This window comes from Cyclopterus lumpus, chromosome 21, assembly GCF_009769545.1.
Source record: "Cyclopterus lumpus isolate fCycLum1 chromosome 21, fCycLum1.pri, whole genome shotgun sequence".
In the NCBI taxonomy this organism is placed as follows: Eukaryota; Metazoa; Chordata; class Actinopteri; order Perciformes; family Cyclopteridae; genus Cyclopterus; species Cyclopterus lumpus.
In genome coordinates this window covers 4,963,839-5,108,017 of record NC_046986.1, presented here as the reverse complement: position 1 = coordinate 5,108,017, position 144,179 = coordinate 4,963,839, and the positions used below count along the sequence as shown (strand labels likewise).

Here is a 144,179-nt window from a genome sequence, read left to right as displayed (position 1 = left end):
CCGCTGAATAATTTACTGTGTAATTACACACTCTGCAAAAGCCTCCGTGTCCACTCGGGGCCCATTTGGGATTCTCTGTAGCGTTGCGAGTCACAACCGGAGCCTTGACCAAATCAAAACTCAAACCCACTCTCTAATCAAAAAAGTGGAAAACTCACATCCAGAGGCAAAGTTTTATGTCTGCAGTCTGCTAAATATCCTTACACCAACGATTGGGGTGTAATTTCTGATTTGCAGCTCTGCCAACCATCTTTTTTTTTCTTCATTTGAGCCACTGCTAAACAGCCCTGGGCTGAGGCGCTGCAAAACATGTCCCGTCATTACAGTTGGCAGCGGTCGGCTGAGAGAAATGACAGCAAGCTGCAGCTCAAAGTTATCTTTGTGGCCGACGGGAAGCACCCGGTAATTTAGAACAATGTGGGGGGGGGGCTGTCAACAAAATGGTCGCTGTCATACAGGTTTAAGCAAAACTTACACAGATTATTGTTTGGGATCTTTCAGATAAAGTACAGGAGGATCTTCCCAATGTTCAGCGTCCGAAACCTCCGGTCTGCCGAGGAATGAAACCAATGCGGAAGAGCCCAAAACAAAATTTATCTGCGGCTCGTTGAATGGCCAATTTGAGGCCGGGCTCCAAAAAGCGAGCCAATCTGCCACCTGTTTAAATGTCCAGCAGAAATAAGCACGGTTACAGTCTGGAACAAAGAAAAAGGTGTTTTGGGTCTCTAGAGCTAATATCCCCCAAGTTCACGACAACCATTTTTTAAATAAAGGTAAGTCAAATTAAGTAGATGGATGCTAGCTTGTTGTCGCTAGCTGTCGCTAGTTGTTGCTAGCTGTCGCCAGTTGTTGCTAGCCGCGAGCTGTCGCTAGTTGTTGCTAGCTGTCGCCAGTTGTTGCTAGCCGCGAGCTGTCACTAGTTGTTGCTAGCTGTCGCCAGTTGTCGCTAGCCGCGAGCTGTCGCTAGTTGTTGCTAGCTGTCGCCAGTTGTCACTAGCCGCGAGCTGTTGCTAGTTGTTGCTAGCTGTCGCCAGTTGTCGCTAGCCGCGAGCTGTCGCTAGTTGTTGCTAGCTGTCACCAGTTGTCGCTAGCCGCGAGCTGTCGCTAGTTGTTGCTAGCTGTCGCTAGCCGCGAGCTGTCGCTAGTTATTGCTAGCTGTCGCCAGTTGTCGCTAGCTGTCTTTTCTGCTGCGTCACTGGGTCCCGCCTCATTTCCTAATTTTTTGGGATTAGCCGCGATTAGCCTCCCGCTCGTGAGCTACACGGCAGGCGCTGCAGAAAACCTTCTGGGCGACGTCTCGGGAGTCCACGTCCACGTATCCTATCCACCGGTGCCCGAGTGCGACCGCGCTGTCTAGATTAACACCCTGTGGTCGAAACATCTCAAAGTTTTCATCCATTCTGAATCCTCTGTGGGCCAATCTGTCAGAAAGAAAACGCCAAATCAAAAGCACATCCTGTTAGAATCAAAACCATCGCTGATGTCAGGTCCATTTTTATTCCAGACATCCCAATATCACAAATGTGCGTTCACAAACTTACAACGCTGTCTGTCCTTTGACCCAGCAGATAAGAATAAGCTCAATAAAAACTTTAACACAGGTAAATGGGATAAATCTCAGCAACTGACGAGGGATCCCTCTCCCTCCGACGAACCAGTGGTACTGATTAACATTTGTGGGCTGGTGTTTTGCATGTAATATGAGCAATATGATGTATTTAACTCATTACATATGGTAGTACTTGTAATCAGAACTTTTGTAGTATTTCCCATCCCAGTGTACACTTTGGTCACTCTGGCACACGTCCTTATTTCCCTGCTTTCACACTAAATACACAAGGGAATAATGTTGAATATTTACAAAATCTGAGCTCGTAATAGTTCTCACAGTGTGGAAAATAGATCATAACGGATATTTATGGAATGGATATAAGATTTTTCAACTTTTGCGTACACAAAATTGACCTACTGTACCGTTTAGTAGTGATAAACCCGCTGAACCCCCTTCCCTCCAGAGTTACTGCCCTGGATGTGTTGCTTTATTGCAGTTGCACCTTACCTGCAGCTCCGAGGTCCAACCCCTCCTCCTGCAAGCCGAGGACAAGCGAATGTTACAATTATTAACCAAACTGTTACATTTTGCACAGCTATGCACTGACTCTCCTTTGAACGACTGTACAACACACGTCATGTCTGTGAGCACACAGTTACAAAGGACTCATTACAGTGTACATTGTGGTACAGTATATATAAAACTGATCTGCTGGTCGGTCCTTCATTACCTGCCAAGATCTGTTCAACCCTTTTACTGTGTTCATGAATTAGTTTTGGTAATCGTCTGGTAATCCTCGCGTCCGCAACGCAGCAGCGTGTTAGCGTCAACGTGCCTTAAATGACGATGCTCACGATGCTGACATGTTAATCCAAAATGGCGGACGTGGTAATCGTCACGACCGCTACGCAGCAGCCTGTTAGCATTGTGAGCGTCAACGTGCCTAAAATGACGATGCTCACGATGCTGACACGTTAATCCAAGATGGCGGACGTGGTAATGATCGCGACCGCTACGCAGCAGCGTGTTAGCATTGTGAGTAATCGGCATTTTAGGCACGTCGACGTGCTAGCATGATCATGTCGCTCCGCCGAGCCGAAGTGTGACCTTGCACTTAGTCACGTCCCATAATGTTTAAATTCACTCTCCACCTGCCACACTCCAGTCTCCCTTTCCCCAGTCTTAACTGACCTACACACACACACACACACACACACACACACAGAGCGAGCCTGGCACATTGTGCTCATATGTTAATCTGCTTGATCTCTCCAGCAGAGTCCTGGTACTGAGGTTTGGCCTCCGCTGGCTTGTCTCCGACCATCCACACATGCCGTTCATACCCAGAGGTTGGCACACACACACACGCACGCACACACACACACGCACACACACACACACACGCACACATTCATACCCAGAGGTTAGCACACACACAAACCCGGGCTGTCCAGTATCAAAGTATTTTGCTTGGAGCTGTTACCACACCATGCAGCAGCTGGCACTGAAAAGGGGGGCATGTTGGCATGTCCTGGATAGAAGCCGTAGTTAGCCCCCCCCCCCAAAAAAAAGAATGACAGCATCCGTGTTTTTTCCTTTTTAAAAAACTATTATATACAAGAAGGAACTAAAGGTCATGTCCGCTCAGTTTTTATATATATCTGTTCTTGTTTACCTCTTAATTTCAGTCAAGCACTTCAAAAATACTTATGATTAACGAGGCTTTTGTGTTTAACTGTGTGTGTGTGTGTGTGTGTGTGTGTGTGTGTAACTGTTTTGCACTCCGTGCTCTCTTGAACGGTTGCCAGCAGAGGAATTTGGTTTAATTTACAGCAGAGGAATTCAAATGTTGATCTTAGCGTGGGACATTACATTATGGATAAGTGCGTTATTTCAAAATTCCTAAACTGACAAATCGAAGACATTTGTTTGGATGTGTTTACAGAATACTTGAGGAGTACTTGATGTAAAAATTCAAATATTTGTAAGTATGATTTGTCACTTTTGACCCAGCTCCACACACACACACACACATTAACGATTAACGAACAATATGCAGGAGAGAAATAAGGCCTTAAGTACATCATCTGTGGTGTTGAAGGAGTGTGAGAGCAGGGAGGAGAAACCACAAATACGTCACCTTTTAACCAAAACCCGGCGTTAGCCATTTCAAGCTGAAGGTTGGGCCGGGGGCCCAGGCCACAAAGCCATAGACCCCCCCCCCACCCCTTCACACACACACACACACGTCTTCTCCTCGGTTTCCACCGTACATCAATAGACTATAAAAAGACGAGGACTCGCGCTTAACGGCCAGCTTATCTCGATCGGCAGGTCTTTTTTCCGCTGGCGGGCGCCATCGTTTTTTTTAAAAAGCCTTCGCACCGTCTCGCGTTACGAGATTCCTGCAGGTTTCCCCTCGCGGTGACACCGAGGCGATTCCACGCTAATGGGAAAACCCGCTCGTCATCGCCGCTGGAGTTCACCGACGCTGTTGACTCCATGGCAACACGGTCAACTGCAGGGAGAAGTTGAATCTTTCTCACTATTTAGTGAATGAATGACTTTTCTTTTCTTTCGTCCCTCGCTCTTTTATTCAATTCAGTTTTATTTTGTATAGCCCAATATCACAAATTATACATTTTCCTCAGAGGGCTTTTACAATCTGTAACACATACCTTGACCTTTGACCTCACATCAGCTCACACATACAGCCGAGACCACCGACTCCTCTTCCCAGTCATTTTTACGAAATTAGTTATTCCCCCCCAAGTAATGTGGATTTTCAATTGCTTCAAGGCCGATACGGATATGAATGTTTTCTAATGGCTCATATTCACTGATATTCAATATATAATATTGTTATTCTTGACGGTGGAATAAAAGAGTCTGAAACAGCGTTCGCACCATTAATACGGTATTAAAGCGCTCCAGAGCGACCCAGATAAATGAAATAATGTTAGGTTTGGTAGAGAGATCCACACAGAACTAAAAGCCAACCTCTCCAGTAATTCAAGGCAGTGTGTGAGCCAAGTGTATTAGTCCAATCTTTTCCTTTTTTCTTTCTTACTTACTCTCCGTCCTGCACGCTCACTGCACTACAAGTTTTTATTCCAATACTTTTAAAAGCAAGTAGTGCCAACAGGTCCATTCCCGGAGCCACGCTGTCTGGTCCCAACAGATACACACACACACACACACACACACACACACAACAACACGTGTCTGTGTGTCCTTGGGAAATGGGACTGTTTGTGTGTCCGAGAGTGTTTGTGTATCGCACACTCCTCTGGTGTATATGTAAAGTGACGACTCGGCGAAGTGGCACAAGACAAATTACAAGCTGCGTTTTCTGCTGTTCGTTATTTTTTCCATCTACGGGGAATTCAAGGACTTAAAAACACAAATACACCTGCCCACACAAACACACACACACACACACACACCTACACGCACACAATTTACTGGCGACCACACCGACGTCTCTTCGACACGCACGCGCTTTAACGTGCAATTTAAACGCGCACGTTCGCACAGGAAGTTCTGTACGTCATCACCCGTACACAAGTTATTTTTTTATGTGAGAGCTCGGCATATTTGATAGATATTGTTGACATTGTCGTAATAAAAATCTGCACTTGATGTGTTCCGTAAACGGGCGGATAGTGTACGAAATAACGTTTCCGTACGACTAAACAGACATTTTGAAAGAAAACGAAACAAACAAATGCAGATAAACTACTTAATTAGCATACAAAAAAAATAATAATAATAATCGTGGTGTGGCTTCATCTGCTACCGGACACACTGAAGGCACCCTTTACCTTCACCGGTAACTCCAATGTAAACGCACATAGTGTAAACTACACGACAGGCCTTTGAGGTGATGGATGGGGGTCAAACAAACACAGGACCATCACCCAGGAGAACGCCGCTTGTGTCCCGTGTAGAAACCAGAAGTCGACGTTGACTTGATGAACAGGTCTTTGAGAAGAACATAGTGTCCCTTCGATGACTGTTACGTGTTTACTGTTTTACATCCTGAACCGGGAGCATATTTAATGTCATTTGTAAATTTTCGTCTCGTGCCCAGCTGAGATTTTGGTGGATGCGCCCGTTAATCCACTTCCTGCTTTACTGGTCTTGATCCTGTTCATTATCGCCGCTCGGGGGAAAAGCTCAGATTTATGTCTCGGTTTGCTCTCGCCGGGTTTTTTTTTTCACCGCTCATGTTTAGGTTCACGCTGACTCACACCACACGGTGCTTCGCTCCCGGAGCCGGCCGGTGAGAAGCCGAACTATCAGAGTTCACTCTTTCTGCGGCTGCTGGATAATTTGTGACCTTCTTTTTTTTTCTTTTCTTTTCTTTGTGTGTTTTCTTTTCTTTGTGTCAAGCAAAAAAAAAAAAAAAGGGGGAAACGTCAGTCCGCTCCAGATGTTTATGTTGAATGCAAAAGATGGGAAGTGATAAGCATGGATGGAGGCGTGTAAGAGAAACCAGAGGGAAAAAGCCATGGACATTTTTTTAAAACCAGTTCAGATATGTAAACGGTGGTTATGGAACCCTTCGACATCCTCTGTAAAAAAAACAACAAAAAAAACAATGTTTTAAACAATCATGGCTGAATTGAAGTGAAAGGAAAAACGCAAAACATGTGCTATACTAAAATCACATTTCTGAGCAGCATTTCAAAAAGAAAATCCCAAAACGTCCACGATAATTCAATTTCACTCAATTACCCAGTCACTAATTCCACTCTTTTGGTGTAAAAAATGAATACCTCGGTAGCTCTATTTATAGATCCACGTGTGCAATAGCAACACACACTGTGCTATTACAGCTCTCGTGGCGTATTCATCTATCAGTTAGTGTGTGTGTGTGTGTGTGTGTGTCACTTCTCTGATTTGCCCCAAGTATACACAGTGAGTCAGCTGCTCTGTGAGAGTTTGTCATTGTTAACAGTGCCTTCTAGTGGTCAACTGTTGAACTGCCGTGAGAGTTTAAAACCACCTCCCTGTGGAGCCTCAGCCTGCAAAGGCTTAGGTTAAAATAAAAAAAAATGACAGCCACGTTCGGGGAAATGGCCGTTTATCAAGTGGTGAGTGGATACGATACGGCTTCCTGACAATTCCGCTATTACTTAAGGAAGAGAAATCTGCCCCGAAAAGCAGGCAGAGATGGAAATAACAGCCCCCGGCAGCAGAGCACACACTGAAGCAATCAGGCATCATTCTGCATACGGGCTATAAAATAATAGGGCCCAGTTGCATTTGACTTGTCAGGCTTTCTTCTCTGATGACATGACTCTCTCTGAGTGTGTGTGTGTGTGTGAGATGTTAGTGGGTTTCCCTTCTGGCTACATATACACAAATGATGACCAATGGAAGCAACAGGTGCCTGTTTTAAAGGTGACTTATGGACCGGGGGCGCGTGTAACATACTCCCCCGGAAAACAGAGCAAAAAAAAAAAAAAAGGTCAACTTTTGCAAAAGCTGTAAATTGGACGGAGACACATAATAAATATAATTCCAAATCCAAAATGTCCCTGCTCCATCCCTTATGCGGGTGAATAATTCCTAATGGACATTATGGTAATTCGAGGCGCTCATGACTCAAGCAGGGGGGGTTACCGAGGATTATTATTTTTATTTTTTTCACGGACAAGAAAGAAATCACGATGTGTTTTCCTTAAGACTTGAAAAATGGAAGTTCAAGATGTGTTTTTATTTATTTTAATATTTTTTTATTCACAAATGTGATATAAGCACGTCATTGGTGATTCAGTGAACGGGGGAGAGACAATATCTAAATGTTTCTTTTTTTTTTTACTTAAAGAAGATACTTTCTGACCTTGGATCTTTTTTACAAGATGAATCATCTCACACACTGTATGGAAAAAAAAAGGAGCTTACATGAGTTTGTATGGCTGGATATGTGCGTTTGTCTTATATATATATTATTATTCTTCTGTGGAGACTGAAGCTGCATCTCTTGCAGACAGTGAAAGCCTGCAGCCCCCCCCCCCTGTGCTGAGCTGTCTGGATGAGGCTCTCTGCTGTTGCCTCTTGCACCTCGGCATCAGTTCAGCCTTCAGGGTGAAAGAGCGATCCTCCTCCTCCTCCTGCTGCTGCTGCTCAAGGAGAATCAAGAAGAAGAAGAAGGAGAGGAAGAAAAAAAAAAAAAGAACGAGAAAAAAAAAAAAAAAGAAGTTTGGCCGCGTGCCAAGCCGTGGAACAAGTGCGCCTCCCTTCCCCGCTGTTCAGCGTATTCATAGTTTAGGGGTTTGGACTCGGGCTCGGCTGTTTTAAAAAGGCTCGCAGCTCTCCGGTTGATCAGTCTGCTCAGGAAACTTCTGCTGGAGCAAAGTACTGGAGTCCAAAACTGAAGAGGGGGAAGAGAGCGAGAGAGAGAGAGAGAGAGAGAGAGAGAAGTTTGTGCAAAGAATTTGCTTTTGCTCTTGCAGAGGACAACATCTCTGGAAGAGAAAAATAATAACAACAACATCATCACAAATATTTTTTTTTCTTCTTCTTCTGCAATTGCTCTTTTTGTGTGTGTTTGTTTTGTGTTGCAGCAGCAAGGGTGCACGCTGAGCCGTGTCCGTGCATGTGTGTTTTTTTGTTGTTGTTGTTTTTTTTTAACAGATAGCAACACTCTTGGATAAAGACTCTTGGCTTTAGCTTTTAAAAAAAAAAAAAAAAAAAATCGGATTATCAAGACTGAGGCATTGTGCTCATTAGACCAGTCTACGCGTGCTCCCCCTCCTCTTCGCATTTGAGGTTTATGCTTATACCTGAAGAGAACACCAACAATGTTTCTGAGTCTCTGCCTCCTGGTGACATTTATCTTGGGGCTGTCCGGCTGCTTGGGCTCATACGTGCCGTGCGAGCCTTGTGACCAGAAGGCGCTGTCCATGTGCCCTCCGGTCCCGGTCGGCTGCCAGCTGGTCAAGGAGCCCGGCTGCGGCTGCTGCCTCACATGCGCCCTGTCCGAGGGGCAGGCGTGCGGCGTTTACACCGGGACGTGCACCCAGGGCCTCCGCTGCCTGCCGAGGAGCGGCGAGGAGAAACCCCTGCACGCCCTTCTCCACGGCAGGGGAGTGTGCACCAACGAGAAAGGATACAAACCTGCCCACCCGCCCATAGGTAAGACGCGCAACCCGGCTGGCACGACTGAATGCATGCTCGGCGTCGACTTGAGAATGTGTGTGTGTGTGTGTGTGTGTGTTCGGCTGCGGTTGTAAATGTATAAAAAAAGAAGAAGAAGAAAAAGGAAGAAAAAGAAGCGTCGTCTAGACTGGGGACAGCGGTGTTTGATCACGTAGTGTCCCATGAGGGGGATCCACTGTGCGCAAAAAGGGACATACTTAGAAAAGATTACATTATTCACGTCATATATTTATTTATTTGTGTGCCACATCCAGGTGGTTCCCATTCCTCGGGGGGGGGGGGGACCCACCGGTGTAGAACAAGGAGCAGCCGATACGGAGCTCTTGTTTGACAGATGGTGCTTAAATGCTTAAGACAGGAGCTTAAATACTCCTCCTCTCTCCCCGTGCCCGTGAATGCACCTTCGCAGGGCTCCGCATTAGTAACTGCACTGGCCCGGAGTAACGGCACAAGGTGTAAACCCGCGCGGCGAAGGTGCGCAACGTCCGCGGGCGTCTCGGCGCTCCGCTGCGGTTAAAAAGAAGAAGAGCACATGGCTGATTTAAGCCTCCGCTGCGGAGGGTCGTTGGCTGTCAAACTTTACCCGGTAGTGCCGTGACAAAGATCCAGGCAAAAAATAGTTCCTTTTTTGTTTTTGTTTTTTTTTTTACGGCGGAGCGAATTATTAAACGCATTCAAGAACAAGAACAAGAAAAAGAAAAGTCTAAAAAAAAGAGTGCGAAACTTTATGAAAACGGGGTCCGAGCACGACGCGACAGCGTATTTTTTTGATATGGAGGAGGAGGAAATGTGCGGGAGCCCCGTCAAGTGGAGCTTATTCTGTGCGCAAAGCGCCGCCTTTGATGTCCACTGGTTGTAACAAGTGTCTGTCAAAGCGCACTCGTTTTCCACGCGCGCTCGTGCCAGAGCGCATTGCGCGTGTAAAAACGTCCGTCGTGTCTCCGCCTTTCCAATTAAATCATCGTTCTCAAGCACATTGCGCGAGGACGGAGCCGCAAACGTAAGGTGTGGGGTGCAAATTTCTGATAAAGCAGGCTAAAGCTAGCGTGGATTAGCCACTAAATCTGTATGCGTAAGAGAGACGCAGCTCGGGGGGGGGGGGGGGGGGGGGCTCTCAATGGTTTAAGGTATTTCTCGCTGTAGCGGAAGGGGTCCACTGTCACTCCAAGAGTCTCAGCAGCTTGTCAACAACCAGATAAGTAGGTGGTAACCACAAAGGGTTTGGCCCCGTGCCTCGTTCTATAAAGTAGGCTGCCACTGGGGCTCGTTTTGGGCCGTTGACAAGAGTCATTAGGCCAGTCCCGCACCCAGTGAGCAGTGGACACCTCTCCACTTAATGACATTACAGCTCGAGCGTGGTCCGTCTTCCCACAATGCCACGGGGTTTAGTGAGGAAGCTCGCGCTTTGCACATTTTTTGGGGGAACGGGAGACAACGCGGAGGTATATACGGTAACGTACTCTTACTGGGCGGGGCTGCGTGGGGTGCGCATTTGTCTCTTGTGATTGTTGTGAATGATGACACCCTCGGGGCGGTTGTGTCTCACTCTGGCACACACACACACACACACACACACACACAGTTCCTGACTTCTTTGTGGGCCCACAGAGGTAATCAGAGCATCTTTTCCTGCACTCTGGCGCTGCATTCATTGCATGGGCGCTCAGTCACAGGCAGTGATTCAGCAGAATGCCTCTCTCTCTCTCTCTCTCTCTCTCTCTCTCTCTCTCTCTCGCCCCTGCTCTGAAGGACCTTCTGTCAAACACTCGGTGTGTGTGGACGGGTACCGGCGAGGTGAGCTTCTGGTTTCCTGCGGTGTGGGGTTGCAGCTGTCAGTGTGCTGTACCAGCTGAGCGAGCCAAAACACTGGGAGGAGGAGGAGCTCGAGTGTCTGCAGCCTGCTAAATATTGACTGGGGCAGCCAAACAATGGGAGGGAGAGAGGAATCTTTGCCCCCCCCCCCCCCCCCCCCTCCCTCACTTTACAGCCCATCTCTCTGTGCCAGGGTTCGTGTCCCAGCGGGTTCTTTTAATTCACGTTTTTGCTCCTGCGCTGCGATCCCACAGGGGTCGCTCGGATCGTAAGGCCCAGGTGTGTGTGCTGTGTGTGGGGGGTTGGGGGGGTGGGGGGGGGCACTCTGCCTTCGTTAGCCCCCCTACGAGGGAAAGCTCGCCAACAAGATATGACTTCATAGCAGCAGGCCCCCTCGTCCTTCAAGCTTCTGAAAGGGCCTTGTGTTTTAAAACAGATTTTTTTTCTATGCCAAGAAACAAAAGATGATTAGGGAGTGGTTCCAAATCCAGAATACTCCACACACACACACACACATAAATACTATGCCCCCAACCTGGTGCCTTCGCCGCCGTCGGTACATTTACAACCACGAGTGAGTCGTAGCAAACCGCCGACTTCCGACGCCCCGAAACGACCTTCACACGCACGGCCTTGTGGCGTCGGAGCACCGTACAGAATCGCTTGTCGTCACGTATTTAATTTATTTTTACAAAGCTTTTTTAACTTTTTAGAACGGCCATCTGCTTTTTTTATTTCCCCCCCCCCACACACACACACACACATACACACACACACACAGCTGGTTACTGGGTCGTAGAGCCAAGGAATCAAAGCAAGTGGTAAAACGCCCGATTCTCTCCCGGCGTATACACTGTGGCGGCTAATGCGAACCAGCGACCGGGCTCCCCTCTGTCCGTGTGGACGTTGCGTGCTCATGCAGACGTGCCACGTTGGATATGCCCCCCCCCCCCCCCCCCCCTCCGGTCACGTGTGGGCCACAGCTGCCCGACAGCGCCGTGACGGGCCCCTAGGAAAGGAAAGGAAAGACTATGTGGCTTTCCATCCGTCTCACCTTGAACATCTGAGACACGGCGCACAGGCGACGGCTTAGCGTGCTGCAACCGATCCGTCGCAGGTGCTGGAGGGAGAATCATTGGAAAGGTCACTCGGTGGAGATATCGCACGAGGACTTAAACGAGGACTTAAAAAGTGGGAACAGAAAATAACGTTGTGTGGGGGGGGGGGGGGGAACACGACATTTATGGAGAAACTAACGTGACGCTCGTGCGGCGAACCCCCGGCTTCTCAGATGTGACATCGATACGACGCATGTGGAGCCAAGTACATGATCATAGGCTCGCCTTGATTGTTATCCTGTAAAACTTTACGGTGGTATTTGTACAGCGCGTTGGTCGCCGACACCTACAGCCTGCTGGTGGCCACAGCTGGGAAAGAAATGAGCGCTTTTTTCGACCGCAGTCTTTACTACGCTGGAAGCATGTGATTCAACCGGGGGGGGGGGGGGGGGGGGGGGTGAGGGGGGTTGGCCACACGCTGGGCTTTTTAAAATGATGTCACACGTGTCGACACCCGCGTACTGTGATTTCACCTCCCAGCACCTGGTGACACGCTCGGAACCAGGAATGGGCCTTCTGGGTTTCTTAGGATTTGGGAAACAATGGAGGCTCCCTGGGGGGGGGGGGACTTCCCTGAAACGCTGGTTGTTGGTCTGAGAACGCGAGACAACAAAGCGAAGCGTTTGTTTTTGTGCCCCTGACGCGGTGGGGAAGCTCATCTTTGGCACACAAAAAGAAAAGAACGTTCCAGTGGATCCAATCCTTCTTGCACACCTTCAAACATTTTTAAAAAAAAGATGTTGCGCCCGAAAAGAAAAGAAAAGAAAACACTCCCATGTCGGATGAGGCCTCGCTCTCGTCGTGTGCATTCCTGCTCTGCGGAAGCTGTAAACCCGAATGTTTGCTTATACCTACAGAAGCATCCCACCCCCCCCCCCTCCCTTGGAAAGATTCGGCATCCTCTCGCGAGTCCTGCTTTTGTGATTTATAATCCTTTTGGAATTGTTCCTCGCTGCTATTTATAACCGGGGCATTCAAGAAAAGCAGGAAACTTTTCTTCTTTTTTTTTTTGATTGCGACGTACCGTGGGAAGAGTGGCTTCCTGCATTCTTTTTTTTTTTTAGGGGCCGGCTGAGACCACCGCGCACCGGGGTCGAGCAACAGAGGCAACTCCATGGAAACAACAGGACACACACACACACACACACACACACACACACACTTCACCCCGACACAACATTTCATAAAGGCCCACATTTTCTTTTTTTTCCCAGTCATCAGCCTCTCGGTCTTCTCGTGCAACCGGGTCAAGCCATGTGCAGAGAGACGGGGTTTCACTGCGGTCATGCTCACTTTTTTTGTTGTTGCACTTATCTATAAGAATCCATAATTCCCCAGTGACTTGCACAGCTCCTCTGGTTATTTCACACCTCCTCGCTCTGCTCTAGACACAACGGGGTCATCGGGCCGTGGCCTCGCCTTCAAATATTCAGTAGTCTGCGGCCTGAGGATGGTTTACTAACTATCAGACAGCGCTTCTATTCACAACTCTTACATCTTACGAAGATGTAATTTCAGATGCGGGACGTTAACGAACGCGGTGCTATCCAAAATGTCCAAAATGGAAAGGCGGAAGAATCTATTGTCCTTGTGGCTATCTAAATGGTATTAATATAGCCTTAAAGATTCCAGGGGAGAGAGAAGACGGGGGGGGGGGGGGGACCGCTGCCCGCGAGAAACTTCGGGATATTCATGAAGCATAATTGCGTGCAGATGTAAAATTTTAAACGGGGGGAAAAAAAAAAAGCATCAGGTGCGCCTCCTTTTGGCTACTCCCCCGCGCTCCTCTCGCCCCAATGAAATCTTTAGAGAGAGAGAGAGAGAGAGAGAGAGGTAGCGGCACAGCTGAATGGGAGAGAGCTGCACATGACTCGGCTCACTTGGCACCGGGCCAGCGTCTTGGCTGAGTTTCAGGAGTTAAACACAGACCCCCGTAAGCCCTCCTTTACAAGCCGGGTATCCCGAGCGTCGGAAAAAACTGGAGTTCTTGCGGCTGCGCCCTCGAAGTGCCCGCTTCAGAGAAAAAAGATGAATTTTGGGGCGATTCTGCAGAAAAAGAAAAGTCAGACACCGTTGTCTTCACGAAAGCTTTTAAAAAAAATTTCTCCTTAATGCCACGATCGCGTACGAGACCTCTCGTGCGCGGTTTCGTATGCTCGAATGAGATTACACATGAATGAAGAATGCGCGTTAAAAAAAAACAAAAAAAAGAAGAAAAAAAAAAACAGCCCTCATTTTCACGTTTTATTGCCAAATATGTGAATATGTGGCATTTCAATTAAGCGCCCCTGAGGAACGACTGGGGACCGCGCATGCAGCAGGAAATGCAGAGTTTTTCCACAGCGGTCACATGCGACCGGGCGTACATCGGAATGCCGCTTCGACGCATTTATTTATAGCGAGTAATAGCCTTCGTAGTCGGGGGGGGGGGGGGGGGGGGCGACACAAGGACATATCTAAACACAAAAAACCCAAGGCCTGCCAAGTCATGAGTTGCGAGATTAATTTCAAAGAGGACGGCAGCGCGGCGCAGGAAGCCAAAGACCCGATTCTGGTAATCACACCCCCCACCCCCCCCACCCCCACCCCCCCAGAGACTCCAGACGCTCATGCTGTGTCAGGGGCTCTTTAAACATCGTTGTTTTTTTTTTCCGGAGCTCGTGTCCTTGTTCCGTCTCGGTGCCTTTCTCTCCACGGCGGCTGTGTACCAACAGGCCAGTCAGCGGAGTTATGGCAGCTTGTTGACCCCCCCCCCCCGCCGCCGCCCCCCCCAAAGCCTATTCTCTCTTGCCCGTCTACAAGTATGGAAGTTGATTTGTCTCTCGGCAGCAGTTGGCCCTCCGGTCCGTGGCCAGCATTCCTCTCTGGTTCAGCGCTTCTGGCACCACGGCGGGTTTCCTTGTCAGATAAATATAACCAGGGTCATCCACTGGCACCGTCTCTTCGGGCCAGTTGGGGCCTGGCAAAGTCCCCACAATAACTCTGTACTTATGGAACAGCTAAGCCAAATGTGGGTGAGGGGGGAAGGGGGGTGGCTCAGGGCTTCTTTCTGTGCCCTCAAAGAACCTCTGGCTTGGGGGTCCAGGCTTAAGAGGCTGAGCCCCAAACATAGGAGAGGCGGAGGGGGGGGGGGTCTAGGTTAGGGATAAAAGACCTCAACCTGTGAACATCCTATCACAGAGTCTACTCCCCCCCCCCCACCCGGCGCATAAACGGTGACAAAAAATGCACGAGCGTTGAATCCGTTTAACGACCATAAAGTTAGGACGCTCGGATGCCCCCCCCTACCCCCCCCGTGGAAGTTTAGAGGTCCAGATTTTTGCAGGCACTGCGTAGGCAGCCGTGCAGCATGCGATGCGTTTCTGTATTTACAGGATGTCTGACCTCGGCTGACCTTGAGATCAACGCGGCTCCGATGTATTAGAGACATCGAAATACGTCTCTTGTTTTTATGGATGCAGATTAGAAACGAACTGGCCTTCGCACGGAATGGATGTTGTTGGATTACTTTTCTATACTCGTGTGTAACGAGGTTGGAAGTCAGGGTTGGTGGGAGCTTAACCCCCCAATAAACAAACAGTTGGGGGGCACAAACCCTGGGAAAAAAGCACCCAAAGTGGGAAAGGACTAACGAGCTGCAAACATGCAGCAATATGCAGATAGCATATATTTTCTTTTTTTTTCAGCGACTGTAAAATGTTGCAATCGTGTATCTACACTCCACGGGTTCCTCGTATTATTTAATTACACGGTTGCGATGGCATTACTCTTTACGGAGACATTTTACATTCCTGAATTTTATGTTCATTTTTTTTCATGCTCGTTTTAAAGACGAGTTTCATCACGCAATAATGCCAGGGATTAAATAAACGAACGGAGGAGGAGGAAGAGGAGGAGGAGGGGGAGGGGGGGATTCCCACTTTAAAGGTAGCACAATGACAGAGTCTTTTTTCCAAATACTGATTTTAACTGTGATTTATTTGCCCACAATGTTCAATGTGTTATCAAATACCATTTGACCAACAATGGATGCACACAATCACACTCAGATGTCTCAGTCGACTACATCTCAATGTGTCGGATGAAGGATGAGCCTCAGGGGGGCCAAGACTTCATTTCATTTACCTTTCATTTACCTTTCATTGACCAACTTCAGACATGAGTTGGAGTTGAGAGACGACAGTTTACACACAAAGTTTTGAGTAAACTCTCTGACAACTTTGGCCGTTTGCGTTCGGTCTTCCGTCTCACTTTGAGCTGTTCATAAAAGCAAAAAATGCTGTAAAATTTAAATAAAAAATGTGTCCCTTGCACGGTTAGTGGCGAGCTGCAGGAAATACCTGAGGATTCTGGAGCCACGAAGCCAGATATATATATATATATATATATATATATATCCATCCCTCGGGAGGTGGTGGAGACCAAAACAGAGCGAAAAATATTTTAGGTAGATTTTGGCGAAAATGCTGACGAATGCAAACGTCTGTCGAATGTGTGAAGATGCCGACGTGTTCACAACATGTTCACATCGTGACGACATGGCCACGTTTTCAACTCGAGTGGAAGCTTTCGGTGACACTTCTCTCACGTTCCAGCAGAGGGCAGGCACAACGTGCACAAACACGTTCTCGCCTTGCGGTCGATCCTATCGTTTTAACATTTGAACCGTGTTTCCCCCTTTTTTGCTCCGCAGCGGAACGCGAGTCTCGGGAGCACGAGGACGCCATCACCGCGGAGATCGCGGAGGAGCTGCAGCAAGCCAAAGTGCCGCTCCTCCCCAAAGACATTGTGAACAGTAAAAAAGTCCACGCGCTGCGCAAGGAGCAGAAGAGGAAGCTCGGCAAGCAGCGCTCCATGGGCTCCCCCATGGACTACTCCCCTCTGCCCATCGACAAGCACGAGCCAGAATTCGTAAGTTTTTAATGCCGGTTTTGATTCTGTCTGATCTTTTAAAGCTACCGCGTGTATCTGGCAACAGAAGCGACACCTTCATCGTTTGTATATCTGAATGCACCTTTTGTGAACCCGGCGCTTGTCTCTCACCCCCTAAAGGGTCCATGCAGGAGGAAACTGGATGGGATCATTCAGGGGATGAAGGACACTTCTCGGGTCATGGCTCTGTCTCTGTATCTTCCAAACTGTGACAGGAAAGGGTTCTTCAAGCGCAAGCAGGTGGGTTTTTGGTTTTTGGACTCGCCATTGCAATTATACTCGTACTCGGCATTCCAAGTAGGCTACTGTACCTTTTTTTTTTTTTAAAGGTCACTCCAGCATTTTCCATTTCAGTGGATTTGCTTGCGGCGTGAAATTAAAATCAGCGACAATCATTCGTTTCAATAAACTTCGACCTCGCCGAACTTGTCACTGAACAGTTAGCAAAAGATTTGCTTCTAATGCGGCCCTAAGCCGCTGGATCGGGTGTTGGCGAGTACTATCGATATCACGTTATTGTATCATTTATCATCTCATTTTACGCTGCGCAGGAAAAGCTGCTCGATCGGCATTGACGTCAAAAACTATTGCTCGGTCTATTGCTCGGTCTATTGCTCGGTCTATTGGCCAGAGCTAGCATCATTTAAGCAATTTGGCAATATTGATGCTGGAACGTCCCAATAGTAAAATGGCGATGTGTTATTGAAGCACAAGTATCTGCCAATATGCAAGTTCAGGTATTGGAAATGCTACAACAGTTCACCAACTTTGAGTAGTCGCCAAGACGTGCAAATAAAATATTCGGTGCCACTTTCTGGCGTGACAACCCGCACCCCCCCCCCCAACACCTTTTCCAACTACCGCAGCTGTTCGTCACCATACACTATAACCCCTGTTTTTTCTGGCCCACAGTGCAAGCCGTCACGCGGCCGCAAACGAGGCATCTGCTGGTGCGTGGACAAGTACGGCGTTCAGCTCCCCGGCACCGACTACAGCGGCGGGGACATTCAATGTAAAGACCTGGAGAACAGCAACAACAACAACGAGTGAAAAGGCCCCCACCACCACCACCACCACCACCACCACCACCCTCCCTCCCCACCCATTAACCACCACGTGGCCCACGCCTCCTCTCTGAATCACACCTGTATGCTCCACCCTCTCCATTGGCTTCCAGATTTTTCTGTTTAGTTTTTTTTTTCAAATTGAAAAAAAAAGGAAGAGAGAAAAAAAAAAAAAAATCCAAAAATGAAAGACCAGGCTGAAAAAAAGACACCTGCATATTTTTTCTTTTCTTTTCTGTTGTTGACCATCATCTTCAAATGAGGGGTGGGGGGGGAGTCCCAGAAGAAGATTTACTAGATCCCTTGACTATTGCTCGTGGCTTGCAGATCCATGAAAATATATGCACACGATGGATATCATTTTTATAGAAGCTCGGGGCTTTCAACACAACACTTGTATGATGTTAAAATTGACACAAAATCAAGTGTGAAGAAAATCCCCCCAAAAATGATCAGGCACATTGATTGAAAACAGATCCGTTTTTTTTTTTTTTTAGGCCGTGGAACTCGGCGCCACTGTGGGACTGTCGATTGGCAAAAAAAAAAAAAAAAAAAGAGTAATTTGGTTTTTGTTGTTGTTGTTGTCTTGTTTTCCAAAAGAAAAAAAAAAAAAAAAGAAACAATAGATAGGGATATGCTGTAACAGTTGACTCTATCTGGATACGTGGTTCTGTCAGAGCACTTATGAATAGAGGGGGAACCTGCTTAGATATATGTGTACCTTCACAAAAAGATGTGTGCATGAATGCGTGTGTGTGTACAGTGTGTGTGTGTGTGTGTGTATCCGCCTGTGTCGGGTGTATGATGGAGCCTATTCCAAAAAAGAATGTCCTTTTTTTTCCTTTCCTTTTTCTTTTCTTTTTTTGTTGGATTTTGTCACGCCGAGTATCGCTAGCGCTTGCAGAGTATCGCTAGCTTGACGAGTATCGCTAGCGCTTGCCGAGTATCGCTAGCTTGACGAGTATAGCTAGCGCTTGCCGAGTATCGCTAGCTTGTAGAGTATCGCTAGCTTGCCGAGTATCGCTAGCTTGACGAGTATAGCTAGCGCTTGACGAGTATCGCTAGCGCTTGACGAGTATCGCTAGCGCTTGACGAGTATCGCTAGCTTGACGAGTATCGCTAGCGCTTGACGAGTATCGCTAGCGCTTGACGAGTATCGCTAGCTTGACGAGTATCGCTATCGCTTGACGAGTATCGCTAGCTTGACGAGTATCGCTAGCGCTTGACGAGTATCGCTAGCTTGACGAGTATCGCTAGCTTGACGAGTATCGCTAGCGCTTGACGAGTATCGCTAGCTTGACCGGCCTTCTCTAGAAACCGATGTGAAACGCGTCTCGGGACTCGGAGGGTGGAGCGTTTCCGGAAAAAGAAAACACAAAAAAGAGTGAGGCGGACAGTCACGGACGAACCTATTCTTATGTAAGTTAAGTGGCTCTTTTTTTCGACAATGTAGCTAGCCTGATATGCCAACTGTGGCCTATTTAAACAGACACTGCCATGCGGGGGGGCGACACAAGAGCGCCGACTCTACAAGTGAAATAAAAGTATTTTCAGCTTAAGCAACGGGAGTTTGACTTTGCATCTTTTTTCGATTGTCGAGCACGTCGCCTCTCTCTCTACTCCGATTTCAGTCACGCGAAGCATAGTTTTTGTATGTTTTTTTTGGGGGGGGGGGGGGGTTTTGCGACGTTTTCTTTGCCTTTTCAGTGAAGTAAAGCCCCGCCCACTTTGTTTGAGCCATGTTCCTTTTTATCGAGTGGTTTTTCCCTCTCAGTACAGCTACTACAGTGTAACCACGGTGTATTACATTACTTTTAAAATATAGTTATTGAATGTTGTTTTTTTTGCCTGTAGAAACATTAGTATGACAACAATGTAATTGTGCTTTTGGGGGGGAAAAAAAGAAGAAGAAAAAAACGTAAAGAATGAGTTCCTCGTAGCCTGTCAGGAGAATGACCTTTAGAGTCATTGGGGCTAACGGGGCCAGTCAAAGAAGCTAAGACTTCTGCTCACATGCCTCCATGCTAAAAGGTGGTACATCTAAAGGGGGAGCATGATCAAAACAACAACAAAAAAGGTTATACAGGTTATATAACAGGGTCATTTTTTCTCTCTCTGTGTGCAAGTCACAGTGCCTTCCTACATGCAATTACATTTAAACAGTGACGTGAAAGTGACATGGATATCAAACTGAGCAATTTTTAAATTTTTTTCAGACAACCTCTCCCCCCCCCAAAAAAAATACCTGAAAATAATCAAGAGGTCTAGGTTTAATTCTGATTAAGAGAGGAACGATGATCATAAAGGTCCTGTAAATGTTGTTAGCAACACCTGAACCTCTGGACAATGATGATGTGTGAGGACCTCCCTCCTCTCTTCCTTTGACAAGCGATAAGCTACGATTCTTGTTTTTTCATATGAATGCCAATGCACATCATTTGCTCAGAGAGGGGGAAGCCAAAGGATGTCCACGTCCTTCCAAAAGAGAAATGCTGAAATCATACATCCTTAAATGGCTTCCGGTTGTGAGTGTGTGTGTATGTATATATATATGTGTATATATATGTATATATACACATATATATATTTTAACGAGGCCCCACTTCCAACACCAAAATCCCCCACGACCACTTTCGAAAAAAAAAAAGATAAAGCAGCTTGCACTTATTTCAGTTACTCACTATTGATATTGCGACACAACGACGTCCTAAGATGTGGTATCATGAAGTTGGTGGAACAAATATTAAAACAAATATATATGAAAAAAAGAAAGAAAAAAAAAACAGCCACAAAAGCTAAAATGTTGTGTTATCTTTTCTTGCGTTCGGCCTTTTAAAGGCCGGGCGCTTTTGAAGGTAATATTTGTTGTCGACAGGGGCTGTGCAGCCCATGCCATGGGACCTCCGATACGGCAAACAATCCTTTTAGGGAGAGAAAAAATAGATTTTAAAAGTAACACGCAGCTAGAGATGTTCTCGTGGCCAATTGCACAGAGATAGGAGAGAGGAGATGAGAAGAGGAAAGGAGAGAGGAACGAGGGAGCGCCGTGGGCAGTGGTCGTAATCAGGGCCTAGCCACTTCCCTTCCCCTCCGATACGGGGGGGGGTGGGGGGTGGGGTCACCAATTGCATGACGTTAGATACAGTTAGCGAGACAGTTACTAAGGAGTCATGGAAATCTGGGGAACGCAATATTGGAAGAATCGAATATAATTTTTAATTTGATATTCTCAAGGCGAAAAACATGAATCTGATATCTGGGAGTGTGTGAATACTTCAATGTTCCAGGTATTTGTTTCTTGTTGTTTGGCGACTTCCTGTTTTGCGAGTACCGACTTTCCTCGGGTTTCACCATCTCCTACTTGGTCTTTTTTTTAAACTCATATTCACATTTCATACTTCCAGTAGCACAGTACCGCTTTTCTTTTCTGAGTACATAACACTTTTTTTTCCGGATGTAAACAAGTCAACACAATTGTTTTGTTTTTTTCATAATTTGGTGTGTTCACTGGCTTGTGAAAAATGGACCCATCGGGGGTGGCAAGGAGGATAGTGGGAAATATAAAAAAGAAATGGTCAGTATTTTGGAACTACATTAAAAAAAAAAAACAGATAAGGAAAAAAGAAAAAAAGACAAAAAAATCTCAAATTATTAAAAGTGAATATCACTGTGTAATATTTATTCAACTTGTAATTTATGTACTCTTTTTAACCTTTTGTCTTTTTTTTTTTTTTTTGTTATGACAAAGCATTTATTTAAATAAAGTTATGTATTCATTTAAACACTTCTGGGTGAGGCTTTTTTTCCCCTTCTTCTTCATTTCTAGCGTTAATGCTATTTTAGTTTCAAGAGGAATCGAGGAGACACTAAAATGTCTTTTTGAAAACGTACAGTTTGGAGCGGAGGACTTCCCGGTATAGTAAGCACCGACTAATCTCCGAGGCACGAGCTGATAAACCTCTTAAGACGTAAGTCGGAGACACCCGGGCGAGCCCGCGAGGATCTCATGCAGCATGCAGGATGTGACTTTAAAAAAAATAAAATAAAAAAAAAAGCCCAGAGGGCCAAGTCACCTGGTTCTCAACGCCGCCGTCAAAAGATTGCACAGGAACAAGGAAGTCATTTAACGTGAGTTTGAACTTCAACGGGGGGGGGGGGGGGGGGGGGGGTTGGATAACATCTACTACTCAAACGACTGGGAAGAAGGGATCTGTAGCCCCTGGGGGGTGGGGTGGGGGGGGAGGATTCATGTGAATGAAACCTACTTTTATCACCACTTAAAAGCAGAATGGACTCCTTGTGAGTAATGTCCATTCATAAAGACACACACACACACACACAGCGAAATGTGGACACGGGGAGTTGGGAAAAAGCCATGGGGGGGTATCGTAACATTCACACTCACAAAAAAAAAAAACGAGGGACAACGAGATGGATTTATAACGGTGACGCCAGCTCTCGACGAGGAGATTGTTCTGAATTGCGTCGCGTGTGCACGTCAGGATGAAAACTATCGACGGAGTCTGTGCGTCTCCTCAGAGGGACGTCTGGCCATCTTTATTCCCTTCACGGATTCCAGGAAGTGACAGATTTTTTGGGGGGCGGTGGGCACCAAAGTCTTCCCCCTGGGGAACTCGTGGGCCTTTTTTTGACCGTAACCAGATGTGGGTGACTGATGCCGGCCATGAAAAGGGTGGAGGATGGGGGGGGGCTTGTCAGATCAAGGCTGCCGTAAAGGTTGTTGCGGTGTGTCTGGGGGGGGGGGGGGGGGGTGCGTATATACGTGCACGTAGACTTTGACTTCGGGCGGAGGAGAAAACATGTGTAGGAGATTTTTTGATTTGTGAGGCAGTGAACATGACAATTACTATTTGCCTTCAAAGAAACTGACAACTGCACTTAGTGCTTCAAAGCATTTATTCCCCTTTTATTACATAATTAGAGAACGACGTCGGAGCGGCTTCATCTGACGTCGACTCACGCACCTCGCTCCGTCCCGAAAAAAAGGGTTGCCGATCTTCCTCTTTGCATTTTTCTTTGGATGCAGTGTAAACTAATGTATTAAGTCCGTACAATCACCATTGCAAGATCTTGGGAGAGAACGTCACTTTGCCGGTGGCTCATATCATTAAGTGTGACTTTCAGGAACGATGACCGGGGGAGCATTTAAAGACATAAAGCGTACAAATGGCTCGCAGATGTTTTTACGCTGCATAATTGGGGTATCTTTGCAAAATAAAAACCACCGTTGTATAATACTAACTTTTATATAGAGAGGTAATGGCGGTTCTTTTTCATCAGATGAAAGGAGATGTGAAAGAATGTACGGCGCTTGAGAGGTAAACAACGTGACTTAAGCGGTGGAATCCGCTGGATGCCGGTGGTGGTAGACGACGGCAGACGAGTGTCTGCTGGCTTTTTTTTTTTCATCCGAGCCCTTTCATCAAAGATGGACTTAGACCCCGGAATCCCTAATGGAGGGTTCTTCGGCGTGGATCGGATGTGACTGTGAGAACCTCAACTAAGTTAAGTAAACCAGCATTGAGATGAAGGATTTGATATCCTACGAAGCACAATAGACATTAAGTCACAGATATAAGGGTCCCATTTGGGCTGCCATGCATTGCAGTATCTTTCAGCCAAGGGGAGCGGGCGGTAGTCCTGTGGTTTCACCAATGGTCTGGTAATGGAAAATATTCTGAAGGAAGAAGAGACTGAGAATTAATAGTTTTTGGCCAATTAAAACAAAAATAATCTGGCCATTTGTCCTGGCCATCGGTCGTGCTTCCCAAAGGACTTGCTGAGATCTCAGAATGCAGATACCTTCGCCAAAGACAGGTTTGACTGATGTGGTCAGAAAGGTTGTAACCAGAGCTTCAGGTAAGACCGATTACTTAACAGTGACATTACAAACCGATCTTGTACCGATTGCAATTGTCCATCACATCCATTTAGTTAGTAGAACATTATGTAATCTGAGAGAACCGATCGGAACTACGACCCAAGTTTTCCTTTGAGGTTGAGTCATTTCTTTTTCATATTAAAATATGCCTCGTTTCCAGTTGCATCTCGATATAATTGTAACCCCATTACATACACCCGGTGTTAATAAAGAGAGAGTAAGAGAAGATGGAAGGTGGGCTATTGCACGCAATGTTATTTGCTTCGCCACAATCGACCCGCCCCCAAAACTATTTTCTTACTATGTTCTTGCATGTGGATGGAAAACGATGGCGTTCTCAATTGAACTCGGGTTCAACGCGGTCACGTTTAGTCCCCGACCAGATGTGGCTTATCGGATCTGTCGCAGATGCAGTTCGGCCGCATTTACACCCTCGACCTTCATGTGGTTCGAGCGCTGTCGTGGGATTACAATCCGATCACCCAAAACACACAATGTAAGGACACATATTAGCTTATAGGTAATAACTCGTTCCTCTATCCTCGCCCCTTTTACACAGTGGACATACACTAGTGCAGTGTAACCTTTGTATATATTCGGTCCAAGGCAATGTGATTATAGAGAGCTGACGTCTCCCGCGTACTCGCTGGGTTCCACGAGTCTCCTCGACACATTGCATATTTCTGCATGTGCGTTTTTCATTTTTTTAAATCTTTTTTTCTCCGAAAGCCTGAAACATAACACTCGGCTCCCTTTTGTCCACAATCACGGGAAGAATGTCTCCGCACGTCGCACTTCCTGCTCTCCGCTTGGAGCACCATGTCATTTGAACAAAAGATAAAAACAACAATTATTTTTTTTTTGTGTGTGTGTTAACATTCAACAAGTACAGCTTCCTGCGAAGTCTTAGACGCAGACCCCGCCGTCAACATATCGAGGGAAGTTGTTGAACGCTAACAAAAGAAATACTAGCCCCGAAAGTAGGGCAGATCTTCGGCTCTCCAGGCCAATACACACGCACATGTGCTTTTTGCACATACACTAACACACACACACACACACACACACACACTCTCACCCCCCCACTCGTATTCCCACTGCTACACTACCCTCCTCAGCCCATTGTGCCGGATCTATCAAACCCAAAACAAAAGACGCTTGTTTTTGATTTGTTTTCAGAAAAGGCCAGCTACCATTAAATGTGCCGAACAAACCCGAGGACGCCACAGATCCGCGCGTGACGCCGGGCCAAGTTGTCAAAAAAATGTTTTAAAAGCTAACTGACTGACAAAAAAAATAGAAAAAAAGCATTAATAAGACAACATGAAAGGAAATTAGACAAAACAGTGTGTCACAAAAAGTGAACAGAGCTAACTGGCAGACGTATAAGGCTACGAGGCCAAAAGCCAGGAGGGGTCTCACACGATACACTTTTTGGGCCATAACTTCAAAGAAGGCTTTTCTTTACACCCCAAGTCTGGAAACATTTGATTGCGAATCAACTGGCGACTTTTAGTTATGGGGACTTTTCAAAAGCCTCGGTTTAAATGTACGTCACGTAAAGTCTTCACATGCGTCCGAACTGTTGCACGAACAATCACACATCTTAATTAGTTAGTGCGATGTGCACCGTGAATCATCTTTTCTACATTGTTACACAAGGATCGAGAGGATTAACGGAGCTTTTCATGAGATTATTTTTCCAAAGTCTATACACAATACTCACATGCTATATGAACATTTAAAAAAAGTTACGGGTCAACCTTTTCCAAATGCAAATAGACACTAAAAGATGTCACAGTCCTTGGCACCGCAACACGAGTGCCATTTGTGTCCCATAATATTCAAGACATAGCCGATATCTCTAAAAACTAATAAACACACAGTGACAGTTGCTGCAATGGATGACGGATACATTTTATTTTAATAAGACAGACAATAGTTAATTATCCATCCCACACGGTGACGGGCTTGACGTGGAAGGCGGATCTGTTCCAACACAACCTGTAAGAGTGAGACGATCCCGCACGGGGTGAGACACGTTGGCACTGTGTTCACAACATTCAGTTTGGTCTGCGGCATCCAGAATCAACAATAGCCCCCCCCCCCCACCCCTGTTGGTTACCCATCTTTAGACCATGATCCGCAGCCCAAATATGTGTGTGTGTGTGTGTGTGTGTGTGTGTGTAGGTGTGCGTGTATTTGCGTACTTGGGTTGGTTTATTCATAGACATTTGTCAATGTCAGCCCCTCATCCTAATCCCTCCCCTTGTCAACACTTCATTAGTAACCCCAGCAACACGTAGGTACACACACACACACACACATGCATGTGCACGTGCACGTGCACGGGTCCGCCGCACACAGCATCGAAATGGTTAAGCCGCACGGAAGCTTCCGAGTGCTTTGCCGCTTATTTGGAGTTGACAAGTGTTGATGGGAAAACTGCTGACAAAGAACAACAACAACAACAACAACAACAACTACTCTCTGGAGTGATGAGTGTGGATTCATGGATCACATGGCTGGTGTCAATATTTGACATCTTTGAGTTGAATTTAATGAATTCACGGCTATTGAAGTAGGAAGCTGGCGCCTCCGGGGGGAGATTTCACAAGATAGCATCAGTGAAAAGTATGACAGCGCTTTTAATTACCGTCCTAATTAAAGTGTCTACTCGTGGAAACGCGGTTACACAACCTGTTGGCACATCATTGTTTCTGGATCGCGTGTACTGATCTGTGAAGGATTTCAAGGAGCACCTGTAAGTCCTGTAAGACTCGGCTCAAGTGCACCAAAAGATTACATGTTTAAAATAGTAGATCATCAGCGTAGCATCACATCTGGCATGAATATCCACGGGCATGAGGCAGGCGAGAGCCGACAGGGTGCACGCGCCCAAAGCACAAGGTAGCAGTTCTTCTTTGTCTTCGATTAATATGCATTTATAATATGAAGTTACTCTTTTAAATGTAGTTTTTCAAATGTTTTTTATTTGGCGTATGTACGTATGTACAAGTGGCAGTGTGCATTAGACATGCATACATGTAGAGTAATACCAAGAGGATATTTATTTCTGTAGCACTGGATATTGTCACCCTAAAAAGAAAAGTCATAACAGTTACAGAGATATTATACATGTCTTTGGAAAAGCAAATAATAACCTCAGGTTTCACCTTTTAAGCTGTACTGAACTATTGTTAAGCAAACAATAGATCAAATTTGCAGTCTGACTGCTCTCCTTAACCTTCCCACTGTACCCACTAAAGCCACTGTACCCACTGAAACCACTGTACCCACTAAAACCACTGTACCCACTGAAACCACTGTACCCACTAAAACCACTGTACCCACTAAAGCCACTGTACCCAATGAAACCACTGTACCCACTAAAACCACTGTACCCACTGAAACCACTGTACCCACTAAAGCCACTGTACCCAATGAAACCACTGTACCCACTGAAACCACTGTACCCACTAAAACCACTGTACCCACTGAACCCACTAAAACCACTGTACCCACTAAAACCACTGAACCCACTAAAACCACTGTACCCACTGAAGCCACTGTACCCACTGAAACCACTGTACCCACTAAAACCACTGTACCCCTTAAAACACTGTACCCACTGAAGCCACTGTACCCACTAAAACCACTGAAGCCACTGTACCCACTGAAACCACTGTACCCACTAAAACCACTGTACCCCTTAAAACACTGTACCCACTAAAACCACTGTACCCCTTAAAACACTGTACCCACTGAAGCCACTGTACCCACTGAAGCCACTGTACCCACTAAAACCACTGTACCCACTAAAACCACTGTACCCACTGAAGCCACTGTACCCACTAAAGCCACTGTACCCACTAAAACCACTGTACCCACTGAAACCACTGTACCCACTGAAGCCACTGTACCCACTAAAGCCACTGTACCCACTAAAGCCACTGTACCCACTAAAACCACTGTACCCACTAAAACCACTGTACCCACTGAAACCACTGAAGCCACTGTACCCACTAAAGCCACTCTACCCACTAAAACCACTGTACCCACTAAAACCACTGTACCCACTGAAGCCACTGTACCCACTAAAACCACTGTACCCACTAAAACCACTGTACCCACTGAAACCACTGAAGCCACTGTACCCACTAAAGCCACTCTACCCACTAAAACCACTGAAGCCACTGTACCCACTAAAGCCACTCTACCCACTGAAACCACTGAAGCCACTGTACCCACTAAAGCCACTCTACCCACTAAAACCACTGAAGCCACTGTACCCACTAAAGCCACTCTACCCACTAAAACCACTGTACCCACTGAAGCCACTCTACACACTAAAACCACTGTACCCACTAAAACCACTGTACCCACTGTACCCACTAAAACCACTGGGTTTGCCTGGGTAGCCAAAGCGCGATATAACTTTTTCCTTTCTTTATTACAACGAGAAGGATAACTGTAGTTTGAGTGGAGCATAAACTGGCCCGCTGCCGTGAATCTATGAACACATATCTACATCAGCAAAATGTGTATAAGTCCGCCGCTAAAAGTAGTTCCCGACAAATGCACGATTTACTTCCCGTTAATGAAACATTTTCTGAAAACTACAGTGCCCTGTTGTTTCAGGGCATTAATTATAACAACTAAATAAAAAAATAAAAAATATATATATTCATGCCTCCTGTCTAAAGATATGAATGTTCAGTAGGTACACATTTTGTCTGAGTCCAGGGAAGTCGTCGGTGAACATTGATGAGATGGTCACACTGTTGGTTTTGGTCTTTTTTATATTAGATATGTCGACAACAGGAACAATATTTAAACCTTGAACCTAGTGAAGAAGAAAAGAAAACTAAGCCTTCATACATAGCAACTTATTCTACAAATCCTCCCACATTTGGAACCTTAAAGAAAACCCGACCCCGTCCCAGGATGTGCTGGACTAGTAGAACGCTGCTTCAGTTGGCATCTCTCTAAGCTCCTCCTCAAACTGGTCACAGTTGGGATCCCCTCTCACTTTCGGCGTCGCCGGGATCTGGATCCCGGTTAAGGGGTTAACGCACCAGCACTCCCCCCGCTGGCCGTGGGTGGACATGTTGCACTGGAGAGAAGGAAGAAAAACACAAACTAGACACGTTGGAAAACACTGGAGAGAAAAAAGAGGGAGGGGTTAAAGATGCACAGTGGAAATAGGGAGGGGGGGCGTTAATGGAGCATGGCCCATGGTGGCTTGAGATGTGTGTGTGTGTGTCTGTGTGTGTTTACTGTGGATCTTCTAGTGGCGGGGGGCTATTGGAGGAGCGTGAGGGCCGTGGTCCTGGTGGGACAACACTCACCCAATAACAGCCCATCCTCAGGTCATGCCCCCAACTCACAAACCCATCCGCAGCCACACACATGCCACCACAGACACACACACGCACACACACACACACACAGCCAGTAGACCAGCGCCCCCCCCCCCCCAACCCGTCTACTCAGAAACAAGGTCGTAATTGAAGTGGACACAGTTTACGCCGCACGCGGGCTGGCGCGGAGGGGACGGCCCAAAAGAATGAAGAGCTGGGGAGGGGGATAGGAAAAAAGACTTTCCATTTTCTTCCTTCGATGAGAAAGAACAAAAAAAGTGACAGTTACAGTAATTACCCCGGCGACAAGGAGGGACAACTCCAAAAAGGGGAGCCGAGTGTTGAGGAGGTACAGTGTTCCTCCCCTGGGAACCCGAGGACTCCGGTCCGAAACAATGCCGTTGTTTGTGACCAGTGATGAAAATGTTGGCCAAGCGCGGTTGAGAGCCCCGCTTTAAGGGAAAACTGTGGCGCCCATTCAAATCTTCTTTTCTGCTCTACTATTCCCCCGGTAAGGAAACACTGGATATGTGACCTTGTTTGTCCTCCTCCGTTCTGATTTCTATGGACGAGCAGAATTCAAATTCAAGCCCCCCCTCGTCCCCCGGTCGGAAGCGCGGTTCGTTCCTCGAGCTTAACAAAAGTCTTCCCATGAAGTTCGCCAAACCCGGGTTATTGCCTTGTAACCTCGAGCTCGGGGGGCTGTTGCCTCATTCGCGATGACGGCATATCCGCGCGCACGTGTGTGTGTGTGTGTCTAAGTAAGAGGAGGGTGTGTGTGTTTGTAAAAAAGAAAAAGAAAAAAAGTTTTGCCAGGCTGATACAAGAGAGTGTGAGAGAGAGAGAGAGAGACACCAAACGTGGAGGCCCCCAGACGGATCACAACAGAAGTCCTTCCCGTCGTTACAGACAGGGGTCACGTGACTACCGGCCGCGTTCACCGAGAAGCAGAAAACTGCTGCTGCACTGCTCTCTGTGGGCTGAAAGTCTCAAACCCCCCCCCCCCCCCCCCCCCCCCCCGGCCAACACTGTGATGAGGGATGGGGGCGGGGCTAACATCGTGACACTCTTGAGAAGTCTCCGCCCTCAAGAGGAAAAAGCCAGAGTTAAATTTGTGCGTTAAATTAGCTCACTGCAGAGTCGATATGGAATAACCACCAACGTGAGCTGAGTAATTGAATTTGAATGAAGGACACGGAGAGCGGTGCAGGATTGCACAGGTGTCCAGTTCCGTCAAGCTCCGCCCCCTCAGCCCATAACCGAGACTACGCGGTTTATAGATTTTTAGACGGCCGGCATTTTATAGACATCTTAAACACGTCTTCCAAAAAGTAGTTTTAAATACGTCTTCCAAAAAGTAGTTTTAAACACAACTTCCAAAAACTACTGTTTTAAATACAACTTCCAAAAAGTACCGCTTTAAACACTTCTTCCAAAAAGTACCGTTTTAAATACAACTTCCAAAAAGTACCGCTTTAAACACTTCTTCCAAAAGTACCGCTTTAAATACAACTTCCAAAAAGTACCATTTTAAACACTTCTTCCAAAAGTACCGTTTTAAACACATCTTCCAAAAACTATCGCTTTAAATACGTCTTCCAAAAAGTACCGTTTTAAACACATCTTCCAAATAGTACCGTTTCAAACACATCTTCCAAAAAATACCGTTTTAAACACATCTTCCAAAAAGTACCGCTTTAAACACATCTTCCAAAAAATACCGTTTTAAACACATCTTCCAAAAAGTACCGTTTTAAACACGTCTTCCAAAAAGTACCGTTTTAAACACATCTTCCAAAAAGTACCGCTTTAAACACATCTTCCAAAAAATACCGTTTTAAACACATCTTCCAAAAAGTACCGCTTTAAACACGTCTTCCAAAAAGTACCGCTTTAAACACATCTTCCAAAAAGTACTGTTTTAAATACATCTTCCAAAAAGTACCGTTTTAAACACGTCTTCCAAAAAGTACCGCTTTAAATACAACTTCCAAAAAGTACCGTTTTAAATCCGTCTTCCAAAAAGTACCGTTTTAACACAACTTCTAAAAAGTACCGTTTTAAATACAACTTCCAAAAAGTACCGTTTTAACACAACTTCTAAAAAGTACCGTTTTAAATACGTCTTCCAAAAAGTACCGTTTTAAACACATCTTCCAAAAGTACCGCTTTGAATACAACTTGCAAAAAGTACCGTTTTAACACAACTTCTAAAAAGTACCGTTTTTAAATACGACTTCCAAAAAGTACCGCTTTAAATACGGCTTCCAAAAAGTACCGTTTTAAACACATCTTCCAAAAAGTACCGTTTTAAACACGTCTTCCAAAAAGTACCGATTTAAATACGTCTTCCAAAAAGTACCGCTTTAAATACGGCTTCCAAAAGTACCGTTTTAAACACATCTTCCAAATAGTACCGTTTTAAACACATCTTCCAAAAAATACCGTTTTAAACACATCTTCCAAAAAGTACCGCTTTAAACGCGTCTTCCAAAAAGTACCGCTTTAAAACACATCTTCCAAAAAGTACTGTTTTAAATACATCTTCCAAAAAGTACCGTTTTAAACACGTCTTCCAAAAGTACCGCTTTAAATACAACTTCCAAAAAGTACCGTTTTAAATACGTCTTCCAAAAAGTACCGTTTTAAACACATCTTCCAAAAAGTACCCGCTTTGAATACAACTTCCAAAAAGTACCGTTTTAACACAACTTCTAAAAGTACCGTTTTAAATACAACTTCCAAAAAGTACCGCTTTAAATACGGCTTCCAAAAAGTACCGTTTTAAACACATCTTCCAAAAAGTACCGTTTTAAACACGTCTTCCAAAAAGTACCGATTTAAATACGTCTTCCAAAAAGTACCGCTTTAAATACGGCTTCCAAAAAGTACCGTTTTAAACACATCTTCCAAAAAGTACCGTTTTAAACACGTCTTCCAAAAAGTACCGATTTAAATACGTCTTCCAAAAAGTACCGTTTTAAACACATCTTCCAAAAAGTACCGCTTTGAATACAACTTCCAAAAAGTACCGTTTTAACACAACTTCTAAAAAGTACCGTTTTAAATAGAACTTCCAAAAAGTACCACTTTAAATACGGCTTCCAAAAAGTACCACTTTAAACACTTCTTCCAAAAGTACCGTTTTAAACACTTCTTCAAAAAGTACCGTTTTAAATACAACTTCCAAAAAGTACCGCTTTAAACACTTCTTCCAAAAAGTACCGTTTTAAATACAACTTCCAAAAAGTACCGCTTTAAAACACTTCTTCCAAAAAGTACCGCTTTAAATACAACTTCCAAAAAGTACCACTTTAAACACTTCTTCCAAAAAGTACCGTTTTAAACACTTCTTCCAAAAACTATCGCTTTAAATACGTCTTCCAAAAAGTACCGTTTTAAACACATCTTCCAAATAGTACCGTTTTAAACACGTCTTCCAAAAAGTACCGCTTTAAAACACATCTTCCAAAAGTACTGTTTTAAATACATCTTCCAAAAAGTACCGTTTTAAAACACTTCTTCCAAAAAGTACCGTTTTAAATACAACTTCCAAAAAGTACCGCTTTAAACACTTCTTCCAAAAAGTACCGTTTTAAATACAACTTCCAAAAAGTACCGCTTTAAACACTTCTTCCAAAAAGTACCGCTTTAAATACAACTTCCAAAAAGTACCACTTTAAACACTTCTTCCAAAAAGTACCGTTTTAAACACTTCTTCCAAAAACTATCGCTTTAAATACGTCTTCCAAAAAGTACTGTTTTAAACACATCTTCCAAAAAAGTACCGCTTTAAACACGTCTTCCAAAAGTACCGCTTTAAACACATCTTCCAAAAAGTACTGTTTTAAATACATCTTCCAAAAGTACCGTTTTTAAACACGTCTTCCAAAAAGTACCGCTTTAAATACAACTTCCAAAAAGTACCGTTTTAAATACGTCTTCCAAAAAGTACCGTTTTAACACATCTTCCAAAAAGTACCGTTTTAAATACAACTTCCAAAAAGTACCGTTTTAAACACATCTTCCAAAAAGTACCGCTTTGAATACAACTTCCAAAAAGTACCGTTTTAACACAACTTCTAAAAAGTACCGTTTTAAATACAACTTCCAAAAAGTACCGCTTTAAATACAACTTCCAAAAAGAACCGCTTTAAATACAACTTCCAAAAAGTACCGCTTTGAATACAACTTCCAAAAAGTACCGTTTTAACACAACTTCTAAAAAGTACCGCTTTAAATACAACTTCTAAAAAGTACCGTTTTAAACACATCTTCCAAAAAGTACCGCTTTAAATACAACTTCTAAAAAGTACCAATTTAAATACAACTTCCAAAAAGTACCGCTTTAAATACAACTTCCAAAAAGTACCGCTTTAAATACAACTTCCAAAAAGAACCGCTTTAAACAATCAATCAAACATGGACGCCAGATTGGATAATAGCTTCATGAGAGGAAAACATGCACTTATGATGAAATGCCGATATTTAAATAGTTTACCATGATTTTCAAACCCAAACCAACGTCCAGGGCTCACCTGTTTGAGGTTGTACAGACCGTGCCGGTCACAGTTTGGGAACTTGAGTCCGTACAGGTACTCCAGCGGGCCTCTGCTGTCCTCAGAGGTCATCTTGGAGATCTCCTCCAAGACGCTGTCCAGCTCCTGCTGACAGGCGCTCTGAAGGACGAGCGAGGACATCGGGATTAACACCAGCGACCCGTGGTGACCATCGCTCATGGGCACGAGCAGACGGACACACACGTGGACTTAACTGTGTAACACAAAATGTACATAGAAGACAATACATAGAGATGGTATAAGTCGCGTGTGTATGAGTTGATGTCCGAGGAAAAAAAAAGTAAAATACTTGTGTGTGCCTTGTAAAAATGTCACGCACACACATTTTACAACAATGTTTTATGAGGAGCAGTTAGGAGAGCAGAAAGTTCAGACTGGACTGATGCGAGTCTGGTGGAGTGGAACGTGAACGGCTAGACTGCTCAGCCGGTGGCCACGGCCACGCACACACACACACACACACACACACACACACACAAACACACACACACACACAAACACACATCCATACACCTTCATAAGCCCTCTGAGGCAAATTTGTAATTTGTGATTCTTGGCTATTCAAAATAAACTAAATTGAATAATTGAATAATAAATACAGCGCAGGCTATTCCACACACACACACACACACACAATAACTGTGTGTTACAGCAGCGTATCAGGTTGCCAGTGGGATCAAAGGGCTCCGGTCTTATGATTACTTGGCTGAAGATGAGAGGGCAGTCTGCCATGAACCTTATCAGACATCTGAACATATGGATGAAAAGTAATCTCTTTCTCTCTCCGGCTCGCTCTTTTAACACTTTCTGCTACAGTATTTGATTATCTCTCTCTTTCTCTTTCTCTTTCTCTCTCTCTCTTTCTCTCTCTCTCTCTCTCTCTCTCTCTCTCTCTCTCTCTCATAATGAAGGAACATAAACCATCACCTCAGCGCATGCAACCCTCCAGTTTTACTGCTTTCTCCCTGCTGTCGTTTATTAACGGCTAAGTTAAGTCCATTTTATGGCACACGATATATCACATGCCATATATATATGTGTATGTATGTATATATATTAAGAGTTATTGGCTACTGATATCCCTTCTTACGCTGCGAGACACATGCATAAATACATTGAAAGGTTCAGCTCCTGCTAATATGAGGCAGCAGTCGGGGATCAGCCAGATCAAGTGGGTTTCCTTTAAAGTTATTCATAATTTGAGTTTCCACAGAGATGAACCAGCTCAGAGTTAATGTGTTAACGCCCGCGGTCTGACGCCACCTTTACAGTGTGGTCGGGCTCGGCTGTGGTCACAGCACATTTTGTCGGTCAAAAATGTACTTGTGTGCTGTGGCAAAACAAACAAACAAACAAACAAACAAACACACAAACAGGTGGGACAACAAACAGCATGGGTTGGTTGATTGTGAGCTAATGGGCTACCAGCAGCATTATTCCAGGTTGTAAGCTTCTCAAGCCATATAGTATGTATAAATATATATACTATCATTTACCGATGTCACAGACAGACATGTCAGTCACATAAATACCCTACAGTTTATAATATTTAAAAATTCTGGCCACCGAGGACAAATAATTGTCGGACTGAAAGCCGATGGGTTCCAAGATCGGGAGACGAGGGATGATTTATAACTCTTTAATGATTTATAACTCTTTAATGATTTATAACTCTTTAATGCCATGTGCGTAATGATTTATTAAAAAAAAACACGAAAGAGAAATATATCCGAGCGAAGAAAACAAATACGCAGAATAATAAAAAGACCACATTACATCAGGTGCATAATTCGGTCTGGAATGGATCGGTCAGTCTGCCCTTAAACTTCACCACGGAAGGTTTCGGTGTGTTTAGTAAAACATCAAAGTTCGGCTTAAAATAGAGAGTATATTTGTCATACAAAAGTTATATTGATGTGATATATTACAAATAACTGGAAACATAATTGACAGGACTTTGATGTGTAAAATCGATGTTGTTGTTTTCTCCCTCAATTTCCAATTACTTTCACTTTATTATCATGAAAATATTATGTCGACAAAAGTTTGTTTTTCCAAAGAATATCCAGGCACAGCGATACACATATATCTTAATTTATTTATCTTATTTCTTTCATGCAAGTACCGTTGTCAAAAAAAAAAAAGGTGTTTTAATGAGCCCAAAGATTAAGAAAAATCAAACAAAGAAAAGTAAACTGGCATTACGGGGGTCTTTGTGTGAAAAAAACAGGAATGTGATGCAAATGAGACTTTTAATTAACTAAAAAAAAACAAAAACAACGCGTTCACGTTCAAGGAATGAAGGTTCCACGTGTGACACAAACCCAGCTGACATCCAAGCATCATGGGGTACACAGTGTTTGACCTCACAAGAACAAGCGGAACAAAGTGCACCCATGCTTAACACCAGCTGCCCCGAAGCTGCTCCCCCTGAACCAGCTGCACGACTTATTTACAGCGTTCTTTCTTTTTGTTGCTATAACGATGTTGCTCGTGTTTTCTTTCTTCTTCCTTTTAGTTTGTTTTGTTTTTGAACAAACGCACATACATGGGCCTCCACATGTGTGTCCCCCCCCCCCCCCCCCCCCCCCCCCCCCCCCCCCCCCCCCCCCCCCCCCCCCCCCTACGTGTTTTGTGTACGCCACCCCATTAAGGGATTCTCGGAACTGTTTTAAAAAAAATATATATACTTTTCGTGGAGCTGCATTTAAGACTCTGAAATGTTGAATAATTGGGGGGGGGGGGGGGGGGGGGGGCAACACACATTCCACAGTGGAGGGCAAAACAACAACAACGAGACTGATCATTGAAACTCTCTTCATGCGTCATTGGGAATACATGACTACATGAATAGAGGTAATTACCTCTTTTAGTGTGCATATTTACAAATACATAACTTCAATATTAGCACATTATCAACTTATTTTCTTATTTTGAACCGCTACTCAATGCGAAACACTATTCTCAAAATGAGTTGGGCACCAATTGAAATGCTTCATTCAACAAATACATTTTACACACGACAATTCTATAAATAAACATGAACCTGGACACATTATACTAAATAAGGATAGAAATGTGCTCCACACCAGGTAAGCCAGTAAAGCTTCTGGGTAAAGCGAGGGTTAAGTTAGGGAGTTAGGGATGAGGTTGTTGAGAGCCAGGGGATGAATGTAAGACCAATGGTGCGAATGCTTGAATGAAAGAGTGCCCAGAGGAGGGCACTACTGTACCAGACAATGGGGCTCACACAGCACATTGTTGACCTGTGTGACCGCTTGCTTTACAACACACAACACACACAATGTGAACTGGGATGCAGCTGTGGGAGGAAACCAAGCGTTGAGCAACGGGGTCCTATGTTCATGCTAAATTACCATGCACTATTTCTTTTTTTTTTTTTTTACTTTAATATCTGCTACTATGCCTGTAAAAAGGTCAAGTATTCAGATGTTTAGCTCATAAATGGACTGGTGTCAGTGGGCAAATGCATTGCGTTGTTGTATTTGTGTTTCGAGAAAGATAGTTTGATGTGTTAAATAAATATACTGTCGTTATCCTTTAAAATGTTTTTAATCGGCCCTTCTTTAATCAAAGGAGTGGTACTCTACCCGCTGAAGGACGTTGCTTTGAGTGACAGCTGTGAGGAAGCTCATCGTGAATTGTGAAAAAAAACAAGTTGAAGGCTTTTGTAAAAATCTGACCTGGAGCCCTTTCTGGGTTCGAGGGTCCTCCAGCTGATTCGTCTTCATCTTGGTTTTGCGCTCGTTCAGGTGTTGTTTCCTGGCGGACTCCTGCCACATCCAAGCATCTGCGGCAGGTCTTTTGGTGAAGGGGTTCTCCGTCCCATGCACCTCTACAACAGAACAAAGACACAGACTGAAGGCCGTTAAATCTGCAGCATCTGTACATAAAACTCTGCCCGAGGCCTTCCTGGAAAACGCTCATCTATTCAACGCCTTCCTGGTTTTAATCTCAGCGTAACATTCAATACTTTGGGGGGTTTCTCAATAAAAAGCGTCAGTTGGTTGAGCATTATATTCCCGCCTTAACGGACAAATGTTACACGCGTACACAAAACCGCCTCAACTACCGTCTCTGCAGCTCTTTAAAATACTCACGCACATCATCTGCATATACGCGTATCCATTCTTTAATCACACACTGCTATGACACGCCAACATTGATCCAATAGCGGGGCCCTTGGTCCTAATCCCGGAATTAGAAGACGAGTCGTTGCACGTCCTCAAGGAATCCCTTTTTGTCCCTCATGCGTCAGGTCACTAACTATACTGGACAGATAGGCGTTGCGATGGCTGTAATTACTATGGCGACAGGGAAGGGCCCCGCCAAGGTCTTCAGGTCTCCTCTGAGTGCCGGGGGGTGGGGGGGTGGGGGTCACTCGGAATTTCGTTGGGAGATAAAACACAAACGACGAGCTAGCAACTTAATCCGGAGCAGACACAAAGTGGGATGACAAATTATTAGAGCACGGCAGTCCCGGAAAAACGAGACCTATCCCGTGACTGTAAAACACGAAATACAAGGAGGGGGTGAACATTTCTCAGCCTCGTCATCGGCGACGCAGACTAACTGATCTGAGATCGTCTGACACCGTTCAACAGGAAAGAGGGGACTGAATTAAAGAGCCGAGCTCGACAGCTAGTCATTGGTGGTGAGTCCAGACTCGCACTTCTGATAAAGGCTTTTAATGCTGAGTGAGGAGGGTTTTTTTTTCGGGCACCTAATCTACCTGCCAGAGGCTGTGTGTGTGTGTGTGTGTGTGTGTGTGTGTGTGTCTATAATTAGCGCTATAAAAACAGCAGCAGAACCCCGAGGTTGTAAATCACGCTCGAGAGGGAAAGGCCCTCCTGTGAATCTTCAGAGCTCCTTCCCACATGCTACAGCTCCTTCTGAAATGGATACGTGCACGGACATACGTGCACTTATGTTTTCTGCCAGGTGTAAAAAGTAAGTGCGGCTTCGACACAGCAACAGATATTTTTTTTTCCTTCACGTTCCCGTTCCTTCAACATTTATATTTTCTCATTCACTTTTTTTGTCCATTTTATTTGGAGAAATGTTGTTTTGTTCTCAATGCGGTTTGAATAGTTTCTGAATCTTTTATCCACAGAAGCTGTAAGAATAAACTTCAGCACCGGTCGACGTGACTTATTTTGGGCAACACACATTTATGTTACTTGTCCATACATCACGTGTCAAATGATGGTATTTTCTATATGACCCATCCTTTCACTTGCAAATGTAAAATTATTAAAAAAGATGTTGACTGGCATGTTTTCTTAAGATGTTAAAAGGTAAATAAAGACTATTCATTGTAGCTAGGAGCTTTTAGCAGGCATCTAGATCTCATGAAGGTCCCTATGAATGACATGATTTATTATTAATGCAGTCAGAGATGTTCAGAGTAATTCACTTATAACTGGCTTTACCGGAAAGCTAGCATGATCTAGCGATGGCAAGCTAACGCAGTTTTGTTTTGTGTTTGTAATTTCGTTATACGGCGACTGCCGCGTAGTGTTCAATGCAACTAAATGCATCTCTTCACTGATGGATAGAAATACCACCAGAGATTTTTTTAATTGTTTTTTTTTTTATGGACCAAAAGAATAAAAGTATTCATTCTTTGGGTTTCAAGAGATGATTGAGCGGACTTCGCTGTCCCTTTACGCCCGAAATCGACTGGACTGTATATTGTAAAATCTTTGTTCCATCTTGTTTATATGTGACTCACAGGGGAATCTTCCCAATCTAATAATACAATTAGAAAGGCAACGCTTGTGATAGGCAAACAGTAACAACTGTCTGGCCACAAACAAGACGCTTATGTTTGAAGAAGTCTAATCATATTTACAGTATTTCGCAGTATATGAGCGATGGCCAAAAGTCATAAATTCCAACCTCCAGCTGAACACACAAGCTTAACATTTTGATCCAGGTTTTGTTCAGTAAATCACTAACTGAATCATTCCTCACATGTCGTGAGAGCTTCTGCAGAACACATTAAACATATTCGAGAGAAAAAGATTGATTTAATTATTTCATTTTAAACGTCTGTTGCTCTAAAAAAAAAAACAAGGGTATAAAGAAAACGTGGTGAAAAGCGATATCGTTTTTCTTTCCCCTGAGTGTGTGCCAGAGCAAAAAAAAGGCAACACCCGGTGGTGCATGAATGGTGGGAGCGACACGAGATGCAACTATAGACAAGTTGTAAAGGTGTACTGGTTGTGTTGAAGATCTCCCGTGACAGAATGTTCCAGGGAGAGAAAGAAAAACCCCAAAACACGTCTTCAGCCAACAGCTGTCATCTAAATGCCGTGTTGTTGATTCTGTCTTTAGTGCCATAGAAACTACCTGTCTCGAGCTGTTGGCTTTGGGTATTGCCTTTGAGCAATGCTTTCACAGTTCTCTCATAGCCCAGAATGAGTAATGTCTTTCCAGAGTTGCTCAGCATTAATGTATTCGCCGTGTTATTCTACACGGTGAAGCTGCGTCTAGAAAAAATCGTAACTGTGCAACCGCAGATGAGAAAGTGGCCTTCACGGTACTTCAAACCGTTGTCAGCGTAAAAATGGTTCCTCTCGTGGCTCAGCCACTTCAAACACTTCACAGCTGGCTAACAGGCACAACGTTGAATAATGAAGAAGGGTTTTTGCCGTAGCCAGAAGATCAGCTTCAAACCTTTTACGGTCAGCTAGTTCTTTCAACTCTTGATGTTGTTATGCGTCCGTGTGGCCGTGTGTGTGTCATCCAAAACCAAAATGAAGTCGCCTTTGTAGTTTCAAGGGGGGAAACTGTTGCCAATTGGAGCTCCTAGAGTGTCAGACTTTAAAGACAATAAGTGCAGTCTAAGGTCACAGTGGATTTCTCTTTGCGAAATGTACACCGTCAATATAAGTGCTCATATGGGCTAGATTGACAGGTGTTGAATGACTGTCAAGTGTTACACTGCAAAGAACAATTTCCCTATTATTTCCCTGTACGTTACTGATATTTTCTGTTCCGTATCTTGGAGATTTTTCGAGATTTTTCATTTTGAATTGACAAGTTACGACCAATAATGTAGCGAAACCTGCAACCGACAAACAGAGGTCCGTTCCCATAGCAGTTTCTTTCAATCGTTTACTTTAAGTGGGAATAATCAATATTTCCAACACAAAAAATGATTCAATAATGTGAAAACCACAGATAATTGTCATCCAACTCTGTAGTTTCTCAAAGCTCTATACAAGCAATTTTATATTTTATAAAACACTTTGTAACCTTGTTTAGATAAGTACCATCATAATAATTTTAATTTGTATAAGTATACGTATAAGTGTATAAGTATCTTATTATTTTATTATACTATATACAAGCATACAATAAAATCGTCCACTAATGATTGAAGTATGAGTGCCTCAAAATTGTACTTAATTAGAGTACTTATGTAATTTTACCAATCTTGTTGTGACAGTAAAATCAAGCTCATTATTGTTGTAATAATATTATGCAACACGTAACTTTCCAACATGACCCCTTTTAAGATTTGCACGAAGGGGGGAGGGGCTTCCTATTAACACCTCGGAGGCAGTTTTCTCTGAATTGCAGGCACCAACACGCTCCCACCCAAAGCGATCTCCTATGTCTTCACCTTTTGGCTGTGGGCTCACACACACACACACACACACACACACACACACACAACGACATCGCGTAATTAAAGACCTCAGTGCGGGTGAGGGAGAAGGAGCATGTCTCAGCAGAATCACCTGCAGGGCAACGAGGGCAGTCATGGACCATCGACAGAAAGAAAAGAAAAGGAGGCGGAAGCAGACGGAGAGATGTGCGTGGAAAGTGCAAACAAGGCTTGCACAGGGCAGCGGTTTCCTATTGGCTGGGGAAGGGGGGTTGGTCAGTTGGGGATTGGTGGTCGGTGTGGTTTAGATAGCAAGGAATACACACACATGCCCTTCCATTACCAGATAGCGGTGCTTTGGACTCGAGGGAAAAGGCCAAACTGTTGCATGTGATAGTAGCAGCCTTATCGCAAGACAAGAACATTGGATATCCAACGCAATGTTTGTAAAAGTCTCGCCTGGTACGATATCTAAACATGGCAATGAAGGTTAAGGCATAGTTAAAAACACTTAAAAGTCAGGGAATTGATTGTCAATTGCAGAACTCAGATCAATCCAATGCCATTCCTATATATACTGGACCGAGTTGTGAAATTTGGATCAAAGTGTCACAGCGCCAAGAAATACAGTGGGAGAAACTCAAGAGCTGTGTCTCTTTCCAGGAATCACAACTTGCTCAATCAAGATAATCCTCAGAACTTGTTGCGAGCACTTTCATGAAGGAACACGGACACATTGCTGTTGAGTTTTTCTTCTTCTTCTTTTTTTTCCTCCATTTTTGTGGAATAAAAGTATTTGATCTCAGTTTTTCGGAGAGTTGTGCTGAATAATGAGTACACATTACTAAACTGACCTTCCCCTCCAACACAGTACATGTTGACATATTAATGGCTAATACAAATATGATATGTATAGTGACGCATCCGGGTCACTGACCCGTGGTCTCCCTGAAGACAGTGAATTAATCATCTTTGTCCATGTTTAAAAGAAAGAAAACATATTTTGATTCAGTTCAAGACCGAAGCTCAGACACACACACACACACACACACACGCTCATCACTGGCCTGAAACCCTCGTGGCCGCTTCGAAGTCGACCCCCATTGCAAAAAATGGTCAAAGTGGAAACCATAACTATGTGACACGCTATGGATTTGAATCGTCTGAGATCTAAATGATGTCACGTTGAAGTGTGCTCACACCAAGCCATCGATGGAGCGATTGATTTGAACCCCGGACTGTTTTCGGGTATTGTTCAGGCAGGCGAGATATTGATCTCAGGATCACACCAAATAACCACAACCAAATCCCCTTTCAAGTGAACAGCAGAACCAGTTATTTAGGAGTGCAAATGTAATCCCGAACGAACTACAGGAAACGACCCCAAAACGTGCATTTTAATGGTCGACAAAGGAGACAGATGTTGACATCCGATAGCCTGCAGTTGCTCACGCTCGATGAGGCCAAGCACAACACAGCGAACCGAGGGCATACCGCAGTCTGAGCCCATGCTCATTTTCAGCTTTCAGCTTTATATGTTCTGACTGGATTGAACACCAAAGACGGTAAATCACAGCGGAGAGCGCAGACAAGCACATCACGCTTAGCTACAGTTACTGGGCCCCGCGGTTGTTTTCACTACCCTCTCCCAACAAAACCTCAAAGAATCTTGAAAAAAACAATTGGAAGATTCCTGCATAAAATTAGGTTCACCTCAAGTTTTTGCTCGTATGAAAGTCCAAAGAACTCATCGAATACATTCCTCAGTGAAATGACCCGAGATGATAGTATAGAAAAAGGGCTCGATAAGAAAGGAGGTTGCACCTGTTACCGTGGACAAGTGCAACTTTTTCCCCAAGACCATTCCAGAAGGGTCGTGAGTGTCTTCCATATTTACAGTTACAACTTCCAAAATGCAATTCATTTTTTTAAATGTGTATGAAATCGCTTTCCCTCAAGTACCATAAACAACATCCAATCAAAATAAGGCCCTCCCAACAGGAGAGCGATGAGGATACGTCGGTCACAGACACGTGATGGGTTCATCGGAGGGATACGGCTTGTTTGCCACCCGCCTGCCAAACAAATCACGTGTCAATATTCATCTTCGGGAATCAATGGTGACCCTTTGACCCCAATAACTGTATTGTGGGAGAGCAAAAGCTTGACATTTCTGTGTCCCTGCAGGATTTATGACGTAAGTACTTTGGGTTGTCGTCGTGACCAAAGACGTTTGATGGAGATGTGGTCATTTAAATAGTCCTGATTTAAAAAAAAAAAACAACACATGGTTTGAGTGAGTATACTGCTGCTCAGTGTTATTTTAAGGTAAATATTTCAAAACAGATATGACGCTCAAAACTAGCTGGCTTGGTGATGCTGCCACACATGCAGAATATGAAGTAATATGCTACACAATCCCCGATGAATACTGGAGGGATTTGTAATAACACAGCATGAATTTGGCAGTGGACCAGTCAATCCAAAGAAAGATAATGCAAGTACACAGTACTACATCCCTTTAAGGTGATAGAAGTACACTGTATCATGATCTATAAATTAACATCCCTAATCAAAGTAACATTTCTGATAAGCCATCACTCTCAAAGGAAACATCCGGATGTTTATTTTTTTGAGGAGCCTTTTTCTATTCATAATTTTATCAAAGCTAATTGAAAGCAGCAGTAATGTCTCCTGTCCAGTCAAGAACATGTTTTGTTAACTAACCCGCTAGTCATTTCCGACTAGTGTGTGGATTTCTGATTATTTATTTTTATCTCTGTGCTACATCTTACATTTTTAGTTAATTGTCTGCATATCATTTCCAATTAGGGTGAAATATCCTTTGAAAAAAAAAACACAATTAAGTAGTTGAATAATGGCCCTGAATGGAAAATATGATTTTGTTTCTGGGTACAAACATGTTACTGCTCCTCCTTTACCAGCTCAGCATGAAAGCGATTAGCAAAGGAATGCATCGATAATTATAATCTGATAATAGACCTAATTTATATTCTTCTGAAATGGGCAATTCTGTATAACGAGTACTTTTTTTCTTTTGTTGGCCCCACTTTAAGTATTGATAATTAAATACTTTTTTACTTTTACGTGTCGGGATGTCACAATGGGAGACTTTGATATCACGGTTATTGTCAGGAAATATCTAAATTTACTACATGTTAATCACATCACTATATTTCTTGTCATGAATACTTTCACCAGGAATATTACGTGAATATTAAAAGCCAGATATCCCTCAATTCTTACCTTTCACAATAAAGGTCTTAGACATGATTTTCAAAAGCTAGTATTTCACATTTTGTGTTGTTAATTCATCATGCGGGCTTTTATTTTAATCTTATTTACCTTTCCTTCTCTTTAAAAAAGAAAAAGAGATGGACTTCGCTCTGCCATTTGTCACAACATCAACATTCAACCTTTGTTTGATCAGTTTGTGTCTCCACCAACTCCTACAGGAAATATCTGTCTGTTTAACTAAATATTTTAACTATAATACTAAATAACATGATGTTCATCAGCTAAGTTGACTGGCTAGTTGCTGGCTTTTGGTACTTGCATACAGTGGGTGTATCTTAGATGGGCTTGCTGAAAACAGCTGCCTGTGTGCTGCTGGAAAAAATGTTGATGAGAACCAAACTGAACCAACAGTTAAGTCATGAGCCAAAACAATGAACTGAAAGAGGCTTAAACGCTCGGTGGAGCTAAGACGAGCAGTAGAGTCCGGAGAGTTCATCAGCGAGTGACCCTTTTCACTTTTGTCATTTGCTCTATTGTTCTTCACGTTTTTGTTCTACTGCAGCTTTACCTTTAACTTCCCCCTTTCTGCACTTTATTTCTGGAACTAACTTACCATTTGTAGCCTGCTGTTCCAGACTTGTCGTGACGTCCGAGTCCTCTTGTTGTCTACATCGTCCTAAACCGTGGATGAGCTGTTGCAACGGGTATTCGGACTCGGTGCTTGGGTAGCACCTCCGGCCGCCGGAGCACCTCGGCGTGTAGACCCCACAAAGCTCCCCTTCCAGCCTGGCACACAGCGGACAGCAACCGCAGCCCGGCTCCCTCACTATCTCTGGACATGCCGCCGTGACTCTGGAACACGCAGCGAGACGCTCCGCAGTACAACTCGGGCATCGGAAAGCCAGATCCCCGAGTAAGAATCCAGGCAATGCAACGTACGCAAACAGCCATCCGTAAGTCAAATATATGACCATTCTGGCGCTTTCTTAGGTTTATTAGTGACTACTGAAAGTCAAAAATGAACCTTGGAAGTTAAAAGTATCAACCTCAGTAGACTGAAAGTCAACTGTGTGTGCGTAAACATTGCGATGCCACTGACAGGGTCCTATCTCCTCTCAGATTATTATTTTACTGTGAATCAGGAACAAGAGGGCCCATTACTTCAAAGTGTATATTGGATTGACAGATTTTGGTAGGTTCAAAAAGTTCATTGTAAGATGAAGTCGAATGCCTAAAAAGTCCATCAGGAGTTTACTGACGTGATCTCAGAAATATGTGAATTGAACAGGGACCATCTCCTCTTGCGTAACCTTTGTCTTTTTGATAGCCATAAACTGAGATTACTTATTTCTCAGTATTGACAAGCACCGGGGCAGGACGTGGAGGCCAGTCTGATAACGATGTTGTTCCTGTAACAGAACTGGATGACTTCTTGCTTATCCAGATTTTCTTTGTCTGCCCCCTGGGGTTTTGGAAGCATATTGCAGCAAACAACATATTGAGATCTTGGATGGATTTGGAAACCTAACCAGTAATTGGCAAAGTGCCTCGAGAGCGGTAAGACTGAGCAGCTTGTCCTTCTTCTCGGCTCTCTAATTCACGACTTCCTCATCTTCTTCAGTGAGAGCTTTGGAGCCCAAATCTGTCCCATCTGTAGCTTTTGACAGGGCTGCAACGTGGATCATTCATCACTCATAGATCACCTCCAAGTACTTGTTTTGAAGGATGAATCCCTCAAGTTGTGCTGACGCCAATGGGATAAAATCAAACTGGAGAAGCTCTTTGCTGAGGAGATGTTCTTTTTTTTTTAACCTGTCCTTTACTAATCCTAATTAAGTGATTTTGTTGCCTAAACCTTCCACTGATGCACAACTGATCCAGGAGGGGTAAATAGAGCTCAGTTTGAGGCTTAGGGCCAATGACCAAGCTGTGGTATTTAATGCATTGGTCTTGGAACGTGTTGGCAAATTAGGCATTGAATGTTAACTTTTGCTGAATTTAGGAGAAATCTACAGACTTTATTAGTCAAAGCGTAGTCAAATAAAGACCTACATGTGAATGTTGGATGTTTCCCCCCACTAGAAAGACAGCAACATAGCCCAAACTCCTCTACTACCAAAGAGTCCAACCTATACGGTTCTTTGAGGTCTTGGCGACACGAGCATCTAACACGCGACTGTGGCGATGAACTGCTTTTCTGCAGTGAATAGTTAATAATTAGCTTGCGACAAACTAACTATTGCTAAGTCAAGTGGCATATTCCACTTGGTTGGGTATGAATAGCTGTCGGGGGACAATTTGGTAACGGCTACTGATTGAGTAACATGACTTAAAATCAGGTCTCAAATTAAATGACCCCATACTGTTTTTTCAATGACCATATGTACAGCTGTGCAATTCTTTAATGTACCTCCATTTACATTCAAAAGCCAAGTACATATCAATTCTGCCCGTGACTGGGGGTACCCGATTTCTGGAGAGGGGGGTGCAGGCCACCAATGGCTTCCACTACAGCCTCGTCCACATGACATTAAGTGAACTCATCCCACAACTCTTGTGCCATGCTGAAAATGACGTTGACAGGACAGGTATGCCAGTCGCCACTGACAAGGTTAGTTAGGGTTAAACTAAATACCCTCCCAAACTGTACAGGTCAAAAAAGGTTATGGAATTTTATCACCTTTATTTCTATATGTGCATGCTGAATGTCTCAAGGAATTTGCAAGTAAATATTAATTGAAACAGAAATGTGAGAATTATAGCTTCAACTAATTGGGGACCAGAAGTGCATGAATGATGATAAGGCACACGTGATGTAATGTGGAACTGAATCATTCATATGATGAAGCACCTGCTGCACATCTTATTGTGAACGAGCAGGAAACGTACTCCTTCCCTCACCAGGAAGATATTTCCTCATCTTCGCCTGATCCCAGGATAGACGCTGAGGTTTCCGGCCTTGCACCGCAGCTCCAGTGTGATGTCAGTGTCACTTCAAATTAGCTGGACCCCGGAGTATGAAGCAATGTCTGTCAGAATCATATATCCTTCCTTTGCTTGATTCTGCATCTTACTTAATTAAAAGAAAAAAAGGTTTGGTATAAGACCACTGGGGAAAAAAAGAACAGTTTAGGAATAAATGGTAAGTCTCATTGTTTTTTGGAGTGACCGTCCTGTAAACAACGCTATTCTCGTGTTCAAACTGTTTTGATAAGTTCCCAACGTATAAAATTCCAACCTACTGACATTTTAGGACACTTATCTCCTCCCCCACCCACAATTGCAGCCGCATGGTGATGGAATACACTGGTTCCAGTAAACAACTGGAACAGCACGAGATATTCGCATTCTCAAGCCCCCGAAGGCTTCATGAGATGCTTCAACGTTGAAATGACATGGTGTTATCAGTTATAGGCCACCGTACCTGAAAGTAGTGAGAGAGTTACCGAAACCAGTCAATATACTGAACCTTAAGAGGTCAAGGGAACCTGAATCATTTTGCTAGTTTCGCGAAGCGTGTGATACCGTCTCGACAAGAGCATGAATTATTGCAATAGCTAAATCAGATCTGCACCTCAATTGCTTTTTCAGTGTATTCCTCCTTCTACCTGCGCCACCTAATGATCTTAATGCCTTGGAATCATGCCTACAATCTGGCAACTTGTCGCCGCATTTTTTAAATAAAAGTTGATAAGAAAATACAGGCACCACCACCACACACCACTAGTGGGTCATAAATTAGAGGGTTATTTTCCTATACAATATCCCCCCCCCCAAATATCCTTCTCATTCTGCCTTTTTAAGTAGTTTTCTGCGTACCAGAACAAGGATTTATGTTTCCCCCCCAACGTTGTAAGGCAAACAACAGGTTTACAAGTACATGGCCTCTTTCTTTCTACTCCTGTTCCTACCTGGCAAAATATTTTCCATGACTTAAAATGAGAGCCGCTGTGCAAATAGCAAAGTGCGTCGCCTTTCACAGGCACGGAGCATTTACAAAAAAACGTGTCTATCTGCCGTGTAATCTGTTTGCTCTGTCACTTACACCGTTATGCTTTCAATTTAGGGAAGTGGAAATAATTTCCTACGACCACTCCTCAGCATTTTCTCCGCTCACAAATACATTTTGATTGTATTATGTGTAGCCGTTGCTCGGCAACCCCGAATGAGCGGCACTCGCTGAACAATGTTGAAACGTTTAATTTTGCACGTAAGCGGAACGACCTGATAGTGTAGCGCTGAGAGATATTTTAACTGAGATTCATTTAGCCGAGACAAATGGAATACCAGAGAAAGAAAGGTGGTCACATTTTCCAGTCAGTCGTTTTCCTCAGTCGTGGATGTAATTCAAAGGAGGGAGTGAAAAGGAGGCTTATATTTTGGGAGGACGCTGATACGCAGCCCTAAACAAGAGATTAATGAGGTTGTAGGATTATGAAAAAAAAAAAGGTCTCGGTATGTTTTTTTTATAAAGTATCAACATAAGTACAAGGAGTCTCTCTTGCTCGCCCACAATTAATCAATATATTTCCCACACAGGAGAACACATCATTTTGAAGACGCATTCAAATGACCTGTTATGTAAGATTATTTTTAAAAAGTAGCTATTTTGCAGTGTTTGGGTGCCTTGGGGACGCAGGATCAGTAGCAGATCTGTGGAAGCAGATCATCATGCAATTACTCCAGAGAACACCAAACAGCGGCGCAGCCAGAACAGTGTCCAACCGTATTTTTATCACACAGTGTGTCTGCACACGAAGAGCTACGACAGAACGTGAGCCAGAGTCTCCTGTCAAAATTGGCCAGCGACACCAGAGTTGCCCTCCAATGGTTACGGTGCGCCGCCAGTGGCCAGATTGGTTTTGGAACGAGCATTGTCCGCTGGGCTGTTTCGCCATATTTATGTTTTTTCAATGCTGTACATAACTTCCTCTTGGATGATCTGGCACATGATTGCAACATTTCAGGTGGAGGAGGGTGATGCCCGTAAAAGTCCCAAAAACATCAGAATAAGATATTGCATGCAGAGAGCAGGGTCTCTGCATATACTGACACCCCCGCATAATTCTAATGGGATGAGGGTGTATTTTTTTAGTTTTTATGTTGCCGATTACAACCAACTGAAACTTTTCTTGTGTGTCAAGCGTTTAGGAGAACTACGTGAATGCATTTGGTTTGTCTCCTCAGGGCTACTGTAGAAAACAGGGTTAAAAGCTACCTGCTCTGTATGTAGATATAAACAAAATAAAAACACAACGATTATTATAGGCAGCTGATTAGACCCTTAAGAAAGCCTACATATTGATATTCTTTTTTTTTACAGTGGAAATTCTCACCGACGGTCTCCAAGTTCCATTCAAATCTTCGAGAATAGACAATATTATAACTGAGAAAAGCCAAAGAATCAAGGTGTTTGTATTGATGTCTGTTTTATGATTATCTGAACTCCAGAAAGATATGGGGAAGCTGCATTCTGCACGATTGTGTGGTTTCGAACTTAATTTAGGTCGCGTTAGCTAAAGGTTAAGATGGGCGTCCAGGAAGTGGTGTTCACATCTGAATATGTGCATCTCTAGCCAGTAGTGAAAGTGCTGAATATGGATGGGAACATTCCGTTTTCTTTGCTTTCCCTCCAGGAGCTCTCACTGCCTCTCGCTCAGGTGAAATGGAAAAAGTCAAACTTTCCTCCATGTTGTGCACGTTTGACTGTGTTACGTTTGTGAGCCCTCGCAAAACAACCGCCTGGCAAACCTGTTCAAACTATTCCCAAACATTTTGGATTAGCAGAATATATTCTGACCTCGCCGGAGGAGTCCGACTGACCCCAAAATGTAAACATTGACATTGCATGTCTCTGTGAGATGCTACCATACTGCCTTGTTGACAGAGAGGCCTCTTAGTTCAAGTGTCTCCGGGGGGGCTTTTTGTGGAACGTGTCTTTGGGTAGCATGGGAAAGGTCAGCTCAGTCTGGGAAAGGAAGCAGGCTGTCCTGTCCATTGCTGTTGCACAATCCAATTAGCTCCCGAGTCGCACCGATAAGAAAACTGGACCGGATGACGCAACGGGTTTTTGTGGGCAGCCGTGCGTCCGTTAGCTGGTCGGTAAACCGTTTGAAGCATCTTCAGCGCAGGTTCTAATCAAATCTCTTTGCCGGGGGAAAAGGAAACTACTTTTGCTTCAAACAGCAACGTAAAACAGGGTATGTGCTTATTACAGAGCGTCTTTTTCTCTTTGTTTATCAGTTTGAGCTTTTAGGATTTTAAACCTGCTTTTAGAATTGATACAATCACTGATGCTTTGGTTTTATTGAGGTAAATAATATGAAACAGAGTAAATACATATAATTAATCAATTTTCATCCATCTCTTACTGCATTCCCTGGTAACATCTGTTTTCGGTGTCTGCCTCCCGCAACATAAGTTCATTAATTTGTGGGAATGTCCATAAAGCAGATGGCCACCATGTCTGTTTCATACAGGGCTGATTGTTTATTTTTTTCTGTTCAAAATGTGGCTGGACTTTTAAACATGTTCAACATTCTGCGTGGGAAGTAATAGAGCTTGGTAAAGTTAAGGGTATATATGTTTATGTTTAAGTTTAAGTTGTGCGGAAGGAATTGTTGCAATAGAGGCTAATGTATTGTGATCTGGTCAAGCACTTTTGTATCACTCAAGTGTATGTGTGTGTGTGTGTGTGGGGGGGGGGGGGGGGGGGGGGGTTGTGGCGAAAATAGATTTTCCAGCTGGAGTAAGTGTGCCTGTGCTCCCGAACGTGACAAATATCATAAATTGAGTCATAAAACATTGCAAGAATTAAGTTTTGTTCTCGTCATCTTCTCTTCATCTTATATATGCATGTCAAAAAGGTTGATTACCTCATGTGCAATCTTAACTGGTCCTCAATAACACAATTTATGTGAATGCCATTATTGTTTTTGTTTTTTATAGATGGTGTTGTCTGCTTACTTGTTGGCACTTACCTTCATCTGGACAGGTAACTCATAATTCCAATACGTCTGGGTACTTAGCTTGCTAGCAGAAGGTCAGTCATTACACCAAAATGAGAAATAATCCAGAGGGTTTGAAGTTGAATTGATAATCATTATCGGCTCAAAAGCAAGAAGTATCATCATCGGTGTTGCAACTTGGTAACTTTCTCGTGATATTAAAGCGACACTTCAGACTTCTATAAAGCAACCAGCAACACAACTATAGCGACTTATTCAGACCATCAGGGAACAAAGTGATTCATTCCCATCCATGATGCCCAGAGTGCTCTCATTTAAGCCAACAATGCACATTGACGCCACCGTTGAAGAAGATGTAGTCATCTGGCTACATTTGGCGGCTTTTATAGCCGGTGCTACGTTCATTGCAAAAGAGTTGTTAAAACTGATCACATGCCTCACTTCCACTGCAATGATTGGCTCGACTCTCTACTCAACTCACTTTTGGTACCAGTACTTTTCTCTAGTTTTCCACTGCTGATAGTAGATAGTTGGCTTTGTCAATTGTGCAACGCAGCTTTCCTGGGTTGACATATTTTAAAGTCTAGGTTGAGTGAATTCATTGAGTGAATTCATGGTTGCTACTCTGGAACCTCGACTGAGGTGGCACCAAAAGAAGTACCAGGTACCAGCTCTTACCTTTTGCTAATGGAAAAACCCCCAAAAAGAGACTTGAGTTTATCATGCTGTGGATATGCGACAATAATAAAGGTTCTAAAAAACATATATATATATATATATAAATAACCATAAAAACAATCTACTCCTGGGGTGGTTTTACGTTGGACCCATTGGGTTATGATCAAACTCAGACTAACTGGGCTCTGATATGTAGTTGTGTTGCTTAAAAGAGAAGAAGACATTTTCCAGACAAGGTCCTTCACTAATACATTCATACACTGTCTATGATGTTAGCCGCTGGTCTTGAACTGTATGGAGGACTCGGACCGTCTTTCTCACTCATGTAAGTGTCTGTTTTCTCCAGGAATGGCTGCGAAATCTGTTGCTTCGTCATGTGACCCGCACATGTTCGACAGCGGCGTCGACCACTGCCTAACGGACTTCAACAAGAGCATGGAGTCCAGTGGCTATCGGGACCGTTGCCCATGGCCGACTGAAAAACTGTACATTTTATTCATAGTTTCTTGTTGTTATGATTACTGTTGGGTTCTTTGAGTCAAATTGTCCAAATTAATCTTTCAACCATACCGTAGATTATTAATTTAATAATTTTGAAACCAGATTCAAAGTAAATTTCTATTATTTCAATATTGAATCAACATTTAAGTAAATAAAAGTATCCGATCAGACTTAGTATCGGAGATACCCAATATTAAATAACTCGGATCCGGATTGGGGACAGAAACAACTTGATCAGGACATACCTACTGAAATGATGAATTGTGTGTAATCAGGAATCTGCATGTTATAACAAATATTCTGCACGCCGCCAATTAGTCTGTGTGGAGCCTTGAGCTCAACATTGTAGAGCCCAGTGAGTGCTGGATAAAGTGGCACATTACACATGTTTTATGGCCTTTTCAGTGAAGATCTATTACCGTTAGTCGTGGAAAAGCCAGATACTTTCCTGTTTCCTGGCTACATTTGGTGCTGGTCAAAGTTTCATCTAATTACTCAACTTTTAATTTAAAAAAAAAAGAACTCCTAGACTCCCGGGCTCGTATTTCCAGACGGCAGTTGTTTGTGGAGACTTTTGGTTCCCGCCGTGATACCTACAACAGACTGCAGTCGACTTTAATTACCGCTGTAATAATCCATGTTTTACTGTTAACGCGGTTTGAGGCTCGGCTCCCATACAGAACAAATCGTGCGTTAGGGCGGGGCGTCCATCATCGCAAGCAGCCCAGGTTGTTGATAAGGCCTCCAGCTGTCAGGCTCAATTGAATCTTCATGTTTTTCCACACTAAAGTCAATGGGCGCTTCTCCACCCGGAGGACACAACACACCAAAACCTTGTGTGTGAAATGTAAGCTGCCTCCTAAACACCAGTGGGTGGTTTTCTCCCTATTTATTAAAACTTATGAAGTTGCCAAAGCTAGATGGTTTTGGCTCACTTTGCATTATCATAAAATATTGAGTTGGAGTATTAAAGTCACAGCATTAAAAGGACCGCGCCAGCCGATTAACTTCCTATCATATTAGCGACCGCTTTCCTAAACACTGGGTGCCACAGCACACAGCACTATCTTTACATATTTCCATTAGCAATAAAAGTCAATGCAGGCTTAAAAGATGTCACAGTTTTGGTAATACAACACGCACCGACTGGATTCTCGTCCAATTTCATTGCCCCGTTGCACGATAATGCCGTGAGCCGTAACTGTCTGTTATTGCTTCATTAACCATTGACTAACATCAATTCCGGAACCATCTTAACTCGGCGCTCTGCCTTGCTCTCTCTTCCATAGCGTCTACAACGAACTGAAGACGTGCGTGGACGACTGGGCAAACGTGTCTTGCTGTCGGGGTCACAGCTTTTTGAAAGACACGGTCTTCTTGGAGGTTCACAAGATGTACTTCAGACAATGTGGACAGGTCCAAGATCCTTCGCCCACCGCTCTCATCTTGTTGATAGCACCCGTTATCGTTGTCACACTCTTCCTACCGATCGTCTGCGCTAACCTCGCTACCCGGAACACGTACAGGGCCAACTCTTCGGGGCTCTGATGTGCTGAGGTTATGAATAGGAGTGAAAGAGGAAGTCAGGTGACGCAGTAGAGGTCGGGTCCAACAAATACAGGACGATGTAGCGCGATATGGAGCTACACGGGCTACAAACACACGATTGATTGATGGATGTCATGAAATGATTGGTTGAAACTGGTTGGTACTGGGTCTACCTTACGTGAGCACACTTCATACTTTATTTTACAGTAATGAACGGTGATTTTTTTGTCTTTACATATTAAAAATGTGCCCAAAACAAACAACGAGGTAATCTAAAATATTTTAAAAGGTTTTTTTTTTACTTCATCTCTCTCTCATCTGTAGTATGTAAACCTAAGGCACGTAACAAACACACTTATTTTAAACATTTTTAAACTTTTCATAGACCTAACCAAGTAGTTGTGTTTGAATTCACAACATTAACTCACCACCTGCGGAGGAGGGATATCGAGAAACGGGCCATAACATATGCTTTGTACATGAACCCTAATTTGAACGATAGCTAGTTGGAAACATCAGCCAATCCTTAGGGATATTTTATGTGTTTACCTTTGGTCGGACTCATGGTAAAGCATTGAAAATATGTTTCATGTGTAGAACTAAAGGCTCAAGCTGTTCACAAAATCGTTGTAAGTGCAAAGTTGGCATGACCCCGCAATTATGAAAATGTATAGTCTATCACATATAGATAATATTATATAGAATATATTCATTGTGTTCTTTCTTTTCATCCTAAAAAGTATGAAATGTGCACCCCAGGGCTGATATTTATTGTGTTTTCTTTTTTTCTCCTCTATTTTTCAAATGTTCTATATCTCTCAATGGATGGGTGTGTCATTGTTATGGTTTCTGGTGATTATATATTCATGAAAACATAGTTATAGATAATTGTTCCAATAGATCACCCCTAGTCATACACATATATAACATACATTAGGTAGAACTTCATATTTGACTATCTGTGAATGTCTGAACTTTCTGGAACTCATTATTCTGTCATATATGATGAACTCCACCCATCTGGCACCTACAGTGAGTTGAGGAAAATAAAACCACAATGATTGACTGCACTGTTTGACACCAACTTCATACTTGAATAATCTGTACAGTATTGTAAAAAAAAATAAAATTGTATTTGAAACACATAATAAATATTTATTCCAGACAAAAAAACAATGTTTACAGTTGACTGAAAACCTCTATACAGCGAGAAGGACCTGCTATTCAAGTAGCCACACGAACCAAGTGTCAGTCTGCGTTACAAATGCACACAATCTGCATTTTACAAGTTTGTCATCAGAAGAGTTTAAACATCAAGGGATTGTTGTGTAGCGCCGTGTGACATCAAAACAAGGCAATGTCACCTCTAATGACCATTCTGAAAATGTGAAATCATAGTCGTGCCAGTCTGTCCGCACAGCATGGACGAAACAGGAAGTAAACCAGAAGGCATAATCCAATGGAATTGCGGTGTTACTCTGTTTCCACTGGAAGTTACTGGAAGATTGTTGTAAAGTCACTTCCTGTCATTTTTAGGACATTTAAACAATGGCTTAATGCAACTTTTATGGGAATCATAGCTTTAATTGGTTGTAAAAACGTGTATGTGTTCCTGAATGAACAAAACACGTCACAACACTGAAATAAAACCTTCATGAAATAAAAACCTTCTTAAGTTAGAGAGCATTTCACTGAATAAAAAAAAAAAAAAGTACACACAAAGGATTAGTATTTAATTCAAAACTCATGAAAACAACAAAAATATAACAATGAACCGGAATTAGGAAACTAATCCTGGTGAGGAACTAATCCTTTTGGTATGCAGTGCAATTAAAGAAAAATGAATGGCATTCCTGCAGTTTCTAAAAAGACACTATTGACTATAACTCTGTGCTCGTATATCACTGTGAACAACCTTCCTCATAATAGTGGATCGAGTTGCACACATATTGGATTTATAGTTAAATGATGGTCGAACCTAACACACATATTCCATATCTTAGAACTCCACGATCGCCAGACGTCTTCACTCAAACCAAAAGATGTTGAATCAAAAAGTGGTTGTAAAAAAATAACACAGCCAGTTCTTAGATTTGGGTGGGTGGTCTACCCCGCTACCCATGGTGGTATAAGTCGGCTACATGTGGTGAACTCAGAACATTTTGAGGATTTTTTCATCTCGCGTGTTTCAACATCGGGACCGAGTGGCAGCACCACGCCTTTTATTATCTTTAATAAATACCCACGATTCCTTTTTTCCTCTTGTGTAAACGCCGAGAGGATGTTTTGCTAAGTATACGCTCACCGGCTCTGTCTTGGCTGTGGCCTACGCGGCTCCACACATACTCAGACGCACCAGTTCCTGCCATAAGAAGAGCACAAGGCTGCTTGGGGCAAGAGGACAATGACCCTTATGGCCTTTTCACCACTGTGGGTCAACCAGCTCACCAAATAACACCCTTCCACTGGGCTCCAGACACAGAAGCCAACTACTGGGGTCAACGGTCATAGTCAGATTTTAATCCTATGGTGTCCATCTAATATTTGTTTTTCATAGCGTTGCCCTTTTATGCGATTGTTAGCTTGCTGGTTTAGTATGGTAGTCAATCAATAACAAAAACAAAAAAAATGAATTGAGGATAAAATTAGTCAACGTTGAAAAGGTCCATTGAACCTATTTTAAATTACACTCCTATAGAGTGCTAAACCACATTCTGTCACTCATTAACTGCATAATAGAATAGTCTACGGCAGGTGTAGTGTTGGCCTAAATACAACAATGGGGGATTCATTCACAGCATAATTCCACGTCACTTTGCTGGAGTAAATGGAACATTCTCTTCACTTTTATTCATTTTCTCTATTGTATAACTTCTCTATGATTTTTACATCGCAAGTGTTGGATTGCCTTGACCGCTTTATGTACACACACACGAGACAACAAACTAAAAGGCGTGGAAGCAATATTTACAAATCGAAGGTCAGTTTCCCCTGAGACAGAATTCTTGCATGGCTCATAATGTAGGACATGGTTATGTAAAATTAACTATTCTAATGTTGTAAGCATACAAAAACTATACTACACTTCTGACCCAGAATATTTATTTTTACTCTCAGAATGCAGTTTTGCTTTCACTTTTAAGCAACATTTTGGAGTTGAGTGTATACATGCAGGAGGAATTATTATCATCAGGTGAAAACAAGAAAACATGATTTTGTTTTCTATTTTTTGCCATATTGAATAGTTATTTACAGAAACCTCTTTAGCTGGCACGCGGTGTCTTTTTCCTAAATCCACCTTAAATGTCTTCACCCATTGAAGAGTTGAACATGTGGAAATATGAAAAGGGGCAAAGATAGAAGCTAGAAGGACCGTGAAAACTATTTAAAAAATGTCATGTTTATAGACAAAATATAAACTTATAGTGGGAATAGTGACAGTGTGCCAAAACATTCTTCTACTTCCAATCTAGCGCCTACAACATCCATAGAATGCTCCGAAATGAAGTATTTGGAGTGGAAAATTAGTCTTTTAGCCCAAATCCCATCAACATCTTCCTCTTCTTCATAAATAAGACCGTCACAAAAAAAATACGTGTTTGACTTGTGTAAGTCTCTTGTGAAAAAAATATTTTATTTCTATGTACAGTAGCTCTGACAACTGGTGTGAGGTCTCTGATTACGTGTCACGACTAAATGGTTATTTAAAATTCTATAGTGGGCTCGCAATACGGGAGGCGAAAACTAAATCTCGTGCTATTTCAAAAGAACACAGATGGCACATTGTAATTCCGAGCTTACCGTACAATGCATCATTCATACGTCCTGCCGACACTCAACTGTTCCCCAGCGTTTTCAATTCTTGTGTGTTTGCTTAGCGCCTATGCTTTTCCAGCCAAAGTGCGTTACCATATTATTCACGACACCCCTGAAAAAAATGCACCACGATGTGGAAATATTGCGGAGAAAATGAAAGAATAATGAATGAATGTGTCCACCTACACAATGTTCTTTTCTTAAATTGTATAATAACTCTTATAGCACATTTGAACTATCAGGAGTACAAACATCTGGCATGGCATTATAATCCAAAAAGGTCACAAAATAAATAGATACATCAGAGTAGAAAAATAAGGTTGAGACCGTCCATGTCTGCTATTTACTTATACATCCAAGGTCACAATAAGGGTGTCAGTGGGCTGGTATGTTGGGCATTAAACACCCCTTGAAGAAGCTCGTACAGTCTCTGTAGAGACTTTGGCTTCAAGGGGAGAGACTACATTTAGAGAGGAGGCTTTGAGCCAGGAGCTCAGTTGGTAGCGACCAAAGTGAACTCTTGCCCAGTCAAAGTGCTCATTACTAAAAAGTCTGTACAGAAAGGGAAAGGACTACTTAACTCCTTGTTTGCACATCATTGCAACCTATAGGCAATGGCAGTAGTATAAAGGGGAAAAGGCAGCTAAGCTACACAGGCGGTGGAATTCAGGGCTTTGAGATTTAGTTTCAGTTCATCATTATGCATTTTGATGAAATATCTGCTTCCTGGTGGAAAATTAAATGAAAGCAAATCTACCCCTTTTTTTCCCACTTTCAGGACAAAAATAAGTCTACATGATCCAGCCCCGCTGTAGGTTACCATTATCATTGCACTCGTGCCCAGAACCTGCAGAGTAATTAAAGGGATTGAGAGGATAAAAAGTTCAATAAAGTGTTCATGTAGGTTGATTTCTTTGCTAGATGTTGCACCGTCCACTTCAGGTAGGGTGCTCAGACTTCAGGGAGTTGAACACAACACCACCACCACCACAGAGACCTACTACATCATGCGTGCTCTTTTTGACAAACTGGAATAAACAAAGGTTTGAAAGGAACATCCAGCTATAGCTTTTGTATATTTTACAAGCACCATGTACTGTCGCTCCTCTCGCTTTCTCACTACTCAGAGACACAGAGTTTCCGGAGAGGCTTGCTCTGATTGGTCAGAGCTGGAGGGTGGAGAAATTCATACTGGCGGGGTCCAATTTTAAATTTATACAAGCATGTGGATCTCGTTGTACTCGTCTCGTCCATCTTCATCGAAGTTGGGAGAATCCTCGTCGCAATCCAGCTGTGAAAAAGACAAATTATCTTCAATAATTCAAGTTCATTCAAAGCTTGCTCAAAGGCCCCAATTCATGCAATGAATTGAGGGTGCTTTTGAAACCTTTTAATACTGTTTAAACCTACTCTTGGGCGCTGTATGCTGATCTGAGAACTGTATATTCAGCTATCGGACTGAGACCGGGTGAATGGTGGATCTCGGTCTGATTCCAGGTGAAAGAAATGGTTTGATATTTTGGAACATTTGCTTCATGTGCTTTCTAGCAGAGAGTTGGATGAACAGATTGATGCTGCTCACCTGTCGATGCGCTACACAAATATGAAGCTACCCTAGCTTGGGAGAAACAGCTAGCTTGGCTCTGTCACAATGTGCCTCCTAGCACTACTTAAGATCACTAATCAACACCTCACATTGTATTACAAATACCAAAGTGTGAACAACAACTCACCATTACACGGAGTGCTACGTGCCGGACTATTTCCAATCTTTGTGCTAAACTTAATTAGCCAACTCATATAACCCTCAGCAATAAAGCCAAAGTATTTCTTAAATGTCATACTAGTCGTTTGATAGAAAAAGGAAGCGGACCATAACTCAAGGGCCAGAATGTTTTTTTTGTTGTAATCCTGACTAGATGAATAAAGGTGTAAAAGACTCAGAAATACCTAAACGTGTTTGTTAGAAAAGAACAAACCAAAGAATAGAAAAAGAGAGCATATAGTGTTTACAATCTGGTTAATATAGAGGTTACAGTTAGAGGGGTGACGGATCTAGTATCATGGTATGGTACTTTTAAAGCTTTTAAATTATTTCCAAGGTCTTCAGTAGTTTGATTCTTCAGTGCCTTGGGTTCATGAGACTTTTGGATGAACATAACATGGACGGTGGTCAAGTTAAGAACAAAGCTGTTTATACTAGCTCCTGAAAAAGTCGACAATTTGGAAGTGGAAGGCTTTAATCTGACAGCGTTGACATGTATTGGTTTAGGGGATCTAACCAAGAAAACATAGAGGACGGCTTCAGGTTGGACCGTGAATCTTTTCGTGGTTCGAAAAGGAATATTTGCACATCATCTGAAAATATTTGCATGAGAAAGTTGTCCACGATCACAGAGGAGAAAAAAAAAACATGCCAACATCCATATACTAAATTTGCTGTAAAATAAGTAGCCCGGGCGCTATGTGGGGATCAGATTATTGTGGCGAAGATTCAAACATTCCTGGGGGGGGGGAGAGGGGGCGTCGTCTCTGCCACACAACCTACCGCCTGGAGCTCACGTTCCTCAAAGATCCTGGAGAGGATGAGGCGGCGAAGCGGCACCGTCATGATGAGGACGAAGGGGAACGCCAGGGACGCCTCCGTAGACTTCACGACCCACAGAGCCACGATGCACGCCAGTTGGATGATGGTGAACATGTTCATACGCCATGTCTTCACCTAAAAAACAACACACAGGTGGAGGTTAAAGGGTAGAAAACAAATAGACCACGGTTCAGACTACACAGAGAGATACTCACGGGCATGTTAGACACACTGAATCCAAAACTATTCCCTTATTATATTACATATTTATGGCTCCATCTAGTGGAACATCCTGCCATCTGATTTTTCTAAAAAAATATGTCAAGTCAAACTGAACTTTGTGTAAACTTTTCCTGTCTTTTTCCTGTTTTCCATGTGTCAAAAAATGTGGTTTCAATCCCATTCCAAGGCAAATCCGGATCAAAATCCATAATTGTGCTGCCAGTACTGTGAACAATTATGCGGGGGCGGGGCATGTGTCATCAGCAGGATCTTCCGGATACATTTTGATTGCAACTGACATAATACAGACGTTCCTGTTCATGTGAGAGTGATTTAATGTACTGTTTCTTTGGCATTGGCTCTAGTAATTTCATGTCATCCTCTCATGTTCTTCTCAGTGTAATGAGTAAGCTTGTTTAGTATTGCAGTGCTTTGGCTGTTTGTTGTGTGAAAATTATTATTATATTTCCATTTATTATTTAAGCCTTGTAAACCCTGGCTAGAGGTGCTGCATCCCCCCCCTCCCTCCTCCCTCCTCCACTTAAATAATAGGTTATTTTATTGTAGGTGACGGGAGACAAAATATAGTGTTCTTGTTCCGTGAAAAAAGCACTCTTGTGTTTATCTAAAGTTCATATGAGGCTGCAAACCCCATGGAGATAGACAAATTAAATGGGTACATTTTTGTGTTATTAAATTCCCTCCGATTTACTCTCCCTCCACTAAGAAGCTCAGCAAGGAACCTTTGGATGTGGAAATACAAAAGTACGCATTTCGTAACCAAAAGATTTATTATATTATCTTCAAATAAACATTTGAATTCATTTTTATTTCCACAGAGCAGGGACTGCAGATATTGCCCCCCTCCCCCATCACGTTGGAAGCCTGTGAGAAATTGAGAATGTTGTAATTGCCTCTATGGAGAGGAGGAATGATTAAGGCAAGTGTTAATGGTCGCATTGGGACATAACTGGTTTTAAACTGTGAGCCTATCCTTTATTATTACCTCTATGTGTACAATGGGCCCCTGTAGTCATGTTGAGTCTCTTTGTGGTCATTGGTTTCTCTTTGACGTCATTGTGTCTTTTGTAGTCCGTTGGAATCTTGTTGTGTCTCTTAGTCTTCACTTTATGGTAATTTATGTGGTAATTGTTTTTAGATTTTAGTCTATTTGACATTTTGTAGACAAAGCACCCTGACATGTTAGGCCCCTGGGCATTATGTAAAGACCTTATCCAGGTTTCTGATCCTTCTCTGTGTGCAGGTGCGTCCTGAGATACAGTTACACAGCAGTTAGTCAATAAAAGACAAAATACTGCGATAGACGATACAATGACGATCATACACGCTGAAATAACAGCAGCAATGCAGTTGACAACATAATTGAAATTAAATCCAGCAGCGTGATGATTGCAGCCAGAAACCCAACTGTTTTTATTCTCAGCTGTTGAGGTTAACTCAGTTTGGAGTCAAAAATCCAGCAACATTTTTCCTTTCTCCATGCATCGTGCATCTCCTTCTAACTCTCTTTTGGGTTTCAAGAAAGAAACGTCTGCCTCTACTCGACTGCCGTTACCACTCTGCGGGGGTTCGGCTTCTCCATCTCACCACTAATAATAGAAGACGAGCGCTTGACAACACATCCACGTTACCTTGGTGACGTAGATGTGGTCGGGGTGATGTTTGGCGGGCGTGACCATAAGGGTGATGCGTTCGTACAGTTGGATGCCCGTCAGAGAGGTGACCCCCATGTACAGGAAGATGCCAAAGAGCACGGCCAGAGGGATGAGGCGGAGCACGTCCGTCATCACTATGGACATGCCTGAATGGGGAGAAATGGGCAAAAATGGCAGTCCTACTGTTTATGAAGGCACAACGTGAAACAATTGTTTGCAACTGTGGAGAGAATGATTCACTCAACAAGAGGGTTAGGGTTAGCCCTCGTGACTAACATGCCGTTGATGCGGCACATTCACTGTTAAGCTGTCTTGGTTGAAACACTCTTTGGGGCTAATCCCAAAAATGTCTTATTCCCAATCTCAAGCAGTATTGCAATCAAACAAGGGCTCAACAAACAGGATGAGTCATTGTGGTTGTTTGCCCAAACTGGATCAAATTAATACTTAGGACTACTTTGGGAACCCTCCCTTGATTGAAATACGATATCCTGCTGGCAAAATAGTGCTAATGTATAGATGAAAAACAATGTTGCATTTTCATTTTGTTTTTTTTAAACAGTTTACATTTGGGAAAATGTTCAGTTTTCGGTTCATTTTGAGGACAATTTGTAAACAGATTGTAAAATCATTGTGAACTCTTGCAACGGTTGATTCAGTCTCGGCAGAAGTGGCACCCTCTGCCTTTTGGAGCTTGTGTTTTACTTTCAAGACAAATAATTGCCCGGAAATTCCAGCACTGTAATAATGCGGTTAAAAAACCACGGCCAGAAAATAAAACTAAACAGTTTCTCTGCAAGTGGTCAGTAGTTCAGATCCCTCCAGCTCCATCCAGTTGCACTTGGTTGTGTGCGGTTGTGATTTGTTTATTGGCACTTTTTTAATGAGAGCACTATTTTGTGGAATGAAAGACTTCTTATGATTTAGGTTTAACTGTTTCTAAAAAAAAGTTATAATGAGACGAAATTTGATACGGTACTCAAGAGTATTCCACCAACCAATTGACTATTTGCTAAACCCCAACCCACTTGGTTACCATTGCCTTGCCTTTGAAGCTTTTCGTTGTAGCGTGGCATGTTTGAAGTTAACAGTGATATTATTCTCAGTGTTGAAACAATGCGTCTCCCGTTACACACAGAGGGAAAACTAAAGCTGGGTTATTATTTCTAGCCGACAACTGTGGACTTTGCTGGCGTAGTTTTCCAACCGTAGCGAGTGTAAACTTATGCTAACGTTGAAACTTAGCTGAGTTAGCTGAGAACTCAGTCTTTGATTTACTTTTTTTGTAATTGTCCAACAAATTACTTTTGAAACAAAAGTCCTAGTGTGTACATGATAGCTGCATTCACGCTAAAAAAAACAACTAGGCATGTCCCAGGCAAAAAGTTAGCATTCTCACCAGTTTATGATAATGGAGCAGAATTGTTTGGGAATTATAGCGTTGAACTAGTCAGATCTGAACTTTATTTTAAAGTTAGTCTCTTTAAACTGGAGGAAATGTGTTGACGAGCTCACTTCTTGAACCCTAAGAGGCAAGTGAGGAAAAAAAAGTGTTTTCATTGACTTAAGAACAGGTCAAAATAAAGTTTTGCCAGGTGAAAAAAAAAAGTGTTGCTAGCATACTTGATTTACTTCTTTTCATCTGTGGAAAAAGAGGGGAAAGAAGTTTTGGCAGGTGACTTTAATTTTAATTTTCCTGTTTTTCTAATACTCATGTCAGCTTCCCACACTCCCACTCTTCCCTTTCCTCTCACCAACAAGAACAGCCACAAGAAGCCCGGTCAACCTCTGCTCTTTAACCTCCTGGATCATGGGCTTCTCGCCGGGCGCCGTGGCTTTGCTCATGACGGTGAGGGCGTTGACGTGAGTGACGGAGCGCACGGTGGCCGCGGTGAGCCACGGCAGGCCAAAGAGAGGACAGAAGGAACCCATAATGACAATGAGCAGAAGATCCAGGTGGAAGCCGGAGCCTTTGACCAGGCGACGCTCTTTCTTACTGACTATCAACCTGATAGATTGGAGGAAACATTTAACAGGTTAGAAAGAGTGGAAGTAAAATGTGTATAAGTATACCGTACTACACAGATTTTTACACCCAAAACATTACTACTCTAGATAATCATATACGTACGAAGTGATCTGCGTTTCCATGAAGATGAGGATGAAGACAAGAATGGCAGGTACAATAGATGCCCCCATCATCCAGGTGGGAAAAGGTTTCTTATCGCCAAAGGGACTGATGAACCAGCCTCTCTTGTCAGGGGAGGTGACGGAGAAGCCCGACGGCACATTGAGTTTCTAAGAGTAAAAAAAGAGAAGCCCTGATTGGTTGGTACTCTAATGAAGAGGCACTCCAACTGTTGCTGAGACTGGAGTCGTTTGCATTAACGTTACCTGTGTGTAAGTGTCAGTTATGGAGTAATCCACCAACACCGAAACTAAAATTGAGATGGGGATGCCAAAGTCACCAATGATTCTTCTGGCCTGAGGATATTGAGAAACCCAACATCAATCAAATCCAGCACACATCTGATCACATACACATTGGATGCATGCGTTAAACACATTCTTTAAGTTATTTAATGGAAAAGTGTTTTTTCAAGGAGCAATGTTATGACAAAGTAGTATGCCCCAATTAAATGCACACTGCATGCAACAGTGCGTTACTTTGCAAGGGAAGCTGCAGTGTGTACCTGTATGTATGTACTCTTAGCGTAAAAAACAAAAACATCCAAATTCAATATGACTTTGTGTATTTACACAACAGGGTCTTTAAAGGCTCATGAGAACTAGGACATCATTTGTTCGGGTTAGGTTGGGTTACCTTGCCGCCTAAGAAACGACTGTTTCGGAATTTCCTGAGGAAGAAAGCAACGAAGAAAGTGCCTATCATGAGGACCAGAGACAGAAGAGCAGTGTTGGGCTGTTTGTAGATCTGGTCATGCACTTCGTGATGCGCAGTCGCTGGGTGGAAGTCACTGGGGTAAATTGCCATCAGTGGATGCTCCTTAAACACCTAAAAACAAGAAGATAAGTCTTATCTGATTGTTTGCAGTGGTTCAGTCTTAGATGCTATCAACTGAAAAGTATTGTACCATTAAGCATAATGAATGACTCATTGAGAACATATTCAGATTTCTTGTTGTGTGTGTGTGGGGGGGGGGGGCGGGAATATGCATATAAAAGTGTCTTTTATTGTCCAAATTCTTCTGAAGCTCATTGTGCTGTGCGATTTACCTTGAAGAGCTTAGAGAAAGTCTCATAGATGAAGATGAGGGAGATGAGGAAGGCAAAGATCTCCTGGGTAAAAGGTGAGATGTAGCGAACGAGGAAGCTGCCCTCTGCCGCCACCATCAGCAGGACAATGAAGACAAGCCAGAAACCTATCCAGACGCGACCGGTTAGGTACTCGACGTTGTGGGCCTCACAGAACTGAGTGAGGAGACATATTAGTCACATGTTCAGGAAAAAAACAAAATGAGAAATATGTAACAGAAAAAAAGAAGAAAAAAACACACCTTGTAGTATGCTTCTTCAAACACCAGTAAGGGTCCCGAGAAGCCGATGATGAGAAGAGGCTGACCACCGAGCAGCGAGAAAATAACTCCAAGAGTTGCCGTTGACACAATGAGCTCAGTAACTCCCATCATGCCCTCTGTTTTTTCTCCTGTATGAGAAAACAGACCAAAACACACCTTTTTAGTGCACAGTGACATAGAATCAAGATATATATATTTTTTTATTTCGGTAGTTTCAGTTTACCCAGCAGGCCTCCGAAGGTAATAGTGGGTGACAGTGCAGCGAAATAGATGAAGATGACGGCGGCGACGCACTGCATGTCCACGGCGTCTTTCAGGTCGCTGACGTAATGTGGGTAACGGCGGCGGATGTCGTGGATCAGACCTCCGAAAGGGATCCCGGAGCGCTTCAATGGGTCCACCTCCTGGTCTCCTTCCTCCTCTTCCTCTGGACTCACCTCTAGGGGGGTTGTTACAGGCTCCATTACATAAAGAAACTGCTAATGATCAGTGTCACCATAATTGAGCATTTACTGTGCTGGAACCCTAAAAAAACTCAACAAATAATCTGCAGATGATGAAAAAAGTCCCCAACAAATCAACTCTTTACTCCTGTTTGCGTGAAATATTAAAATTACAATGGATTGCTATTTTAGGAGATTACCGAGAATGAAAACATTTTTGGTCTGTTTTTTAAGATTTTCCTCTTCAGTTGGCTAACACAGCAATGGATTAGTGCATTGTTGGATTAGTTCTGTTCATAAGGTTTGTTGACAATAAAAACAATATAGTACTGGGCTCATTACTTTTGAATGGAGAGGGTAATTACTAAATCAATGAAATTCAAGCTCCTTGAACTGAAACGTCATTGGGAAACACAACACGTCTAACCAATAGATCACTTGAGTTGTGTTTACTGAGGTCATGGGATGAATTATCTAATTGTAAAACTCCTAAAAGATACAAAACAGGATTTTCTCTTCTTTTTATTTTGTTCAGTTGATTTGAAAGGACTAGTTTGCACCCAATTTAAAATAAATCTGACTTCAGGGATTGATCTGTCTTTGCATAAGAGGACAAACAGTAGTTTGTAGATACTTAGTAATTGTGGATTTGGCTTTTTATAAAAGGCTCTTGACAGAGTACCTTTGTTGTTCAGCTCTATTCCAAATGAGGAGTGATGCCTCTTGAGTTCTCTTTCCTTCCTCTTGCGCAGCATCTGCTTCTGGAAGTCGGCCACCGTCTTCAGCAGGTCTTTGCCCTCCACGTCTGAGGGTGGAATGACGATGCTGCAGTCCAAGAATTCATTGATACCATTCAGGAGGTCCTGTCTGTCATCAGCGAAATAGGCCACCTCATGGAAGTTCTGCAACAACATACAATACGAGTGTCATCACCAGAATTAATTGGATGTAACACGAAGACATCCAGAGGGCTGTTTCATCAATTATTTTGAGGGGGATGAATTAACAGGTTTCTTTCAATGTCCGTCTCCCCCCCCCCCCCCACATCAATGATAGGCAGCAACACTGAATTGTATGTGTTGCATCAAACCCTGCAGTGCTCCATAATACAGCAGCAATAGCCCTAGTGGAAACCAGGAACACAGCATGCATTTGGCCCATTGGGCATACATTAGAAAATGTTGAAGCCAGTGCTCTAGATTGGAAGTCTGATATAATAGAATACAATATGTTGTACTGTAATGGTCGTGGGATCAAAAAGTCCGCTTTTTACGGGTTGCAATGGCAACATTTTTGTCCTTAAGGGTCTGAGTGTCTGTAGTTTGGCCACACAGTTTATTACCAGACTTATTATAGGAGCTGAGGTTTGAGCAATTGGAAAATACGAAACAACCTTTTCAGACCTCGAAAAAGGTTTCAAAACTCACACCCTTGCCGAAATCCATGCCATGTGCATGAACACAGCCAAAATGATTGGACGTTCTAATATTAAAACAGCTCAAAATGCCCCTAGAGATGCAAGAGAAAGGGGTTGATTTGAATGTCACATCTTTTAAGTTTCACATTTACCTTGTCAGACATGAGAGTGGAGAAGGAGCGTCCGATCTCGTGATAGTCTACGTTGGACTGACTTGGACCAAGCAGGACGAAGATAAAGCGAACAGGGACGGGGACCTCCAGCACGGACTCCAGGAGGACCGCCTCATTCAACCTGACAAAGGCCATGGCTGGCTGCTCCAGGAAGTCAACAGAGCCTGAAGGGAAACGGGAAAAAGTTCAATACTTTTGAGTTTTTCTAGTAACAGAATCTGGGATTTGGCTTCAGCTATTAGTACATTCAACACACAGTTTGTTCTCCAATATCTCAACATGAATCTCCTCTTCGCTGACATCTTTTTTTTCGCCACGCTAATTTGCCGTTCAAGAAAAACAAGACATCCTGCAGCTTTACAGCAAAAGGTTTTCGAGGTCCTGCGGGGGCATAGAAAAGCAGCTGCAGAAGGGTTGACTTTACATTAACAGCAGTGTGACACTACAAACTAAAAAACGTCATGATTACCGTGACATATTGATGTCATTTAATTATTTTATTTAAGTATTTGAAATGCAGGCTCCTAGGGAATGTGCCAGAAGCAGATTCATCTCTTTTCTTTCAAAAGAAAAGAAAATACATAATTCATTTGAACTAATCTACTTAGTCGAAAAACTCTCGGATCTTACCAACTAAAACAATGACAGCTTCGGCATCTTTGGGAATCTTGGCGAGGAGTTTCATGGATCTGGCTGCAGCTGGGTGGCTCTCGGGAGGCAGTGGGTGGAGAGATTTCTTGGAGGAGAAACAGAACAAAGATTATCCACACTGTTGCGCGTGATGTGACACCGTAACATAGCACGGGACCAATAACATCAACTTATTGTGGGAACGGCCAATGTATGTGAGCACACAATAATATTCTAATGGCCCGGCAGAATTCACTTTAAACCGCCCCAAACTGGATGACTGCTTCTTCATGTTTGAACAAAAAAAAATTTAATAGGCCGTTTTAAATTTGCCAACATTTTAAACCACGGGGAACACCACGTTTTCACAGTTAATTCATCGAGAAGCTTTAACTAGAAGCACCTGTAAGCTGACTAAGAACATAATCCAACACATGTGGCAAAGAGAGGTTCGCTCCTTCTGACTTCACCTTTATGATTTCTGACCTTGTGGAGGGGTGTTTCAAACAACAACCAGGAATCTAGAGTAATCACGCTTAAATCCATGCTTACTGCTGATTCTTAGAACTTAATGCAAACCATAAACTAGTACAAGACAGCTCAAGGTGGCTTTTATCTCTGTCCGATTGGAAGTCTGATATAATAGAATCCAATATGTTGTGCTGTAATGGTCGTGGGATCAAAAAGTCAGCTTTTAACGGGTTGCAATTTTTGTCCTTAAGGGTCTGAGTGCCTGTTGTTTGGCCACACAGTTTATTACCAGACTTATTATAGGAGCTGAGGTTGAACTTCTACAATACGAAACAACCTTTTCAGACCTCGAAAAAGGTTTCAAAACTCACGCCTTTGCTGAAATCCATGCCATATGCATCAACACAGCCAAAATGATTGGACATTCTAATATTAAAACTCAAAATGCCCCTAGAGATGCAAGAGAAAGCGGTTGATTTAAATGTCACTTCTTAGAACTTAATGCAAACCATAAACTAGTACAAGACAGCTCAACGTGGCTTTTTATCTCCGTCCATTTAGATGGCTGAGTTCAATTATCCCGGTGGATTTTTGTCACTGCCTTCAGATATCATAACTCAACGATCTCTGTCAACCGGCATCTCAAACTGACACAAAGAGTGAAGGTGTGTAGGACGAGTATCGCCGTGGAGGGAATTACAATCAAATGGCGTACATAAAACACCAGGGAAACGTACAAACAGGCTGACGAACACGTCTTGTTTTGGGTCGTACACCGGCCCCTTGTTATCCTGGTAATCCTCCTGCTCTTCAGCCACCAGTGGCAGATTGCTGTCCACGTTGTTGTGATTGAAGTTGCCGAGGAGACTGCTGGACGACTGGTGGCGGTGAAAGCGATGTTTCAGGTCACTCGGGTGGCTGTGCAAAAAACAACAACACATAAAAAAAAATTAAAAAAACAGGACCGAGGGCTGAACGCCAACATCAGCGTGTAAATATGCAGACATGTGACAATGTTAACGCGCTGATGCTTCGCAATGTTTACCAGCGTCGCAGCTTTAGTGTGTTAGCATGCTAACATTTGCTAATTAGCGCAAACCTCAAAGTGCAGTTATTAGTCTGATCAACCGAAGCAAAAGCAAATTAAAATGTTAATCTGACGATGGTGCTGGATGGAAACTCAGGGGAACCTCTTGGAACCATGAATATCCGCAGCACGTTTTTTGACACAGGTTGAAAACATTGTACTTAAAAGTTATGTATTATCAGTATAGCTTATTACAGTATGTTTGCAAAAAGTCTTAAGAACATTGATTAGAAGATTTTTTATTTATGTTGAAAACTTTTTTTTAAAAGGGACCATGTACAGTTAAAACATAAATGTCTGTATCAGATTGTAGCTAAAGCTAATTTGCATATGTAGTCCCTTGACAGACCATAACAAACATACAACAATAGCAAACAGTACAGGATAAGACACAATACAACATTATATGTGGTAAGAAGACATTATATGTGGTAGTAATATTCACAACTATATGATTTCATCAGTGTATAATCACCTGAAACTAGTTGTTTTTTTCAATAGCTTAGAATGAGCCCTTCATACTGTATCTACATCGGGAACGGGTCCTTTTTTACAGAGTCCGGCATGTTTCTACTGTAACCTAGAATGGCAAGACCAAACACCGGCTCTAAAGAGGACCTTTGGATTGTTTAAGTCGCCTGTAGGCCACCGTAGTTCTCCAACACGCTTGTGAGACACACGAGTCCTTTAGCACAATATCCACTCAAGCTTTAAAACCCATTTCATGGACTTTGATGACTTGCCATGTATTTCTATCAGTTGCTAGTAAATACAATTATTTTGTTGAGCTACTGCTCCCAAGTTTTAAATGCTCTGTATATTTGCTCCCAAGAATCAGGAACCACAACATGAATGTGTCTCTACATGTTACCTCTCTGGCCTGAGGATAGTTAAACTAGGATTATAATGTGATAATATATGTTCTCGTAAACAAATGAAAAGTCATTATCATAAAGTACTTTGAATAAGAGGGCTGGCAGGATCATTTCTGGCAATGACGAGCACAGCTGCGATTCTTTTCAACCCCAATCTACATGCCGTTCATTCGACATGCTGAAGAGTTTTACCTCATGCTGTTGCAATGCAGCTCATAAATATACAAAAGTCGCCCGCAAAAAAAATCCAAATCCAAACCACCTTTTCAATTCAAGTTAATTAGAACGCTCTCATGGGAAAATGAGTTAACGCGGGAATTCTTCACGAAGGGAAATTTGCATTAGAACGTTAATAAAATAGCCGGAGACTAATCTGTGAAGCACGTTTCTCTGTCTCTTTACAGAGAAGTATTTAGTGTGTCGAACCAGCCGGGATTTTAAACACTGCTTCATGCTCCGGTCATTGGTGACATCACCTCATTAGGTCCACACGGTCCAATGAGAAGGCGCCCAGATTGGACAAAGAAACGAGGTGTGACGCTAAAGTGAATTGTACTCAAGTAGTTTCCAGAGAATCTTTTAAAGTGATCTGAGCAAGCGATGAGCTAGAATTCAGCAGCATTTCAATGTGTTTGTTTCCACGTCGTAAATCTGGTATCTCGGACATGGCGATGACTCTAATGAGAGTGTTTCTTGGAAGCAGCCAGGAACATGCTGTGACTTTATGTGGAATGGCTGTGAAAGATGGAATAAACACACGATGTCTGCTGGACATCTTGTTCTTTTTGTGCATCTGTTGCGTCGCTTTGTGTCAAAATGAGTCCCGTGCAGGTTAGGTTCGATCAACACAGTGTCAGTAATGTTGAATTATTGACATAAATCTACTGGGCCAGTCACAACTTTTGAGATGTCATCACACCGATGCATTGTCCATGCAAGAAAGCGGTGAGTGATCAAACCCCGGATGTACCATTCTGGTTTAACAGGGGAGGGGCCGTCGGACAGAGAGCAGCAGACCAGTGGCTTACGAGAGCTGCATACAGATACATAAGGATACGATGAGGTGCTTAGAAAACTTAAACAGGTACGAGTTCATGGTTGACCGGCGGAGCAAAAGACACACTGATAGCATTTAAAGTGAGCCCTGAAATGATATTATAATAATAATAATAACTGGGGAAGGAGCGAGCATGATGACAACATCCGTACTTTCGACAGCATCCTCTAACCTTTCACCTCTACAACTTTATTTTCACAGCTGATATTTAGTTGACTTGTTTAGTTTTTTGGGGGTTATCTAACTGTGAGGAATCTATAATGCACTATGTGTAGGCGCACTATTGCATTGGCCACATGTGCAGGTGCCAATCAATAAGCGGGGACCGTTTGAGAGAGCATGGATGACGTTGCACATCACAGACAAACGCTTGTGTTTAATTTACTTTATATTTATCAGTGATTGTTAGCACTTCAGAGTAAAATGGTCAGCTGAGGGAGTTTGCATGTTTGAGCTTTTTCTAGTGAGCAAGTCCTGGTCACTGATGTCTTTTTGAATTGAGATCCCGACACCTGAAAAAAAGGTTGCGGTGTCCCATAATGAATACAACCGCTCCAAAACTACACACAAACACAGTTTTTTTCTGATTTGACAACTTCACGCTCAATAATCTCCAACAACATCCTTTGAACTTGATACCAACACTAGTTTAGTGGGCGCGATGGGAGAAAAAAAAAAAGAAAACCTACAAAGCACCAAAAACCTCAAAGGCTAAAATAACAACTGACCCTGTTGATGAGAAACAGTAAACCTCGGAATGAAGACGCCCAAAAGGCCGGATGTTTAGTCAGCCTCCTTTCATCTGAAATCCTGTCTCGTTTCAAACCAAACATTTCTGACACATAAAATCAAGTTTGACTGCAAAAGCAAAAGATCTTTAAAAAAAGCAGAGATCAAAGAGCCAGGATAGCTCACACGATGAATAATCAAAACTTTTAATCTGATTGTCTAGAAGACCTAGTGCAGCTAGAGTACAGTCTTAACATGTGCAACTTAGTCATCCCTCGGGTACACCAGACGATGAGCCAAGTGTTAAATGTCACAATTTGGAAATTCCCTGTTCAGTTCCCCTGAGTTTGCCTATTTATAACAACCTCCACTGCAGGATAATGATTAATGAGGGTTAGGATTTTATTCCTTATGCTGCCATACCTTCAATCCCTGCTCAAAATGTAAACAAAGCTGCATCCACACCGCCGTACACTGGCACGTTTGTTAATACACGGATAAAGAAACAACTAACTATTACATGGAATGCAATCAAGATCTGATGCCATAGTAACTAACACCACAAACCAGAAACAGGCCTTCAGATCAAACGTATAAAAACATAAAAGAGGAAAGTCCTCATCAATCAACTATGAGTCAATAATAATGTGTCCCCATTAAAAGACGTGCTTACAGGATAAGGCGGGCTGTATTATTTAATACTAACTTCTTAACGTAATCTTGAGTAAATCTTTTTAAATAAATCATGGATATATGCATGTATTAGTCGAGTTTAGGTCTAAATAATGTCCTTCCACAGCTGCGCGCGGTAGTTTTTAGCTAACGTCACTCATACAGCTCTAAATAGGGCATTTCTTGTGGACTTTTTTTAGCACATGTTTGGTGCTCTAGTGAGTATTTATACATACAGTATATTTAAACTACAGCACTACAGTAACAATTTGTCTCACTGATGTATTTTGGCTAATTCATGGACAACAATGGAGTTGTATGGCTTAGAGGAATATCATATATTGGGGATTGTTACTAGGATACAAACAGGGGTAACGCGTTTCCAAACCAGTAGCAATACTTTCCGAGATAATATATATTTTTAGAAGTATACTGTCTATAAAACCAGGTTTCGAGAAAATAGCACATTAGTGTTGTCAAATTACGCTGGTCCTGTCATTCTTTTCCACCATTTCTGACTGCGATAGGATCCGTGAAGCGTCTTTAACAAATGTTCCATTAGTGGAGGCCTGAAGAACCTGATCCCTGCACGTAGATTTCCATCAATTCTTTCCGCAGGTACTTATAGGTATGCCAATTGTTAATGTTACGTTAAGTGGAGCTGATTTTGTGTCAAAAAAAAGTCTGAATTAAGTTAAACTTGCTTGATAAGCCTCAGGTACTGTCAAAGGTTTGTTTCAAAGACTCTGTACTGAAACAAATGTTCTCTTTGAGAAAGGTGCATTAAATTATATGTCTTTCAAATATTAAAGCCAGCGTTAGTGTGGTTGCTGACCTGTGTTTGAGAAGCAGAGCCCGAAGAACACTGGGTCTGTCCTCAGCTCTGATCTGGTCAGAGATGATCATCGTCTCCACTACGAGATGGACGATGCCGGGCAGAGAGTTCTGCTCTAGGTCCAGAAGGATGGCGCCTATAAGGTAAGGAGGGTACAGGAAGATGAGGAGCCAAACTGGAGTGCGTAAAAAAGAGTATCCACATCCAACGCTCGGCTAAATGTTTTTCAGGGAGAAATAGTTGACTATGACTATCTTGGAGATGGAAACAGGGAAATAGGTAAAACCACAAGACTGGTGCTGTGAACATCTGCCTCGCTGTATTACCGTGCGTGATGGTGCGGCGAAGCTCCAGCAAGCTGCGGAAGGAGAGTGAAGCCACGTGGGGTTTACCCCAGCGATCCGTCTCCTCCTCCACATCCTCCTCAAACTTGATCCAGCGGGCCCGTTCCTTCCAACGCATTTCATGGTCCTTGTCCACGATCAGCTCGTTCAGCTCCACAAACAACTGCAGATGAAGTAGGACAGATATATATATATATATAAGTATTTAAAGCTCTCATTTGTATGCATTACAGTATAACTACAGTAAGGTTAGAACCTTTTGCCTACAAATGATTCCACCACCACAGTCTACTTGTTCCCATCTTGGATAGTTTAACATTATACTGATAGGAAAATACATTCAAAGATAGCTAATCCAATGACACAGCTGACACTCAACTTTGTAGGGAGCAACTAAGTGGTTTGGATCCAGTTAAGAGTGGTTCGGACTGAGAGGATAACCAAATGGTTTGGAAAAGACATTCAGTCGCATTTCAACTTAATATTCCTTTTTTAGCAAAGTCGTTCTGAGAGCAAAGCAATATAATACTCATAGGATTTGTGCTTTTGTGGAATTCCTGCGGTCAAGTTTGAGGTGGAACACAAGGAGCACTTTTTTTTTTTTCAAGTCTCATCAGGTCAATGAAGAGGAATGTGCTGATACTAAGACACCACTACGAGAACCATTTATGGACTCATGCTCATCAAGAAGTACTAATCGACATTTTTACATCTTCAATGGATCTGTGTGATGTGAGAGGAGTCACTGGTCGTGTTGAACGCATTAAGTTTCATAAACTTTCAGTTTATTGTTTTGCTTTTATGGCCCACAACCTATTTGCTCATTCTGCTCGGATTAATCGTGTTTCTAGCAGCTGTTTTATGCAAGAATCCATTGAAAGAACCCTAACGCAACCAAAGATAAGCATACTGGATATTACAAGTAGTATTACTAGTCGCTAAAGAGCCAGATATTTCCCTTCAAGAGCTGGTGGAATCCAAACCAAGGCCACAATGAGAGTGAATATTGGACTTACATGTGTTGGGGGGAACAGAAAGACCATTCCAACACAATGCTGTGCAAATGTACGCTGACATGTTCACTATGATGACTTAATAAGGTGATAAGATGCCTTTTCAAGGTAGTTCAACTGCCCCCAAGTGGTCAAGAAATGTACGCTGCTTTAAAGACGACGTTTTCAACAACGGAAACTTTTTGGGTTCTATGTGTGCCTGCGTAATATGAAGTGTTCACCCAGCGGTTAATATGCAGATTAATAACGTGTGCTGCAAACCTCATGGGTTTTCTTATCTGCTGCTCTCCTCTTCTTCTTCAGGCTGCTCAGCGGCGTGGAACTGTTGCTGGCTCGGTTCACCAGACACCGCGATGACTTCTTCACCAGGTGGCGTCTCACCCCGGGGTTGTCCTCAAATCTGTGACCTGTACAGCCGCAAGCATTTTTAAAGTCAAAATGTACACGCTCAACATTACTAAAAGGTCCTGATGACTTTTCTGGGGCACTATTTTAGATTCCAACATAACTTGGTGCATCTGCGAGCAAGCGGATTGAGATGCTCTTTTTCTAGGACCGGGAATGAATACAACATCCTTTTCTAACACAGAAAATGTGCTCGCGGCCGGAAAATCTGGAATCTAATTTGGTCTGTCTGTTTGAGTTTCCAGTTGACGGAAGAACATCCACTAACAGAAGGCAACAGCTCCACGGGTGAGAGAGAATCAACAGTATGTAAGCCATGGGAAACTGTTACAGAGGAGGTGCTTTGGCCTCCAGACATTTGTCAGTTCAAAAAGAGTAATTTCATTTTCAATTTCCTTCAGCCACAAATCATATTTTATTGAATTTAGCATTTTACGAGGAGGTCTTCTTATTACAGCGAGGACCTGGCTATCATTTGCCATGTAAGAGAGTGGGAAGCTTGTGAGGTCAGTCGTTTGGATAAAGGAACTGGGAAATGTGTTCATAGAGTGGAAAAGGATGTCTTACATGATTAGAGATTTGTGATTAGTATTCATTATTTTCAGGCCCAGTTTGTGTTTTTATACATACATGGTATTTGGTGACATTTATTGTTGATTTTAGACAAGAAAATGAGATGGTTAAAGAAACATACAAGTAGTTCTACATGTTTTAATCAGGTGTATTAACTGTTCTACCACCTACCTTTCAAAGCATACCAGGAGTGTTTGGATTAATAATCCTTTTCCAGGCAGCAAATAGGGATTATGGGTATAGGTAATGTATTAAGTTATATATGGTGAACTTGTAAAAATGGGGTTGGTGTATTAAAGGTCGGTAAAGATCTGGGGGACAGTTTATAAATTGTCATTTGCATTCAGTCAGACTGGCCAACGGCTGAACATCATTTTACACTCAATAAACACAGCCTTTTTAAAATCTTTTACATGAGCTGCCGGAGGTAACCGCAGAGGAAGTGAGAGCGAGAGAGTCTATGTGTGTTTGTGTGTGTGTGTGCTCATAAAAACTGCAGTAATTATTCCATTCTGCTGCGTCATGCCTTGCTCAGGGAAACGGAGCGAAATGGAAATCCAGAAGTTCGGCCGTATTTCATTTCGTAGAGTCAAAGCTGTCCTCGCATGAACTGCTGCAGCACATTTCCTCACCAGAGGGCGAGGCACGGACACATGCCTTCTGGGGGATAAGGGCATCATTTTGTTCCTCTTCCTCCTCTGGAGCTGGTATCTTACCCTGGCTGAGGCCTTTGATGTTAAACAGCCCATGATTAAAATAACAATATGCACTCCATCTACAGGAGTGTGAGCATATTGTCAAGATTCAACAATACCACATACCATTTTTCAATCTCTGAGGAGTTTTCCTGGGATCAATTTAGATCAGCAGAAGGAGATAAATACAATATTTATACTAGGTTCAATATGGAGGGTGATGATTCATGATAATTTATGTTCGATTTATGTCCGTGTTTTTCTGCCCTTGTCTGATTTTTCGTATAGTTGGTTGTTATGCTGTTATGTAATTTTTATTTATTTGCTGTTGTTTTTTGTTGTCTAGTAATATGAGGTAATGGGTAACTTTTAAAAAGTAATTAGGCTGTTTCCAAAATATATTTGCCGAAGATGCACGCTGGAACATTCACACTTATAAAAATGTAAATACAAATAAACCATATACCATTTAAAGAAATGGAATTGGAGGGACTATCATAGACGGAGACATTTCAAGGCAATGTCAAGTCTACCGAGAAATTCACACACGTTTTATTTTCTAATATTTATTTTCTGATTTAAGTGTAGAAACTTGTGGCACATTCATGACCTTTTGATTATTGTTTATTTTTCCAGTGGGCTGGAAGAAAAAAAACCTTTGTTTTTTCTTTGTGAAAGGACTTAGCATTGGCAACATGACTGGTCTTCATTGTTGTCTTGGGTCAACGACGAGACACACATGTTCTAGATTGTAGAACGAGTCAGCTGAACTATCTCCGTGTAACCAACCATCTGATTTTGATAACACCGATCTATGTGCATTTTTAGAAATCAGGCAAATCCATTCAATATCATTACATCATAAAAAACAATGTGTTTGCTTGCCAAGTACCAATATCTGATTTTCTCTTTCTTTGTGCTCTTGGCCTGACTGAAATAAAATGGTTGTACAAATCTAATTTACAACTTATTTTTAACCACGTCATCTAAAATCTATAGCTTGGTTTGACATTATGTCATGAACCTTTGTATCGAAGGGGTATTTCTTAAGAGGGATATTTATTTAGAAGAACTAACACTTTGGTGTGTTCACCTTTGAGACTAGTTTTTAAAAACAGTAATGTTTGGCCTCAATTCTCTACTTGTTGATAAAACAAATCCTCATGGCAACAGACACCCAAAGAAGATAAACAAAACTTAGAGTATACAGTTACCAAATGCAAAATGCCAAAGTTGACATGCACCATCTTCGTTTAGAACATTTGGATGCTGGCTTTGATCATTATCACTAAAGTATAGCTAAAGCTGACCAGACTTTCTTTTGTTATATAGCATTTTTTTTTCAAATATACAAGTTTTGACCTGATGATGGCTCTATAGGAAGCATCAGGGGTTCAACAAAGTCATAATGATTCATCCTCTGGGGACCATAAATGTCTGTCGGAAAGTTATCAAGAGCAACTTACAAGTTACACCTTTTAACTGCTCAACCAACCTCAGATACCTGGTTGGTGCGAGATGTTTTCAGCTACTACTGTATTGAATCCTAGGCCAATTGGTGATCATAACATATTGAATTGCCGGGCCACATTCGGCCCAGAGGCTGCATTACACTCGTCCAGCATTACATGGATCTGACAAATGTAAACTGCATATGCGGTAGTATGTCTCACAGCGGCTCTCAGGCATTCTCTCTGTCCTTCTTGTCTTAGTCCTCAGTCCGGACAATTGAGCTATACTACAACGCATACATTTGGTGGTTTGCCAGGTTGTGTTCTGGCGGTTGATTAACGCATATTGTTGCAGATTGGCTCCCACAACAGGTTGGGTGGGTGTGGGTATTAAAAAAAAACCCTGACCCGCTCATCAAAAAATAGTGTATGGAAGTAGCTGTTGAGTGAGGCGTCTCTCTTCCTTCTTAATCTCTGTTGAGAGTTGCACCAGCTCGGTACCAATCGGGCGACTACGCCAAGCGTATCTTTCACAAATCAATGTTTTCTCATGTGAAGCTTCGTAGCTTTTCAAAAACATCTGTCCAACGACAGTCACAAGAAGTGCCTCCATGAAAATATGTCTCGGTCAACCCTGAAGCGTTAAAGATGGAGGGAGGTGTCTCTGCACATGTGCCTTAACCAGATATGTGAGCTTTTTTTAAATTATTATTTCAAAAGGAACCAATAAGCGTAACGATTACTTTTTCATTTATTTCCATTGAATTAAAACTGCATCATTGCCAAAAGCTAAAAATTAAATAAAAAAGGTTTGAAATATGCTGCTAAAACTGTCTACATTTACTGGTCATAAAATCTGTCCCAATTGCAATTTGTGATTGATGAGCCAAGGTATTGCAGGCAGATCACCTTTTGCATGCGTTGGAACCGAGCTTCATCACACGGCAATGTGCTATACGTGCCCATGTTCCAAACCGGGATGTGAATTGCGGAACCACACATTGCTGGTCAATGAAATGTCTTTCCGCTCCAGCTATGGCTCACCCCAGAGGCCAAATGGGTGCCACTGGATCAATAGGAAAGCAGGAAAGAGCAGCAGTGGGGCTCCCTGTCAATTCGCTCAATACTGTGGGCAACTTTGTTCTGTGTGTTGAATGAGCATTATACTGCCATTAATTAAGCGAGTGGCATGCTACACAATCAATGGAAAAAGAGCCCCCCGTCTATTGATCAGTCATATAAAAATAGAATCATCCATGGGAATTTCTATTTACTATTGCATCAGAACTTCCTTCATCAGAAGCTGGACGTAGCTTTCACTGCGGTCGAATGTCCACGACTGAAAGCACTGCGTTGACTGGACAAGAGCATATAGGTGTATCTCTCGACACACGACTTACGGGTTGGCTCGGGTGTGGACCCCAGCTGAGTGTGGATCGACTCGAGCAAGTCATAGTCGTCGAAATCCAAAACAAACTCTTCAAATTCAAACTCCCCTTCCACGTTGGGCGTCGAGCCGTGGTGGTCCTGTCGGTTCTGTTTTGGGGTGCCTAAGCCTTTCTGGACACTGCACCGACGCTCTGGTCCAGGGTGGTCAGTGCAAGGCTTCTTATCAGTGGTCCCATGGCTCTGGTTCTCTGGTCCCTCAACGTCTGTCATCTCCACAGTCGGTACCTCCTCCTACCCTCCGATCCCCGAGTGGACACACTGCTCATCCAGGGCTTCCGACTCCTGTACGCCGTTGCTCGCCCTGGGTCACTGTTCTGATGTGCCTGGGTCTTTGCAGTGAACACTAGCCTACCTCTGTTGTATGCTCCTGGTGGTGCAAAATAAGTGTGTAGACTTTGAAAACCACCTCCAATATTAGATGTTTTTTAAAAAGACTTTGGCCTTAGACTGCCATGAAAAGAATAGCTGGCGCTCAGGGAGTCCAACTTCTGAAAAGGAAGTTCTATGAAGCTAAGAAAAACGCTGCAGTCCAAAGATTCAGCACAAGATCCTCAATGTCCCAAATAGTTTTTAGTTTGCCTTAAATCCAAAAGCCAACGCTATGTCGCCGCGACACCCTCAGGCAGAGGTCCCCCGCTGTATCCACAATCAGAGCGATGCATCAATGGTAGCAACGTTCAACTTCAGCTGCAGCTCCAACAGGAAGTATTGATAAGGGATGGTCTACTTTGTGAGAGCCGAATGGCAGTGCCGCCCTTTTTTAACGACGTCCCATCGATCCTGCTGGCTTTTGGAAATCCGACATAAAATGGATCCGAGCAGAAGAGTTGATGCCTTTCGTTTCCATAGCGCCGCCATCACTTTCCAACCACGTGATGTGCATGAGGGTCAAGTTTCTCCACCCAGATCTCATTAAAACTGAAAAAAGTCACCAAAAAGATACGTGCAGAAATATATACTGAGAACTGCCTACGAGCAACAACAAGTAGTGCAAGTGTGAAATCTAAAGGATGAGAATATGTGAATAACACCTAAGAAGCAGCTCCAGCAAGCTGCACCATTCCCGCCTCTGGGTCTCCATGGAAACCGTGCGTCCCCTGTGATGTCGTGGTCTGACTTGTCTACAACAGGTGGCCCAGTGTGAGGACTCAACAGGACCCTCTCTAAAACCTGCTCGACGTGCTTGAATATTATGTATGTGTGAGTGTCACTGTATGCATATGCATGTATCTGTGTGTGTGTGTGTTAATAGGAAAGCAGGAAGTTTTTTACTAATTTACTAACTTGTGTTTCTTGTCAGTTTATAAAGTTAAATAAAAGGACAATGAAATGTTGAATACAGTGTTGAATATGACAGGATCTGCGTTTTCTTTGTACATCACGACTTGTGGGTGGAGCTAGACAAATTGTCCTGAGATGCAGAAATATATGTGTGTTTGGTCCCTATTGAATCGCGCTATAAAGTACACATATGATGTTTGTCAAATGAAAAGGAATAAAATGTTTTTAAAGCCTCTGACATCAAGACACCTTTGATTGAGAGGTTCAGGACTCACTATGACAATGTCCCTATTAAATCAGAATCGCTTCTTCATCTTCAGTAAGACTAAAACCAGCTCACACTTTGACTTACAACCTGAGCTCAGAGTGCAGCTGAAGATTGCCGACACACAGCGGGGGAAACACACACACACACACACACACACACGGTCCCGTCAATGTGGAGCGTCGCTCCCTACCAATCGGATCGCTGCTTTTTGAGTGACCGCGGGTCGTCTGGATTCCGGTTCCTAAACAGTCAATGATTGCTCGGCCGTGGCAAAGCAGTGAAAGGCCGGGGGCAGGGTCGCTGCTGAAGGGGAATCGACCGCGTCCTCTGTTAATTAATGCCCTGGACGCTGGGAGAGAGGGAGAGGCTGCCCTGGATACGTGAGATATGTGGTGCATTTGATACGTTCTACTACGGAAGCGTAAACATGTGATCAAGGGGTTTTAAAAACCTGCAACAAAACTCAGCTAATGCAGATTTGGTGAAAACTGAAAAAAATGCAGCTAATAAATCTTACATTAGTACATCGGTGCCCCCCGGAAGATCCACAGCTCTGTGATGATATGATATTTTGGGCTGCCTTTTGGAGGTAAAACGTCTTCACGATATGGAAAAAGCTAAATGTGCTTGTTATGTGCTCCTACTTTCCTCATAACAACTCTTCACTGCAGTGGGCCTCCCATTGAAATGGGTGGTTAACGCATAGTTTTGATGCATTCAGTGTCTTTTTCCATCACAACAATATCTGATAACTGAGTATATACACATCTACGTAGAAAGAAACATCCAGAGTTTTCCCTTCATCATCATACTGTAAACGCGATTATGCATGTACATAATTCACGAGTGGAGAGTGTCGTTTCTCAGATGGAAGCTTACTTCTAAACGTGTGGAGCCGAGTTATATTTTAGATTACACACTTTATTATAATCCAGATGAAAGGAAGATTTTTAGATATTAACAACATACTGTTACTGTGAACAGCGTCAACATGCTCTAGTACGTAGTATTGTAGGGTCCAATAGGTCTGTTGCATTCATTTTACTTGCATTTCTATAGTTAGATTATTGTTTACATCATACTTTTTTTTTTTTTTCATTGTTAAAATAGTGTATTAATGTTTTAGTATACAGTTAGTAATTTAGGGTCAGTGACTGTGGCTCAGTGGTAGAGCGGGGTCGTCCTTCAATCAGAGGACCGGCGGTTCGATCCCCGGCTCCGCTAGCACAGGTAGATGTGCCCTTGGGCAAGGCACTTAAACCCAAATTGCTCCTGTAGCTGTTCTGCGGTGTGTGAATGTTGTATGAATGTTGTATGAATGTTGTATGAATGTTGTATGAATGTTAGAGAGTCCAGTTGTCTATGAATGAGCTTTGAATTGGTCGGAGGAATAGAAAAGCGCAATGCAAGTCCACACAATGACTATAATTGAGATAATATATAGTATGCATACAAATTAAAAAGTCAGTATTTACAAAGAAGGTTTCTTAAATTAGATGAAGCTGAAAAAAAAGCAGCTGCAGAAAAAGAAAAAGAAAGCAATTGTGTGTGTGTGTGTGCCATTGGGTCATCTACTATTTATTTATCCATATGCCAAGGATTTAATAAACGGAAGAAGGTCAGAAGGCAAAAAGAAGTCATTAAAATGTTAAAATTGCAAAATTCTAAATTTCCATAACTTGTACTACTGTTGTCAGGCAGATATATTTATTAATGCCAGGAGAGGAAGCTGATTGTTATTAAATGAATGAAACCAAAATGCAGGTGAAAAAAGCTATTAAACCAAAATGCTGAAATTGATACTTTGATGGGAGACCCTGCCATGTTTTTACCATGACCAGTAAAATCAAGCCGATACGTTCTATAAAAAAACACATTTATGTTTTAATCAAAGCAACACAAGTCTGTTTTCCACACAACAGAAGTGACACATCAATAAAAACAATATCCAGTTCTCTGTCAGGTGGAACGGATGAATATCCGACACACACAGAAGCTGCCGGCATCCAATATTTAGTATTCTCATTTTGAGCTGGTGCCCATAATAACCTGCGTAGTGTGTACTAAAGAAATATTAACCAGCAGCAGACTTTAATTAATAATAATAGAGGACGTGAACCTTTGCAAATTGAATCACCAGCCCAAATAGCACATGCTATAAAAACATGACTTCATCTAACTGCTATATAGACCTGGCCGGTTACATCACACATATCCTAGCAACCACAGCAGGTGATGTCATGTAGGTCTGATGGAGAAGTGGTAGAGCTCAGTGGCTGGCTGCAATGTAACAATCACAGCAGAAAAAAAACACACCTCACACACACACACACACACACACACGCACACACAACGTCGTTGTGGCGTCTGTGAAGAGCAGAAACTGAGTCATCTCAGATGGTCCATCATCTCCCATTCTCCTGATCCAAAGCCCTTATCTTCTCAATATAAAAAGTTGTTTTTTAGTCAACTGGTAATAAATGAGGCCCCGTCCAATATATATAAATATGCTACACGGTAGAAGAATGTGAAAAGTAGTGATTGCGTAGTGGGCGACATTGTAGTGTAGCGGCGTGAAGGGTACAATAAGACAGTGAAGCTTTTGAAGAGAATACATGTCACACTTCCATCTCCCTTACTTTTCATGTCATCCAGGTCGGCGCTGGCCAACATCTGGGCCTCGGCCTCGTCGGTGGGCACCTGCTGGTAGACGGCCGTCTCCAGAGCCGTCATGCTGCCGATGCAGATCCGCTCCCGCAGGTCATAGTTGCTCCGCTGGGCGCCCGCCGGACGATGGTGGACGGGCTTCCTGCGGAACCAGCCGCGGCTCGGGGTTGAGCTCGAGGGATCTGATCCCGGGGGGACACTGACACAAAATCACAAGGTAGATTAAAGGTTGTCAAATGCTGCCATGATGAGCTTCATATTACAAGGCATTCACGGGAATTATGTCGTACAAAGTGTCTAAACTCAGATGTTGTGATTTACTCGAAACTCAAATGACCAAAATGCTGTGTTGTGCACCTCGGTTGCGTTGCTGTCTCTTCGCCAGTAGAGGGCTCCACAACACAGCAGTAGGACTGGATCTCCTGGCCAAACCTGAGTCATCCTCAGCTGTGTCCACTCAAACAGCAACAACACAGTCTTGCATGGCACAGGCATGGTGGGGTGTCTGTGCTTTTATCCATCCAGGTATTAGCAAAGACGAATACCTGGATCACCATGAGGCCCCTGACCTCCGAGTCGCAAAATCCATGCATTATTTCATAATAAAAACAATGATTTTCGATGGTCTTCCAATAGCTGGACCTCCAGCCTTATGAACTGCATGCATGTGTTCTTAGTGTTGATTTGTTTGATGGTTACATTCCTACTGAAACATGTACACTGCTCATGTACAGTTCACATGCATTTGTCTGAGCCTGTGCATGCAATAACAACAACAACAACAACAACTCTGAGCTCTTCTGTTGAGCTGCTTGTATCCTTTGCTGCGTTTGCTATTTTTAAAGAAAGATTCCTAGATACATTAGATGCAAAAATAAACCTCAGAATAATAACCGATTCATCTTCAATCCAGCTTTGGCATCCTCTCCTGTGCCGTGGCCGACAAAAACATAACACATAACGGTGCACCACACAACTTGTTCATCCGAGTCGACGAGGCTTTTTAAAACATACTGCCCCTCTGTGTCATGTATGTTTCATCCGACGTTACCAGTACACACTCCCCAGTAAAAGGAACCCGAATAGAAAACCACCCGCAATGGACTAAAATACTCGAAAAATACTAGAAAATGATCACCCCCACACTGCTGATCCCCTCAGGCCTTTATAATTCCACTATACGCTACCTCACCAGCAACAAACAGCAGATTGACACAGTGAACATTTAGCTGGTACAAAGACAGATATTCTACAGACGTACCAAAACAGAGAGTAAATATTACAACTTACATGCTGAAAACAACTCCTGCTCAATGGACTGGGAGGAAGGAAGAGAGAAAACTCTGCTAAGCTGAGGAAGACTCAGTAGAGGTGAGAGGAACTGGAGAGTCGGGTGATAATTCACCCCGCCAACGAGGTTGTGTTTGTCTGTTTGGAAGCAAGATTAAAGAAAAACGACTTCCTCGATTTTCATGAAACTCGATTGAAGGGTCAATGGGCCAACGAGGAAGCTTTCAAAACCGGTTCAAAACCTTACGAGATAGGGAATTTAGCCTCGGTGGACATCTGCCCTTCTAGTCCTTCTAGTTCTCTGAGGGTTTGTCACTCCAAGGGACACTTTTCGTATTACAAATTGAAAAAGAATATTAGATTTGTTTTATTTGAACATATTGATGATATAATATCAAAGCGTGTTCCAAATCCTATCTTTTAACTGTATCGGTGTAACGGTTACCTACGTGTACCGAGTGTGGCTCGAAAGGTAAAGCGGGTCGTGCCTCAATCAGAACAAATGTGCTGTTCCACCTCCGGCTCCTCTAGTCCACGTCGATGTGTCCTTCGGCAAGACACTTCACCCCAAATTGCTCTCCAAGGCTGTGCAATGGGTGTATGAATGGGTGTGAATGATTACATAACACTGATTGGCCGGTGGCACCTGGCATGTTAGCCCTCAGTGTGTGAATGACACGTAGACTGGAAAGGCGCTTGTGCAAGTACAGGTCCGTTTCCCATTTACAATTTATATGTTGCTATTACTGATGATGTACGACCACTCTGTTCCTAAACCCATGAAGCCAACAGAACATCCAGAGATGTTCTCATAGCCCACCTCTTGCAAGCCGCTCCCTCTCCATGCACCTCCTCATTGGGTCCGAGAACGGCAATCCCCCCATTATGAGCCTCCTCCTTTATCAGAACGGGCGAGGCTTTCCTCGACGATGGATGCTCTTCGTTTTCCGTGTGGAAGACGGCGAGCGGAAGGGGTTCCTCCAAGTCCTCTTGGCTCCCCAAACTAAACTGAGAGGAAGATGAAGATTAGTGAGAGGGGAGCAATGTGCTAACAATGTGGCCATACATGCCTCGGCCATCTCAACGGCAGAGACGAGCCTCCGTGAAGTGTATGAATGCATCTCGTCACCTTTACACTTAGAGGCCCCCGTGATTCCTCAGTCCTATTTTACCTGTGGTTGGGTGTCAGGCAGCACCGTGGGCGTGGCGGCCACTCCCTGTCCGTCGGTCTCGGACTCTTCTTCGTCTACCTCGTGGATGGTGGGCGTGACGTCGGACGGGGCCAGGGAGGTCTTTTTTTTCTTCCGTTTCTTTTTGCGCCTCCGGTCCGTGCTGTGCACCCTCTTTCGTAGACGCTGGGGCAGGGGCAGGTGGGTGGATAAGGGGTGGTGGGTATGGTGAAACGTGTGTCTGTGATCTGCATTCAGAACGACATTGACAATGGAATCAGAAGAGTGCCAGAGGTAAAGAGGTAATTGATATTTGCTTGAACGGCTGACACGTTATCGCTTTGGACAGGAAACTAAATTGATGCCGCAAAAGGTCAAGTGATGATCTCTTCTCATATGGGGAGGTTCTGAGCTATCATGAGCTACTTCACACATTTTTCAGCATGTCAGACAATGCTAATGGCCCTATTTGTGTTTTTTGTCCCCGCCAAACACAGGGCAACAATCTATGCAATATGAGTTATGACGCATTTGCATCTCTATACACATTCCAACCACATTCGTTGTTATTACAGAACTGCACAATTGCAAAGAAAGAAACCCGGTGCTATTCCCAGAGGAGATGCTCTCTACCCCTCTAATTTCCTATTAAGCACTTGAAAGACACAACACAACACAAACGCTTTAGATTTTAATTTACATGTAATAATGGAGGAATGCAATGTTTAATCCACACGGCTCTAGATAATTTTAGCCACTATTATCTCCTGCCAGAGCATGTGGTATCAGTCAGCTAATCTGTCTAATAATAATCCACTGATACGTTTACATCCAGCCATCTGGCTCTAATTCTGATCTCTTAATGTCACAGTTTGATGGACAAGGTCAGGATTAGATTATATACATGTGTATTTATACACTCATAAACACATGTATATTTAAGTGGATGATACAAACACATTATTAACATGGATATCTGTTTATGTTAGTAGCTCTGTGAGGCTGTACTTAGACACAGTGGTGCTAAATGCTAATGTCACCATGCTAGCATGCTATATGTACCAAGGTAATCATATTTATTAACAAGCAGCACACAAACACCACAACAACCAGACTTTCATGTCCTGAAAGTAAAGCCAATGCAGAAGTGCCATAAACTTGCATTCATTCTAATCTTGTGTAAAATAGACCATAAAGCAAAGTATGCTTTAGGGCGTAGCTACCTTGTGATTGACAGGTCGCCTGGCTGTGAGTTGTTTGTGTTTTCTTACAGCTTTAACACTTTCACACTGTGTTTTCACTTCTTGAAAGTTACAAGTAAAATGCTGGTTGCCCTTTTCAGCATTTGGTTCTGCTCCAACCCTCTTGTGTCACTTCCGGGTTGCAAAAAGCCAAGATGGCGATGTCAAACTCAAGGCTTCAAAACGTCATTCCACAAACTGATGGGTGACGTCACGATGACGACAACCACGTCGTGTTAAGTGGAATGAATGTCTCTACAATATTTCAGAGCAATCCATCTAATGGCCAAAATATTGCACCAAAGTGTCCACTAAGACATGGATAGGAACATAAAATATAAGGAGCATGTAAAGACAGAAATATGATATTATTATAAAAATGTTGACGTCAAATGACTGTAGGAAGTATAGGAATTCTATTTTACTCTGAGTAGTTTGCCTTCTAATAGTAATTTGGAGTAATTAAAGAACCGTTTTTACTTTATCGTGTACTTGTAGACGTAATGTTGACGTAGTACTTACATTCAAAGTCTTTCTCAGTGTAGTGCCGGCCCATCTTGTCTCCGCCGGCGGAAGCAGAATCGCTGATGATGTCGCCGAAGCGCTCCACAGACAATGCTTTCTCCCAGTTTTGCTCCTCCTCGTCTCCTTCCAGTTCCTCCGCTGATCCGTCCTCATCTTCCTCCTCCACCTTCACCTGGAGAAGGAGAACACTTTCCACAGATAGAAAGAGCGAACGAGGAGAGCCCTTTCCTTCTTCGTTGGGTTGTAATTGGTTACGGTAAAGTTCAAAGATAACTCTTGATGAATGTAAGTTAATGGAGGCAAAAACCTAACTGCAAATGCAAACTCTCACACACATCTCATAAAGAATAATCCAAGTCTCATTTATCCAATCATATGTTTACTGCTTCAGAAACAAATGTTAATATCTAAAACAATTCCTCTACTGTATCATGCTTGCTGCAGTAGTAGTGGAGGAAGTGTTTTGAATAGTAAGATTGTGGAGAAAAAGCATCTGTTTTTTGGATTCTCCATTTGCCCAAAAGGCATATGAGAAAAAACTAATTATTCAAGAATTGCAGGTAACACAGGGTTAGTAATTGATTATACAAATGGTCATAAGTATTCCTTTAAGTGGAGTGCTTTGGAGGAAGTTCTAATCAGGATGAACCTAGAACAAATACGGTGGGCACTCCCATCCTCACTTCCACAGTGTGTACTGTATATACTGTTGTAAACTGACTCAACGTAAGCCGTTTGAATTGCGTATAACTCGGAAAAAAAGAATATTCTGCCAAAAAAAACAATCAAAGTTGGCCCAAAACCCTGTTTTTTGCTTTCTATTCCTCAGAGGAGTGCGCTAAAGGTAGCGTACTGTAATCCTGTTAGAGCACAATGAGCACATAGTGTCTGTACACCGTCCACTGCATGTGAGGACATCAGATCAATACAACATAGTGCTAAGCAGCAGAGAACTAATGCACTCGACAGCCCCTGGAGACCGCGGAGGCTGGAGGGAGTGTCCTGCCAGAGCCGTTCGGTGCCTCTGATAGGTCAAATCTTTTGGGACAGGCCTCAGATTGGTGCTGGCAAGACCGGTGAGCACTCGGTGGTCTCCAATTTCTCTGAGCCGAGGCTCCATTACGCCCTAATTACCAGTGGGATGAAGGGACGGGATACGTTTAATGGTCTGAGCTACCTTATCTACACAAGACCCGAGTCAGAAGGAGCCAGACAGAATAAAAAAAGGGGGGATTTTAAATTTAGTGAGCAGTAGAAAAGGTGTTTTCACAGCACAGCCAGCTCCATTTTCCTCATTACTTTAGTCGCTCTATATTCCGGCGAAGCCATTCTGGTTTAATTTCAACCTCTCCAACGTCCTCCCCTTCTTACCTTGCTCTGAATATAATAGTGTGAATAATACTCTCAGCTGTGGCAGATGCTACAGGACAAAAAAAGGATTTTCCTCTCAACCTGCTTTTTGCTTTAGCTCAAGCTCCATTGGCACAACACTCTTTGAAGTCAGTTGGAGGTGGAGGTGACCCGGGAGGAGGGCGACCCGTGCCCAGGTGGTGGAGGCCCCGACGTGAGTCCGATTTTTGGACGACGCACAATGGAGCCGCAGTGATTTCAAGCACGGCACATTTAAAAATCGACAGTGGGACGCAATGGCAATCAAGAGATTTTAGAAGAGGGCTATTATTCCAGTGTTTGGATACACTGAAAGGCTACTTTCATTCACACTGAACACAGATGGACCACTCGATCTGTCTGGTGAGAAGTTCTGATGTGAGAGAAGAGAGACAAAACAATCGGACGGATACAGTATCACCAAGTGAAAGGGGAGATGGAGGGTTCTTTGCTTCTGTGATGCAACAACGGTTTAGATTTTAAATGTCGTTGGGTGTCTCAAAAGTAAATACAGTCTAATAGTGAGGAGCAGTGAGTTATGGAGTTTTAGAAAGAGCAGTAGGGTGTTTTTTTATTTTTTTATACCAGCTGACAGTCCCTTGTCTAGGGTTATCTAGTTGCTCCAAATCATATTTGATTGCATAAGCGTATGTGCATGCACCCAACGTGAAGATAAATGCCCCTATTTCCAAGAAGAGAGAAAAGAGGAATTTTCGCTTTAGAAATACATACATCATTTTGGGATGTAACAAGAGATAACTGGACAACACAGGAGAAATACCTGGATTATTCTTTTATTATTATTTGATGTTTTGGTGTTTATTCTTCAACAAAGAATTAATCTGCAACAATTTGATTAATTGATTAATCATTAAAAGTCATTTTCTAAGCAAGAAATGACAACAAAGAAATCATTAGTTTCAACTTCTCAAATATGAAGACTTGTTTTTAGTTTTCTTTATCTTTGAGTTTTGGACTATTGGTCGGACCAAAAAATTAAAAATAAAACAAAAAAAGAACCAGTGGAGCACAAAGGAATTATATAATCCAATTTACGTCAGAGGTGTTGCCAACACAGAGAAGGAAACCTCCAAATAATGAATACCGGATAATAACTGCATCTCTAGGAGTATTAGCACTGCGGCTCACCATCCACATCAAGCACAACATTTGATGCGTAACAACTCAACCACTCTGTGGCTGGTTCAGCCACTTCTAATCAATTAGGAGGAGGATTCAAACAGTGTGATGACTGTGAAAAACATGCTGCCAGCATTAATATTTCATATTTAATGGATCAAATATTCATCTGCTTACTAATATGGAAAAGGGTGTTTGCCTCGTTTTTCAAAGATCAAATGCCTCCACAGTCGTGATGAGGAAAACATTCTGGGGTATTCGGGTTGTTCACGTCTATTGAACCCATGCAGGTGGAGCTGCCACTAGTGACGCAGTACAAGCCGTGGCAGAGATTTCCAACGGTGAAGAGGACTTTTGGTGGGCGTGTCAAACAAATACAGGACTTTGTTGTTGCGTTATTGTGAAGTTAGGTTTGTGACGCGTTTACGTATTTTACTTTAACGACGTGATTATTTTTTTTTAAGGTAACATCAGTTTCTGTTGCCTAAACCTTTACATTGAATTAACCTTCAAACTGCTTGTGGTGGTGGGGCGTGGTCAGGCTCAGGGGAGTGGCTCCGGGAACAGGAGCCCCCGAAGAGGCCTAATTGGCCTCAGCTGCAGGGGATCATGGGTTGTGTGTCCCTCCCCTATATTAGGTGCAATATGGATGGAGGCGCGGGACCCGAGAGCAGAGACACAGCCAGAAAGAATAAAGAATATTGCCAAACGTAACCCTGAGAGGCCTTGGTCATTTCACATATCTCTGTTAGATTAAGTTGCCCATAAACTGGCAGACCAATGCAATACACCTCTTCCATTTTGCCAAACCCATCGGAATTCCATTAAAAACACAATTCCCTGAAAAACCTCTTCTATATATACACAATTTAATTATGTATGCTAAAAACTGGGAATATTGTAACTGCGATCGCCGTGCAAGAAATCTAGAGTATTCACTGGTGTGATGGTGCAGCCATGAAATAAACAATAGGCATTGTATACCCTACGACAGATGTTGGAACAATCGACAAAACAAACCCAGAAGTGCACGGCCCCCGGTGAGGGTCACGGTACTCGCCGCACGGTGTTTTCGCCTCGCCATATTTATAGTTTGTTTTTTTCTGTCCAATTTCCGAAAGACGGCAAAATAAAGAGAATGTAAGCAGAGGGACTCCGCAGATACAGACGGCAACACATGGCGCGTCAGAGACGAGAGGGATTTCGAGGGATTTCGAGGGATTACTTCCGTATGAGTCACACATTGAGAGGAACGATCATACCCATTCTGCCTTTTTTAATTTCCCCAGGTAAAAGCTCTTTTTCAAGCCAAGAGGACAACAACAAAACAAACATTTGTGTTTTCAAAACGTAAAAAAGCATCGACCGCATAATGCAAATCCTTGAACCTTCACAAGGAGTAATTAACCTTCTGACATATGTCGTGCTCTTCTGGACAGCGTTCCAGGTGGAAGGGGCAGGTTGTTTTGCCCAGCTCTGTCCTACAATAACCCTGGAAACAAGATCTGTCCCACATTGGCATTTAGTGTGGGCTATATTGGTTTTGAAAGTGTCTCCAATCAAATAGTTGTCATACCAATAGATCAAGTAACTGTGTAATGTAAAAGGAGTCACTCGTAGGGACAAAGCCATAGATAATTATCACGAGATTTAGCAGTTTCAGCTCCACAAAGGTTTATAGCAACTTTTAGCTGTGCTTAGGTATGCGCTCAAAGAGCTCTGTATACTACCTGCTCTGCACCAAACAGAATCCCTTTAACATTTAGTGCCCTCCAGAGTTATTGGAGACCAAAGCTAAAAGGAGAGCGAATGTCTTGCGTTCATAAGATGGCCAGAGATGCAACTCAAGAGGAGTTGGATCGACCTAATGTGATCACATGCAAGGGAGTTGTCTCTATCTTTAAGCCTCTAGGCTCTTGTATGTTACAGTATGTTCGCTATGTACACAGCTATATTCTCAATTGTAAAATCCAGTGCGAGGAAGAGAGGATCGTATAGTGCCAGAGAGTCAGTACAAAATGTGACACGGGAAAATTCAGGCAGATGAAAAGATGCAATCAGTTTGTTTGCCTCTGCATATTACGCCGCTTTCTGTTGCTTCCTGTTAGTTTTTGGATATTTTGCAGTGTTTAAAACTCCCACTCCCTTCATCCCTTCATCCCAGCATCAGTGATTTGAAGGAGCTGGCACTCTTCCCAGACACACAAAATCACAACTAACATAAATATCACCATCAGTGTTTTGCTTTTCCTTTTCACTACACAGCTGATGTTTATGAGCCATTATTTTCTACATGTTCGCCTCTCTGAATGGGATTGTTTGCAAGTTTGCCTTAAATATGGTCCAATCACACACACACAAACATCTGACTACCACAAATATTGCCGTTACCTCCTTTGCACTTCTAATCTGCCATCAAACAGCAGAGAAGCCAGATTCAGCAGAGCAGATTCTCCACAATCCTCACCCTTTTAATAATAATAGTACAAATAACAATAAAATAGATGGACATAAAATGCACATAAAACTGTGTAAATAAGACCTATTTCATGAAGCCTTTAATGAGGCTTTACTACAGTGGCCAATGGAGCTTAAGGCAATGCAACTTGTATTAGCTCACAGTCAAAATCCAACACCTACTGTCTCAATTGAAGCATATCTTCATTACACATGCTCCGACCAAAGCCACCAACACCTATAAGAGGATCTCTTCAAAAGAAAAAACTGCAGCTGACGTAACCTGGAAGCAGCTGGTGATGTTTCTGTGGCAACCCACACACTCAGCTGGACCACATGGGTTTGCTTTAATATCCTCCACACACACACACACACACACACACACACACCAAACTACCTTAGAAAAATAAATAACTAAAGCTGGTCAGAGCTTAGAGTGACATCGATCATTTTTAAGCAGTAACGCTGCAAAGAAGCTGTTCTGTCTCTGTGTGTGTGTGTGTGTGTGTGTGTGTGTGTGTGTGTGTGTGTGTGTGTGAGAAAGTGTGCTGTAATTGAGGGTAGGAAATTGAAGGGTCCATTTATGTAGCCAGGCAATCAGCCTATTATTTCCTTCAAACCACAGTGTGGCTGACATGGTCCCCATAATGACAGCACCTACTTAGTTGGCGGAGCTATTTCTCCCTGAGAACGCAGGCTAATAGCTAGGAAGCGTTCTGCTATGCAGGGCATGAGCATTTTCCACAGACCCATGTGTGACTCATGCCTTTGTGACACACTGGAGGGAACGAATCAGTCCTGAAGGCATTTCAGTGCTTCTTTCAACAACAAAAAAAGACACATAATTCTGCCAACCCATGACATGATTGACAACACTTTGCCATTGTCAAACAATCAGGAAAGGAGGTTGTTGAACATTAGATACAGGCCAAGCAATGCGGATTCCCTCCTGGCTCTTTAAAGTTACCAGAATGTTGGCGGGGACATGGGAGTTTGCCCATTGAGTCCCCATCGGGTTTGTGAACTTGGGGAGGGATTTGGATAAACCTGCCTCCTGGGGGAGTCCTGTGCGGGGTTCTGCAGTAATACGTGGGAACGGAGTGTATTGGCATGAGCCATTCGGTCTTTATATAACCAAAGTGAGAGCTGTGTCCGTATACTCGGCACAAAGTCAAGCGTACTTCCAACGGTGGATGAGAATTGATCCTTGTAATCAAACCATGGACAGTATCTCAGGGTGCGTGGGAGGGGAGTTTGGTGGCCTCCGAGTCTTTGCAGATGATGTCGTTCTGTTGTCTCCAGCAGACCGTGATATTCTGCACTCACTGTGAGGTGTGCAGCTAGCTGAGTGCTACTTGGTCAGATTTAGAGTCAGTTAGTCCGAGGGCGTGGTTCTCTGCCAGAAAATGGTGCACTGCACCCTCCGGATTGGATGTGAATCACTGCCCCAAGCGATGGAGCTCAATTATCTCGGGTTCTTGTTCAAGAGTAAAAGTCAAATGGAGTGGGAGATGGACGGACGGTCAGCAGTGATGGGTTGTGTTCGATGGGAAGTGAACTTTGTGGTGAGGAGAGAGCTGAACCAGGAGGCAAAGCGCTTGATTTACCAATCCATCTCGGTCCCTCCATGCTCAGCCCTCACTTACGGTCACAAGCTCTTGGCAGTGGCTGTAAGAATGAGATCGTGGATAGAAGCAACCAAAACAAGCGTCCTTCACATGGCTAGTTGGGCTCAGTCCTAGATGTAGTTTGGAGAAGACAGCTTCTTTGTGTAGAAAAGGGGCTGAGTTTTGTGGGGTAGACACAGAATACGTTGGCTAGCATGTTAGTGGTTGGCTTACCAGCAGTGGTTTGCTAATCCTACATCAACAAGTTTCTACACCTTCATTTTTATGGCACGGATTCTTTCTGTGGCCCTTTTCAATTGCTGGTTTAGCGATATCTGGGGAAACCCCATTTCTTATTGTTAATAAATGTCAAACCAATGATAAAAACATTAGGCAGAGTTCAAGCAGTCTTTTTTGACAGTATTGCAACTACATCAAAAGTGTGTGAAACAGGCCCTGTGTATGACATTCATGATACACAAGCTGTTTATATGGGCAGCACTGGCCTGAGGGTTAGAGAACCGTTACAGACACAGGCCTCTTTTAGAAATACCAGCTCCAGCTGGGGAAATACCTGATTAGGGAAACACCACATCAAAAACAAAGCGTGTTACTGACCTACAGAAGCTATTTGATAGCTGATTTTTGTGAAAATGTTTAAATTAATGTTTGGAATATGCTACTAAAAAAAAGCATCCTGCTCCAGATATGAAGGCTTCTTTTACTGGCTCACTGAGAGCGACTCCATCAAAAGTCAAACTCTCCTCCAGTTCTCGGCAGTCAGCATTTCCATATCCATTTTTAGAAAACTTTAATTTAAATTTCCAAAATGAATGAATTAACCCCGCTTCATTTTCCTTACTTTTACATCTCATAATGCAAAACCAGCACCGCCAGCTGAAAAGAAAACATCATATAATTTGGTTTGCATTAAGTGGTTTTGCATACCACAGATGTCTGTCTGCTTTACACTGTAACATATTGTTATATTCTTGTTTGACATTTTGGAATAGACAGTACTAACTGTAGCGGCATTTCCTCACTCGCCACTGTGCCCACTCACCTAGTTGCTTGGGAGAGCTCGAATTAGGCCAAATTTAGATCAAACTGAAAGCTGTTTGACATAATCTTGTGAAAAAGCCTTTCTGGACACCGGTCTGGATAGTTAACCTCCTGAGAGGGCTGCTGGTCAAAGGGCAACCGAATCCCTCCAGCTCAGAATTGACTAGCCTGTATCTTGTCATATAAAATGTAAGGTTTATGACATTCTGTCATTAGAACTACAAAAAAAAAACCAGTATTTCCGATTCGAAGGAAGAAAAAAGTTGATATTACCGTAACACCTCATAACTCCAGACATTGAAGTAATGCACAGTGGGGTTTACTTAAAGTTGTTTGGTGTGTGTGTGTGTTTTCTTACGTCCATGTTTCACATCTTCCGTGTACAAGGTTAGATTATAGAAACACCTGAAAAGTCATTCTTACCTGTTGCAGGTTGATCAACACATCTATCTCTGGGGCATGACCTCCTGTAGCCATGGGGTCTGGCGGGCAGCCAGCGGGGGGGACGAATAGCTCGATGACGAGGTCGGGGGGCCGCCAGAAAGGACGAGAGAGAGAGAGAGAGAGAGACTTTGGGGAGGACCGGGTCTGGACGGACAGTCTTAAAAAGGTGGTGACAGGGGTGATGGGGTCGGGTGGGGTCAGTGCTGTTGGGAGAGAGGGAATATGCCGGGGAGAGAGAGGGAGGGGAAGATGGGGTGCAGAGCAGCAGGAACCTGGGGGAGGACGAGGATCAGCCCTTCTCTTTCACGGCTGGGGATCCAGGAAGCCTTTGGGGTGGCATAACCTGCACGAGAGACACCAGTCGGGTATGAGGAACATATCAGCACCTGCTGCACTGTATCCAAACTAAAGTTAGTCAAATAATCAACACATCCTGAGAAATACACGTGTATATAGCTACATTCCTATCAAAATGCTTTAAATGTGTCAAAACGTCAGTTTGTAAATATCATCCTTCTTGCTCCTCCACCAGTAAGATGGGATATGTGTGTGTGTTTTTTGTTAAATACATAAATAAATCCGTTATGAATCACTGGTTCCCCCGTTGTGTTTTTATCCGCTGCCATGGCGACAGAGAAGGGCGCTGACATGCAACAAGAGCCCCGGTCTGGACTCCAGGCGGAGGTGTTGCGGTCACCCCCGCGTCACCCCTGCTGTCGTCATAACGCACTTGACTTCGGGGGGGACGTTGTTCTTCTCGTATCTCCGTGGAGTAAAAGGTGAACACGATGCATCTGAAATCCACATGACATGCTCTTGATGTACTACTCGTACCAGAGCTCACGACCCCAAGAACAGAGCAGATGATCATCGTTGTTCTCACCATGAGCAAAAAAAAAAAGCTCTTTATGTTTCCTAATTTCAAAATGATTTGTTTTGTTGGCTGCATGTAGCAATAAGCAGAGAGCCACATCATAACTTAATTGTGGCATGTTCTAACCCATCTGGCTGGTGTCCCAAGCTTGGCAACCTCCCCGTGTAGCTGTATCATGAATATCAAGGTGTGAATTGTCCCAGTTTGATGCAGCATTATCTCATTCTTTAGTTATTATGGTCAACGTGTTCGCAAACACTTGCTCGTCTAGCAGTCGCAGAGAAATATTAGCATTCATTTATTTTTGCCATGCAAACAGGAACTTTTCCCAGGGAACTAAGGAAGCTAATTAAAAGTAAAAATTTGCGTAAAAACATTTTTTTAGAGAGAGAGAGAGAGAGGTTTCTGATTGTGAAGCATAAATACATAATGTTGTTGTACGCCAACAGACTAATTGGCCTGGTCTTCACGGGTCTTTAGACCGCTGAAGATCAAATGTATCTGCTCAACTTGAACGTCTTTTATTTCCGGCCACAGGCGCCGCTTCATTCATCTTTGTGAAACTCGCCTCTCGGTCTAATTTGGAGCGTAAACAAACGAGAGAAGGGCACCTTGGGACCGCTTCGTTACGCCAACGATGCCGAAAATAGACGGCGCTGATTCTTTTTGGTTTCCACGAGGACGAGAACAGGTGCCTCTCATAAAAGAAACACGCCAGGGTGTGTTGACCAGCAATTATCCGAGTCTAGTCTCCAAAAAAAAAGCTCTGAGCGACTTCCTTTGCCACCTTTTTTGTGTCGCGACGATTAATGTGTGCGTTGAGTAAATACGCTATGGGAAATACACGAGTTCCCCCCCACGCCTTCTATTGTCTGTGTGCGTCGTCCTGATTGGCCGACTGGCGGAGTGCGTAGCGACCTCGGCCCGAGCTCCTGACTCACTGTCTACAGTAATATCAAATGTCCCGCCCCCTTCATACCAGCTGTGTAATCAGAGAGCTCTGCAAGGCCTCGCCCTTTGAATGTGTGAAGGGGACGCTGACATACATAAGGGACTGACATGGATAGTGTTGTGTGTGTGTGTGTGTGTGTGGGGGGGGGGGGGGGGGGGGGGGGGGGGGATGGGGGGGGGGGGGGGGGCAGCAGAGGAATAACAACACACACAGGAAGAGGAAAAACAAAACCTCTGGTGAACAACAGGGCCCAAGACACACACATTACATATGTGGCTGATGGATTAATAGTTACAGTATGTCATGAAAAAAATACGATGTCATGTGAACCAAATATTTTGTAAATCTATGTAAAAAAAAAAAAAAAAAAGGAGATAAAGTAAAAAAAAAAAAGATATATTTCTCAAATCCCAAACTAATGCCATCCACTGTCATATTGTGTTGATCTCAAGATATTGACCCAACTATCACGTTTCTTATCAAATTGGGTGCGCATTGTTTTTTTCTGTGCATTATTTATACTAATTGAATAACCGTTTCCGCTCTATAGTTTGTTCGTTGGGTTAAGTGACTAATAAAGTTGCGATATGTTTGCGTCTCACAATAATACTCGCCGACGCCAACGAGCAGTAGCGTCTTCAAGGCGTTTATTTGATCACATCTGGACTTCATTAGATAAAATTAGCTTAGATTTGACTTTATTCCCATTTTTTGAAGCAGCAGCAGCAGCAGCACTTTTTTTTTTTTTTTTACAGAAATACAATAAAATAAAATAGCATGGCATATTACATTTAAGAATTTAAATAATAAAGGAAATGAAAATATAAAAAATAAAACAAAAAAATAAAATAGATAAAACGGAGATTGAAAACGCCCCTTCAGAAGAAGGAAAAAAAATAATTTTACTTGAAGAATAAAATGAAATGGCAACTTGGAAAGACCCAGGATCAGAAAGCTCCACTGATTGGCCGATGCCAACGCTGACTCTCGGCATCGGCGACCGAGACATCTCGCAGACTTTCACAGCCCATAATGAGAAGCTTGGATGGGACTCGACGTTCAGAAACGAAACCATCACAAGTCCCCGCAAACCACGGTGGACGTGTTTAACCCACAAGCAGCAAAGCCAACGCTTGCCCAGAGCTTCGTGCACACACAGCCTGCACAGCGCTGCCAGAAACACCATCTGTGTGAGCACAATGCCATCATGTCGGCCAGAAAAGCCTGAACGGAGGCCACCCGCAGAGTCCTCATTAACGGGGTCTTTGCCCGGTTAACGACCGCTCCCCAAACTCCAGGCCAGATCCGGGGCCACAGCCTTGAGCTATTTCTTGGCGTTATCGATCTATATTTAGAGACCGGCGGGCCTGCAGAGTCACCGTGGCTCTTTGTAGTTCTACGGAGCCGAAAAGGGGATCGACTAAAAAATATTTGTATAACCCTAGAACCCAAAGATATGCTCGTTGGCAACAGAAGTGGCCGTTTTAGCCCCCAGACGTCCAGACGTGGTTAGCGAGCTTTGGTCATTGTATCGCAGCCGTTTCCGGGGCGACGAGGTGTTTCCATTTAAACGACTTTCAGCAGAACGCGGCCCTTCCCTCGGTTGGTACCTCGTGTAAATTGTTGGGAGTTGGTCGTAAACACAGACGAGTACGAGTATGCATTTTTTTTTAAAATGGATTGCCGGCTTTCGCGAGGACACCGTCGCGTCGTTGTTTTATCTCGACAGCTTCAGGTCGCTTACGAGCAACCGCGACGCATTTGACCGAGGGTCGCCTGTTAACATGGCCGTGGTGGATCAAAACATGCTCGTGTTTGTAGCGCACATTCATAAAACTCAATGAAGTTCAAACCTCTGAGCCTTGGGTCATTTTGCAAGATACCGGTAGATCCCCCCACCCCCCCACACAGGCCCAGCGTGGCCACCAATGGGCGTTCATGGACTATTATCTAAAACCCTTTGTTCATGAACGTCCACAGAGGCTTTGAATAAATTAGCTGTATGCTACCTACGCTAATATCGATCCCTCCTTGGAGCAGCCAGGCGTTATCTGGCATCGGGAGAGAATAATATCTAGTTTTAAAAGACACATTGTGACGCTGTGACGCAAACACAAATTAAATTCACCTCTATTGTTGTTTGGTTGTGGGCGTAAATCTCAGCGCTGACCAGAAGGACACATGAAACCAAAGCTGCTGTGTCTGCGTGGTGAGATAACCTACAGGTGAGATCATGTGTTTACGATGTATGGTGAACTAGCCCAATAATCGCTGAGCAGGCAATCACCTATTCTTATCTTCATGTGAAAATGTGTAGCAGTGTTATTGTATGTAAAAATGACCATTTGAAGATGTGGTTTACTTGATGCACGTTGTGTTATTATGACCCTGCCTGGCAGAGCCTCCGGGTATAGTTCACGCATGCTTTTGACATCAATAATAATCAATACGTGCACTCAATTCTGAAACTCCGTATTTATCCAACATCTGAAGCCGGAAGGTGTCCGGTTACCACGGCCAGCAGCTTCGAAGCCCTGCAGCGGAGGAACCATCCCGACGAGCGCCATTAGTTGACGTCTCCTCCGCGCGCACGAGATTATTGCTGAGTCATCACTCCGACGTGACCCCGTGTCCACCTCCCGACGGAGCTGGAAGCGCAACGCGATTGCACGCGGCATCAGATGTCCCTTATTGTTGTTGTTTCTTATTTATTTATGTATATATATTTTTTTTTAACACACAATATACAGTCAGTGTCTCCGGAGCTGCACGCTGCAGCCCTGCAGGCAACCCGACACCTGCAACTGCATAGCTCAGTCTAAAGCGCGCACACACACACACACACACACACACACACACACACACACACACACACACGCACACTCAAATAAAAAAACAAGATACCCACAACGTTCGCCAGTCATCTCCTCTGCTCGCGCACGTGCGTGTCTTTGTTGATGTACCCGAGCATCGATGCGCAGTCGGAGCGTCTTTTTTGTTGTTGTTGTTGCGGTTCGACGCGTCGTCTTACCTGCGAGTCCGGAGGGGCAGTCCGGCGGGGGGGCGTGTGGGGTGGGGTGGGGGGGGGGACGCTGCGACTGGTCCACGCCGGTAACCTGCGAGGGGGACGAGGACGCGCGCCTCGCAGCCGTCGCTGGCTCTGCGAAGGATGCTCCGCGTCGACCACGTGACTCCGGAGGACGACCTGCCAATCTGGAGTCGCTGATGGATGCACAACAACAACAGCAGCAGCAGCAGCACGCGCTGTCCCACCTGCGTGTGTGTATGTGTGTGTGTGTGTGTGTGTGTGTGTGTGTGTGTGTGTGTGTGTGTGTGTGTGTGTGTGTGTGCGTGTGTATGTGTGCGTGTCTGTGTCTGTGTGGGAGCTGTGGGGGAAGTAAATATCCCCAGTCATAGTACACTAAATAATAATTGAAGAAGCAGTACTCCTTTGCAGTGTGGAGGCGTATTTACACACACACACACACACACACACACGTACACACACGCATGCATACACGTACACACAAATACACGCGTACACACACGCACAAATACCCCACGCACGGATACACACACGCACGTACACATACACGCATGCATACACACACGCGCACACGTATACATGTACACACACACAAATACATACACGCGTACACACACGCGCACAGTGACAGTACAGAGGTGATTATTTTATGGCAATTAGAAATACACTATTATATATCTAAATAAATATAAGTAGTTTTATTATTATTATTATTATTACAACCAAATTCCCAGCTTTTTAAAGCTTTAAACTGAATATAAGAAGGTGGAATTGTGAAAATATGGGCCAGTAAAATAAGTGGAAAAACTAAAAACAAGGCACACAACAACAACAACAACAACGACAACAACAACATGTATAAATCCCACAGAAAGCCTCCATCTTTATTATTATTATTATTATTATTATGGAGGCTTCATACGAGTGTCCACTGTGTGGCGGTAGACGCTTCACATGTTCGGGTCGCGGTGGCAGCAGGTTCAGCAGGCCGACCCAGGCTTCCCTCTCACCCGCAACACTTTCCAGCTCATTCTGGGGGATCCCGAGGCGTTCCAAGGCCAGCCGGGAGATATAATCCCTCCAGCGTGTCCTCGGTCTTCCCCGGGGCCTCCTACCAGTTGAACGTGCCCGGAAAACCTCTAATGGGAGGCGTCCAGGAGGCATCCTGACTAGATGCCCGAACCACCTCAGCTGACTCCTTTCGACACGAAGGAGCAGCGACTCGACTCCAAGCTCCCCCCTGATGTCCGAGCTCCTTACCCTATCTCTAAGGCTGAGCCCGGCCACCCTACGGAGGAAGCTCATTTCGGCCGCTTGTATCCGAGATCTCGTTCTTTCGGTCACGACCCAGAGTTCGTGACCATAGGTGAGGGTTGGAACGTAGACCGACCAGTAAATGGAGAGCTTTGCCTTCCGGCTCAGCTCCCTCTTCACCAAGACGGACCGGTACAGCGCCTGTTTTACTGCTGCAGCCGCACCGATCCGCCTGTCGATCTCCCGCTCCACCTTACCCTCACTCGTGAACAAGACCCCGAGATACTTGAACTCCTTCGCTTGGGGTAGGCAGTTTGCCCCCACCTGGAGGGAGCAATCCGCCGGTTTCCGGCAGAGCACCATGGCCTCAGATTTGGAGGTGCTAACTCTCATCCCTGCCGCTTCGCACTCGGCTGCAAAACGCCCCAGTGAATGCTGGAGGTCACGGTCCGAGGAGGCAAACAGGACCACATCATCCGCAAACAGCAGAGAGGCGATCCCGAGACTCCCGAACCGGATCCTCTCCGCCCCCTGGCTGCGCCTAGATATCCTGTCCATGAAGGTCACGAACAGGACCGGTGATAAAGGGCAGCCCTGGCGGAGGCCAACACCCACCGGGAACGTGTCTGACTTACTACCGAGGAGACGAACACAGCTCCTACTGCAGGCGTACAGAGACCGGATGGCCCGTGCCAACGGGTCCGGCACCCCATACTCCCGCAGCACCCCCCACAAAAACCCCCGAGGGACCCGGTCGAAAGCCTTCTCCAGGTCTACAAAGCACATGTAAACTGGTTGGGCAAACTCCCAGGACCCCTCCAGTAATCTTGCGAGGGTAAAGAGCTGGTCCACTGTTCCACGACCGGGACGGAATCCGCACTGTTCGTCCTGAATCTGAGGTTCGACAAGCGGTCGGAGCCTCCTCTCCAGCACCCTGGCATAAGCTTTTCCCGGGAGGCTGAGCAGTGTGATACCACGATAGTTCGAGCACACTCTCCGGTCCCCCTTCTTGAAGATGGGAACCACCACCCCGGTCTGCCAGTCCATGGGCACTGTTCCCGACCCCCATGCGACACTGAAAAGGCGTGTCAACCAAGACAGCCCAACAATGACCAGCGCTTTCAGCATCTCAGGGCGGATCTCATCCACCCCTGGCGCCTTGCCACCAAGGAGCTTTTTGACTACCTTAGCGACCTCTGCCAGGGATATGGGTGAATCTGCTATTTTATTTTATTATATATTTGTAAACATGTTTGCTTGCTGAATACATTTTTGACCTTTTGTCTGGCGTTCCTTGTGATTTATCATATATATATATATGTATATATATATATATATATATATATATATATATAGATAGATAGATTGATATAGAGATAGATAGATAGATATTCAACCACCATAACAATGGAAAGTCGTGCACACAATAAATGTACAAGCATGCACGTTTCAAACACCCTTTTTAAAGAGTTTACCACATTAAAGTGGACCTATTATGAGGGAGGGAAGACCATCTGTATACATGCATGTACCTACAGATGTGCCAACTTGCAATATGGGTTTACTCCACTAGAGGACGCCCTAACGTCAAAAATAAAAACACATTACACGTTTTAAGAGTTACTTTTGTATGATATGCAATAAAAAAGTAGTTCAAACAGCAGCTTGGGATGCTATACAAGTAAAATTAATTACCACAGGTGTGTTAATGGGATAAGAACATGCATGCATACATGTTTTTATTTTACACTTTTATCAAAATTGATGGCCTCACATTTAGTTATTCCATTATTCATAAGTCATCAGTTTTGGCAGGCAGTCGCCGCACAATATCCTGTCACGATTGGAAGACGGATGATGTAGCAGCTTTTAGAAATGGTAATGAACCCCGTTAATGTTTAAAGTTCAAAGATGGTTTAAATATGCGAAGCAGACGTTTCACAGCTGGAGGATCATCCAAATGGAACATTTTCTGCCCATAACTAACAAGATGAATGCCATCTGAATAGTGTTACAGTGTCAAATATGAAAAAAAACACACAGGGTCAGAGTCAAATGTGGAGATCAGCACCTAAGGGTGGGGATCCGTGGTGGATGTACAGGAGAACCAGAGACCTCTGATGAACTTACAGAGGAGGTAATCACTCTGCAGTGACCTCCTCAGGTGCCTTTGCAGGTTGCTTTATTTGGCTCAGTATCTGAGGCCCGGGGGTGGGTGGGGTGGGGGAGGGGGGGGGGGGGGGGGGGGGGGGTTTGAGGCCTTGAGGCCTTGAGGCCTAGAGGCGAGGCTGAAATAACCCCTTCAAGAGCACCGATAACCCAAATTCACATGCGTCTCAGTTTCTGGTTTGTCAGTCCTCCATTATTCCCACCGGTTTGGACGTTTTTCCATTTGTTCTATTTATTCCACGATGGCCTCGATGAAAGGTGTCACTCGTGGGGGCCAAGTCCACGTCGGACGATCACCTGAAACTCTTCTCGGGTTCTGGAGCATTTTCAGGCTTAATTCAGGTCGTCGTCTCGTTTTTTTCCGCAACTCTGATCGGTATCCTTTCCAGATGTAGCAGGCAGCTGTTTGCTGTTGATCAAAAAACAGCTGTGCTCTACCTGCCCAGCAGGAGTTAATGATTATCTGGCGGTCTTAGTGGAGCGTCGATCAGCTGAAGTGCCAGATATACCAAAGAAAAGATGGAGGATGTGTTCAGAGCCTGTATTGAGCTAACAGGACCGGGGCAACAATACACACGTTACCAATAGAATGTACTGAAAGTATCTGTACCGACTCATCAATGTGTCATCAACACAGAGCTTATAACTTTATATATACTGCTTGGAAGTTTGATCTGTATCACACCGCCATATTGAATAAAGTCGCCATTGTTTCTTAATTGATGTTAATCTACAAAGTAGCTAGTACATCACAAATAAAATGTACAGTATTCCACTCGGAAATGTCGTATTATAAGTATCAGCAAAGGAAATAAACTACTCAACATTGTACTTTGACACAGGACGTATTCCACCATTAGACGTGGGCTTAAGGTGACGCCAAGTAACAACAAACACCAGCAGGGAATGTCAACAAAAAAGAAAAAGGAAAAGTCCACTGACTCTTTAATTAGCAGCGTAATGAAGCGGCTTCTCCAGTGGTCATAATCTCATAGAGATCAGATAGTTCCTCCCTCTCGTTCGCTTCCTTTGGGATTCTTTTCCTTTGCTTTGTGTACAGATTCTAGCGTCCTGATAACGAGTCACAGCTCGCTCCTCCGGCTTCTCTCTTGTGCCCACTGCTGCATTGTGTGTGTGTGTGTGTGCGTGTGTGTGTGTGTGTGTGTGTGTGTGTGTGGCGCTGCATTGTGTGTGTTGTGTGTTACCGAGGCAGAATGTGTCCACGGCGCTCCATCACCTGGAGGAATGTTCATCAGCACCGTTTTAAATTACAAGGTATGCAAGTATTAGAACACTAATTAATGATTTGTCCAGTAATGGACGTGGAGAAGAAAGGAAGTCGGCGGCTCGGGAATGAAGAGAAGGCCCCTTGGGAGCCTTCTTCGACAGAGCTGAACATCTTAAAGGGACAGGCACACAGTTGAGATAAAAAACATAAACGTGTACCTAGAGTGTACACAAACCGAAGTACTGAAAAGATGGAAGTGGAGAAGAAGCTCTGTGACGATGAGGACACAACAGGCTCCCAGAAGAAGAGCTGTAACGCGACTCACGACGTAGCCAATCACATCTGTGTAGCCTCTTCTCCCACAGAGGCCTGTTGAATGGGACACCCCGGTTCTCAGTGAGACTCGTCTAAGACCACCATCCATCATGTCCGACCCCCCTGGAGAGTTTCCAAGAAGTCGTAAAAAAAAAAACGATGCATATGAGCTAAAAAAAAGAAAACAATCAGTTTTAGGGAGATGTGTTGTTATATAAATATATATGGCAACTAAATGCATCAATAATTAATACTTTTCCATTAATCACCAATTATTAATAGTCGCCTATCCACTTTTTGACTGTATTTTGTTTATTGTAGTGTCACTAGAAGGCAAGATAAAGGAACATGGGACATGTTACAGTGGAAAATAGGCAATAGATAAATTATGAAATGTGTGGCATGAAAGATATTCCTAAAAAATAAAGGAAAATTGACTTAAAATCAAAATCAATATAAATCGGCCTACGTTTCAATTTCATTTTTTCAACTTATTAGTGGGAAGGGAACAACAGAACATGAAATAGAGTATTTATTTTAACTGTCTGGAGGTTAAAGAATAAAGCACACAGCTTTATATTTGTTATACACTCCTTTATAATTATATAACTAAAACGGTTGTTATATTTTGAAAAATCTCTGCTGCTTTTTTTTCTTTTGTTTTGAGGCTCCTATAATTTAAACGCTGCCTTTTCATGCAACTTGTACTTCCAAAATTGATACGGTCCCTTTTTTAATTGCTCCTTCTACCCTTTAAACCGTCTGCTGATGTCAGTCCGGGCTTCACTAGAAACGCTCGCTGACCTCAGTGTACTTTACGAGTGAACCCAAATTGTAGGGGGCATTGACGGCGAACGCCGAACGCCACTTTAGAGTGCAATTTATTCCCCCCACATGTGAGCCTCACTTCAAGGCGTCTGGGATGGCGGCGTAGAGGGCTAGCTCCTGCGTAAACACCGACCAGACACATTCACATGGAAGAAAACACGGCCAGCTGCCAGAGAGGAACCGTGTAAACAATGTCAAACTATACCCCCTCCTACCGCACGCCGTTGGGCTCGCCGCGGCACGGACTCGAACGTCCGCTCCGGGCTCAACGAGGAGTTGAATTACAAACACCGGCAGTTGTCGAGTGACAGAACAGCTTTTACATGCAATGGAGGGTATACTACACCCTACAGATGAATGGAGGGTATACTACACCCTACAGATGAATGGAGGGTATACTACACCCTACACATGAATGGAGGGTATACTACACCCTACAGATGAATGGAGGGTATACTACACCCTACAGATGAATGGAGGGTATACTATACCCTACAGATGAATGGAGAGTATACTACACCCTACACATGAATGGAGGGTATACTACACCCTACAGATGAATGGAGGGTATACTACACCCTACAGATGAATGGAGAGTATACTACACCCTACACATGAATGGAGGGTATACTACACCCTACAGATGAATGGAGGGTATACTACACCCTACAGATGAATGGAGGGTATACTACACCCTACACATGAATGGAGGGTATACTATACCCTACAGATGAATGGAGGGTATACTATACCCTACACATGAATGGAGGGTATACTACACCCTACACATGAATGGAGGGTATACTACACCCTACACATGCAATGGAGGGTATACTACACCCTACAGATGAATGGAGGGTATACTATACCCTACACATGAATGGAGGGTATACTACACCCTACACATGCAATGGAGGGTATACTACACCCTACACATGCAATGGAGGGTATACTACACCCTACACATGAATGGAGGGTATACTATACCCTACAGATGAATGGAGGGTATACTATACCCTACACATGAATGGAGGGTATACTACACCCTACACATGAATGGAGGGTATACTACACCCTACACATGCAATGGAGGGTATACTACACCCTACAGATGAATGGAGGGTATACTATACCCTACACATGAATGGAGGGTATACTACACCCTACACATGCAATGGAGGGTATACTACACCCTACACATGCAATGGAGGGTATACTACACCCTACACATGCAATGGAGGGTATACTACACCCTACAGATGAATGGAGGGTATACTACACCCTACAAATGAATGGAGGGTATACGACACCCTACAGATGCAATGGAGGGTATAGTACACCCTACACATGCAGCCCCAACAGCACATGTTGGAGGACTGCTACTTCTGCCCGGCTTCGTCTTCGTGCTATCAGCCATCGTGATGGTGAATAGTGACCGTGACGCAGCAGTTAAACTCCACTTAGAGGGTTAAACTGATTCAGCCTTCAGCTCGGCCCCTGGAACTCCAGGACACAAGGATAATTAGCTCTGAGCCGTGAGGGCATTCATCTCGAATAGGGGGGAGGCTTCCTTCTGCACTCTCGGCCCCTCCTTCCCTGCATGTGAAGATTTTCAGAAGTCTGCGTGATCTCAATGGGCATAAAACCCCGCCCCCCCAAAAAATAAATAATTAGTTGAAATATGATCTGCAGTCGTGGATTTTTTAAAAATGTTCTCTGAAAAAAGACAAACAGTGCCAAAAAGTAACTGAGACAACAAAAACATAAAAGAACACAATGGACGTTGTCAGTTTAAAGAAACAGTATCACTGCAAGGAGGCAGTGGAAAGATAACACAACCCAGCTCCTTTTGTTTTGAAGGAACAGAAAAAACATGTTGAACGAAGATAATGTCCATTAAAGCAACATCTTGAAAATAAGTCCAAGCGTTTCGAAAGCATGAAAATATGTATAACTGGCATGTCCCGAAAAAGGCAAGTTAGGGAAAGGAAAGACTTGCAGACATAACAATGTGCACAAATCAAACACGTCTGAAGAAGCATGAAGGAACGGTTCCAGTGTGACGGCCAAATGGCCAACAGTCGGTCCGGTGAACCACAATGATGAATGATTTTAGTACGTACAGAATCAATACATCCTCTGACGAAGGTTCGTATGTTCTCTTAGGAACAGGTTACCCCTCAGTTTTTAGTGTGTTTTCCCACAAAAAGCCAGCAACGCGTGTCAATTAAGGCTCATTAAGTGGATACGGTCTTTTCAAAAGAAACGTCCTAACTCGGTTAGGTTTAGGACAAGATTGTAGTTTGGGTAACAAATTACTGCGGAAGCGGTTGTTCGTATGTACGGCGGTTTACGTAACGAATGAACGTCGACTTCCCGTTTCCCACGGGGCACGAGCCGAGGTCGACTCGGTAAAAAGTCGCTCAATGCAAGAAATTGGCCATGTCCGTACTCTACTGAAGGCGGGGCTCCGAAGCCACTCCCCCAAAATGATCATTATGAAGGAAAAGAACGAACATGGCTTTTGTTAGTACTCACAGCTCTATCACACATATTCTTTATTAGCTCTTTTTTTATGGCTGCATCATTCCACCATATGGAAGTATTCTACCTGTCTATTATTTTTACACACATTTAAAATAGGACTAATTAGTAATTAGGGTTAGAACAATTATTGGCTGAAAAACGTGAGTTTGCACTGACTGTCGTGAGGATGTTGACGAGTGTCAACCATACAAAAGGCTTCTATTGTTGTGCATGCATGCAATTATGGGTATGCATGCATGCATGCATCTGTGCATGCAAAAGCGATGACTTATTTCTGCAGACGCTGTACATCTATCCAGTGTATGCATGCATGTGCACGTGTAGATTGCTGTGGGTTGTATTGGTGCATGACCGCATGCACCAATACACCAACCCCTCCACCCTCATTCCTGCGTGACCCGTATCAGTCACAACCATCCACATGTTGGCTTACATCACAGCGTTTTAACGAAGGCTGTTTCTCTGAACAAACAGCTGTTTAGAAAACGTGTTAAAAGATGTGCTGTAAAGTGCCTTGAAAGACAAAACGCTGTGTCATTGCCTGGAAATACTTCCTTTGAAAAGAGATCATTAATATCGAGAGAAAAGATTTACATTCAGATGTGTAAGTCGGATTTATCTTAAACAAGATAAAAAAACATCTGGCTGAGCTTTTCTCTCCTTCTTTGTAGGTTCACAAGTCGGGACACGATGAGGAAGGTGTACACCGTGAATTATTGGCAAGGAAACTCGACACATCATCAATGTCTCACAGCACACACACACACACACACACATACACACACACACACACACACACACACCTCTGCAGGCAGGATCTCTGCAGGCAAACACTCCTGTACCAACTACAACCCGACATGGTTGAATAAATAACTTTTTCTGAAGAGCTGTCATTACTCAGCTATCAGCTATTTGTAACATGAGCCGCCTGAGGTTAGCGTTGCCTTCTCCATCACGAGTCCGTGTGCTTTAAGGCTTCTGTGTACATTAAGGGGAGTCTGCACAGGCATGCAGCAGGCATGTAGCAAAGAAGGGAAACCGATACTGTTGCCATGGAGGTTGAGGTGATAACGTTAGAGGTGGTTTCAAGTTGCCCGTATCAGTTTTTCCTGTTGATAGCAATACGAATCAGAATGAATCGATGCTATTCTGTCACACAAAGGTTTCACATAGATTTCCTAAACTATGGCTCTGCTTCTCCTCGGGGGGTAATAGACATCTTCTTTCCTCTTGACTCATAGACCTCAAGAGTGATAAATTGCTCTGGTGCATTCCAGTTCGGGCCGGAGGAGACCCCCACTCACCAGACGCAGGGGTGGTTTACCCATCTGTGGAAGCCACTGGAATATGAGGGCCAGTACTCCCCCCCCCCCCCCCCCCCCCCCTCTCGGCAGTGGAAAGAAGAGGCTCACATCCTGATAAAAGTGTGACATCACCAGAGTACATGCGTTTGTTCTATACCCAGTGATTATCCCGACTTTGGCGGCGAGAACTATCTCTTAAAAAGGGGCTCCAGTTTCTTTCCTCTCCTTTAAAAAAAACATCATAACCGTCTTGCAGAGACACTTTTATTCTTATTTTAATGTTTTCAGAATTGCATATCTGTCAGTAGATTGTATATAAGACCTACACAGTCCGGCCTGGAGTGTTTTTTTTTAATATTTCGATACCAGAGAATTTCCCATTTTCCCATTTTTGGGGACTATGAAGTTCATTTGACCTCATCTGCGGTGCATTGTAAGGAGAGACGGCTTTATTACCCCAGCTCCAAGGAGACGAGACGTTTTTGTGCCTCCGTATGCAGAACAGCTCCCCAGCTTGTGGTCACGGGGGGCTTGGAGGAAAACTACTTCTGTTATTATATCAAATACTCCTAAATTAGAACAGGGTTATGTGCATATTATTGGTCCAAAAGAGACGTGAACGGTTTAAATATTGAGATTCCAGCTCATATTGAGATGGAATGTTTTATCGTGTATAACCAGGTGTGGTTGTTAGGAGGGTCGGTTTAGTGGTGGGTGGAGTAAGTTTGTTTTTCTTTTTTTTTTACCTGAATATGGAATACATTTTTGTAACCAGGCACATCATGCAGGTTAAACTCCGACAGTTTCAAATCCAGGATTAATTAAGCGAGACCACATCTCTCTCAGTAGGGGGAAGCCGACGAGAGAAAACCCAGAGGAGAGGAGGACGGTTTATCGAGGGGACACAGGAATACCCCAAAAACGTATACTTTGAATATCAAATTCCCTTTTGGAAATGGAGGAGCGTGGAAAGCTGCTGCAGCTAGCTTCAATGTGCAGCAGTTACACCGATGACCTGAAAACATGGAGAAGATGGAAAACAATGTTATATGATCAATAATCAATCCGCCACCACTAATGCTATATATATATATATATATATATATATATATATATATATATATACTGTATACAGGGAGACATTCTGATTGGTCGTCATAACCACTTCTTTTTATCCACGTTCACAGTCCAGCTGGAGAAGACTTGGGGGCGGGCCCAGAGCTCAGTGAAGGGACATTCAATACAAGCCTTGGGATCCTTCTGGACGAGTTCACGACTTCACTTGCTGCTGCTGCCACTTCAGGGGGCTGCAGACCACTTGAAAAACGTCAGCTGACGTCGCGACGTGACGCGACACTACGAGTGCTTCTCAACGGATGATTTGAAGAAGGGCTTTGTGAAGTCACACTTTCCCCTGATCTCCCACCTCGTGCCCGCGGGACACAGCGTGTCAAGATTGAGCTGGAAAAAGCAATGAACTCAAGGATGTCTTCATCTCTCTTCAAGTCTGGTTTTAGCCCCCCCCCTCCTTCCCCCCATCAGACATCAGCGTGCACAGAGCTCACAGCCTAAGTCGTGCTGCCATGTTTCAAAGCAGCTCGACAGCCGTGCTGCAGGCACCCCGAGGACACGCAAAGGGCTTTGACTCCGCTGCACAAACATGCGAGTTCAGTCCTGTTCCAGGAGGAAGAAGAAGAAGAAGAAGAAGAAGAAGGCCTTTGGTGTGATCCTTTGGTTTGGGAAAAGTAAAACGGATGGCCAATTTCTGATATGCTCGAGTGGAAAAATGTGCAAGATTGGGAGGTCGTGAAAAAAAGCACCGTGATTACTGCTCTGCAATCGTGAAGATCCTCATCAAATATCATCAAGTGTTGCAGCCAGTATAGTTTCCAAGATAGATTATGATAAAAGGTGAGAGAGATCATACTCTCATCATGGTCATTAAATATCTATAGCGGCTGCAATATGCAATGCTCTGACTGGACCAAGTTTAGAATGTTATCTTGCATACATTTATATATAACAGATAGCATTTGCAGCACAAACTATCTGTACAATCTGTATATTACCATTTATTATAATATTCTTATTCAAATAAAAATCCTGCTACTTTTCTTTTCACTGCGCTCGTACAGCGGTTACAGCTCATAACGCCGTCGTCTCAGGTAAAAACTGTTAGTTTTAAAAGGCGCTGTTGCCACCGTTAGCACCGTTAGCCTCCGCCATGTTGAGAGCCGTGTGGAGGCAATAGATGTTATAATCTTTAAATAGAATCAATCGTCACACAATGAGGGAAAGGCAATGGAGCAGCAACGCCACTGCTTATCGTTGATTGGATACGCCGCATGTCAATCACCAACGTTCCCAGTCTTCCCTTGAAAGAGAGGCCGACACATCTCACTAAAGAGTTGGATGACCTCCCGAGAGGTCGTCATACTTTCCCCAGTCCGTTGCATGTTGTCTCTCTTTCAGCCGCCGAGATTATCTGACTCGCCACGATGTCATGGGAAACCACAGCTATGACTATTGAGAACTGCCCAAATTATAACGTTATAATTGAAGAACAAAAACAGGGAGAAGCCATTTTCCTTTTACAGTTATGATAATAGATGTCCTCTTCATCTGCCTGCTTTGCTCTTACTGTGTATCTATGTTTTCTTTTGTCCTACATTAAAAATCAATCTTTCAGGGAATTCTTACATAATGAGCACTTTCAATCGTACGAAATATTTTTGTCGAAACCGTCGCTCGCAAAATGCGTAGCGCGACGTTTCCGTCCACCATTTTCCCCTCCTCGTGCCTCTCAGGCTCCTCCGTCTGGAAAGTAAACAAATGTCTGAGTCCGGCACTCGAAGGCAAGACTTCCATCCCCCCTCAAAGATAACTGGCCAATGACTCATGCTCAGCGGGCCTCGGCCTTCCTCACATTTTCCACGAGGTGCAAATCATTTCCCCCACAACCATGTGGAAACCAAAATGTCCACGCGGTTGGACATTAGGCCCACTCTTTTTACGCCACTCTTCTTACTGTGGCTGTTCCAGTTCTCCAGCCTCTACCGCTCATTTAAGGAGGCAAAGAGACAGATAGCAGACGCTGTTCTGCATCAGTGCAACAACCTCCCTTCCTGAAGCTAGCTCTTAAAGAAATGTGAGATCATGATAGATTCATGTGGAGTTATGTGTGTTTTACCATATAGAGTTCCCATTGTTTCCTGATCCGATGTGAGGTCCTTGGGACAGGGATGTCTTATGTGTGCAGATTGTAAAGCCCTCTGAGGCAAATTTGTGATTTTGGGCTATACAAAACTGAATGGAAAATGTAATTGTTCTGATGCTCCATAACCCCCATATTCTGGAAAAAGGTCCCATTGAACCAAAAGTCAATTTATCCTGAAAACAAGTGGCCATGGTTCTGGATATACAGCCTTGCAACAAACAGAAAACACATGGCTAATTATTATGCAGAATTATATCAACGGACCACCTTGATTTGTTGGGCTACTGGGGAAGGCGTGAGCCAAAGACTCATTGGTTGTCGCCATTGTTGGTTGGGTTGGTAAAGTTCAGGCATGAGGAGTGAGATAGGTTAGGTTTAGGGTCGGGCTATCGGGCTGAGTCGAGCGGGTCATGCCTTCGCCATGGAAAGATCTGAGGACATCAGTTTATGTAATAATTAGACATTGTTGCACGGAGAGTTTGTATTTTTTTAGCAATGGGGCCTTGGGAAAATAAGGCGTTTGTCTTCGGGATAACGGGCTGTCGGACAAATGGCCTTAAGCTGCAATGACGTATCTTTTTTAATATTTGGGTTTGGGAATATCGGGCGGTGGCGTGGCACCTCCAACCAGGGCCTCTGATAAGCGACTGCCAGAAGGTCAGTTTCAGTAGATTTTTGTTATCAACCTCAATAAAAGGTCATCATCCATCTTGCAGATAGAGGTGCAGGTTTCTTCATTGTCTCTCAATGTTACATCATAAATGTGTGGTTGCAATAATGGTCTCCAGCACATACTGGACACACGCTGGAGACCGAATGTCTTTCCGTAATGCTCTCCACTGAAGAGAATAAATTTTTTTTTTTGCCATAAATGTGATGCTCTGCTTAATTCCCTCCCACATTACTGAGGAAATCCCTTCCACAGGTCTCGCCTTCCGCCTGGAAGAGCTTTTTCTGAGACACTGACTGATGACTGTTGCGTTATGGCTTCGTTTTCCTCATTTGTCACGCTGCATTCCTATTGGTTCCTCGGTTTGTCGGGACTTGTTCTGATAGCACCTTGACAAACTATTCAAGAGCATTCATCAGGAAATATGTGAATAGGGCAGTGGGGAAAGAAAACAACTAGTTTAAATGAACACATCTACTTGGCTGAGAGGTCCACTCTCTTAAAGGGGCCCATTGCACCTTTCTTGTGAGCTTATATAAACTCTATGTTAAAGTTCGGTGTTACCCACCCACATTGTGTGTATCCATGAGGTCTAACACACTTGTTGAATGCATTTTCCTTCCTCATCAATCATTTACAAAAGCAGTTATTTCATAATTAATTTAAATATTTTTTCTATTTACAAAAAGTGCTCAATGATCAGTGAAAAAACACGGTACCTTAAATCATGGTTGGATTATCAATGGATTCAGCACAATGTCCCTCTCTATCTGCTGCATGTACACCGAGTCTTAATAACTTTTGTAACGTAATAATGTGTCAATAATCTGTGTTTTAAGCAGCGGAGAGGCAAAGTTATAGCTTGGTCGGATTTGGAGGAGACCAAAATGGAGCAAAATGAATGACGTCAAATGAAGTCTCCTGCTGCTTTGTGTCTGCTGGCTGTATACATAGTCGACTATTTACTATTACAGTTTCATAATGTGTTAACGTTGTCTTTTGTGGGCCAAACATCTATTTATGCTATTTTAATTCTTTTTTTAATGGCTGTCGATCCCAAAAGGGTACCGTCTAAAACTAGAGGGGTCTTCATTACTATTATAGATATATGAAAGTTTCTATCAAGCTGGGAAAAAGCCTATTTTTAATCAAACAAATCCATCTTTTCTTCAAGAAATAATTATGTTCCACAATGCATTTACTGACAGAGGGAAGTAAATACACAATACATGAAGATTCAGTTAATTCCGAACATTAACTTGGTCTGTTTTCTTCTTCTTCCAGGAAGACTGAGGAAACAATTCATTTCTCTTGGGGGTAAAGGAAGTTCATCCCTGGGTTCACACTGAGGAGGGCCCCCCCCCCGGCATATAGGTATACGTTTCCGTCACTCATGTGTTTCACGCTCAAAAAAGCTCCCTGAAATCCAGGTAAAGTTTTGAATTACATGTTAAAAGAAGATAATTCGGTGAGAAAACCCCGTTTCATCCTCCGTTACGGTAGGAAAACAAAGATTTAGGTTAAAAAACACACTCTTTATTTTTTCAAAGTGAAGTGTGAAACTCAAAAAAACCATCACAGTAGAAGATACTCTGCAAAGTAGTACAGCTATTGTACCACAATATTACTTGACCCCGAGTGACTCGTTAATCCCATGTGACAATAGAGGATAAGTGCGACGAATCAGGAGGACAGATCTGTCCTTAAGTGGGCTGATTGATATTACAAAAGGGTTATGATCTCATATTCAGATGACAGGCACACGGCTGCTTCTCCAGATCAAATTTACAACTCGTGTAAGAAAGAAGAAAAAAAAAGAAAAGAAATGTTGGTTATTGTTGGACGTGTTGTACCTTTCGATGTGTGTTTGGTTCTGTTAAGAAAATCTGATTTTCCTTGTTTCAAGTTGTCTCTTGTTATTGTCTCTGTTTCATTGGCGTGTGTGTGTGTGTGTGTGTGTGTGTGTGTGTGTAAGGGGGAGGGGGTGCAAAATGACTTTAGCAGATGAGCCAAGGCCATGAATCTGCATGTGCTCGAAAAAAAGCAGGGGAGAGAGTCATCAGAGCCTTGGCCGAGACTCCGGCTTAGTTTGAAGTGAAGGGAGGATGGTTAAAGCACGAGGGGGAGATAGCACGGACAGTTTTCCGCTGTAGGAAGTCCGCTCACATGCTTACATTGCCAGAGAGTATCTTGTCGAGACTCTCTGCCCGTTTCTCTTTTGAGTTCTTTCACTTTCAGTGCAACACAGCTCAGGTTTTGTGTGATTTTTTGTAACGCCGGGCATCATCCGGATCAATCTTCACAATACAAAACATTTCCATCCACACAATGAGCTCTTTTGGGAACGTGTATCTCAAGTTGCCTAAACTACCTTCCAGCTCTGTTTACTCTGGCGTGAGCTGGAAAAAACACTCCTGTTTACAACTGGCCCTAAACACAGCACCGGGCTCTTGAAGGGGAGCTTGTGCCAACTCCGTTGCACGTCCACTAAGAAGTGCTTATTTGTCCCACTGACAGGCTCAGATTGTTATTATAATTTGCAGACAACATTATGGAAACGACTCTAAAGAGAATTATTGTGCTTTTTCTTTTCCTTTTTGCTAGATCCGGTCTGCTAGTTGTCTGTGTGTCTTGCACGGAGAAGTCCCTGAAATCTTATGTTGCATTGCCATTGTTGAAATCAGTATATAATGGCATTGTATGTAAGGAGAACTTTGGCCAGAAATCTTTTGCAGAATTGTCCAATAATATTCTTGCTTTTGATGCTCTTATAATCACAGTTTCATCTTTTTAAGATGGTCTCTAAAGGTTTTTTGGGAAAAGTGCTATTATGATTATAATAGTACAGCTCAGAGTGTAATATTTACAACAATTATATGAACAACTCTGTGTGATTGTTGGACTTCACCATATATACAACATGGAGGTCTGACTTTTACAATAGGCTCCATGTGCATCCCATCTGCTCCAACGTTGCCCCCCTAGGGGGGTCCAGTTTAGGGGGGTCCAGTTTACAAGAAAGTAACAGAAGTCAGAGGATTTCTGCCTCGCTGATAGTAATGTGATCTTTGAAAACCCTCGGTCGAAGTTAGTCCTTGGTTACAGCTACTTTGTCCGAGCAATGGTGAGGTAATGGCTGCTGATAGTGTGTGAGCTCTGTCTGCAGGGCCTGTTTATTGCAATATTTTGGCAGGCGTAGCCTCCAGAGACTTAAATCTGGACTGAAACAGAGAATGGAAAATGTCTAAAGTCATTTGGGACCGTATTAAAGAAGCACCCCTATGTCTGCCAATACCATCATGCACAGCTGTAGCATGGTGCTAATGCATGTAGCATTAGCCTAAAGACCAACATTTAGCATTTTAGAACAACTTTTAGATATGCATGCTGTTTTAGCTGTTCTAGAAGCATGACTTACCCTTTTAAAAGTGTTTTTTTTATTTATTAAAAACTGTATCCAACATCACTGCACTGTAACTGTTTTTCAGTCATTTCAACATCACATTGGAGTATGAGAATGTGTGAAGTATGCAGTGAGTTACAGAACCGCAGTCAATAGGAGGAGTTTAATACTCTGGGGGGGAAATGGAGGATGATGTCAGTTGTGCCATAGCAGAGTTTTTTTATTTTCCTCCTCCGACAGCAGTTTTATCCGTTGCTATGCAACAGCTTCTGTGGGCTGTTGTCAGTGTCAAGTATTTGTCACAGTTCATTGGTGACTTGTAACTATTAAATGTTGCATGAACTTTGTGTGAATACATTCAAACCTAATACATAAATGGGCGACTGTAGGTCAGTGGTTAGCAGGTCCGTCTTTCAATCAGGGGGTTGGTGGTTTAATCCCCGCCCTAGTCGATGTGTCCTTGAGCAAGACACTTAACCCTGAATTGTTCCCTGTAGCTGTTCTACAGTGTATGAATGTAACATGATTGTCAGTTGCTTTTTTTGTTCAGTGAACCAGTGCGATGCTAACTTGAGGGGGTTGGGCCTACACAAATAAATCATCCCTGTACCATTCTGTAGCGGTGTGTGTGTGTGTGTGTGTGTGTGTGTGTGTGTGTGTGTGTGTGTGTGTGTGTCACAGTCTAAGTTTTATTAAGACAGGAAGCAAAGCTGGATATAAATCTCAACCCCCCCCCCCCCCTCCGGAAAGGTGAATCAAAATAACCCCTTCTCTCTTTTGAATTACTGTGAGTGATGACAGCATAATCTTCGTAACTGTGCCTTTCATGTAAAAGGAAACCAGGAGTTGGTGATTGATCCGCTGCCTATCAGATGGGAATCGCCCACGACGTAGATGCACGCTGCGCGCGCAAAAGCCTCCGCTTCATGAACAGCATTGGATTCATGCTAACGTTGCCCGTTGTGTTAGTGGTAAAAGTGCTTAGCTAGAAAAGTGCACTGAGCAGAGTGCAGACCTGCGTCTGTAACGACCACCGCTGCAATGTTTGATAGAATGAATCCAAACCACAGATGTTGCCCGTCTAGACAGCGAGCGTGTCAGAAACGCGTTCCACACGCATGTAGTATGCGCTCTCGGTTTTTAATCCGCGTGAGTCATCTGCGCAGTTTAGTCGCCGTTCACTTTGTGATACTTCATGACTGTTCAATGCTTCCTCTGAACAGAAAACTCTCAGTCCTGCTGTGTGTTTAGTTCTGTTAGCTGTTAGCTTAGTCGCCGTTAGCTTAGTCGACGTTCACTTTGTGACGCTTCATGACTGTTCGATGCTTCCTCTGAACAGAAAACTCTCAGCCCTGCTGTGTGTTTAGTTCTGTTAGCTGTTAGCTTAGTCGCCGTTAGCTTAGTCGCCGTTAGCTTAGTCGCCGTTCACTTTGTGACGCTTCATGACTGTTCGATGCTTCCTCTGAACAGAAAACTCTCAGTCCTGCTGTGTGTTTAGTTCTGTTAGCTGTTAGCTCAGTTAGCCAAACGCACCGAAGGACTCTGCTAATGGCTAACTAGCTCTCCAGCTACCGACTAAAGAGGATGCTTCTAGTCATAAATGAACACAAAACAAACGTATTAAGCTGATGGGTTAGATAACAAATAGCCAGGCACACTGGCTCCGACTGCAGTTACCTTGTTTACTTCCCAATAAATCTGTTCAAAAGCTATAGTTTGAATACAGATTCGAGCAGCTTCCTTCCCTTTGGCAACATTCGCCCTAAATGACCAAATCTTTTGGCAAACAGGCTGCGTATTTGCAGTGTCCTGATGTTTTCCCCATTTTCCACCAATGTTTCCACAGAAAGAAACGGATGCGTCTTGGGTGTCTTACTCAGAGGATTGGCTGACCTGGTTTGTGGGCGGGGCCCAACAAGAAAACAGCTGTCTTTTTCATTAGCTCTGCTCTAGTCTCTTGTACTCCCCTCCCCTCTCTCTCTCTATGCACACACACACACACACACACACACCTTGTCTGATGGAGAACATCGCAGCACACAGCTGTTTCCTGTCTAATTTTCCCAAAAATGATTAAATGGCTTCTCCGCGAGGCATTTCAGTGACTTACAGATTCATTCGCGTCTTTTTGGGAGGTAAAGCAATGGCTCATCATTCCAAGGAGTCTCAAATTAAGAGTTCACTAATAACTGTATATGTCTATAGCCAGCCCGGCCTCCTAAAAATGATGTTCCCGTACAACGAAACTGCACTGTGAATTATGTTTTTTAAGGGAAACTGATTGTGTGCTTTTGATGTAGATCGGTCAAAAATCGAATGGGAAGGCGTTTGAATAGCAAGACATTTCCACGTGTCATTAATTACGCCTTCTAACACTTTTCCGCGTGTCATTTAATGCACCGTCATTACCGTGAAACGGTCATGGTTATGTGCAGGCATCGAAAACTACTTAGTTAGGTCTAGAATGAATGTCTTTATGAAAGGTTTGGCTTTAAATAAGAACATAAACTGAGTAAAATATGTACGGAGTCAACAAAACAGGAAAGACGCGTCACCAACAGCAACACTTTGGGATGTCGGTCTTGGACACCAGTACCATGGTTCGACCCATCTTTCCATCCCCTCCCAAATGCAGTGTGTCACTCACATTTTACACTACGTCACCGGTTCAGAGTGTAGCATATTCACACGTGTGCTTTTTACATTGCAGTCAGCCATATTGGATTTTGGAAGAACATGGAACATTGTGTCAACTTTGAAAACTACATCTTATGTCAGTGTACGATATATCCCATTAAGAAACTTTGTAGAACGCGCCATTGCAGGATTGTTTAGTAATCTATATTATTGATTTCTAGTCTGGTATCAGTGCTGTAGGAGGAGTCCAGGTCCTCGCCATGAGTCAAGAGGTGTTGACCCCAGATTTTTTTCCTCTAAATGTACACTCTGGAATCCATGACCACCTATCCAGGCCTGACCACCCACAGGGACTGTCACACTCACTTCAGATTGCTTTCCATCTCTCTTTTCTACACTTCCAACCGTTCAAGACATTTGACATTTAATAACCAAAACAAAAATCGACGGGCGATCTCCGTACGCTCCAATTTACTGGACGACAATTCCCCATCAGAAAACAGTGTAGTTATAAACTCTATTCTTACTTTTTAATTGCCCAGTAAAGAGTGATTCTGAGCTCGGTGTGTGTGTCTTGTTCGGTGCCTTCAGAGACAGCAATAAAACAGCAGTTTTTACAATCGAGCTTAGGCCGACCACTTCTGAAGGCAAAAGAAAAATAATCTGTGACACCTCCCAATTAAAGTCATTTTTTCCTTTTATCTTTTTTCCCCTTTGCATCTTCCACCGTGAGTTACAAACTATTGCATCGAGAGATAGCCAGAGAGAACAAAAAAGAACCGCTGGAAAAGAATGAGGACTTGTGAACATGGGTGTAGTTCTCCCACAGCCACAAAAGCCTGAGAGGAGGATGGTTATGGGAGAGGGCTGACAAAAGGGGGAGGAAAATTAGGCTGGCCAGCATTCTTCTCATTTAAAGCTGTAACTACACACACACACACACACACACACACACCAAAAAAAAAAAAAAAAACGCTCACGCAGTCTGGGCTGGGTCTGCTTGCTGCTTACAAGGAGAGGCACTCTTGTACTCATGGTGGTGCAGTGATAACCTGAGTGATTTTACATTTTTCTTCTTTTCATCCTTTTTTTTTTTCTTCCCCCCTTCGCTTCACGCACAAGGAAGGCTCATGTCTTTTTTATAGACACGATGAGCACCGTGCATATAAGGACTTTTCTTTTTCTGGTAGTCTCCGTGGCTCAAGTCTTGATTGTTACAAGTCAAGATGCGACCAGTGGTAAGTGGAACCCCCCTCTGCTGTCTTTATTTGTAAACTCCTGATTGCCATTGAGTACAATGTGTGAAGGTGGATCCCTGGGAGTTCCCTTTTGCTTCCAAGTTTTTCAATTCCCTTGTTTTTGACTGGGTTTTTTTGACAGAAAGTATGCTTTTTGATTAAGGGACGACGCATTTTCTTTTTGCTAACTTAATATTGTTCATTTCCTACAGCCTGCTGTTGTGACTTCTCCTGGTGCACGACCTCATTTGTTTCACTTTTCAAAGACGACTGCATGGAACATGTATGTCGGATCCCTGGCGTGGGACGATTGAGACAAACCGTGTGTGTTTATTGAAGACTACAGCTTAGAGAAGATTTAAAAGATACGAGAGCGGCTCTAATGTGGATTATCTGCAATTTTCTAAACAAGCCCCCCCGCCCGACCCCCGTATGTAAGCAAACATCTGTCTGTGATTGCAAGTGATGTCACCCTCAGGCACTGCAAATGTGCAGAGGTAGGGGAAATGAGCACCATTTTGTGGGTTTTTTTTCTTCTTTTTGCATTTACCCCCCCATGCGCTACCCCCGCCACTTTTGGAGCCTTCATTAAGTGTTTCCACAAACTATCTTCTTCCCCCCTCGAGGCTAACGTTGCACATCTGCAGAAAGCATTTTCAGCACCGGAGCGGACTTGGCGCGTTAATTCAGGCCAGATGTGAGGAGACATGAGAAAAAAAGGGGGGAGGGGGAGGGGGGGAGATGCCTGTCGGGGTTCTCCGGGTCACTCCGTGTTCTGTGGGGGGAGGGTGGGGGTTATGCCGGTGTCTTCCAACAGCTGGAACACCTGAGTGTTCTTGTTTTACTTGAACTCCCCCCTCCCCCCCCCCTTCTCTTTCAGCGGGGAGTGTTTGATCTCTTGTGTCGTCACGGGGACCGTGTTGTTCCCACACATGACGTCATGGGGCCCACGGCGAGCACTGGAAAGTCCATTTTGATGGGCCCCCTGGTGGAGTGTGGAGTTATGCAGAGATGTTTATTTATTTTTTTAAACCTTTCGTTTCCCCTTTTTAAGTTCTTTCTTTTACACAAGGTCATTAACTGAAATGAGTCTCTGAGTTCAATTTCACATGAAGCACGAGACAGTCGGGGCGATAGCGTGGCGCCGCCTAGAGCGCCGCCCTGTGGTGAATGCACCATCGGGGGCGTCGCAACTCTTTAATTGTGTGCTGAAAAAAAGGTAGAAAAAAAAGACATTTGACCACATCGCAGTTAAAAAGCTGGAGACGGCGAAAGAAGAAGAAGCGACTGCACCGAACACCAGGAGGGGAATTAAAAAAAAAATCGGTTGCATGTTTGTGTTACGCACGTCATCGTCGAAGAAGCTCGTCTTTGTTCACGTGCAATCAGCACGGCGATCAATGGCCGCTTCTTTTCCATGGAATAGTGAGGCCAGACTGCCTTTTGACCAAATAAAAACAGTGGAAAGTTCATGGTTTTTGGTAGACTGAGGGAAAATGTGGTTCACCGGCGCGTCCAGACAATGCACATGTGTGAGGGGGAGGGGGGGGGGGGGGGTTAAAGGCTTGTTCCACACAATGACCAGTTGGTCTTGTATGGAATGTTTTTTAATGCCATTTTTACATAGAATAGAGAAATATGCTCACCAACTAATTAATACGCAGCATGAGACTCGCTCTTCACCTCCAAAACGAATGTTGTGTTAAACCATAGCGCCGCTGGGATTTCGCGTACACACCCATGGTTACAATTACCAGTGTTTAAGCCATTTAATTGGGCACTTCTTTTTTTATATGAAAAATAAAACTTCTAATTGAATGCGGTTGGATGTTGATGAAACTACGTGATTGCCAGCAGACTCTCTGCAGACTCATCGACTCCATTTTGAAAGTATCTCCTGAAGAATAAGTCAGCAAGGCCGTGGAGGTTATTGGAAAGAATTACGGTGCTTTTGAAGACTGCTTTTAAAGCAAATGTTGGATTTTTTGGAGTTAATACATCCATACGCCTCGAAAATTAAAGTCACATGGCATGAGGCTGCACATGTGTGGAAAGTTGGCAAACGAGATCAAGGAGCCGACTTTTCAGCTCACCGTGTGGAAACGGTGACGCCGGTGTGTGGATCACCGGAGTGAAGGTGTCGAACACTCCCCCGCACAGAAAACGTGCGTCCTGTTTTTGGAAGAGCCAGAATGTGTTTAAATAGTATTCAGGGTGAGGTGTATGGGATGCGAACATGGAAAAAGAAAGAGAAACAGCGATAGATCACTGACAAAAAGTGTGTGTGTGTGTGTGTGTGAGTGAGTGTGAGTGTGTACACTACCCCTCCAGATGCTGACATGGCTGTAAAACATGTCACTTAGCGCCTTTACATCAAAGAGCAAACTGTCTTTGTGAAACCAGTGGATTACTTCAGTTTGGGAGCAGAGTTGCATTTATGGCTCATCATAACCAGACTTTTCATCATAACCCCCCCCCCCCCCAAAAAAAAAATCAACTCAAGACGTTTTTTGTTTTTTTTTCCCATCTCTGAGAGAAACGGACGAGCAGAAAAGTCAAAATCCGCTCCGAATCAACAAAAAAAAAAAAAAAACTACGTGAAGTCACTCTGTCTTTCCAAATTGGTTCCAGTTGTTGTTGCCACATCACTGACATCGCGTCAAATGGGCTGTTTTCTACCAACGCTGGAACGTCCAAACATGTGAACTCAACCAGGTCCACAGACGGACTCGATTGGAAACACATGCTGCATTTTTGAGCAATGACTTGATTACACGCCTCTTTTCTTCCACAGTCAAAGGGGGTCGGGCCTCACCGGATTGTACATTGTCTTGAGTTACACGTCGGAGGGAGGCAACATTTTTTTCAGTCGTCTGGCGGGGGCGGGGGCGGGGGGGAACCTGAAATGTCTTTTGGTGGCACAGACAACGGAGTTGATAGACTCCCCATTCCGATGGTGCCATGTGAGGACTGCTCCTTGGGAACTACTTAGAAACCAAATCATATCAGTCAGCAAATGGAGGCTTGGAGTGTGTGTGTGTGTGTGGGGGGGGGGGAGGGGGGGGGGGGGGGGATCTCTTCCAGATGTTGAAATAGTCTCTTTGGCAGTATTTGGAAGATATATACAAAAAAAAAAACATCTTAGCCTTGAGTATAGAGCAGGATGTCAACTGGCTGATACATAACCATGTCAATATTAGCTTTTGGGGGACTTGAGCATTGGGTGGATGTGGGACTTTCTGGCTTGATGGTTTGCCTAAAGAGTTACACCGAACACCTCGGCAGGTTCAAGTTAAAGTGACTATTTGTTCAAAAGCTATGCAATTATGCCCCCCCCCCCCCCCCCCCCCACGTGACGGGCTTCCTGGCCCTTGATTGGCACTTAGTCACCAAATCTGCCCTGTCATCCTGGCAGCCCGTCCCTGTGGGAGGATGACAGGACGGGGTTTGGCATCCCCGAGTGTATAAGTGTCTTATTTTTCATTCTAATTAAGAATGGGCCAGAACTGCATACTAATCACACGACTTTTGCTTAATGAACTTCATTCATTACTGAATGATTCATGCTGTTTACTGTAGACACTGAACACCGTCAATGTAGGGGAAAAAAAGTTCAAGATGAATGGAAACACATAAGGTTCACATAAGAAGTTCAACTTTTTCCGAAGTTTGAAAAAAATGACCCCGATGATGTCATCAAGGTTCTCTGACCTTGGGCTACAGACTACAGACTACAGACAGAAACGCCAATGGATGTGTGAGGTTTGAAAGAAGTGGGCATACGTGAGGCAATGAGCTGAAGAAAGATTATCCTGTTGCATCATGGGACATGTAGGATCAAGTTTTTTGTAGCTTGACCCACACTAAGGTCAAAAAAGATACGCTGCTTCATTCGTGTCTCTCATTCATGTCCATCTCGTTTATGGAAGTGCAGTACTACATTGTTTGATTTAATTTAAAGTCATTTAGGCGAACAATAGCTCTCTTAACATTTAAAAAGTAATACTCTCCGAATGCCAGAAAAGCAAACATGGCCTTTGAGAAAGCCGGCCGTCATACAGCGAGTGTTGCTACAGCTGGTTGTAGTTTTTCCAGAAGATCAGGAGGTTTGTTTTTTGGAGTTTATCCTCTGTGTGTTGGCAGATCTCAGCGTAATATAGCACTATTTCAAAGGCTGATGTAATTGCTTTAAATCTTCCAATTTCACGAGATGGTACGTCCCATCTGGGAACCTTTCTCTCTGTGGTCAAGTGCTTCTGGCCAGGCAATGATTCAGCAAAAATCAGATTACGGTTGCTGTTGATTGATTTGTTTTTGTCAGTAGTCCTTTCACGATAACTACTTTTAATCGTCTGTTGTTGTTTCCACATCCTTTCAAAGAACAATGAACTGTTACCTCTCAAAAAATAGTCTAAATAAATGAAACGTAGATGAAAAAAACCACACAATCTGGAGAAAATGGACTCTTGGAAATACCCAATGTTTGCACAATGCCCAAGTCTCATAAAGATAATAATAACGGTGGTGTTCTTTCACCATGATGGCTAAAGTGTTGGTGACAATCCTATGTAAACAAACAGAAAGGTCGATGTAGAGGTCAGCGAAGGATGATCGAGGTCATGTCCAAACAGAGAGATAATAGGAGCATAAGTTTTCTCCTTGTAAATTCTTTAAAAAAAAACGTTGACGTTGTCCGTTGGTCCGCTTCTGAAGCACAACTTGTCTGAATGCCACAACATGGTGACCGTCGGCCATAATTGCAGGTTTTGGTCAGACCGAAATTCTAAGTTGTAGCTCGGTTGTGTACATTACAGCTGCAGAGGGCGAACGAGTGGAGGAAACATGGCCGACGACACTCAACAATGCGGCCATGAGATATGTTCAGGCTCTTGACAACCCCGTCGCAAAGAAAAGGAAATCACATTTCTGCAGTGTGATTTTCTTGATTGTGGGTGATGGATGCCCTGACTTTGGATTGGACACCATATTTTTGGGACTCCACTCGTTCACCGTTATGTACTCCCACATTTCTCTCAGAACAGAGCGGATCCCTGGCGAAAACTCATCATTATAATGAATGTTCAACTGCCTTTTATGGTACAAACGTAGATTATCTCCAAGGGGCTCATGTTCGGAAGGAAAAAATGAAGTTTAGTAGAGTTCCAGCGCACATAGTGATGGAGTCTTTACCGTGAAACACTGCCAGAACCTCAGATGTTCCTTGAAATGTCTCCTACTACGAAACTCAGTTAATTTGCAAAGCAGATGCATGAACAGCTTCAGTCCTGAAGGGATTCTAGGTACTTATAAACCTTTTTTTTGTTCATTGGAAAATGGGCATTGCTCCTTCAGTTCTCCGCATGACACACTCAGAGTGATGTCCAGCGGAGAAGTAAGTCGTACAGGGATGAGAATGGTCCATTCTTTTCACACAATGTGAGTCTGTCTCTAGACCACCGGCTGCAATGTCCAGTCAGGGTTTCCTCCGAACAGAGTCGCTCTCACACGGAGCCAGACCAATGAGACGTGGAAATGTCGGCTCGTATCCGGTGACTCATGGCTACCGTTTAACCCGTGGGGGGGGCGATTTCACCAAAACGGGGGGAATAAACCTGCTGCAGAGACGTGTCGGGCTTTGAGTGAGTTAAAGTGGGCAAAAAGCAAAATATTTCAACCCCAAAAACTGCCAGCTTTAAAATCCTACTGGTAGGAATTAAATCAAAAATATAATCGAATTAAAGCAAAGCAACAGGAGTTTTCCCAATGAAAGAGCATCCTGCAGAATAACCTTGTGATTGCTGTGTTACAAGTGGGTCACGCCAGTCTCTATTTACCTTCACCTGAGTCAGATCTGGTAATTAGAGGCTTCTAGTCTTGCTGTCCATTGGATCTCGTGCCCCCTCTGGTTCCTGAGCCGTTCACTGATGTGGCCCGTGGCATTCAGTGGGTTGAGCTTCAAACATAGGATAAGACCGGAAAGGAGGGACCTTCACTTCATCATAACTTCATAGCTATCATAAGGGGGGGGGGGGGTTGAAAGAGAAAGGAAGAGGAAGATGAGGATAGAGGAAGAGGATTAGAGCTGGAATCTATAAAGGAGGAGAAAAAGGGAGAGAGAAAAAAAAAAAGAGCAAGAATGTGAAAGGGTGTGGAGGAGGCTACAATGGGGGAAGCCCAGAGGATCGTTTGGTCTCTAGTCTCATTCTCGACCCCCCCACCCACCCCTCCCCTTGCTCTTCACAATACAATATTCAGACTCCGGCACAGGAAGTCATGTCGAACTGGAATCTCCTCTGGAAAAGCATTCGTGGTCAAAAGATAAGACGAAACTTGAGAGTACAACTTTTTTTTTTTATGTTTTGAACTCTTTGAGCGCCAATGCCTTCTACTTCTACTTCTACCCATGAGCAAGTACAACAACAAGGGTTCCCCATGAGTGAAGCACATGCAATGGAGGCAAAGGAAAGACACGTTGCAAACCGGTGGTTGGAGTCCGTCTCCTCGGGAAGACGTTTCTAAGGCTCACCCAGCTGTTGATGACATGCAGCTGGTAGTCGGGACTAGGGAGGAGTTTCAGAGAGTCCACTGCAGCACATCTGCCAAGTTAAAATCCTCTGCTGGCCACTGCTCGCATTGTTACAGTGTGTTGTTTGGTTTTAATGTCACGGACACCCCGTCATACTTTATCTCTGCAAAGAAATACAGAGACAGAGAGAGAGAGAGAGAGAGAGAGAGAGAGAGAGCATCTACTAACATACACTAACCCAATTAATGACCATCCAGCTGCTGGTTATCAGTGACAGCACTTATTGCAAAGATGGCCAAAATGAACCTCTTTCCTCTTCTCCAGTACTCGTTACACTGAGTTGACGTTGCAGTCGCAGAATGACCTGGAAGGGACTCGCGGACTCGTCGGTTCGTCGGCCCGAAAAAAAACTAAAGTGTTTTTTTTTCCGTCTGTGGCGTCGCATCGATTTTTTTTTGCGCCGGCTGAATTTTTTTATGCAACCTTTTTTCCAAAATGGCGGTCTGCGTGGCCGCTGCTTTTGCTTGACCTCGGCGACCTCCCACGAGGTGCATCGTAACAGTGCCCTTCTGACCTCATCACCTCTCTCTCTCTCTCTCTCTCTCTCACAAAAAAAGATTGCAGGCTGCCTCAAACTTCAAGGCCTCCATTCAGCAATAAAGAGAAAGTGATAAATTATAATAAAAAGTGAGGCGTTGACCCTCCTCTCCAGCTCCTTTTCTGTGCTCACTTATTTTTGCCATTATGAACCACAGCTATCTCTGGGTTCCCAATGAGGGTAAAAGATGTTTAAGTGACATCTGCTCGCCTGCTGTTCGCTTTACAGATTTCAGTCTGCGGCAACGTCGGCTTTGTGTGTGCGTTTGAGTTTTCAGGACAGAAACCCATTTGGGAGATTGCATATCTGTAAATACAATCAACTCGCATAACGAGCAGTGTTTAAAAGAAAAAGAGAAAAACCTTTGTTGTGGCATTAAACCCCTAACCATTACAATTTCTATGTATTCCTTAAAACCCCTTCAAACATATAAAGGTTCAAGTGAAATAAGTCATTATTACAATTATCGATCATTATTATCAATGATAGAATGTAAGGAACATTACATTAAGTTGACCGTGGGTTTAAGGCCTTTTTTAAGGGGATAAGGGGAGTCGGGCCCTTCACTGGTTGCTCCAAGTGGAACTTATGGGACATTTTGGGACTTAAACATAAATAATTTCAAGCTTTTCACCTCGCAGGCCAGTTGAAAATGTAAATATTTATGGCAAAAACATCCTCTGCATGATAAAGCGTACGCTGGTGTCGTGGCCTGGCGGGTTGCATCATTTCTCTGAGCTTTGAGAAGAAGATAAAATAGAAAAAGAAACAAACAGAACACCAACGGTGGGGTGGTGGGGGGGGGGGGGGGGGGGGAACAGAGGAGTGTGGAGGAAAAGTCCAAAAAGAGGGTAGTGTGCTTTGATAGGGATGAGGAGTGTTGGACGGGGATATGAGGAAAGAGGAAGCTAATGCGAAAAGGAAAAGTGGGATTTAGAACGGAGCCATTTGGTCTGAGCGGCGCTGAGGTCAGAAGAAATGTGGATCTCTCTTGCCTTTGGGGTTTGCTCCTCACCACCAGAACGCCTCATAAAACTACCCAAAGTCCTCCATGCGTATTCCATCGGCATGACGACCGTTAGAAATGATCCCGATTTCACATTTTAAGGCCTCTTGTTCGACCGGTGTTTGTCCGATGAGCGAGATGTTCGCGAGAGAACAGGGAGACGTCTTCTTTCTTTGCACTTGGAGAAGGGGCGAACAGATGCAACGTGATGGGGGTTTGCAGACGGCTCCACAGTGCCGAGCATTTCGTTTTAAAAAAAAAAATGATTTAAACTGTCGGCCCGGCCAGATGTTTTCTGATTCAGGCCCCGTGTTTCACCGCGCACGTCATTACCGAATTTCATGCCGAGGTTATGAGATGAGAATCTCTGAGATCACCGCCCGTTGAGAGATGACTATTTAAAGTGACGGCGTCAGCAGTTTTTCGTACGTGGAAAGTAGCTCGAATGGAAACTGTCGACAGCGACGTCTGTGGATCGTCAACAGTAACTTGGACACTGTGTCTTTTGCCTTTTTTTTTTTTATTTTTTATGATTTGAATACGAAGCAACAGGCTGTATATTTAGTACATCATTATAAAGTAATGGAACGGACAGATTTGCTACTAACAGAGTTTTAATGACTCTTTAGAGCACTTCAACCACACGTTGTTGTTGTTGTTGTAGTTGCTACTTGTTGCCATATTTTCTCCACTCACATCGCCAGATATTACATTTAATTTGCATTTAATTGATTTCTTTTTTTAATTACAAAGGCCAGAAACACTATTCTTCATTGTGTTTCCGCTGCGTTTTCAGTCGCATATTGTGCTGAAAACAACATTCCTCTGAGATCCAGCGTTTATTCTTCCACATCTGGCTCTGCGCTCGCTTGATGTGAAACACCGGGCGCTCCGACCTCTTGTATATATTAACGCTCTGCTCGGGTAAACGGGAATGTTTGACGTCACCCATTTTCCTTTTGCTGCATACCTGCTTTTACTTCCACATGTCCAAATGTTAACTGGTTTTTTTTAACACAATATTTATAGTTATTGGAAGCTGACAATAAGTCAGTGGAGATTAAATGATGATTAAGTAGCACCAGCAGGGAAATGTCACTGTTTTATGTCATATGAATATATGGCCAAGCTCTGTATCCATATTACGTGACACGGTAGTTTAATGTGTGTTATAGCAAAATGCACATGTTATTTTGTTGTCTCTTAAGTGGTCTTCATAAGGCAAGGCAAGTTTATTTTTATAGCACATTTCAATTCAAAGTGCTTCACATAAAAGGATCAAAACATAATGCGAAAGAAAAAAACACGATTTAAAAAACAATTAAGAACATTCATTAAAACATTTTAAACACTCAGAAAGGAAGAAATATAATAAAAGTTGCAGTGCAATGAAATGCAGTCGTGAGATGCAGTAATTGATTAATATCCTTGAATCTTAATGTCTTCTCCTTCTTGGGTGTTTGTTAGCACCGTTAGCACCGTTAGCCGCTAGCCGGCGGCTCAGACGTCGCCCTGTTGAGACAGAAGATCTCTGGACTCGGCGTTGAGCACCAGGTTTAAGAACCAGAACATAAGGGAACGCTCTCTCGATGGTGTAGACACACACGCGTGTTTACATTCCACGTTTGTTATCATAAAGTAGTGCAAAGTATACGCTATTTAGTAAACAACCTCTGTACGCGCCATGCGTCTGCGACATTAGCGATGCAAAGAGAGAAAAAAAAAAAGGCAAACCTAAAGAGCGGATGTGGTCACAGAGCGACCTTCACATTATGAAACTTAAATGCACATAAAGAGAGACCAGAGGAATAATCCACATGAATGAAATACATGACCTGGTCTTGAGTTTTTCATATAAAGTGTATTGAACCGGTGTTGAACTTTGACCCTGACCTGAGAGCCTCAGGCCAGAGAAGGTCTTGAAGAACGCTACAGCAAACTACTGTAAATTGCTTTTTTTTCTCCATAAGGCCGTCCGATTGGTCCGCCTCTAAGAATCTCTCTTCCTGTTGTTAATATGTCCTAACAATGGAAATGAGAGTTGCCTGAGAACAAGTGGCCACGTGCATAATGCATCCCATAATTAACTGCTTGGTCCCGCCTCTACGGATAATTGAATTGAACTCAGAAAAAGGGTATTTTTGTAGATTCATAGTGTGATGCAGATTTAGACTAAAAGGACCAGTTCTGCTCTAATACATGCAGCCGTAAGAATGAGATGACTCAGAAAGACAAATAGATGAAGAGGGTGAGGGGGGGGGGGGGGGGGGGGGGGTTAATCTAGCCGGACCACAGTCCTCCCAGGACGTAGGCTGGGGGAAAGTGGCGGTTGCCTCTTTAAAAGGAGACGGGGGCCCGTCGATGGAAAAGCCGAGACGTGTAATCAGCGAGCTGCTCATTCATTCCAACTTTTCCTGGCACCGAGCTCCTCGCCCCCCCCCCCCCCCCCCCCCCTGGACTAGGAGTGTTCCTCACGGTATTAACCGGTCCACTGCGAAGGAGAACCGGTTCAGACCGAGACTGGAAACTCATCAGGAGTGGTTTCATAAAGTGACCATCCGGTGGGCATCTGAGCTCTGAAGATCAGGGAGTGTGGACATAAGTTTGGAGGAGGGGGGGGGGGGGGCACTTGGGCGCACTCATCTTTTCTTTTTTAAAGGAAATGGGAGTTCCAGATTTATGTGACTCATTGTTTCCATAAGGTCATTTTCTAACCCCTCCCCCTCTGCCGTAGATTCTCCCCAAACACTGCATGTTGTGAGTGTTTCCATAATCCATGAACTATCTTTATTGTCGCCTAACATTTGCTTCAAGACATGTCTGGCACTGAGATAGTAGGTTTGCCAGGTTCTTCCTCCTTCCTCCTTCTCCTTCTCCCTTCTTCTTCCTCCTTCTCCTTTTCCTTCTCCTTCCTTTTCCTTGTCCTTGTCCTTCTACTTCTTCCTTCTCATTCTCCTTATCCTTTTCCTTCTCCTTCCTTTTCCTTGTCCTTCTCCTTCTCCTTCTTCCTTCTCCTTCTCCTTCTACTTTTTCCTTCTCCTTCTTTCTTCTTCTTCCTCCTTCTCCTTTTCCTACTCCTTCCTTCTCCTTCTACTTCTCCTTCTCCTTCTTCCTTCTTCTTCCTCCTTCTCCTTTTCCTTCTCCTTCCTTTTCCTTGTCCTTCTTCCTTCTCCTTCCTTTTCCTTGTCCTTGTCCTTCTCCTTCTACTTCTCCCTTCTCCTTCTCATTCTCCTTCTACTTCTTCCTTCTCCTTTTCCTTCTCCTTCTCCTTCTTCCTTCTTCTTCCTCCTTCTCCTTTTCCTTCTCCTTCCTTTTCCTTGTCCTTCTTCTACTTCTTCCTTCTCCTTCTCCTTCTACTTCTTCTTTCTCCTTCTTTCTTCTTTTTCCTCCTTCTCCTTTTCCTTCTCCTTCCTTCTCCTTCTACTTCTTCCTTCTCCTTCTCCTTTTCTTTTTCCTTCTCCTTCTCCTTTCTCTTTTCTCCTTCTTCCTTTCTCCTTCTCCTTCTTTCTTCTCCTTCTCCTTCTCCTTCTTTCTTCTCCTTCTCCTTTTCCTTCTCCTTCCTTCTCCTTCTCCTTTCTCCTTTCTCCTTCTTCCCTTCTCCTTCTTCCTTCTCCTTCTCCTTTTCCTTTTCCTTCTCCTTTCTCTTTTCTCCTTCTTCCCTTCTCCTTCTCCTTCTTTCTTCTCCTTCATCCTTTCTCCTTCTCCTTCTCCTTTCTCCTTTCTCCTTCTTCCCTTCTCCTTCTTCCTTTCTCCTTCTCCTCCTCCTCCTCCATGAGTGCCATCACTTCTTTACATGAGTCATGTCGAGGAGCTCCAGACTCCCGTGGTTCAGACCGGGAGGAGGACACTGTCTGGCACCGGGCTTCTGGCCGACTTGTGGAAAAATCCCCGAGTCTCGGTCGGAGGGGAGCGTGCCTCTTCGCCGATGTCACGGTTGAACTGTGTTTTTACGGCGTCTGTGGAAAAGTGTGGAACCTGCAATGAATTAGCTGAAAGGAGGGGAAAAAGTGAACGTCTCTCTCCTCCTCCTCCTGTTCTCAAGGTTTTTGTTGTTTTTGTAAGACCGCTCTAAAAACCACACTTCTTCTTCCAGTAGATTTTCAAAACTGCCCCCAAAACATGCAGCGTTTTGAAATTCAGGAAAAAAAATAAATAATCTCCTTCCAGCTTTGTGGCCAGACGTCCCGCGGTGACGCTTTTAATGTCGGGAACGGCCCTAAAGTTTTACCTCCTGTACTCACCTGAACGACAATATGAAGACATGTTCACAAGAATTCAAATCCAGCCGGTCTTAAGTACTAAAGCAGAAGAGAACAGCCACGCTTGTTCTTGTGAAACTCCCCCAAAAAAAGAAATCAGATCATTGCAGTAAAAAAAAGAAAAGAAAAAATGTTCCTTCCAAAAATCTCAGATTTATGGCTAAAGTGATTCGGAGCGTGTCCTCAAATGAAGAGCGATTCATTCTCCGTGTTCCAGGACGTACTGTTTTACTTTTTTTGGAAAGGCCACAACAGGGAACTTCAATGTCGTCAACACGGAACAGAGATGGCTGTAGAAGTGAGGAATTCTGGGTCGTAATTGGCGTGTTGGTCTTCTGAAATATGAACGGATGAAAAGCTGCAGTCCTCAGCCAACACAGGGTCATTATAGTGGTCAGTTTCATATGTTTATTAGCTATAACTGACCCACGATCAGACTGCTTTAAAATTCAATATAAAGACCAGTGTTTACAACAATAAACAGTCTTAATGAAGTTCAAACAGGGTTAATAAGAAGTATACTCAAAGTGTTTTCCTAAGTATCTTTTTTTAATTCTTTATATATAAGTCAGGTGTTCCAGAGGTCCCAATGATGAGGAATGATGTGAAGAAGAGATTAAATGTACCGGTCCCTCCATCTTTTGATCTTCTACCAAGAGTCATCCGACTGTACCTGTCTCATCACACCTGTTCCTCTTCAACACTCATTACTACATCTACGAATAGTATTTATATCAACGAATGGCTATAAATATCTTTCAAAAACTCTTTTTTATTATTTACATAATCTCTACATAATGCCATTGTTAATGATGAATATATATACATACATATATATTCATATATACATATATAAATGTATATATGTGTATATACATATATATATATATGTGTATATATATACATTTATATAAATATATATATTTATATATATATATATATAAATGTATATATGTACCGGTATGTATATATGTGTATATATATATATTGTTTAATATATATATATAAATGTATATATGTATGTGTATATATTTATATATACTGTATATAAATGTATATGTATATATATATATTTATATATATAAATGTATATATATGTATGTATATGTATATATATATATATACATTTATATGTGTATATATATATATATATATATATACATTTATATATGTATATATATATGTATATATATGTGTATGTATGTATATATATATGTGTGTAGTATTTCAGCTCAGAGCCCTCGAAGTATTTGCATCTTCCTGAACATCTTCCTGAACATCTTCCTGAACATCTTCCTGAACATCTTTCTGAACATCTTCCTGAACATCTTTCTGAACATCTTCCTGAACATCTTCCTGAACATCTTCCTGAACATCTTCCTGAACATCTTTCTGAACATCTTCCTGAACATCTTCCTGAACATCTTTCTGAACATCTTCCTGAACATCTTCCTGAACATCTTTCTGAACATCTTTCTGAACATCTTGCTGAACATCTTTCTGAACATCTTCCTGAACATCTTTCTGAACATCTTCCTGAACATCTTCCTGAACATCTTCCTGAACATCTTCCTGAACATCTTTCTGAACATCTTCCTGAACATCTTCCTGAACATCTTCCTGAACATCTTTCTGAACATCTTCCTGAACATCTTTCTGAACATCTTTCTGAACATCTTCCTGAACATCTTCCTGAACATCTTTCTGAACATCTTTCTGAACATCTTTCTGAACATCTTTCTGAACATCTTCCTGAACATCTTCCTGAACATCTTCCTGAACATCTTCCTGAACATCTTTCTGAACATCTTCCTGAACATCTTTCTGAACATCTTCCTGAACATCTTCCTGAACATCTTTCTGAACATCTTTCTGAACATCTTCCTGAACATCTTCCTGAACATCTTCCTGAACATCTTTCTGAACATCTTCCTGAACATCTTTCTGAACATCTTTCTGAACATCTTCCTGAACATCTTCCTGAACATCTTTCTGAACATCTTTCTGAACATCTTCCTGAACATCTTTCTGAACATCTTCCTGAACATCTTCCTGAACATCTTCCTGAACATCTTCCTGAACATCTTTCTGAACATCTTTCTGAACATCTTCCTGAACATCTTCCTGAACATCTTCCTGAACATCTTCCTGAACATCTTCCTGAACATCTTTCTGAACATCTTTCTGAACATCTTCCTGAACATCTTCCTGAACATCTTCCTGAACATCTTCCTGAACATCTTTCTGAACATCTTCCTGAACATCTTTCTGAACATCTTCCTGAACATCTTCCTGAACATCTTTCTGAACATCTTTCTGAACATCTTCCTGAACATCTTCCTGAACATCTTCCTGAACATCTTTCTGAACATCTTCCTGAACATCTTTCTGAACATCTTTCTGAACATCTTCCTGAACATCTTCCTGAACATCTTTCTGAACATCTTCCTGAACATCTTTCTGAACATCTTCCTGAACATCTTCCTGAACATCTTCCTGAACATCTTTCTGAACATCTTTCTGAACATCTTCCTGAACATCTTCCTGAACATCTTCCTGAACATCTTTCTGAACATCTTTCCTCTGCAGTGTTGATTCATTCCCAGTTCCGTCTGACACGAGTATAAATATGTACGGGAGACGTGTTCAAACATGTCGTCTTTCACATGCAGCCTGATGAGGGGGTGGACCTGCACTCCCACCTCATTGTTCCTGCTCTTTGATTGTTTCCTCGACATGTTCTTTTTGGAACCATCCTGACTTGTTAGCGAGGTGGAATGAAGTCCTTAAATGATCCTCTCGGTGTGAGGCCGCTCCCTCTCCCCCTGCAGCCGGCCAACCTGACCTCACCTGCAGTCTGAGGCTCAGAGCTGCCGCCTGCTGTTGATATCAGGAACAGGTGGAGCCTGCAGACCTGAGAGAGGTGGGCTCGGATTACACGAGTACGAGTCCCTCCAAGAGAGGTCGCGACCCTCCACGTCTCCTATTTCACCGCGTTCTGGAGGAAAAATGCATCTCGCTGTTTTTACAGGAGATTTTTCCATAGAGCGTGAGGTATTGATGATTTATGTCGAGGTATTTGTGAAGCGCGCATTAGAAATATAAAGTGGGTAATGAGACTTCTGGGAGCTGCAGGTTTTATAAATTATTCTCTTTTGAGTGGAGCTGCATGTGGAGGAAACAATCTCGTGCCCACGCCGTCGTCCCTGTGGCGGTGAACACAGAGGACGGTGGAAACCCTTACAACCCTCTCTCCAGAATTGATTCTTTTTTTTTTTGTGTTGGATGAATTGTTCCCTGGAGGTAAAGAGCAGCTGTTGAACACAACCCGGGTTTCATTAGCTTTCTTTGGCAATTATTAACCAAACAGGGAGCCGCTCCCAGGATGTAGACATTCATTTCTAAAGATTTCTTTTCTCATGTGCTCAAAAGCTTTAAAAAGCATAAGGGGTCAATGTGGTAGCGCCACCCACGGAGGGACTAGATAATGGGATGGATCTAAATGGAAGTTTGTGTTCTGCTTGGTTGAATGGGTGAAGAACATGGGAGTTCTTCCTGGTTAAAAATATATATATATATATCTTCACATGTTTGTCCTCTCTTGTCTGCTGTCTCGGGGGTTGATTGTCTCAAAACAACCCCAAAGAGAACCCATCATTTGATGAACACAGGTTTATGAGATGAACGTCCACTAGAGTTGATGAACTAACGGTGTCCGTGGCCTCTGTGCGTCCCAGGAGACGACGCGAGCTGCACGGCGGACGGCCAGGTGTACACCAACAGGGACATCTGGAAGCCCGAGCCGTGCCGGATCTGCGTGTGTGACAACGGTCAGGTCCTCTGCGACGAGATCCAGTGCGATGAGCTGACCAACTGCGAGAAGATGGTCATCCCCGACGGCGAGTGCTGCCCGGTCTGCCAGTCTGACCCGGGGACCGGAGGAGGCGGGCAGGACAACTTTGGTGGTGAGCTGCTCTCTGGGGGGGGAGGGGGGGGGGGGGGGGGGTCTGCTGGAGATGTGGAGCATGTGTTTGGATGTTTTTATATTTTATTTTTTATTTTCTACCTTATACTGTAGATGAAGGGCACAATCACATCTCTCTCTCTCTCTCTCTCTCTCTCTCTCTCTCTCTCTCTCTCTCTCTCTCTCTCTATATATATATATATATATGTATATATCTATATATATGTATATATATATATATATATACATATATATTTATATGTATATATAAATATATATTTATTTATATAAATATATATTTATATATATATATATGTATGTATACATACATATATATATTTATATATAAATATACATATATATATATATATTTATATTTATATATACATATAAATATATATATATTTATATGTATATATATACGTATATATATATATATATTTATATATATATATATATACGTATATATATAAATATATATATATATATGTGTGTATATATATATATATGTATGTATTTATATATATACATAGATATATATATATTTATACATAGATATATGTAGATATAGATATATATACTGAATATACCTAATCAAGGACAAGAAAACAGGAGAAATAAATTGGGATCAATAATGATATCATCACCATGAAATGTGTTTTTTGACAGGTCTCTGTGTTAGTGAGAATTTTCCATTCATCTGTCAGAAATAATCAACAAATTACTGCCGTTAACAAGCTGTTGCACGTGAAGAAAAATGTCAATGTGTTTACTTTCACTCCCCGGCACGACACACGACTTGTCATTCATATTCCTGACGTAGAGTCCAAATACTTTAAGTTTAACAAATAACGTGACGCGTTGTGTCTTTTCAGGTGGAGACAGGGTCTACAAGGTAGGCCACAGTTTTGACACAGTTTAATATATATATATATATATATATATATATATATATATATATATATATATATATATATATATATATATGCTGATCAGCATGAGTGTGACATGTTTTGTTCTCCATCTGTTTATTCAGGGTCCGAAGGGAGAACCCGGAGAGGTCCCTCTTGTGAGTGTTTTCCTAAATATAAACTTCTTAAACAGGCCTGCAGTATGTGTCACAAAAAGCAGCATCTGAATGCAGGTTATATAAATAAATGTATTTATATATCTTCCCCCCTGCAGGTCACTGGCATCAGAGGCCGCCCTGGACCCATGGTGAGCACCCCGGCTGTTTGATTTCCCCGTACCGTCGTTTCATTCGTCATTTTCCTCTCCTGAACTGACACTAGATGGCATAAGAGTGCCCTCAAACCCCACAACATCCCCTTACAAGGACTTCTCCTGCACAGCGGGACGCTCCTCCGGTCGTCTGAGTCACTGTGACATGGAGTGACCCCTGAAGCTGCTGTTGTGATGTGAATGCAATGCAGACACTCCCATTGGTTCTCTCTGTTTGTCCCAACAGGGGCCTCCAGGACATCCAGGAGACAGAGGATCCCGTGGAAACAAAGGAAGGCCTGTATGTCACACACACACACACACTAACACACACACACACACACACACACACACACACACACACACACACTTAGACACACACTAGGGTCCTGTGTCTATAGTCTTATAGATTCAAACCTTGTTGGTGCAGCCCGGCCTTTGGAGTACAACGTGCTATTACTCTGAATATAGTACAGTTGGGTTGTTCTAAATAGTTTATTGATAACATTCAAATTCTACATTGACATTTCAATAAAAAAAATGTCCACTTCTTTTTACATTTCTATTCATTGTGTTTGAACCGATTTTGTCAAAATGTAATGAAAAACGACGATTGTAATCATTTCAAAAAATCAAAGTTCACAGTATGTTTATTTTTTAATATTCTGCTTCAATCCATATTTTTTGTTATTGTTTAGCCTTTTAAAAAAAAAAATGTCACTGCTAAAAAAAATAGGGTTTTGTTCTCCCGACCTGCTGCACACATTGTCACATGACACATCTTGTCATGTGACTTCTTCTTGCTGCGGTCATGAGAATGGCTCCTCATTATTCCATATTCAGTCAAAAAAAGTATTTTGGTCCAAGGGCAAGCGACTAACATTCAAAATATAATGTAATGTGCCAAGTTGATGTATAATGTGTAAGCACAAACGTAGCAGGTTGATGAATGAACGGGCCCCTCCTCTGGCTGGACTCACAACACAGTCCAGGACAGCATTGTGAGGGTGATTTATTAGTACATAGCATGTGTGTTTTCTCCTGTACTCACTTTACAGCTCATGGTTCATAAGCTAACACAAATTAAACTGCATCAGTCCCCCCCCCCCAAAAACAAACAATAACATCTGAAAAGAAAAGTATACACAATTTTTTCACAGCAACAAAATAATGATTCAATGTCAGATTGAGCATAGATAGATAGATAGATAGATAGATAGATAGATAGATAGATAGATAGATAGATAGATAGATAGATAGATAGATAGATAGATAGAGATATAGATGGATAGATAGATAGATAGAATAGATATATAGATAGATAGATAGATAGATAGATAGATAGATAGATAGATAGATAGATAGATAGATAGATAGATAGATAGAGATATAGATAGAGATATAGATAGAGATATAGATGGATAGATAGATAGATAGAATAGATATATAGATAGATAGATAGATAGATAGAATAGAATAGATATATAGATAGATAGATAGATAGATAGATAGATAGATAGATAGATAGATAGATAGATAGATAGATAGATGGATATAATAGAATAGATAGATAGATAGATAGATAGATAGATAGATAGATAGATAGATAGATAGATAGATAGATAGATAGATGGATGGATGGATAGATAGATAGATAGATAGATAGAATAGAATAGATATATAGATAGAATATTATAGATATATAGATAGATAGATAGAATAGAATAGATATATAGATAGAATAGAATAGATATATAGATATATAGATAGATAGAATAGAATAGATATATAGATATATAGATAGATAGATGGATAGATAGATAGATAGAGATATAGATGGATGGATAGATAGATAGATAGATAGATAGATTATTCATCCACATTTCTTTGTAGCAGCAGGAAACAAGGTTACAATATATACAATACAATAAAATAGCAGAGCAGGACATATTACATTTAAGAAAATTAAATAATAACAAAAACGACAAAAATCCAAATTATATACAGTGTATCTAAGTGAGTATTAAGTATATAAAGTGAAAGCGGTGTGATGTTGATTCAATTTGAGGAGGATCTGACCAGTTAGTTAATTATTAGATGGTTTTCAAGTGAGTCAGCGCCTCTCTCTCTTCCTCTCTCCTCTCTAGGGACTGCGAGGCACTCCGGGTTATGATGGAGAGCCTGGTATACCAGGTCAGCCTGGTGAACCTGGACCTCCCGGACCTCAAACGCACCCAGGAGTGAGTTGTGCACTCTCACACGACGTACACTCACATAACCTTCAAGCATGTGCTAGTATACTTCACCTCGTGTACTTTACACTGGTGCAATTTAAATAAATGTGCCATAATTCTACCTGTCCCTCAAGGGTATATTGTTAGATTTTCCTTTTTGTTGCTATACTGATGAATGGAATAAAAACATGGTGATTAAACGCAGTTGACCTAAAAGTGGAGGTTGTGTGCCTCCCCTGCAGGGCCTGGGGTCCCAGATGGCCGGAGTGATGGCAGGGAAAAACGGACCTCAAGCCATGTTGAGTGGCTCAAGGGTAAGAGGATGTTATCAATATACAGCATGAACTAATCTAATCTGTCAATGTTTGGAAACAATAAGCCAAAACGCAGACAGATGCATGACGTATCTTTTTCAAAATTACGCCCACGGGAACAGAGTTATGCATGTTTTCACTGGTTTACCAATTCTTATTTGTTTATTCAGGGGTACGTTGCACCGATTGTGAAGCGCTCTGAAACAATTTTGAAATTCGTTGGCGACATAAATAGAGTTTAATTGATTCGACTAGTTTTTTGGTTGTTGAAACCTGATGTGATGGATTCTCGGCGACTAACCTTCAGTCGGGATGAGTGGGGTTGGGGTGATGCAGGGGCCACTGTACCCATAGAGTCCAGTAGAGCCTCCGTGAGTTAGAACAAAGGTTATAATATTGTAACCCTAGTTCAATACGCCGCTCGCTGAAGAGGGTAGTGAACGCTAGCCAGCGTTGTGTGCGTTGTGGCCGGCAACGCTTATGCACATTTTCAGTGGGATTGGAGTCCAGTAGAGGGCTCTGCCTGTGCTCATAGAACTAAGGTTACAATATCGTAACCTCCTATTTGTTGAATGGAAACGGAACTTGTATGATGAGTCCATGGTCCCCATAGAGTAAGGGAACTTAAGACAGGCTTTTATTATTAAAACAAAGGGCCACATTTGGTGCAGTATAGACCACGATATATTGACAAATATTTTCCTTAATCATGAATATTATGCAATATATATATATTTATTTTGGAGATATTATTGTTTGATATGTTGTGTAATATGTATGTATGTAGCTTCCTGCAAAATGATTGGCATTTTGGAGCCTCCTACCATACAAACACACCCTCTCAGACCTTTGGACAAATGTAGGTAATATACAGAACATGTAAAAACATTGTCCTTGAATATTGTTATAAAGGGTGCAAGATTGATAATCAAGATTGACTGTTGAGCACCAATGAAATATCGACTTCAAGTTTTGAAACTACAAACGTTGCAGCGAAAAAGTAAATCTTTACTTTAATGACTGCAAGACAAATATAAACAGGAAAGTAATGTTTGGGACATAAACCATCTTTTTAATAGCTCGTTAGCCAATCACTTCAGATTAGGAAGTGTTTACTCTTATTTAAATTAGAAAGAAGATTACACATGTTATTAACATGTAAACGAGCACACCACTAAATATATCCATGCTTCAACTTTCTAACAGTTGGACAAGAATATCCTTTTTGTTACTTTTTTTTATCGGGACAAAAAACAACATTTAACTTTCACTTTGACTTGTATAGCGTGTGCTTGTAATTTAGTCAAATTTAAATTTAAGTAACAATTTATAGCCTTAAGAGTTTAATTTCTTAATATGCTTGACCATTAGCCAAGTCGGGAATGGACCAGTAAATACATAACTGGGTTATTCAGAGTTCTCTATTAAATTTGAATCCATCAAATTAATCCACATTTCCAATGAGTGTGTAAGAGACTATACATCTGTACTGGATACATTATTTGTTTAACTTTCATAGAAATGAACGTGGCCCCGCCTCAAACTCTGTATCAAATTCTCTTCATATATTATCGGATTATGGTGATTTATG

At 43.1% G+C, this 144,179-nt stretch overlaps 5 protein-coding genes across 5 annotated transcripts in view; 3 read left to right on the top strand and 2 right to left on the bottom strand.

Annotated features, from left to right (window-relative positions):
- The first annotated feature begins 7,828 nt into the window (after window positions 1-7,828).
- LOC117750969 (insulin-like growth factor-binding protein 5) lies at window positions 7,829-18,184 on the top strand. Its single transcript, XM_034562450.1, has 4 exons — window positions 7,829-8,698; window positions 16,346-16,563; window positions 16,705-16,824; window positions 17,497-18,184. The coding sequence occupies exons 1-4, from the start codon at window positions 8,365-8,367 to the stop codon at window positions 17,632-17,634; spliced, it is 810 nt and encodes a 269-aa protein (XP_034418341.1). The 5' UTR covers window positions 7,829-8,364; the 3' UTR covers window positions 17,635-18,184.
- A 10,323-nt stretch (window positions 18,185-28,507) lies between these two features.
- On the bottom strand, window positions 28,508-45,364 carry LOC117750597 (insulin-like growth factor-binding protein 2-B). The gene is made up of 4 exons (XM_034561865.1): window positions 45,004-45,364; window positions 37,198-37,349; window positions 33,452-33,592; window positions 28,508-28,666 (listed from the first exon to the last, which is right to left on the bottom strand). Exons 1-4 carry the CDS (start codon window positions 45,362-45,364, stop codon window positions 28,508-28,510), a joined length of 813 nt encoding a protein of 270 aa, XP_034417756.1.
- A 5,974-nt stretch (window positions 45,365-51,338) lies between these two features.
- Window positions 51,339-54,085, top strand: LOC117750528 (receptor activity-modifying protein 1-like). The gene is made up of 3 exons (XM_034561785.1): window positions 51,339-51,384; window positions 52,383-52,521; window positions 53,827-54,085. Exons 1-3 carry the CDS (start codon window positions 51,339-51,341, stop codon window positions 54,083-54,085), a joined length of 444 nt encoding a protein of 147 aa, XP_034417676.1.
- A 5,029-nt stretch (window positions 54,086-59,114) lies between these two features.
- Window positions 59,115-96,817, bottom strand: slc4a3 (solute carrier family 4 member 3). The gene is made up of 22 exons (XM_034561222.1): window positions 96,764-96,817; window positions 88,683-88,857; window positions 86,923-87,167; window positions 86,571-86,758; window positions 84,433-84,659; window positions 75,933-76,078; window positions 74,641-74,821; window positions 74,315-74,450; window positions 69,797-69,977; window positions 68,589-68,694; window positions 67,938-68,122; window positions 67,051-67,270; window positions 66,149-66,364; window positions 65,905-66,053; window positions 65,624-65,818; window positions 65,211-65,402; window positions 64,781-64,870; window positions 64,518-64,684; window positions 64,141-64,394; window positions 62,363-62,532; window positions 60,450-60,623; window positions 59,115-59,192 (listed from the first exon to the last, which is right to left on the bottom strand). Exons 1-22 carry the CDS (start codon window positions 96,815-96,817, stop codon window positions 59,115-59,117), a joined length of 3,729 nt encoding a protein of 1,242 aa, XP_034417113.1.
- Window positions 96,818-122,268: 25,451 nt separating this feature from the next.
- The window catches only part of col5a2a (collagen, type V, alpha 2a), a 37,075-nt gene continuing 15,164 nt past the window's right edge, over window positions 122,269-144,179 (top strand). The window contains exons 1-8 of the mRNA XM_034562454.1: window positions 122,269-122,466; window positions 138,593-138,820; window positions 139,695-139,714; window positions 139,856-139,888; window positions 140,005-140,037; window positions 140,288-140,341; window positions 142,188-142,280; window positions 142,517-142,588. Coding sequence (XP_034418345.1) covers window positions 122,379-122,466; window positions 138,593-138,820; window positions 139,695-139,714; window positions 139,856-139,888; window positions 140,005-140,037; window positions 140,288-140,341; window positions 142,188-142,280; window positions 142,517-142,588 — 621 coding nt within the window. The 5' untranslated portion in view covers window positions 122,269-122,378. The remainder of the gene's footprint in view (window positions 122,467-138,592; window positions 138,821-139,694; window positions 139,715-139,855; window positions 139,889-140,004; window positions 140,038-140,287; window positions 140,342-142,187; window positions 142,281-142,516; window positions 142,589-144,179) is intronic.

Coding starts and splice junctions, on each gene's coding strand:
- LOC117750969 (XM_034562450.1), top strand. CDS start 8,365: ATGTTTCTGAGTCTCTGCCTCCTGGTGACATTTATCTTGGGGCTGTCC. Junction 8,699..16,345: donor ACCTGCCCACCCGCCCATAG/GTAAGACGCGCA, acceptor TTTGCTCCGCAG/CGGAACGCGAGTCTCGGGAG. Junction 16,825..17,496: donor GGTTCTTCAAGCGCAAGCAG/GTGGGTTTTTGG, acceptor TCTGGCCCACAG/TGCAAGCCGTCACGCGGCCG.
- LOC117750597 (XM_034561865.1), bottom strand. CDS start 45,364: ATGGTCATATATTTGACTTACGGATGGCTGTTTGCGTACGTTGCATTG. Junction 33,593..37,197: donor GAACCCAGAAAGGGCTCCAG/GTCAGATTTTTA, acceptor CTCGTCCTTCAG/AGCGCCTGTCAGCAGGAGCT. Junction 28,667..33,451: donor GTCTGTACAACCTCAAACAG/GTGAGCCCTGGA, acceptor CCTTCTCTCCAG/TGCAACATGTCCACCCACGG.
- slc4a3 (XM_034561222.1), bottom strand. CDS start 96,817: ATGGCTACAGGAGGTCATGCCCCAGAGATAGATGTGTTGATCAACCTG. Junction 65,403..65,623: donor CTTTCTCTAAGCTCTTCAAG/GTAAATCGCACA, acceptor TCTTGTTTTTAG/GTGTTTAAGGAGCATCCACT. Junction 64,871..65,210: donor GTCGTTTCTTAGGCGGCAAG/GTAACCCAACCT, acceptor CAATATCCTCAG/GCCAGAAGAATCATTGGTGA.
- LOC117750528 (XM_034561785.1), top strand. CDS start 51,339: ATGGTGTTGTCTGCTTACTTGTTGGCACTTACCTTCATCTGGACAG. Junction 51,385..52,382: donor ACTTACCTTCATCTGGACAG/GTAACTCATAAT, acceptor TGTTTTCTCCAG/GAATGGCTGCGAAATCTGTT. Junction 52,522..53,826: donor CCATGGCCGACTGAAAAACT/GTACATTTTATT, acceptor TCTCTTCCATAG/CGTCTACAACGAACTGAAGA.